This window comes from Natrix helvetica, assembly GCF_964273705.1.
Source record: "Natrix helvetica genome assembly, chromosome: 3".
NCBI lineage: Eukaryota > Metazoa > Chordata > Lepidosauria > Squamata > Natricidae > Natrix > Natrix helvetica.
Genome location: NC_138549.1, coordinates 150,260,038 through 150,388,460, shown reverse-complemented (window position 1 = coordinate 150,388,460; position 128,423 = coordinate 150,260,038). Strand labels below are relative to the sequence as shown.

The 128,423-nt window shown below is 41.9% G+C and overlaps 4 protein-coding genes across 10 annotated transcripts; all 4 read left to right on the top strand.

The window, feature by feature from the left end:
- The first annotated feature begins 23,651 nt into the window (after nucleotides 1-23,651).
- Nucleotides 23,652-59,371, top strand: DBNDD2 (dysbindin domain containing 2). The gene is made up of 4 exons (XM_081948884.1): nucleotides 23,652-23,911; nucleotides 44,030-44,185; nucleotides 47,777-47,923; nucleotides 54,734-59,371. Exons 1-4 carry the CDS (start codon nucleotides 23,866-23,868, stop codon nucleotides 54,934-54,936), a joined length of 552 nt encoding a protein of 183 aa, XP_081805010.1. The 5' UTR covers nucleotides 23,652-23,865; the 3' UTR covers nucleotides 54,937-59,371.
- Nucleotides 59,372-68,749: 9,378 nt separating this feature from the next.
- Nucleotides 68,750-85,270, top strand: PIGT (phosphatidylinositol glycan anchor biosynthesis class T). The gene is made up of 12 exons (XM_081949651.1): nucleotides 68,750-68,996; nucleotides 70,256-70,433; nucleotides 72,980-73,107; nucleotides 73,914-74,014; nucleotides 74,266-74,352; nucleotides 75,439-75,526; nucleotides 75,607-75,704; nucleotides 76,803-76,968; nucleotides 77,459-77,659; nucleotides 80,655-80,820; nucleotides 80,922-81,005; nucleotides 83,258-85,270. The coding sequence occupies exons 1-12, from the start codon at nucleotides 68,813-68,815 to the stop codon at nucleotides 83,508-83,510; spliced, it is 1,734 nt and encodes a 577-aa protein (XP_081805777.1). The 5' UTR covers nucleotides 68,750-68,812; the 3' UTR covers nucleotides 83,511-85,270.
- Nucleotides 85,271-87,160: 1,890 nt separating this feature from the next.
- BLCAP (BLCAP apoptosis inducing factor) lies at nucleotides 87,161-95,846 on the top strand. 7 transcript variants are annotated; one of them, XM_081948610.1, is made up of 4 exons: nucleotides 87,161-87,489; nucleotides 90,611-90,694; nucleotides 92,510-92,583; nucleotides 94,097-95,846. In XM_081948610.1, exon 4 carries the CDS (start codon nucleotides 94,232-94,234, stop codon nucleotides 94,493-94,495), a length of 264 nt encoding a protein of 87 aa, XP_081804736.1. In that variant the 5' UTR covers nucleotides 87,161-87,489; nucleotides 90,611-90,694; nucleotides 92,510-92,583; nucleotides 94,097-94,231; the 3' UTR covers nucleotides 94,496-95,846. The 7 variants fall into 7 exon arrangements, with proteins under 7 accessions (XP_081804736.1, XP_081804739.1, XP_081804733.1 ...); XM_081948611.1 differs by lacking the exon at nucleotides 87,161-87,489 and adding an exon at nucleotides 87,538-87,556; XM_081948613.1 differs by lacking the exon at nucleotides 90,611-90,694.
- Nucleotides 95,847-103,283: 7,437 nt separating this feature from the next.
- On the top strand, nucleotides 103,284-127,897 carry LOC309389062 (cytochrome P450 2J5-like). The gene is made up of 11 exons (XM_081946998.1): nucleotides 103,284-103,382; nucleotides 105,809-106,182; nucleotides 112,450-112,612; nucleotides 114,047-114,199; nucleotides 116,811-116,971; nucleotides 117,802-117,975; nucleotides 120,242-120,380; nucleotides 120,550-120,737; nucleotides 121,437-121,578; nucleotides 123,813-123,998; nucleotides 127,546-127,897. Coding segments are annotated over exons 2-11 (1,467 nt in total). The 5' UTR covers nucleotides 103,284-103,382; nucleotides 105,809-106,023; the 3' UTR covers nucleotides 127,548-127,897.
- The last annotated feature ends 526 nt before the right edge of the window (nucleotides 127,898-128,423 follow it).

Sequence of the window (128,423 nt, the reverse complement as noted above, 5' to 3'; positions counted from 1 at the left end):
CACAAGGCAGCCATACAAAACCACTAAAACTTATTGTGTATAAATATCCTAAAATGTTGGACCATTGAGGATTCCGAGGTCATTTATTCATGAGAGAACTCTAGAGAGCAGACATTTGTATTCTATATACTCACTGATGAGCACTAAGCCTATTTAATATGTAAACCATATCACTTTTTCAGATCAAGGAAGTTATCTTGCAAAACCAGAATACTAAGAGAAATGTGTGTTCTTAGAATCAGAGAGTTGGAAGAGACCTTCGAATCCAGCCCATCCCTATCTTAATTGTGGGAGCTGTGGGAGCAGATGGCCATTCAACCTTCATTTGAAGGAGAGGCCAGGGGTGGGCTGCTGCAGGTTTGCATGAGTTTGGGAGAACCTGTAGCTAAGAATCTGCCCAGTTCAGAGAACCTGCAAATACCATCTCTGGCTGGCCCTGCCCACCCCTTCCCTCCCAGGAGTCCCCACGCGGCCCGTTTGGGATGGCAGGTAAGTACATGGCCTGCACGGAGGCTTGGGTAGGGTGAAAAATAGGCCTCCTGCAAGCTTTGGAAGGGCAGAAACAGGCCCATTTCTGGCCTCCAGAGCCCGTTTTCACCCTCCTGGAGGCTCAAGGAAAGCCTGCCGAGGCCGAGGAGAGCGGAAATGCCACTCCTCGCCATGGTGCAGGAGGCCAACTAGGCCATGCCCATCATGGCCATGCCTACCCAGCAACCAGGCAGAAAACCTGTTGCTAAATTTTTTGAAGCCCACCCCTGGAGATCATCCCTTCTCTTGCACACTATTCCATTGGCTAACAGTCAGCCAGGAAGTTCCTCGCTACATATAGTTTTCCTTAGTTTTAATCCAATGGTTCTGGTCCTTTCCCTCTTGGGGATTAAGGAATGACCTCCTTCTGTGTCACAGTCCTTCAAGTAGTTGACCACTATCATATGTTTCTCTTCAGTCATCTCTTCTGTAGTCCAAGTATATAAGAACTGTGGTGGTGCAGTGGTTAGAATGCAGTATTGCAAGCTAACTCTGCCCGTTGCCAGGAGTTCAATCCTGACCAGCTCAAGGTTGATTCAGCCTACCATCCTTCCAAGGTTCATTGCAAACTGCAGACAGGTTTTGTGTTTGAAGGATGATCAATATCCCATTTATTGAAGGACTATGAGTTAATAGGGCACTTAATAGATCTATCTCTTCAGGATTCTTCTTACTACAGTATCTTCAGAGCATCTGAAATGAGCATTAGTCCAGTCAATCCAGTTTCTTAAAAGAGAAAACAAAGTAACAAGGATGCTCATATGTAAGACTTTCAAACCAAGGTTCCAAAATTCTACCACTACTACTATTCATTATTAATGTTAGAATTTAATCCCTCCTGTTCTTTTCTTTTGCCTGTGGCAAACACATTGTCCACTACTTAGACCTATCAAAATCATCCCAAAGATGTTCATCAACGCCTTTCTTTTAAATCTGGGGAGAAAAACCCATCTGATTTTATTTATTTTTTAAAAAACAACAACTAGTTTTTAACTTTAAAAAATGCAGAAAACTACCACCTTGCAGAGTAAAGCTTCAGCCTACAATATCACATAGGTCTGAGAAATATTCCTAAGAAATAAAACTGGAGGGTGACTTCAGTTTTGTTTGGATGTGAATCAACTTGGTAAATGAAAAAGACAGAATTATCTGGAGATCAATAGCAACTACAGAAGTCAATGAGAAGCACCCTACCACTAAATGTTGTATTTTTGGGGAGGGGGGGAGATAGATGGAGGGATTGGCCTTGACCCCGTGGTAATTATTTTTGGAACAGTGCCTACAAGAAGCTCTCAAAGTTTAGCTGTGACCATCAGTCCCAAAGAAATAGCCTTTCTCTGTTTTAATTCCATGCAAAAAGTCTTGCAAGAAATGAAAGTCAACTCTTAATTGTAAATGTGCTTCATCAATCTGAGAAGACAAAGACGTTCCCCTTTTTGGTTGCCAGTTGGTTTAGCAACTCTGTTCTTTGTGTTTTCATTTCTAATAGACCCCAAGCTATTGCTGTGTCTTTCCACCCTAACCTTAATCAATCTACCATGTTTCCCCAAAAATAAGACAGGGTCTTATTTTCTTTTGACCCTTGAAATAAGCGCTTGGCCTGATTTTCGGGGAGGTCTTATTATTTTTGAGATGTAGGAGGCAGCGAGTGTGGTCACCTCATGGCTGCAATATTTTGGGGGAGGACTTGTTTTTTTGGGGGGAGGGCTTATTTTAGTGCATGTGCTCAAAAGCCTGATTGGGTTTATTATCTGGGGAGGTCTTATTTTCAGGGAAACAAGGTAATTCCTCTTGATCGATTAGATCAGATGAGCACTTTGAAACGTGCTGTTTATACAATTTCTGAGTCTCTAACCTTGTTCACTTCAAGAGTAAGCAGGATGGGAATCGTACCAACTGGGAAATATTCCTGGATTGCTTCAGAGTAGAGTGCTGAAGCTATTGACAAGACTCCTAAAGAGACTCAAGCTTGACTTTTAGGCAAAACCTGGCTTCTTAGGTAGGCATGAGTTTCTTTAAGAGACTCTCTATCCTAGGTAAAGGTTCCCCTTGCCCACATGTACTAATCGTTCCCGAATCTAGGGGGGGGTGCTCATCTCCATTTCAAAGCTGAAGAGGCAGTAAAGACATCTCTCTGGCCATGTGGCCAGCATGACTAAATGCCAAAGGTGCACGGAACACTATTACTACCCAAGGTGATCCCTATTTTTCTACTTGCATTTTTTACGTGCATTCGAATGGCTAGGTTAGCAGAAGCTCAGACAAGGAACTGGAGTTCACTCCGTTATGCGGCACTAGGGATTCGAACTGCCGAAATGCCAACCTTTCTGATTGAGAAGCTCAGCATCTTAGCCACTGAGCCACCACATCCCTTCTCTCTATTCTAGGCAACAATAATTGAAGTTTGGTTGCTCACAGAATATGGCTTCTGGCATTCTGAATAGTTGATTGTGATGATGTGCTCCAGAGACTCATTACATGATCTGGTGCAGCAGGGCTTGGTCCATCTCAGAGCTGAAGGTCTACAAAGCATTCTGGGTGCTGGCATATGGAACCGTTGAGGCAGGCCTTTCAAGCAGAGGGCTTCATAACATCCTGAGGTTGAAGCCTTCAAGGATGTCTCAGGAAAACAATCATCTCCAACCTCTTTGTCAATAGACACCTTAGCAATATCCACGACAGGCTCAATGACCATATCGTCATTAGAACTCAGACTGTCTGCAGAGGAGAGGCTCATCCTGCCATGTAAGCAGAATGGAAGCATTATTATGGATCATCTGCATTCTGGTTTGCTCTGTCTTTCTTCCACCGAGTATAGAAAAAAATATTTCTTTTATAAAAGTTTTTTTAAAATTATTCTCTTATATATAGTTACAGATATACACTCACATGTTATTGTTCTTATTTATCTTTATCACTTTTACATGTTTGTTTTTCCATATAAAAAAATTAAAATGTACATCCTGGGTTGCTTTTCTTACCATCCCATACACCTACTTTGTATTGTCACTCTATTTTTTTCTTTTTTTTCGCCCTCCCTCCTCTACTTTCTCCCTTCCTCTTCTCCTTTCCTTTTCCTACTTCCCTTACCTCTCCCCTACTCCTCTCTTCCTCTTCCCCCTCCTACCCTCTCTCCTTCTCTTTCTATCCCTTCCCTCCTTCTTCTCCTTTCCTCTTTCTTCCTTCTCTCCCATTTCCTCTCTTCTCCTCTCCTACTTCCTTCCTTTCCTTTTCTGTTGTTGTGGTTGTCTCTTTTCAGTTCTGAACTGGTGTATTTTCGGGATGGTATTCCTGCAAACCCTGTTATAATTTTATTATTATCCTTTCCTATTCTGAATATAGAAAAAATGTTGGCTTGTTCCTCTGGAACCACCCAATGAATTGATACTTGGATTTAGTAATATTGTGATGCCACAGACTGGTATCCTCTGGAAGTATAAGACTACAGTTCTAAGCCAACTTGGCCAACATGGAACTGTAATCCCAGTACACTTGCACTTACCAGATTGGCTGGTCTAAATTTTGACAGTATCAAGTTGATTAAAATAGTATATTTTCACTAATGCATTTGAAATCTGTGACATGGCCTTTCTGACTGAGCTGGGAAGATATTTTGCACTACTGCTTTCTATGTGGAGAGACAGATGAAGTTCTGTTTCAATTCTTGAATTTATCATGTTTTTCCCATCCTTCCCTGAGATCCAGTGGCCAGCATGAGGTCAAATAATAAATTGGCTTGTGAATAACATGTCACAACAATGAAATAATTTTTGGATGAGAAATCACCAGGATATCTCAGGTCTGTAGGAAGTCAAAAAACATTCCCAGAATAAGACAATGTAAATCATTTCTATATTATTGCCAAAAAAACTATCATCAGCTCAACTCAAGGAAGTCTTTACTTTTCTTGATAGTGAGTTTTAAAAAACCTCGCTTTAACTTTATCTCATTTGGACAAAAATTTCTCAATTATTCTCACTTACCCTAAAATGGAAGTGGAACTCTTTGATGGCTTCTCAGGCACTAACATTTTCAGGTATTTGTGGGCTAATTCCCAAAGCCACTTAATTCTGCGGTTTCGGTTCTTGAACATTTTGAGTAGAACCAATTTCTTCATTATCTACCAGAGTTCAGAGAGAAACAAGGTAAGTTTTCAAATGCATTCTACTGTTTTTTGATCTTAACCGTATCTTCCTTAACAATAGACCACATTCCTAAGCCAGCATGTTGTAGTGGTTAAGAATGTAGTAGTTGAATGTCTTTCTGATGACTGTGAGAGAGATGAGACCCGGGGGTGGTATTCAAAATTTTTAGCAAGGGGTTCTCTGCCTGGTTGCTGGGTGGGCATGGCCATGTTGGGTGAGGCCAAGTCAGCCTCCTGCACTACGGTAGGGGGAGGGCGTTTTTGCCCTCCCCTGGCTCTGGAGGTTTTCCTCAAGATTCTGGGAGAGTGAAAACGGTCTCCCCAGGCTCTGGAGGCCCTCTGGAGGCCCAAATGTCTGTTGGCCCATTTTTTGCCCTCCCTAAGCCTCTGTGCGCGCCCTGCACTTACAAGCTGCGTGGGGACTCCTGGGAAGGGCAGGGTGGGGTGGGGTGGGTGGGGACAGCCAGGAGTGGGATCTGGAGGTTCTCCAAACTGCACAGAATCTTAACTAGAGGTTCTCCCAAACCCTTGCGAACCCCCAACAGCGAACCCCTGATAAGGGAGTATAAAAATGTTGGGAGACGTCTTCCTAGTCCTGGGTATCAAACACCCCTTTTTATTGGGTGCAGAGACCTGCTCCTAACTATGTTGTTGCTAAATCCTGTTTCTTGTGTTTTATATTTAGCTAAGAAGATAAAAAAAGTCTCGTGGGATTCTCCTCGGAAGATGAAAAACTGATATTAGGCTGCCCTCTGATTCTCACAAGGGAACTCACAGTGTGAACAATTTGGCCAAGGAATGTCAGGATTTGACAACTGTTTGAAGATGCTACACAGTGCTATTGTGATATGAGAATGCATCACAGAACTGATGCTCTTTCTTTTCAGATTATGAAGGTGGAAGGAATGGCTGATGACAAATTATGTAGATTTGCTGTCAAGCAGTTCCAGGATTCCAAAATTAAGTTCCCACTGCCACAAAGAATAGTGTGCCACCAGTACGCTTCATCACCAAGAGACCAAATACATTCTTCTAGATGTAGGCTTGATTGATATGCTCCAGATATCAATACTGTTCTTTCTGAACATTTATGAAACAGGAAACAAAAGATCCTGGATGAAGAGTGGAGGGTTTGCTATTAGCCAGACAGTCATTGGGTGACCTTGGGCCATTCACAGTCTTTCAGATGTCAGTATGATGTGTTTCCTAGAGGTGTAAAGCACTATGAAGTGATATATAAGTGCTATTGCTATCCTATAAGACTCTGAAGAAATGAGATATTTGTTTGTTTTGTTTTGTAATTCTAACAAATAAAGTTGCTTCTTCCCAAACCATTCTGCCTAATTCAGGATTTGACTCATAATTTGACCAAGAGTAGGCCACAGGTTATGTGTAGTCCCTGAAAATCCTTGGGGGGCGGGTGAATGGTTGAATCCCTCATTCATTCATGCTCTCTCCTCTATTGTGATTCCTAGCTATCATACAGCTATCCAGTGACGTGCAGTCAGGTGAGGCAAGTGAGGCACAGCCTCACCACTCTCATCATGAAAAAAAAAAAGTAAAAGGAAAAAGCTGAGCTAGTTGCTGCTTCACCGTGGATGACTCTGCTTAACCTCACTGGTGCTCTCCCTCCCCAAGTGTAGTGACTTCCTCCTCAGGCCCCCATTCATTTCTCTCTCACACACACACAGCTGGATAAAACTATATAAAAATCTAGCCCAGCTTCACTGATTACAAGTTTGAAAAGGCAACGTGGCTCCACCTGCAATCAAACTACACTTGGGGAGGGAGAGCACAAGCGATCACTGAGGAGACCACAGGAGGAGACAGGAAGCCAGGCAAAGAGCCATGCTGTAGTACACACACACTTCCCCCCAGCCTCTTTCTTTTGGAAGGCTCGGCTCGGCTCCCCGGTTTCTCTGCCTCTCCTCTCACCCCAGCCTGCCAGCAGGAGGTGGTGGGTGGGCTTTATTGTGTTCCAGGCATTTCCCACCCAGACAGCAGGCTGCATTTGCAATGGTGGAGGTGTTTGGGAAAGGCAGCAGGGGAATGGGGGGGGATGGCAGAGGAGCTGCTTTCAAGCCACTGGAAAAGATATCCAATCCAACTTTTGTGTGTGGGGGGGTTTGTTTGAGAGTGAGTGAGAGAGGGAAGGGGTAGGAGAGATAGTCCAATCCAACTTCTGTGTGTGTGTGTGTGTGTTTGAGAGAGGGGGAGAGAGGGGGAGAGAGGGAGGAAGGAGGGGAAGGAGAAGAAAAAGAAAAAGAAAGAAGGAGCAAAGGAGAAAAACAATTGCTATCTGACTAAACAATTTAATCTGACTGTACACCGCCCCGAGTCCCTTTTGGGAGAGGGGGCGGTATAAAAGTTTGAAATAAAGTAAAGTAAAGTAAAGTAAATCGCTTTAAATTGGAACTGAGCATGCCTGGCTGTGGAATTCTGGGAGTTGAAGTCCACAAGTCTAAAAATATTTGAAACCCAGCACTGTGTCAGTGCCTCACCAGTCATAAACCTCACCGCACGTCACTGCAGCTATCTAACCTAAATTAAATTTGAGGAAGAAAGGAAGAAATGCCATCTTACCCTTTTGAGTTGGCTTATTACTTGTACTAAATTGCTTATCTTTGGTACTTCATTCATCACATCAATGATCTAGGAAAGGGGAAGGGAAATGGAAAGGGAGGAAGTAAGTAAGTAAGTTATAGGGATAAGACAAAAGGACACATGATTAATAGCAATAAGGTATTAGAACAACTTCATCCAATAAATTAGGCTAATTCTATAATATCAAAAGGCCCCATATTAGTGCACCTTTTTAAAGCCATACAACTGTAAACTGAAAAGTAAGCTTGACCAAGGGAAAAATATAATTTAAATTTATTTTATTTACATTTAAATTGAATGAAAAGAAAGTAATTAAATAAAGGAAATATTATTACTAATGTGTATTTGATCATTTTTTTTCTTTTCTATCATCCCAATATAACAGTTTTTGCTAGCAATATTGAGAAAGGATTGGTTTGCAAGTTCCACAGTATTCAAGGGTGGGTGTAGCTTGGGCCTTCAGAAGTTGAGCACAACCAAGTGGCCTCAACAGAGATCAATATAATAAGAACCAACTCAGAGGAATGAAAATGGTTGTGATCTGCACCCTCAATGTAAAATCTACTAGATCTGAAACTGGCCTGAGTTAGATAAATCATTATAGAATTATGGAAACTATGTAAACTGAGTAAACAAACTAGATGGAACTCAACAGGCACTTTTCACAGATATTGAGAATTCGATGAATTAAAACATGCTTGTTTAGAGTTTGATCACATATTGTCCTAAAAAGCCTCTTTTAGGATATAAAAGTGGATTCTTGCACTGTGCAAGAGATTTAATTCAGTGATCCCCAAATGATCCCTTCTAATCTTACATGCTATGACTCCAGAGCACAAATATTGCATTACATATATTCTTAAGGACTAAGTGTCCCACAAATTTAACACAGTTGCTGAATTAATCAAGTTTCTGGGCTTAACACAATACATTGGAACATAAACTAAGCCAAAGGGCTAGAGCTGCAAATTAGGTTACATCTACCTTGAGCATGATTTATTGGAAAAAGTGAAAGATACACCTGAAAAAGGGGCAAATCAGGAAAAGGTTCATAAAAATGTAATTGTTTATGTTTATAACTTTGCTGCACAAAGGAAAATTTAAAAAGCTATATACCCCTCCCAAAAATAGCTTGAAAGGATTCAAAATATCCAAGCTTAATATTTGGTACAAATAAAGTCCTAGATTTTTAACTTGCTATAGAATTGCTTATAAATATTCTGAAATAACTGTATAGAATGGCTTCCCCCAACAAGGTGGTCTGTTGAAAAAATGCTAGACCTCTGAACCAGCCTGGTCTTGGCAATCTTCCACGCATTTGAAGGATGCCATGTAGAAGAAAACTACAGGAGATGAGCTGTAAGTAAAAATACACATGACACAACAAAGATGGCTCAGCTTTGTGACCAAAGGCCAAAGGCCATGAAGGCTAGGGAATTCTGGGAATTGAAGTCTACATATCTTAAAACTGTCAAGGGTAAGAAACTCCGGCCTTAGTTTATCTTCTCATTTAAGTTCAATACAATTTAATTTGCTTTGTTTGTTTCACTCTATCTTTTGATTCAAATATTTTACTGCCCACTCCAACTCAAGATTCTCAAAGTGTCTCTATCTTTAAAAAAATATAATGGGTTAGATGCACATTTATGGTTCTTCTATCCAGTCATTGCTTTGTCCTTTTTACCTTCAGCAACTGTTCCATGCCACTACATCATCATCCCAATTGCTGTGCTCATACATCTGACCAGCACTCCCTCCAGCTGCCCAATAAGAAGGACCCCAACCCAAAAGCAACTAATGTGCACCTTGAACCCACATAAGCCTAACAACATTTGCTTTTTTCAGCTAAGAAAAGCACACCTAACTGCCCACTGTGTAAGAGGGCATCAGTACCACCTTTTGAAGAGATTGGAAAAGATAGGAGGAAGAAAGATGGACCCAGGGGACTTGTATTGGGTACAAGAGAAGAAGTCACAGGATCCAGGAGGTGGGATGAGGTTGGAGTTTGAGTAGGACACAGACTGCCAAATAGCTTCAAAGAAAATGCTGCCAATCAGTCTTTCCCATGTATCCTCTAAGATAGGAGCTGCTAATCCCACACATACATTTTCCATTGCAATAGGGAGGCAAAAGCAAATGATAATTGACCAGTGCGATCCTTGCATGTGGAAGGAAGTATAGACAGGACTAACTCATTGGAAATATTAAGACACCAAATTCAAAATACTTCTGTTAAGTATTATTACACACCAGGAATGGGATTTTATGATTGGTTAGAAAAGAGATATAAATAGAACAAGACAGGAACAAAGTATAAAATAAATAACTCAGATGACACATTATTAAATTAGGAAGGGTAGAAAGTATTAAAATGCAAGCATACAAATTAAAAAATGATGCAAGTGGAATTATGATTAGAAATAAAATGTAACAAGAGAAAATTATTTGTATGAAAATATAAAGTTGGGATTGCTGAAATGCCACCCCGAGAACCCATCAGAGAAAGTAAATAAGCAAGGGCAACAACGGAAAGGAGGGAGGATGAGGTGGGAAAGGAAGAAAGGGTAAAGTTGAGGAAGTAAGGGAGGGGAATTAAGAGTAGGAGAGGGGGTAAGAAGGAGAAGAAGAGAGGAGGGGGGAGAAAGAGAGGGGAAAAAGAAAGGAGGAAGGAGAAAAGGAAAGAAGAAGGCAGAGAAGGGAAGTTGAGAAGTTAGAAGGAGCAAGGTTGTTGCAAAATAAAATGGAGGCATGGGGTGGCAAGAAAGTGACCCAAACTGTATTCTATATATTTGTAAGAAAATAATGATAAAGATGAATGATGAATAGATAAATGTTAATAGCAATTATAAGAATGTATATTTGTGAATGAATTTGAGAGAGAAAAATATAAAACTTTAAAAAAAAAAGAAATGGGCTTAAAAATATACAGTACCAGGCAGTAGCTGCACTCATTTCAGCAAGCCTGAGACAAAAACACAGCTAAATTAAGATCCGACATGATTAAAATAAGATGTGACAAAAACAAAAATAGCAGAAACTTGAGAAATATAATTCGCAAAAATGTCCTAAAGACCAAAGGCACTGACTGCTTCTTTAAGCACCCCATGTTTTCACTTAGCATCTGTAAACCATTGAAATAGATATGATATGAGTTGCCTCAGAGGGAGAGTTCCATCAATAAGTTGATATTACCTTGGCAGAAGATGGAAGTGCCATCTATAACTGTTTGCCAAGAGAAATTTAGAAAGTTACCGTATTTTTCTGACTATAAGACGCACCAAGATTTCAAAGAAGTAAGTCAGGAAAAAGGTTTTTGTCCTCCCAGGCCCCCAGGAGCACTCTGCATGCTTCAGCAAGGCTCGGAGAAGGCAAAAATGCCCCCCGTTTTTCACCAAAACGGGGGGATTTTTCCCTTCCCCCAGCCTTGCTGAAGTCTGCAGAGTGCTTCTGGGGGATGGGGGAAGGTAAAAACAGCTTGGTTTTTGCCCGTTTTTCACAAAAATGTGGGCATTTTTCCCTTCCCCCAAACCTGCTGAAGTCTGCAGAATGCTTCTGGGGGGTGGGGGAAGGCAAAAACACCCACCTTTATGCGAAAAATAGCCCATTTTTCATCCATTTTTCACAAAAATGGGATGCGGGGATTGGGCTTCGGGAGGCCAAAAATGGCTGTATTTGGTGTATAAGACACAACAACATTTCCACAGTCTTTTAGGTGGGGGCAAAGGTACGTCTTATACTCCAAAAATAGTAGGTTTATTTTATTTATTTATGTGTGTGGTCCATCTTACCTATAGATTTATACGAGGAGTAAAATCTATACTCATTATGAGATATTGACTACTCATTCTTATGATTGGCAGGATGTATACAGGTAGTCCTTGACTTACAGCAGTTCGTTTAATGACCGTTCAAAGTTACAGCACTGAAAAAAGTGATGTGTGCATTTTTCACACATATGACTGTTGCAGCATCCCCATGGTCACATGATTTCCTTGACAAGGTGGTTCATATTTATGATGGTTGCAATGTCCCAGAAGGTCCCAAGATCCCATTTTGTGACTTTCTGACAAGCAAAGTCAGTGGGGAAGCCAGATTCACTTAACAACCGTGTTACTAATGTAACAACTCCAGTGTGATTCATTTAATAAATGAGGCAAGAAAAGTCATAAAATGGGACAAAATTCACTTAACAAATTACTCAGCAACATAAATTTTGGGCTCAGTTGTGGACATAAGTCAAGGACTACCTTTATCAGTAAAGTGTTTCTTCTGGATCAATGAAGTGACCAGTCAAATCTTAGTCAACTGGAAGCATCTATCTCTTCTAACAGCTTCTAGACCTGAACTGGGAGGCCTACAAATTGTGGCTATCATATAATCACTGTTTTACTTTTATGAAGCTTAATTTCATTCAGTTTTGAGACATGGGATGGTCGAGACAGAATGGCTTTCAATCTTGACATATGGGATATATACTACCCCACCATCTACTCTGGCTGTCTCTTCTATCCTTGAAGTCTCCAAATGACTTCTACTGTTGGCTGATAATGCAATTTAGATAACCAAGCTCCTTGAATAAGAACCATGATTTTGAGGATTTGGAATATACAGTATTGCTGCAATATCATTTGTTAGATTGACAAATATCATTTGTTAGTTCAGCAAATTGCTAAAGTCGATATATAACACTGATGGAACGATGGAAAGAGGCCTTTCTCAGTTTTGTTTCTATAGAAGATAGTTCAATGTTTCTGCCTTAAAATGATATTTTTAGCTATTTAGTTTACATACTATGATTCATTAGCTTTCTTCCCCAAGAACAAGTTTATTTCCTTCCTTTTATTAGTTATTTAATAACTTAGGTTTTAATCTTGTATACCAGGATGGTAAACATACCGTGTTTCCCTGAAAATAAGACAGGGTCTTATTTTCTTTTGATCCCCAAAATAAGTGCTTGGCCTTATTTTGGGGGAGGTCTTATTATTTTTGAGGTGCAGGAGGTGGCAAGCATGGTCACCTCGTGGCTGCTGCTGTGTTGCAATTCAGGGAGGCCTTATTTTTGGGAGGGGGGCTTATTTTAGTGCATGCGCTCAAAAGCCCGATTGGGCTTATTATCCGGGGAGGTCTTATTTTCAGGGAAACAGGAAAGGATCTTCCAACTATTGCTAACTGAAGCTGCAATGAACCCCTGGCAAAATGGCCAATGGTGGGGAATCACAGGATATGCGGTTAAGCAACATCTGGAAGGTCATCTCTTCTTCACATTTACAACATTATGGCTTGTTGATATTAATCAGTCTTAATTTCTGAAAAGAACAATATAACCCATCAAATTCAATGCACAAAACCATAATGCAATAAAATATTTCCAATATAACTTAGTATTTACGAAGTGACAAATAATTATTCCATAACTGGAGATTGTTAGAGTCGCTATTAAAAGGATAATCAACTTTCAAATGAAACTTAGGTCCATTATATTCAAAATGCCTGAAGGGGGAATACATTAAGGCATTCTTTCTTCTTCCCGACAGCCTTCATCTTCTTTCCGGTGGTTCAGCCAGAGCTTCACAGGAGGGCCTGCAGCTCAGAAGCAAGATAGTTGAGAGAAAAGGTGACTGCTGCTCCCTCTTGCCTCTGAGAAGCTACTGGGCCTCTTGGGTTTGGGGGGCCATGAGTGATGGTCAAGCTGCACAGGTGCTATGACATCATTTCTTTGTGACATCAGAAACCATGACAGTAATGGCAGAGAAATTAAAGTGCTGGAGAAAAGGGTGGGAGGAGCAGGATTATGGAAAGCAACTGGAAATATGTTTTTTTTTTCTGAGAGGCTGAGACAGATTCCAATAAGGGAATCCTAAGATTGGCTTTAGGTTAAGGCTGAGTAGGCAGTGACCTTGGGGGGCAACACTTAGGACAGGGGTGACAAACTCAATTTTATTGAGGGCCTCATCAGGGTTGTGTTTGACCTCAGGGGATGGAATGGGTGTGGCCAGAGTGGGCGTGGCCTGCTCAATGTCACTCATTGTCACTCCTGAGCTCCGTTTCTGGCTGTGAAAACCTCCTGCAACTCTCTGCCAGCGAAAAGGGAGCTCGGGAGGACCCTGTGCTGCCAGCTACAACACAGTCCTTTCAACAGTTCCAAGAAGCCTCCATACCAGGGGTGGGTGTTGGCTGCTGCTACTGCTGGTTTGCTCAGGGACGCGCCCTGCGTACGCACTTGATGCGCGCAATGTGTGCATGCACAATACTAAAAAATGCTACTGTGCATGCACAGAAGCCAAAAACAAGATGGCGCCACCTATGGCGCCACCAAGAGAACTGGTTCAGAGGGTGTGGCAGGCCTGGGTCGCTGCCGGTTCCAGCAACCCAGGCCACTAAGTTACTACCTATTCGGCTTGAAGTGGTAGGAACCTACCTCTGCTCCGTACCCATTTGCACCACTCAGGTGAAGCTGATGACACAGATAAACCTCCAAGTGACCTTAACAACTCTCTAAAAGAATGCAAATCACCAGCTGTCTGCAAGGAGTATAAATCCTTCCATTCCCCACCATCCAGTCAGAGTTGAAGAAGCTTCTTGGATGAGAAGCAAAACATCTTCAAAGAAAAAAAATCCAGAAAGTCCAGCTGCCACTTGAAAAAGCACCTTTGGGCTCAGATGTGGAGAGCAAGATTTGCAGAGTTCCCAGACAGATTTGCCAAACAATTTCTCCCTTGTCCAGATAAGCGTGTTGGTTCTTCAAAGGCCATTCAGAGAAACCAATGAATAAGAAGGGACTCCTTGTCTGAAATCTTAATCACTGAACATTCAATTTAAGAAAGAGTCACATATTGTGAAATCACACGCTACAGAAAATCAACACACCACAGCTTACGGTTGACTTCTTCCCTAGCTTGTTTTGCAAAGCCCAACACTCTTGTTCAGTATTTGTGTCAAGGTAGAAAAATAACTTCCTTTCCTTTTCTAGCAATAGTGAAGTTCTTCTCACACACACAAAAAAGCAGCAGCATCAAAGAAGCCTATAAGGAATTACAGTACATGATGTGAGGAGGAATTTTCTTATTCTATTCATCATTGAGGTCTGGGCTGAAACTCAATTCTCCACTACAAAGTTTGGAGAGATTCCAATTAGATATGACCAATGTGGTATTGTGAGAGAAAAGCAGGTTGAGCCAGAGGGTAGGGTTAAACAGGTCAAAAGAGCTCACAGGCGGGACTATTCAAGCGCTAAACAGAGCTTGCATCCAACCTCATCAAGGTATGTTGTTAAAGATTCCGGTTACTTTATCTCTCTCAGGAGAGCAGGAAAAAAATGTTGCTGCTGAGGCAACAGCCAATTTTATGGACTTTACAACAGTGAACGTGCTGTTGGAAGAAATGTCCTCCTGGATTCAGTTCCAAAGGGGTTGTCAGACTCCCATGGGGCCACGCAGGGGCACCTCTCTAGGCTGTGTTTTGAATCCAAGCTTGGCTGAGTTCCCAGATGCCATGTGGTGAGTTTCTGTAGAAGGCTAATCCTACTTTTATGATGTAGACTAGCTCAGGGCCCCCCACCATTGACAAAGGTGGGGGCTATTAAGAGTGAGTCTGTTTCCTGCCTAAAAACATATTTCTCCATTTCTTATCCAGGTAAATATAATATTCTGCCTTTTCAATATTTCCTAGGATATTTCATTCTTCTAGGAGCGGGGTGGGTGATAACTTCCTACAGTGCCAAACATTCCTCTACCCCTATTGAAGTCCCTGTTGCAATTGTAAACCATTGATGGTTGACTTTTGAAGGCAGGTCCCGTTATTCATTTCACAGTCCCTTCGTGCTTAATAATAGTGGGACACACTGAAATGTTAACCCTTTATGTGATTAACCCCCTGGACCTTCCAATCACTTTGAGGATTGGATGGCTGAACCCCACAATTTGTTAGAAGATAAGTGCTATTTCCTTTGATGACCCAGCTTGCATCAACCATCATTCTCTGAGGATCAATTCCCATACTCCAACCGATACTGAAAACCAGTAAAGAGGTCACCAACCTACCTGGCAAGTATGCAAATTTCACAGTCTTTTTCAGGAGGATGCTTCTCCCCCCTCCCCTTCCCGGACTGTGACTGTGCCATTGATAGTCCTAGGGACAGTATCCAATGTCCACTAAGGGGTTAGTAACATTGAAGCCATATTCGGACTCCTTTATATTTGAAATGAAGGACCTCATAGTCATGGACTGTACAAAGGGGAACCACCCTACTCACAGTCGGGGTGCCTAGGTCTTGTTTCTTGGGGACAAAATAGGGTGGAGCTGAGGCTGGCAATTTAGAAGATCTTAGGAAGTCTTTTTTTGTAAGTTAGACTTGATAAGACCTTCTAAATCACTAGCTCCAAACATTTTTGGAATACAGAGGTATTGTTTAGCAGCATTTATATGCTACTCTATTTTCAAGAACTTGTTGTAAACCCGAAGGACTTTTTCTTGTGCAGATTGTTCTTACTGGGGCTGTTCTAAGAGAAAAGCTAGGAAATATATGATCGTGTGTAAGTTTTTATTTATTGATTTATTATCACCCACCTTTTAAATTATTTTCATAAATAATTCAAGATGGTGAACACATACAATATTCTTTCTTCCTCCTATTTTTTTCCACAACGACAACAACCCTGTGAGGTGAATTGGATTGAGGTGAGTAACTGGTCCAAGATCACCCAGTCATGACTAAGATGGATCTGGGACTAGACCATCTGACTGGTTGCCAGATGTTTATCCTGAATTCCTGAAGATGACATTAAAACGCTTACTTTCAGAACTCAATTCTGATATTGAAAATGGGTTTTAAGGTGTAGTCAGTTTTGGTATTAGTGTTATTGAAAAAAATTGACAAACAGAATCATCACACAATCAAGTTCTGTGTTACACACTGGTTAAAATTAAATCACAAAAGCATAGATAACAGGATGGATCACATGCTTGTGTAGTTGTTCCCCAGCAACTTGTGTTTAGCTTCTTCTGACTCAGAAGGTACTAGATTGTGTTCTACCTGCATTTCCCCCTGAAAATTCTTTATTTAATCTTTCTGAAGAAGCTCCTGCTTTGTTTAAGAGGAGAGGAAAACAAATAAATAGGGAGACAGATGGAACCGAAAATCAAAATTATTTTTTTCCCAGATTATAGTTTGCTTTCATAATTAGAGCAGAATGAGCTAATTGCTTATCAATTATTCATAACCTAGGCATGTAGAGTGCTGTTGTTGTTGTTATTTGGGATAATGTCAGCGTTCCAAATATCATGCAGAATTAAATCAGAGTCCAACGCAAAACTATCCTTAAAGTTCCAATTTAATAAGTCAGACATGTTGGCACATCTGTGGAATCCCAAATCTAAAACCTCCTGGGATTCCACCCAGTTGAAAGTTCATGATCTTTTCCCCACACCCATAAATCCATCACATGGTCCAATCTTCCTCGGCCACACTGGCATCTCCACTCAGCTGGTTCCAGTCAGGTGCAGAGGTGCGGAGACAAAAGATGACCTTGGCTTCTAGAAAGGAATGACAACAACACATTCCACAACCCTACTCCTTTCTATTCCCCTCTCCCAATTACTACACTAATGAAACAGCAGAGTGAAATAATACAAAGTGTGGCAGGCCAAAGATCCTAAAAGGAACATAACTACAGACCTCACAGTTATTTTTTAAAAAAGATGTTTCTACAGATTTGGGAGCTATGCCTCACATGTGCCATTCAGTCCTGACATCCCATTCTTCATTTTAGACACTGCACCTTATTTAGAAGCACAGAAAGAAATTGTTCTCAGAGGCAACGAATGACGAGATTAGAAAGGAATGAGATTATCAAGCAAGCTGGACTTCTTTTAACTGATTGCAAGACTAAAAATATTAACGTAAAAATATTACGAAATGCAGGATGCTTTGGTATTTTATCAGCAGGGGGCAATGTTGCTCCGATTAAAATCACCATGGAAACTATCCAGCAGGACAGATAAGCAAGGAAGATTGCATGCTTATTTCTAAAAGAACTGTCAAGTAATAAAAATGATTAGTTCATCCTCTGTCTGGCATTTAACATCTTGATTCATGAACCTGTTAAAATAAACACTTGAAGTGTCTCACAGATAGCTGATACAGTACTTGAATGACATTTATAGTACATTTCTACAACAGGAAAGTTGGGCAATGGATCCTATTTCTGCTTTAAGATCAAAGGCAATCGACAGCTTTATGAAGTGGGACTTCAACACCCAGAATTCCCCAGCCAGCCAGCAAGCTGGCTGGGGAATTCTGGGAGTTGAAGTCCATACTCCTTGAAGCTGCCAAGACTGAGAAATACTGATCTAAATGAAACAAAATTAGCACTATTAATTGGTTAGCAGAGGTTGGAAGGCTGCCAGAATATACCACCGCAGTGCAGTAGGTTACATTGAGAAATCTAAAACTTCCCCAGGAAGAAAATGATGGCAAACTCCTGCCATATTATGCCGAGTAAACTATGTAAAATGTCCATAAAATTAATAGGAGAAAGGTTTGACTCCGAGGAGAGTGTATCTACTTTGGAGGATGGAAACTAGAATGTTAAAGCCACAATAATGGGCTTCATGAACACATACGTAGACAAAGACCATGTATTATGTTCAGCAAATTATTCCAAGAGCATTTCCTTAATTTAAAAAGTGCAAATAACTTGGCAATGTGGTTCCTTTTGTGAGGGACAGCTTTAAATAAATCCAATTTTAATTCTACCTTCTAAACTGGCAGTGAATCAATTCACTGCTTCTCTGACTCTAAAAAATAATTATTTCATTAATAACCAGATTCCATACACAGCTCTCTTGCACGCATGTAGGATTGCAAAAACAATGCATGAAAATGCAGTAAATCCCAGATGTGTCCAACATTTCTCTATCTGGGAACTCGTCTCCCATCCTTACATAGCTCCAATCTTATTGGTTCTAGCATTGGGGAGGGGACCTGTGACCCTCATCATGCCGCTAAATTATATATAGGTTACAGTCAGGGGTGGGTTCCTGCCAGTTCTAACCTCTTCTGTAGAAGAGGTTCCACAAATCTACCGTGCCATCTAGAACCGGTTCCAGCTCCCTCTCCCACCCATCCGCATGCTTGCCCCGCCCACCACTCACTGATTGGCTGGCTCACCAATCGCCCCACCCACCTCTAAGAGTCCTATCTAAACCTTAAAGTCTTAAAGCTGTCAAGTTTGAACACCCCTGGGGGTTTTTTTCTAAAGGGTTAGGGGTGCAAGGATCTTGTAACTTGACAGCTTTACGACTTGCACACTTCAATGCCAGAGTTTCTGAGCCAACATTTTGGTTGCTAAGCAAGAGCATTGTTAAGTGAGTTTCACCACGTTTTACAAGTTGGCCACGCCCACCCAGTCACATGACTGCCAAGCCACTCCCACTCAGTCACATGGCCGGCAAGCCACTCCCACCCAATTACATGGCCGGCAAGCCACTCCCACAAAGCAGGCCACACCTACAGAAGAGGTTCTAAAAATATTTGAAACCCACCACTGGCTTGCAGTGGACATGTAGACTAGTTCTTGTTCAACAGCATTTAAATTTCCCTAACATCTTTCCTCCAATATCTGAACAAGCAGAGATGGGTTGCTACCAGTTCACACTGGTTCAGGGGAACTGATAGTGGATTGTTGGCTTGGGTTGCAGAACCGACAGTGACCCAGGCTGACCACACCTCCGAACCGGTTTCCTGGTCAAAGTGGCATGTTGGTTTTTTTAGCATTTTAAAAATGTTCTGCGTATGTGCAGACCTATTTACAGGCAACTGCACACGCGTGCACACGAAGTGCGCACACACCAAACCAGCAGTAAAGCCGGTAGCAACCCACCTCTGGGTACAAGCATGAGTTCTTGAAACCGTCACTTTTCATCTGTACAATATAATCACCAGTCCTCTGTCATCCAGTTAGAAACACTTGGCATGTTAAAGAACAAGTGATCCCAAGCAAAAAGAGAAAAAGGTTGGTCTAATAAAGTCAGAGGGGCAGCCTGAAGTGAAAGAGAAATGCATGAAAAGACAAGGCAAGCAAGTGAGTTAAGGTAGCCTATAGTATACATAACAACATGCAGGCACAATGTTCGGACAGCCACCTTGAATTTAATATCCTTCAGATGGGAACTGTATGCATTCCACCCTTGGGGGAGGGGAGAATAAGGTTGAAAGAGGGACAAGTCAGGTCCTTATTTTCACCATAGTCCCTAAGACCTTCATAAGTGGCTCTGTCATTATGGATGTTAACACACTCCTATTGAAGACCACTTGATGGAGGAAGCCAAGGTTGTGTTCAATGGTGACTTGAATGAAGGGGCCTGTAGGGCACTCTCTTGCTCTGATGGAGGAGGTCTTGCCCTCTCTAAAGGTGAAACAACTAGCCTCATTTTGTCAATGGCATAGAATGAGGGAAAGATCTGGTTGTTACCATATCCTTCTCTGCCATGGTGAGCTGTGAATCAAAGTAGATGATGAAGACTCAAAGTCAACCTTCTGGAACAAGAAGACACTTGAAGGAACAAATGGTAAAACTGGAAAGGCTACTATACAGCCAGAGTTGGAGTGCCCTGACTGTCATAGCAGATTATACTTGGTGCAATTCTGATGCCCTGATTTATTTGCATGGCAGCATGAGGAATTAAGAACCAATACCTACTGTACGTGTTATGAATGTAGGAATGACATGCATCTGTCAGTCATTCCAAAGTGTCCCAAAAATAGCAAAGGAGGGCAAAGCATATAAATGTGATCAGTACAGAGCTATGATGTGGGTTAGACAGCATCACCACCAGATGGATTCATAACTGGCTCAATGGAACTGCATCTTCATGGAGGGAAGTATGCAGTGGAGTACCCCAAGGCTCTGTTTTGGGCCCAGTACTCTTCAACATCTTCATCAATGATTTGGATGAGGGAATAAATGGGGAACTCATCAAATTTGCAGATGACACCAAGCTGGCAGGAATAGCCAACACTCCAGAAGATAGGCTAAAGATACAGAAGGATCTTGACAAACTTGAACATTGGGCACTATCTAATAAAATGAAATTCAATGGTGAAAAGAGTAACGTTCTACATTTAGGCAAGAAAAACGAAATGCATAGGTACAGTATATGGTACCTTGCTCAATAGTAGTAACTGTGAAAGGGATCTTGGAGTCCTAGTGGACAACCATTTAAATATGAGCCAGCCGTGTCCAGCAGCTGCCAAAAAAGCCAACACAGTTCTAGGCTGCATCAACAGAGGGATAGAATCAAGATCACGTGAAGTGTTAATACCACTTTATAATGCTTTCGTAAGGCCACACTTGGAATACTGTATTCAGTTTTGGTCACCACGATGTAAAAAAGATGTGGAGACTCTAGAAAGAGTGCAGAGAAGAGCAACAAAGATGATTAGGGGACTGGAGACTAAAACATATGAAGAACAGTTGCAGGAACTGGGTATGTCTAGTTTAATAGAAAGAAGGACTAGGGGAGACATGATAGCAGTGTTCCAATATCTCAGGGGTTGCCACAAAGAAGAGGGAGTCAAACTATTTTCAAAGGCACCTGAGGGTAGAACAAGAAGCAATGGATGAAAACTAATCAAGGAGAGAAGCAACTTAGAACTGAGGAGAAATTTTCTGACAGAACAATTAATCAGTGGAACAGCTTGCCTCCAGAAGTTGTGAATGCCCCAACACTGGAAGTCTTTAAGAAGATGTTGGATAGCCATTTGTCTGAAACGGTATAGGGTTTCCTGCCTAGGCAGGGGGTTGGACTAGAAGACCTCCAAGGTCCCTTCCAACTCTGCTATTGTATTGTATTGTGTGGATCCACCACCTAGCTATTGGAGATTATAATTATGTCCTTCCTTCTAATATTACATTGTTGCTCTTCAATTTTAAGGCATTGGTGAATCAGGGTTTAGAAAATGTTTACATGAAAAAGTCTGTTACATCTTATTTTCAATGCCCATGAAAGCTGGTTAATATTTACCTAATTAAGAATTACAGGATGCACTATAAATGAGTGCACTGAATCCTGAATACTGTATATCAGGCATTTCAGTTGCTTGGAGTGGAATTCAGCACCTTGGGTGGCATTTTATCCATCAGCAGAGAAACATAGCATCTGGCAAGATTCTCCCTCACAGATATCTGTCCCACATAAGGTGATTCTCTTAGCCATCCTGGTTAATAGCCATTCATAGCATCGTCCTTTTATTTGTCTGAGCTAGCAGCCGCAACTGCATCTCAAGTAGCACACTGAATCCCATTAATTAATTGTGCTCAATGTGCAGGAGTACTTCAAACTGATTAATAATAGATCAAAACAGATCAAATCATTTCACAGCAACAAGATATCTAGGAGAGAAAATCTGTGTGCCAGGGAGACATTAGACACTACCAGTGGATTAAGTAACATTGGACTCACAGAATTATTAGCTGCATAAGCAGCTTTTTTTTGGGCAGCATTGATCTTTATACCTCACACATTTTTCTGAATCCTTAAACATTCATCATTATCATCATCAGACAAGAAAAAATGTGGGAAGAGAGCTGTTTTAGTCTATGGAAGCAAAAGATCTGATACTGCTCTTAGGCCTTTTAATTTAAAAAAAAGTGTTTGCCAGAAAAGGGACTTTCAGACAAGCAAGAAATTTAGTTAATCACACCTGCTGCACTGCCTGTCCTCCTTGCCTGGGTTCCTTCTGCAGGCACAAGGGAATGGAAGCACCTGTTTCACCTCCCCACATAAATACAAAATAGTTCAAAACACAGGAACTTCCCGTTTAGTATGCATAAGTCTGAAATTTCCAGTTCCCTGTTCCTTTATCGAAACCCCGAGACTCCGTCAACACAAAACCCTCCGTATCAGTGTTTCTCAACCTTGGCATCTTTAAGATGGATGGACTTCATCTCTCAGAATTCCCCAGCCAGTCTTGATTGGCCAGAATTCCCTGGCGGACCAATCACCTAGGGAATTCTGGGAGATGAAGCCGATCCATCTTAAAAGATGCCAAGGTTGAGAAAATCTGATCTACCTGCATTTCCTTTGGTATGAGAGAAATAGCCTGCTGGTTTTCAGGTGTCCGAAGGTACATTTAGGTGTCTGAAGGCACATTTGTTCCTGGGGAGGAAAGCTATGGCAAAATTAGACAGCATACTAAAAAGTAGAGAAATCATCCTGCCAACAAAAGTGTGTATAGTCAAGGCTATTGTTTTCCCAGTTGTAATGCATGGCTGTGAAAATTGGGCCATAAGAAAGGCTGAGCGCCAAAGAATTGAGGCATTTGAACCAGTGGTGGGTTGCTAATATTTTTACTACTGGTTCGGGCATGCTCCCGCGCATGTGACGCTTCTGCACATGTGCAGAAGCATCCGGGTGGGTGGATGGAGCCTCCCGCCACTGCTACTACTGGTTTGTCTGATCTGGGCCAAACCAGAAGCAACCCACCTCTGATTTGAACTACGGTGCTGGAGAAGACTCCTGCAAGGCAATCAAACTGGTCAGTCCTAGAGGAGATCAACCCTGACTGCTCTTTAGAAGGCCAGAGCTTGAAGATGAAGCTCAAATACTTTGGCCACCTAATGAGAAGGAAGGACTCACTGGAAAAGAGCCTAATGCTGGGAAAGATCAAGGGCAAAAGAAGAGAGAGACAGAGAATGGGGTGACTGGATGGAGTCACTGAAGCAGTAGGTGTGAGCTTAAATGGATTCAGGAGGATGGTAGAGGACAGGAAGGCCTGGAGAAACGTTGTCCATGGGGTCACCATGAGTTGGACATGACTTCGCAACTAAAAACACCAACAGGCACATTTGAGGCTACATCAGTGGTATTCTTATCATTTTCTTCATTTCTCCACATGTCTCTAGGAGCTCCATACTCCCACTTAGGTTCCTCCTAATTTCCTCCTTCATTCCCTTCCACAACAACAACCCTGCAAGGTAAAGTGAGCTGAATGAGGGTCGCTCTTAAGCCGATGAGAGCTTGTTCCGCCGATCGGCCCTGGAGTCGTCCCGAATGACGGCCCATCTTTGCAGCCTTCAGCCTTTTCCTCTCCCACTGCTGGCTTTTCTTCCTTTAATCCCCGTCCGCCTCTCACGCCTACAGCGGCCCTGGGAAAAGCGGTCTTTAAAAAAAAAAACACCCACGGGCGAGTCCGTGGGGGCTCCAACGTGCTCGGGAACGCCTGCGCCACTCCAGCCTCCTCGTCTGGTCCTCCGCTTCCGACCTCGCCAAGCGAGGCGGACGGAAAATCAGCGCGAAGAGCAACACACGCCCCTCCCCCCGCACCCACCCACGATCTGCGGCTCCACCCCCTTGGCATCTCGGCCACTTGGTACGTTCTGCTGCCGAAGTCCCAGTCCGCCCTGCCGGAGCTAGACAGTTACGGCCGGTGGAGGAGTCCCCGGAGCTTGGACCACTCCCTGGGAAGATGAGCAGCAGGCGCTTGGGAGCGGCGGGAGTGTTGGCGGCCGGTCTGCTGTGAGAGCCTCCTTCTGCCCGGGAACGCCGTGGACTATCCAGGCGAATCGGCGCGTACTTGCTCACGGAAAGCCATGTCAGGATCCGAAGCCCACCACGGCCACAGCCGGAGGCTGCCCTGTAAGTCCGTCCTTTGCCTGGGGAGAGCCAGGGCGGGTGGGCGCCCCTCCCGTCCCCCCTTTTTTTCCAACGGAAACTTTTATTAGGCGTTTCTAGGAAACGGAAGCACCGAAGCAGAACCGGCTAGGGGGCGGGGAGGGGGGGCAGGGCGCTTGGCAGGGGACATTCGTGGAGGTGAGACGCGAAGGGCTTCCTTTCAGCCTTTCCAGGATCCGACTCCTCTCTGGACTTCGCGGGCGACAACTCCCCGCCTTGCCCAGCCAGCAGGTGGAAGGGGGTTGTGTAGGCTAGCCTGGAGTAATGGGGGCCAGGCTGAAGACAAGCCCGTTTTTCCCGTAATGCCCCCAGATCCCAGAGTCCTTGTTTCCAGCTGGGATGCGGGGCCAGGTTCTCTCCCTGTATAATACATACACAGAGAGAAAAAGCGCTCTCTCTCTCTCTCTCTCTCTCCCTCCCTCCCTCTCTCTCTCTCTCTCTCACACACACACACGATTTCCTGCCCTTATTGTGGGAAAGTAGCTTGATTACTCCAACATTTCAGGAGCAAGGAAATGGCTTGGGCACAAGTCCAAGGATCCACACCTCTTGATTAACAGCAAGAAACCCTTCTAACCATTGCCTTCTAATTGCAGTTCATCTCTTAGGATTTTGTCACTTTAACAACAGCCCACAGCATTTCTTTCTCTAGACAATCTGACTCACAGGCTTGCATCCCCCCCATTTCAATCTAATTTACATGACTACATCATTTATATGCTGTTGAGATTCCCTCCCCCCCCCCCTTCTTAAGAAATTACAACTCAGATCAATCCCAACCAGCATCAGATTGGTCCAAAGATTCTGGAAAGCCCCCTGCTTCTAAGTTCCTGCCTACAAATACTCTCCTGCTAACCTTGGACTTTGTGCCTCTTCCAGTCCTTTCTGATTTGCATTCAGGAAATAACTATAGGCAGATCTAAACAGTGGCTCCCCACCCTTCTATAAAGTCTTTATATAGTTTATATTTGAGAGGTGTTTATGGTCAAAATAAATGTGTTTGTTCATGTTTTGGCTGAAAAAGATACACTCAATACATCAACTCTCTCTTTCTCTTCCTCTGTGACCTGTGTAAGAGCACAAATTGTACAGTTTTTTTTCCCCTGGCAAAGATAAAGTATTGTTCTCATAGGCAAATTCAGTGGGAGTTTATATGTAGTTTCACAAGGTGCAAGTGGCAGATAATTGCTATGAGACAGCAAGATAAGAATCAAAGCAACAAGCCCACTCCCCCTCATTTTAGTCAGAGTATGCCCCCCTCACCTCCCCCAGACCTTTCTAAAAAAATACCCTACTGTTAAGCAGTTAGGCTTCGTGTGGATCATCCCTGCAATTTCAACTTTGCTCTTTATATGATATGCCCTTGCTCTGATTTAAGGAGACCTTTTAACTCTAGTGGGTGATGGAGCCTGAGCTAGTGTGATACTGATGTCATATTCCTGACAAGATACTTGCCACCCCCATGAAAAGCTATACACGAACTCTTATTCCTAAGAAATGCATCCTCTGCTGTAATCTCTCTTCAGAATGTACTTTCAACTTTAATTGTAGTGAATTTACACGATTCTTACACTGATGCCATTTTTTTTACATTGCCAACTTCCTTCATGCAAAAGAGAAGCTAGATCTATCTTTGCATCATTTCATACACAAATATACCATGTTACATTTTCTTAGATATTCCTTCACTTACAAGCAGCCTTTGATATCAACAGTATTAATTCCTTTATAAGTATAATCTTTATTGTCATTGTACTTAAATATAATGAAATTGGTTAAAAATATAAACGTATTTTTCACTCAAAGATGCATTTAATGTGATGTCCAGTTTTATCTATAGGCTATGGGTTTTTTCCCTGGTTGGGTGAAGAGCCTTCATTTTTAGATGAGGTTGCTAAAAAAAAGTCTCTTTTGATCTCTGTTTAAAGTCTTTTTCCCTAGGCTCCGAAGAGAAATTGAGTAACATTGACTTTTGTGAGATCTATTAGCCTCTGGCAGATTACTGGAAATAGTTGAAAGATCTGTGGTAGATTTCCTTTATAGAAAATAAAATGAAACCCTTCTGTTCCATAGGAGATAATGGATAAGCATGTTTTAGGAATAACATGTATGGAAAGATGAACTGGCCTGAAACTGGAGATTTAAAATCCATCCATAACTCCCATTTAAATGCTCCTCTCAGCCTTCCTTTGGGATGTGATACTGCAGTAAAAGCATAACTCAAACTGCGGGGAGAAGATGAAGTGCAAGAGAAAGAGGGAAGGAGGGAGGAAGACCGAAAAGCTGGTGATTTGAGAGAAACACGGGGTGAGGTGAAGAAACTCTGTCCCGTGACCCTTCCCACTGCCTCAAATTTATAATGAAAGCTAGGCTGGCCTAACCTCAAATCCCTTGAGTCTTGAAGCTAAAAATATTTTCACAGGCCACAGCCCCAGCAGAGACAACATCATAAGACCTGACTATTTACAGGGCCACGAGTTGCTTTATATAGAATGATGAGCAGGATAAAACCAGGAGCACATTAGAGAGGTTGATGGGAGGACAAGAGATGTTTAAAACCCCAAGGACAACAAAAGGAGGCAGCTTCCTTGTCATGCTTGAATCAAGCTGTGAAGCCAGCTTCAGTCTCGGAGCTGTCTCAATTCTCTAGATGATTGAAGTATGCTCTGTATTAAAAGGATTTCCTGTTCCTCAACTTTCGCTGCTCTCTTGAAGATTTCATTTCGGTTGCTGGAACAGTGGTAGTGTGAATTTGATTAAATCAGGAGCCTAAAAGGAGTGTATAAAAAAGAAGGATGGGTGAATGGGAAAGAAAGGTGCCCAAGGTCATATTTGGATGGAAATCACATCCTTTGCTGGAGAAAATTTATCCCTTAATCCAAATGCCTGCAATTGCATGCATTACAGTTAAAGCATTCTGCACCTATAGAAATGCTATCTATAGTACCTTGCAAATGTAGCAAGCAACCATCCATTGATTTTCATGCAATAAATCTAGAATCATTCCTGAATGTAGCTGGGTTGAATGGGTTGAATGACCTTAATTGCAGCACTGTGGGATTTACCTTCAAATGACAAATAATTTATGGCTCCTATAGGTCAGCACTCCTAATCTGAAGACCTCCAAAATGTGTTGAGTTTGCAGTACAGAATTACCAACTAGTCAGAGAATGCATTCTCCTATATCCCAAAAGAACAGCAACGAGGACTTATGGCTGTTTTTCAGTGCTATGATTAAGCTTTTGCATTCTTCCACTGGAAATAAATGAGAGCCAGGTTGGTCTAATGGTTAAAGTGTTGGACTAGGAGAGAAAAAGCTGAGTTATAGTTCTGCCATCTGGGTGATGGAAGAAGAAATCTAAGGGAAATCACTTCCAAAAACGCTGCTTAGAAATCGGTAGGGATTTGTCCAGGCAGGCACCAGGAGTCAAGTCTTTCTCAAAAGGGAAAAAAGGAAAGGAAAAATCCCCCATGACATGCAAAAATATACCAAATTATACAAAGAGGAGCAAATATGTACCATTTATATGTAGAATTCATCTTTGAGGCCTGAATAATTTGGATAACTCTCAGGTGGCTCTGTGTACTTCTCACAGTCCTGGAAACTGGAGATGTGAGATGAAAATGTGAAAATATGTCTTGAATTATGAATTCTTAAGAGAGCACTTTAGCAGGCTGATGATTTTAAAGTTCGGGTTCTATCTGCAAAGTGGATATAATAATCAAGTTGAACTGTTATGCAGAATATTGAAAGAAAAACTAAAGTTTTAAATCTACGTTTTTGCCATTTCCCTGACTCATTCATGGAATTTATAGTCATATTTGTATCCAGACAATGTTATGTTCCATTTGTTATTTCTCTTTTGTTTATTCACCATATCCTCCATGCTTTTTTTGTTGAAAAGGAAAGATGGTATAATTTATAGAAATGCCTTTTCTTGGTAATAGTAGTATCAGGCTGTATCTGTAAAACCCTCCTTTAGGAAATACTAAGTTATGAGCCACGGTGGCGCAGTGGTTAGAATGCAGTACTGCAGGCTACTGCTGCTGACTGCTGGCTGCCTGCAATTTGGCAGCTTGAATCTCACCAGGCTCAAGGTTGACTCAGCCTTCCATCCTGCCAAGGTGGGTAAAATGAGGACCCAGATTGTTTGGGGCAAGGTGCTGATTCTGCAAACCTTTCAGAAAGGGCTATAAAGCATTGTGAAGCGATATATAAATCTAAGTGCTATTAATATTTCAAAATATGGAATATTTTGAAATTATTGCCCAGTTTGGGAAAATTGACTTCCATAAATCACATGTGCAAAACTGTCTGTTTGGCTCTTGGATGCTAACTGTTTCTGGCAATATAATGTCAGGCAGTATGGAAAATGTTCTTGTTAATTTATGTACTCATTTTAATTCAATAAATGCATCGTATTAAACCAGAATCTAGAACCAACCATAATACTCTGTTTGGTTTCTGAATTTTCCTTACTGAATACAGGTGGTCCGTGACTTACAACCACAACTGAGCCCCAAATTTGTGTTGCTAAGTGAGATATTTGTTGCATGAGTTTTGTCCCATTTTATGACCATTCTTGTGAATCATTGCAGTTGTTAAGTTAGTAACACAGTTGTTGAGTGAATCTGGCTTCCCCATTGACTTTGCTTGTCAGAAGGTTGCAAAAGTTGATCACGTGATCCTGGGACACTGCAACCATCATAAATACGAGTCAGCTGCCAAGCACCTGAATTTTGATCACATGACCATGGGGATGATGCAATGGTAGTAAGTGTGAGAAATGGTCATAAGCAGTGGTGGTTTGCAGGTGGTACGCCCCAGTACAGGTGTACTGGAGCCTGCCCGGAGCACCGGGTACTGTTCTGGTAGGGTGCTCTGGAGGGCCCACCTGAGCTCCTTACCAGTCCTTTAAGCCTTTGGTGCTTCTGTGCACGCACATGGCGCGTACGGCACATGCGCAATGCTCTGCCGAGCAGCTGGAGCATCGTGGAGGCATGCAGAAGCGTCGCAGGCAAGTATGACGCATGCACGCACTGTGCGTGTCCATGTGGGTGGCGCCAGGGCCGTTCCAACTGTACCTGTTGGAACGGAATCTGGAACCAACCACTGGTCATAAGTCACTTTTTCCAGTGCTGTTGTAACTTTGAACAGTCACTAAACAAACTGGTGTAAGTTGAGAACTACTTGTGTTGTCAACTTCCCATTTTTCAGCCATGAAAGTTTAGAAATGTCTGGGAGTTTGAGGGAACCAAATTCTGTGTGTCCATTAATAGTAAACATAAATAACGTTTTATCATGGTGTAGCAATAACAGGCTCAAAAACTCCTTTTCATACAAGTGCAAGCCCTTTTTATATAGTGGCTGGGTCTGCAAACCATGAGCCATTAGCAGTAGCAATTCTAATTTAACCTAACCTAACATTCACACCTGGCTTGGAAAGAATTGCAGATGTTATGTACTGATGAAATGTAAAGAGATATCTCTTCCAAATGGGATGTTTTAATCTTAAGGAGCTGTGTTCTGAGACACAAAGGTTTTTAAGAGCCTTAAAGCAGGGGTCTCCAAACTTGGCAACTTTAAGCCTGGTGGACTTCAACTCCCAGATTTCCCCAATGCTGGCTGGAGAATTCTGGGAGTTGAAGTCCACCATGCTTAAAGTTGCCAAGGTTGGAGACCCCTGTTTTAAAGAAGAAAAGCCCACCATCGTCTCTTGGATGTATGCCTACAGTAACAACACTCCTCTTCCATCTCCTTTCATTCATGCTGCCTGCCTCACAATAGGCGTTTTGTATTTAGGATCTAACTGGACAAGAAAGAATGACAAAAGCTACCACTCCCAGCTGAAATCCAGTTCAACAACAGTTCTGACAAGTCTTGTCCAAAACAAGACTGTACTTCCGGCTTTCAAGACAGCCCATAAAAATCTAAGCCTGCCCTCGAACTCTTAGGTTAAATATATCCTCTGTTCCTGACACTTCTGCAGTTTTTAATTGCCAGATTTGGCAGGTTTCTTTTTGCAAATTTATTTCTGCTGAAGATTAAAAAAAACCTGTTTTATTGTAAGATAGCCTTGCTAGACCAGGTAGCCACTAGATGGGTACATATTTCAATTCTCCAGCTAGTGTGGCCATGAGTTTAGAAGGCTGCTCTATGCGGTCCTCATTTGGTGTCTGAATAGAATAGAATAGAATAGAATAGAATAACAGAGATGGAAGGGACCTTGGAGGTCTTCTAGTGCAACCCTCTGCTTAGGCAGGAAACCCTACACCACTTAAGAGAAATGGTTATCCAGCATCTTCTTAAAAACTTCCAGTGTTGGGGCATTTACAACTTCTGGAGGCAAGTTGTTCCACTGATTAATTGTTCTAACTGTCAGGAAATTTCTCCTTAGTTCTAAGTTGCTTCTCTCCTTGATTAGTTTCCACCCATTGTTTCTTGTCCTGACCTGAGGTGCTTTGGAGAATAGTTTGTCTCCCTCTTCTTTATGGCAACCCCTGACATATTGGAACACTGCTATCATGTCTCCCCTAGTCCTTCTTTCTATTAAACTAGACATACATAATTCCAGCAAACGTTCTTTATATGATTTAGCCTGCAGTCCCCTAATCATCTTTGTTGCTCTTCTCTACACTCTTTCTAGAGTCTCACCATCTTTTTTACATTGTGGAGACTAAAACTGAATGCAGTATTCCAAGTGTGGCCTTGCCAAGGCATTATAAAGTGGTATTAACACTTCACGTGATCTTGATTCTATCCCTCTGTTGATGCAAGTCTTAGTCAAGACTGCTAAAATAACACCTTCGTTTATACTGAAAGAAATACAAGCTAAGGCGGTAAAGACGACCAGAAGAATGATTCGTGCCCTACCAGGAATAGTTGAAGGATCTTTGCTCACTCTTTAAGAAAAGACAGGTGAAAGGAAGATTGTATCCTTTTCACAAACCAGAAGGAGTGTCAAAATAAATGAAAAATCCCTCAGAATGCAAATCCAAAACAATGTTTAAATTTCAGGAAAGCTGATTCTTCCATTTGATAGTATGAAAATGTTTTCCAATAGCAAGAGTACTTTGATGATAAAACCAATTAGTGAAGGGATGTTGTGAGCTTTTCTTAATTGATGTTTGCAACCAGATGTTAGGTAAACAGTTGCTGAAGATACTTAATTTGAATTCGTGTGTTGAATAGGAGACTTCCTCAATGGCTTTTTAAAAGCTTCATTATTCTATGAAGAGCAGTACCTCATCAATTATCTGTTACTTGAAACAACAGCATAGGCAAAGAATACTGTCCTTTCTCTTTTTGGATTTATTGGTTTATCACGATAGAGAACAAAACCCTGGGTTAAAAGAACTGACATACAGGCTGGCTGGGGAATTCTGGGAGTTGAAGTCCACAAGTTTTAAAGTTGCCAGGATTGGAAACCCTTGATCTAAATGGCAGTCGTTTTTAGAATTAACAATTAATGAATGTGGAGTTGCTTACCTGTGTGACCTCAACAGCTCTGGAATTTTGTTCATGTTCATAGTCTTTATGTTACAGTTCCTCATAACTATGTACAATAGCTCACTGTTCTCATTTTGCAGTCAATCCAATGTAAAATAGCCATGAGATTAATAACTTGTACCATATCCCCTGGTGATCTCATATCTGAATTGGGACTTGAATCGTCATATGAATCACTTTCAGCTTTTAAGTTGGGTCTCATAGGCTCACCATGTTAATTCAAAACAGTGAGTAATTTTATTTATCAGTACATTTCAATCTGTGAAGTAGGCGAAGCAACATAAGAGAGAGGAAGTCATTTAAGATGTTTTGGTTCACCTTGGTTGATCTCAAAAAGCTAAGGAAGGCAGATCTGGTTAATACTTGGGACAGGAGTGTGTTAGATAAACCAGAGTTATAAACTAGATTGAAAAATGAATAATTAAAAAAAGAACTAGAAAAAGGCAATGACAAACCATTGACATACAGGTAGTTGCCAACATACAACTGTTACTTTAACAACAGTTAAAAGTTATGACAGGAATTCAGGTGCTTGGAACCAGCTTGCATTTAGGATACCATGTTCCCCCGAAAATAAGACAGGGTCTTTTTTTTTGACCCCCAAAATAACCGCTTGGCCTTATTTTCAGGGACGTCTTATTATTTTTGGGGTGCAGGAGGCAGTGATCGTGGTCACCTCATGGCTGCTCCTATGTTGCAATATTTTCAGGGCGAGTTTATTTTAGCACATGCGCTCAAAGCCCGATAGGGCTTATTATCCAGGGAGGGTTTCTTTTTCAGGGCAACAAGGTAGTTACAGTATTTTGCAGTCACATTATCATGTTTTGTGACCTTCCCAGCCAGCTTCCAACAAGTAAAGACAATGGAATGTGCTTAACGGCCACATGTTTCACTTAACAATCATGATAAATAGGGTTGTTAAATTGGCTCTGTTCCTCTTAATGAATGAAATTCTGGTCTGAATTGTGATTGTAAGTCAAGGATTACCTGGCTTGTTTCTAAGAAAACTACAAATACCTATCCATTTGAATCAAAATAGGCCTTTACTTTTATAGAACAGTCTGTGGTGGAATGTGGTCCAGATTCCCAAGAGGGATGGATCACATTCCAGAGGGGCAAAAAGGCAGCAAAGTTTCAATAGTTTGATTGGGAGAAAAAATAGTTAAGGCAGCTCCTCCCTGGGAGTCCTTAGAGCAGTGTTGGCGAACCGAGTGCAGAAATGGGAGCATGTGTGCACCTGTGCCGAAAACCGGAAGAGCAGCATCATGCACGCGCTGGGTAGCTGCTCTTCCTGTTTCCAGCGCATGCATGTGCACTGGCCACCTGGTCTTTTGGTTTCTGGCACACATGCGTGCAAGAAGAGCAGCTGGCCCATGCGCATGCACATACCAGAAACAGGAAGATCATCTTCCCGGCATGCCCACTGGGCAGATGCTCTTCCAGTTTCCGGTGCTCCCGCATCTTTGAAGACCAGGTGGTCGGCATGCTGGAACCTGTAAGAGCAACAAGCAATGGCTCGCGTGCCCAGAGAGATGCCTCTGCGTGCCCTAGGTTCGCCATCACGGCCTTAGAGTGTATGTTTAATGGTGCAAACAGTCTGCTTTAGTTTGAAAAGATTTCTGCCTAAAGGTGAGGAACAACAAAGGAAACTCCGTAGAAGAACCTCAGCGTATCTTTCTTGCTTTAGGAGCTTGACACAGACAGACAAACATTCAGGATCTTTATGGGAGCTGCAATATGAATTGTTAACAAAGCCAAGTTGCTGAGATGAACTTTCCATGCCCTTCTTGTGGAACTTAGGCATCTAAGACTTGAGAAAAGAGATTCAGAGAAGCCACAGTATTGTGGTTAGATAATTTTATACTCTAGATATAAGGATTTTCTGGGCCCAAACAATGTGACCATTTGTATTATTTTAGTTGCAGAAGCATCAAGATAATTTGAGAATAAACATATGTTAAGAAATATAGTAGGTGCATATAATCATATACAAATCTAGCTTCAATAGCTTGCCCCTGGCAAACTAATGTTTGCAAAAAGAAGGAAAAAATGATCAGCTTCATCTATTATAGATTATGTTCTGTCCATAAAAATCCAGATACTAATGATGTAGACCTATGTTGTCACTATGACAACCTACTTCTTAATCAGATTTCAGTAACTAATTTAGTAGTGGTTATTGCAATAGATTAAAATCCGAGGAAGTCAAGTTAAACTTCAAAATTCCAATGTTCTATCCAAAATGTACATTTGTGTAGGAAGAGGTAATCTACAGTATGAGTAATTAATTGACTAATGTAAGTTTTTTTTAAAAAAAGAACAAACATGAGTAAAACCTTTTTTCATTAAATGACATTTAACATTAAATTGGCAGCCGACGCAATTTGCCACTTTTAAATATGATTAAATACAAAGTGTATTCTTAGCTTCCTAGTATTTTGCTATTGTAAACTTGCAGCTAATAATGAAAATTAAACTTCTTGTGTTGGACCATTTTATCCTGAGAAAAATGGATTATAAAGCTACATTAGTCTTAATTTCTGGACTGTTATCTAATCTCTTGAAAATTTTCAATTTAAATAAGTATAACTAGAGAGGGTAATACCGTTCTTTCAAGAAAGTCTATTGCATAGAAGAGTTTGATGTGGATATGCCATACATTTCCGTGTTAATGTTCTTATGTGCTAAAATTACCCCCAGAAGACATTAATACACATAATTTCAAATAAAATTATGCAATACCAACTCTTTTTTTAAAAAAAGTTTTTATTTTATTTTTTGCTCTCTAAATACAATTATAGGTATACATTCACATAGTTATTATTCTTTTTTACATTTGCTGTTCTTATACATTTGTCATTCCATTTACAGGATTATAACATATCATTTTGTTTGCTTTGTTTACCATCCCTCACCTGTTTTGACTCCACCTTCTTTTCCCTTTCTTTTCTGCCTCTCTCCCTTCTCGACTTCCTTCCTTCCTCTCTTCTTTCCCTTCTTTCTTCCCTTACTTCGTCTCTACTCCTCTCTTCCTCTTCCCCTTCCTACCCTCTCTCCTTCTCTCCTTTTCCTTCCATCTTCCCCTCCTCACCTCTATCTTCCTTCCCTCCATATGCCATACATTTCACTGTTAATGTTCTTGACTTATGTGCTAAAATTACCTCCAGAAGACATTAATACACATCATTTCAAATGAAATTATGCAATACAACTCTTATGCAGAATATATTCAATAGAAATCTGTTGCCCATCAACAATAACATTGCTAACCCCATAAATCCATCTTCTGGTGGCTTTATACGCTTCTTCCTTCAGAGAAAGCTACAGCACCTGATGCTAAGGTTAATCCAGCTGCTGGGAAGCCTCTCTTTGTTTGAAAAACCTTTCATGTAGATAATGAACAGATGAATGAGAAGCAAATCTACAGGTTTCATTCCCAGATTCATTCCTTTCTTAACAATCCTCGCTTTCACATTCAGCCCCAGACTTCAGTGCATAATGAGTGTGCAGTGAGAGCCGGAAGGATTAGGAGGCAATAGGGAAGCTGGTGCTTTTGGAACCCAAGTAACAGACGCATTGTGGGTGGGGGGGCAGGCATTTCAAGAGAAAGCACTGTTGCGCGGTCCACCCCCCCCCAATTGTGAATGAGTTGGTTGAATGCCCTGGGAAAGAAAATCCAGCAGCAGGTATTTTTCTCTCCTGAAACACAGAATGTAGCCCACAAGAGGAAGCATTGTGAATGAATACATAACAGCCATGGGGTACATGCCATCCTAGTGAGGCAATCGTAGTAGCGGGCAGTATGTGAGAGAGCCCATCAACCCTGAAGGGAAGGGAAGGCGTCTGCTCTGTTCTTTGCTAAAACGAAGCCAATGAGAAGGATGTAAAAAAAAATTTGTATCTAAACCCAATTGCCCTTCTTGTCTGCCCAAGATATATAAGGTGGGATAAAGAAAATGGCACCATTTCTGGCCCCCAATGGCTGTCCTAGTGCAGTCCAGCCTGCAGCCAGCTGCTCAACAAAGCAGCTGACTATCACCAAGAATTACATAATGGCAATTCAATGCTCGTGGCCAGCTGCCCAGCTGGCTAATGAAATTTCATCAGGACTCTATCAGCAGGTTTGTTAATTTATCTGGGAAATAAATCCCAACACATCTTTTTGATTCAGGCTCTAACATAAAGCATTTTGTCCAAGCCGTCGCCTGTTGTTACACAGTACCAATCCGTTCCATCTCTCTTTGTCTTGATGCCTAGTATCACTTTCTTCGGCTTGGTTTCACAGTGCATTTGCTCAAACATTAGAACCAGGAGAAGAGGAGTCCCAGCATGGTGACCAGTATTAAATTAGACCACCATGGAATGAGAACTGCAATTAATTTTAGAAAGCTTTCTTTCTGGGCTTAAACTAAACCTTGTATTCTCAAGCAGTAAGAATAAGGATTGGCTCTGGATATTTAGTTGAAAAGAAAGGAGTGCTGTTTTTTTTAAAAGACCACAGCATCCAGACAAGTTATAAGGTTCGATTCTATGTCAAATGAATTCGTGACTGAGGCCTAATAAGATTTATCAGAGCACTGTGGGTAGATTGGCAACTTACAAATCACCAAGAAAATCAAGAAATGAATCAACAAAAACGAACAATAACAAAAAAGGAACAAGTTTACTTAAAATTGCACATATCAATTTAGATGTAACCAGAGACAAAATAGGCAACGTTTAACCTTTTAGATATTGTTGAACTGTAGCTTCTATCAACCTCAGTCAATAAATAGCATACTAATATCTGAGAAGTTATAGTTATTCCACTCCAAAATAAAACATAAACTACAGAGATAAAAGGTTGACCAAAAAATCAATAAATGATGGAATTTTAGAAAGATTAAGAAATGATGAATAAGAAAATATATTAATAAAATGGGAAAATGCCATAATCACAATATGTGCAGATTAATAGATGGTAATCCAAGATTAGGTAATATAATTGTTTTATTAACATTAATAGTGTGTTAAAATATATTAATAGTGTGTTAAAAATATATCCCATGATGGTTTGAATATTGTTAATAATTGGTGTTATTAGTAATCCCACACATTTGGAACATAGAAGCTATGGTGGAATAATGAGGGACTTTCATAATATTGAAGGACAATATCTAGGAAGGGATAACAAATATAGGGTGCAAAGAAATGTTATTTATGTTTAAATGAATAAATGGGGAAATGTAAAAGAAATATGAAATGAGATAAACATTGTCGAAGTTGGAAGATAAGAACTTCACATACTATCTGTATTATTGTTGTTAATGTTGTCCAAAAAATTTGACTCAGTCAGTGCAATGTCCACAAATTATGTATGCTTATTACTGTAAAATAAAAAAAACTATACAAAACATAACTTTACATTACCCATGATTGCTGGTGAACTCTGGGACTTAAAACCTGCATATTTGAAGGGTGCCAAAGTTGGTGAAGGCTATTTAAAAACAAGACTGCACCTTCTAAAAGAAAAACACAAGAGCGTAAGAATAGCCTTGCTCATTCAGGCTAAGGTTCATCCTTGTCTTATGTTTTGTTTTTCACTGGATAATGCTGGGATACTTACAAGTATAATATGACAATACAACTTTTCCCCATCATATTTCTCCTGTAATTAGTATTTGGAGGCATGAGTCTTCAAGATTAACACCCTTGTTAAATATTAATTTACCAATCCCCTTTTAAAGCCTTTAAACTTTGGCTTTAAATATGTCTATCATCCCTTGGTGATGTGTGTAAAGCAATATTTTTATTCTAATTGTGGGTGGATGTGTTAGGAAGCTGGGAGGAATATCAGATGAGGAAGATAAGAACATAAGCAGTGCATTGCTGGATTGGACTCCTGATCCATTTAGTCTAGCAGTCTGTTCTCAAATGGCCAGCCAACTGCACTAGGAAACCAACTAGTCTCCCAACAGATGGACTTCAGAGGCAGTCCCACTACCATCAGGGCTAATAGTAATTGATCCCAAGACTTCCAGTAATTGCTCCAACCAACCAAGCTGGTAGCCAGCATTACATCCCAGAGTAGTGAATCCTAACATTTAATTATGTGTTGTGTAAAAATTTATTTGCTTTTGTCCATCCCAATTTTTTCCAATCAATTTCATTGGATGTCCTCTGGTTCTTCTAGCATTTCAGGAAAGGAAAATAGCTTGTCCTTGCCCACTATCTACACCGTACATCATTTCATATATTACCATCATGTCCATTCTCATTCACCTACTTTCTACAATGTCATAACCTGTCTTCATTGGAAAGCACTAGTCCCTTGGGCAGCTTTTATGTCTTTTGTGTTTAATGCTGTTAATGGAGAAATTCATAGATCAATATTGAAGAAATAATGACAAAAATATTTTCCTGGCATGCCTTATAAAGAACTATGAATTAAAACAATAATATAGATTTCATAGAATTTAGAGATGTGTTATTTGACCATGATGGAGCCTGCCCCTCATGGTTGTAATTCATGACAGCTGCAAAGCAGGTCTGTCAGGTGATTGACCCAATTTTACAATCCTTTTTTAAATGAATGCAGAGTTCATAAAGTAGCCACGGCAGCCCTTAAGCAAATCCCCTGGTCATTAAGCAAACCAAGGCTTCTTTATGGTTTTGCCAAAAATCAGAAGTAAATGCCAGTTTTCTGCAAAACTGTTGCAAATTGTGGGTTATGTGACCATGGGATGCTGCAAATAACCCTAAATGTGGCCTGATTGCTGAACAGCCATGGGGGGAGAGGGGGGAAATCATCAAAACTTCAATTCTGAGTCATAAGTACTACCCAGGTAAGTGCATCTGGACTTTGAATGGTCATTAAAAGACCAGTCTTAAGTCAAGGACTGCTTGTATTTGTTCCAACTGCTTTTACCATTAGATAGTTCATAAGCCAGTGATGACTAACCTTTTTGGTGCCGATGCTGAAATACAATGCATGGACGACCCCCTTCGCAATCCCTGCCCCCCCATGTGCCCCCGTGTGCACCCCGCACATATGCACACAACCCCAGTGCATGCCCCCCCATGCATGCACACACATCTCACACATGCACCCTACGCATGCACAGCAGAGACCGAAAAACCCGCTGACTGGCAGAAGGCATGTGCACATGCACGGCAGAACTGAGCTGGGGCAACAGCTTGCATGTCCGCAGAGAGGGCTTTGCATGCCCGTGCCATAGGTTCGCCATCATGGCCATAGGCATTACATACGGTACTTTCCCTCGTTTCCACAATACCCCTGTAACAATTTAGTAAAGTAGGACATAGTCAACATTACTTCCAAACTGAGATAGCACCTGCAGTAAGCTTTAGCAATCAAAATATCAGTTAATTGTCTTTCCTTCCTTAAAGACATTTTTTCCTTAGGAAGAATATGTGTATTAGAAAGTGTACAAATGGAAGTGATTTCTAAACCCATGGAAACATTATGCAAATAAGGCATGGAGCTTCCACTTTGAAAATCTCAACTGCGGATGTTTTAAGTTAAGTAATGATGACTGATCTGAGCAATTTTTCACAGACTAGTTTATATTTGCACCCTAGCTCTAAACAGGATCACACAGTTGTTTATATGGCTTTCATTGTCACACCCTTGAAGACAGAAAAATGTATATGTATTGGCTGTGTCTATGTCCAAAAATATTTTTCTGCTGATGGTGTCAGCCAGAATCTAAGCTGGATGAAAGTTCCTCTTTGTCTGCAATAAGCCTTGAAGCTCAAGCCCAGATTCTGAAATATTTATTATTTAAAGGGAATATATTAGGAACACCTTGGAATTTTTAAAATTGGCAATGGGCTCCCTTGTGCAGTGTTTATTTCAGCATTTATCTCTGATTTTAAAGAGATTAGAGATGTAGTTCTCAGATATGCAGTATTTGTCAACCTGCAAAATGACTTCAGCTGAAGCCATGCTTACTTTTGCTTCGTTTCTTGGTTGCCATTCAAGGGAGAAGGGAGAGAGCATAGGGGGTGGGGAGACTCAGGAATGTGGTGCCTCAGTCGGTTAGCCATAACATCTATCAGCCGGCGTGAGAACCAAGGTCACATTAACAGACACCTGTTGAAATTGAGCGGGAACCTACATCTGGATGACGGGACGCGGTGGCTCAGTGGCTAAGATGCTGAGTTTGTCTATCAGAAAAGTCGGCATTTTGGCGGTTCGAATCCCTAGTGCTGCGTAATGGAGTGAGCTCCCGTCACTTGTCCCAGCTTCTGCCAACCTAGCAGTTCAAAAGCATGTAAAAAATGCAAGTAGAAAAAATAGGGACCACTTTGGTGGGAAGGTAACAGCATTCCATGCCCTTCGGCATTTAGTCATGCCGACCGCATGACCCTGGAGCCATCTTGGGACAGCACTGGGTCTTTGGCTTTGAAATGGAGATGAGCACCACCCCCTAGAGTTGGGAATGACTAGCACATATGTGCGAGGGGAACCTTTACATCTGGACTGATTGGCCCATGTGACCTGAGAGACAAAGGGGAGTGGAGAAGTCTCATTCTTTTAACTATCCCTAAGCATGGGAATAATTTAGATATTTGAAGGATGGCATGTGTTTGCTCTTGAGTAATTGCTCAGGTAGAAAAGCAGAGGTTCTTGAATTACTTCACCTTGTGCCAATATGATGTACTTAATAAAGGATCTCTTGAGCCTGAGCAAAGTGTTAGAGTCCTGACTTCCCTGAGTCCATTAGTCAGAAAGATGACATCATTATTATCAGCACTTATTCTGATTGTATCTGCTGCTGCAATTGATAAAACAAGCCCTCATAGAACTGTTAGGAAAAGATCTGGAATCCCACCACTGTCTGGAATGAAATTCATGGCTTCATTAAAGATGATGCCAACAAAAATACCCAGTTTTTAACACTATATGGGAAACATAGTAAGTGAAAGTGAATGAAAAACTTGACAGAAAATACCCTTGAAGGGAGAAAGAACAAATCATTCAATACTAGATCAAGTGAACACAGGTTGCTCACTGAAAGCAATAATGATGAAGCTTAGATATTTTGAACCTATAATGAAAGGGAAGCGTCATTGGGAAAGATCTTGATGCTTGGGCAAATTGAAGGTAAATGAATAACTGAACAATGAAAACTACCATAATGCTTAGCTTTTGAACATGCTGATTGGCAACTTATGGTTCAACGCATCTGGTTGGACTACTCTGTTGTGACTGTAAGTCTCCAGGACAGGAGAGACATTATTTTCATCATCTGCTACCAAATCCCTTTTAATTGAATCTTGTGCGAGCTGGAAATTCTGGAATTTGAAATCTCAGCATATTTGAAGGATGGCATGTGTTTGCTCTTGAGTAATTGCTCAGGTAGAAAAGCAGAGATTCTTGAATTACTTCTTGAAGCATAAAATGTTGCCATCGCCAGGTTGATACATGGGGGAAATAGTTCCAAATCAAACATTGGGTGATGCGTTTCTTAAGACTAGCCAAATGTTAGGAGTGTAGCTTACTACTTCTCCTGAATTCAGTGATTTGCTTGATGAAAAGTCCTGGAGACCTCAAAATTGCATATTTATTATGTCATTTTGGTTGGTGTCAATGGATTTAGGGGTCTCCCCCCCCCAATCTGGAGCTGCATTCGTAGGCCAGACCAGAGAGACACTGTCTCATCTCCCTCTTTCCTTTTTCCCCTCCCATAACAGGAAGTTTAACTGTTGATGCTGTTGAGCTGAAATTTCCCCTGAGGCAATTGAAAAGGCTTTTCTACTTGAGACAATTACAATTTTCACTATTTGTTTTGTTTCCTTGGTTATGGCACTGCCCAGTTTAATCACATTTTCCTTGTGTCGGTCTAGCCAGTCCCTGCATCATCAGTTGTTGAATAGGGGAGCTGAAATGTCTTTTAATTTTTAAAGGCATCTGATATTTGCTATGGAAAATCTCCTAGATAAGGTCAAGGTGGCCATTCTTATTCCAGCTGTTACTTTGTTCCTTGATTATGTGGATTTTTTTTCCCCAGGAAAAAAAAGAGATTTCTCAACATTCAGCCTTTTTATAATGGACTATGATTACTTGATTGTATCTGGTTCCTTTTTGTCTCTTTGTGAGTTGCATCTTTGAAATAATTTTTAAAAATCGATTTTTAAAAAACCCAAGGAAAGACTTAATTATCTTTATCTGTGTTCAAGGACCAATTATTGTATAGGCTAGGGAAATTTTATGAAGGGAGTATAGGATGCAAAAGAGGAAATGTGGGTGGATTTCATTCATATTAATCACACTGAAAAGAAGCAGATTTAACAATCTTTCTTTTTAAAGGTTGGTTTATTTTCCCTCTGAAATGGGCTTCATTATTTCAATTTATTCTGGCCAGTTGTCTAATTCAGAAAATAAACAAATTGTCCAGTGACTGGTCAGAGTGATGCACTTTGCCAAAAACCGTGCATTAGGTGAAACCACTCGAACTACAAGACAGTTTCTTTGCACAGTTCAAGTAGTTTCTTACAACTTGATAAACTAAGCAGAACCTGAACTATTAGCTTCAAGCAGAGGACTACACTAAGAATGTAATGACCTTAAAAACTAATTAAGACTAGCTTTGCTAAATCTAAACTGACATCAGAAGGTATGCTAATGTTCTTGGCAAATATTTAACAAAGCTTTTGTCCTTTGTTTAGCATAAAAATATTGATAGAGTTGTCTATTCATGTTCTCACTTCTGTGAGCTCCATTCAACATTTAGAATAAAATAGAATAGAATTCTTTATTGGCCAAGCGTGACTGGGGTGGACACACAAGGAATTTGTCTCCAGTGCGTAAGCTGTCAGTGTATATACAGTACAAGCAACAAAGTGATAAGTCATAGATTATAAATCACAGTTATCACAAATCATATTTTTGGCCCATTTTTATTATCAATGTCATATGGGAATCAGTATGTCCCTTTTCTCTTGATACAGGCCCCCCCTATCCTGAAATAATACATTGAAATGAATTATATTTCTCTTGTGCTATTTGTTTCTTATATAACATTTATTGTCTGTCTGTTTGTTTGTCTGCTTATCTATCCTATCAATCATTTATATAGCTGCCCATCTCACAGAACAAGTCCCTCTGGGCAGTTTACAGCACATTAAAACACTAAATAAATAAATACCTAAAATCATAATTATTAATATAAAACATCAAAACATATTTATTGTTACTTATTTATTTATATAGATTAGAGATAAGTGAAACCAAATTATTTTTCTATAGGTAGATAGACAACGCTCAAAGGGGAAGAAATAATAAATGGGAAATAAGTAAGATTGTTCCCACCATGTCAAAATGGTTTCATATTGGATAATGATTAAATTTGCCTTCAAATACATCCTCTTCAGAGGCAGTATTTATCAGCATCCTTTCAAAGTAATTTTTAAATGTTTATTTAATGAATCAAAAGGAATCAATCAATTTGATATTTTGAAGATAGCCTTTCTTGCTGATTCCTTTAGCTTAGGTAATTTAATAAGTCTTTACCATGTTGTTTTCGGGTTCATTTTGTGTATTTCACAGAACTGGTCTGCTTTGTAGGGCAAACTTTTAATGATTTTTTCTCATCATCACAAATAGGAAGTTCATTGCATTTTTACACTACCGGCAGAGGGCACCCAAGAGCTCAAGGCTGTGTACACATTGCTTTCCCCCCAGCAAAACAATTCTGTTCTATAAACTGTGCTGCCGTATGAATACACTCTAGAAAGGATTATAAATTATTTGAGACTTTGGAAAGTGAAGCGGATTAGCTGGTCAGAATATAAACTTTGGTTTGCATCATCTTGTATCGTGTTATAGTTCTGCAGAAAATAGTCCAGCTGATTTGGCAGGTCAGAAATTGTTGGGTCTGCTTTCTTCATATAACTCAAGGTAGCTTGAAAAGAGAAAATAATTAATGCTACTGTATTTTTCGGAGGATAAGACGCACCTTTCTCCCCCCCCTAAAAGAGTGTGCAAATGTTGGTGCGTCTTATACACCAAACACAGCCATTTTTGGCCTCCCAAAGCCCCACCCCCGCATCCCATTTTTGTGAAAAATGGGCCGTTTTTCGCAAAAATTGGGGTGTTTTTGCCTTACCCCAGCCCTGCTGAAGCCTGCAGAATGCTCCTGGGTGCCAGGGAGGACAAAAACCTTTTTTCTTACTTACCGCTTTGAAATCTTGGTGCATCTTATACACGGGTGCATCTTATAGTCTGAAAAATACGGTAGTTACAAAGTGTTACGTCTTCTGATTTTCACCACTACTAAACATGCTTTTCTGGGGTTTGTTCCTACTTGGCAGGAAGTAATAATAAAGCAAAACTATAGAATCATGCATGAAAGTATCTAAAAATGGAAAAGGATCTTGGAGATAATTTTAATCCAGCTTCCTGTCCTGTGCAAAAAAGCAACAGAAGTGAAACTTTTTTCAAACCATTATTTCTCTTTAAAGAAATGTGTTTCTATCCTGCATATTGTTTAGGACAATTTTTGGTTCTGGAAGGAATAGGAGAAAACACTTCCATATTTCAACTTTTCATTCTGATTTCATTTCAGCTGATATTGAAAATGGGCAGCGTGGGCTGGACCCTGAGCAGATGCAACAACAGCAACTTAAACTTTGGGAAAGGCAGAGATTCTTTGAAGAAGTTTTCCAGCATGATGTTGATTTCTTCTTCCCAGTATCACACCTGCAGATAGAACACAGGAGACGTAAGTTCAAGTGTCAAGTTTATAGACCTTACATGGGCATCCTGTATCATCAAGTACCAGTATTCTACTCCAGATCTCTTTTTCTGATGCTTTATAGCAATTGTACCACTGCTTTTCAGCAGGAAGGCAGCTTCTTCCCACCTTGAGCCCAAACAACCCTATAAAAATAACAGCATGCGCCCTCAAATAGGCTCAGTGCTGTTAAAATAACAAAACATCATATACAAATCCTAAAAGAAGAATAACAAGAAAAATAGGGGGGGGGGGACTAGTCCTGTCCATACTATGATGCAGCCTTGCCTTCTCTACATCATTGTGAAATTCAGTTTCGTCCCCAAGCTCCAAGAAAGGCTGCCTACCCTGTTTCATGGTACTGAATGAGAGTATGGGAAAACAATGTGTTATTTGTGTAAGAACAGTCAGTAACTTTGTAATTTACTTGTGATTAATTTGGGCAGCAAGCTATGAAATGGAGATCCATTTCTTCCATAATAGGCACAGATATTGTTAGATTGGTTAAATTAAAGGCACACTCAGGCTTAGGCAACAACAGCAAAGGTTCAGTCTGACAGCAGCCCTTTTATAGGGAGCTGTCAGATCCTTCGACCAATGAGATTGAATCTCTGTTCCCACCGGAACAGAGGACCTTGGTGGAAACCATTATGACAGTTGCTAATATCTAACACCCCTCCCCTCTTAGATGGAATCAACCGACTTGTGACGTAGTCATGCAGTTAGGCGGGCTTTTTGGTGGCTGTGCCAGACCTGCGCAGTTCAGTCGGAGAGTGTTCTTCGGACAGGTTGGACGGACCTGTTGGCTCTGCAGCTTCGCCTGGTGGAAGCTCCTGGAACCTTTCACAGGCCACCGCTGGAGCTTCTAGAGCCGGTTTGCTTGGAGCTCGCTGGGGGCCTGCAACACAAGTAGATGAGTATCCCGGTGTCTTCGGGTTTGAGTTGGTTGTGGAAGGAGTGATTTCGTGCTCCTTTTGGGTAGGGCTTTGGCAGGAATTACTTCTGTCTGCCTAAGAGTAGAGTTGGAGAAGCGGCCACGGAGTTGGTCAACGTGCCTTCTCCAATTCCGACCGTCCTCAAGCTCTACGAGATAAGAGCGAGGCCCGGTGATGCCTATCACTGTGGCAGGAATCCACAGAGTTCCCCCGGTGTAACTGTGGGCGAATTAGGAGAAAAAGATCAACCCATGTTTGCCAATCTCCCAGGCCCATCCTGGATAGGGCCTCTTTTGCAGATCTCACCATTCTCTCTGCCTGACCATTGGAGGCTGGATGGAATGGCGCAACCAGGTCATGTCTGATTCCCTGTGCTGTTAAGTAGGTCTCGAATTGCATGGCCGTGAATTGGGGCCCGTTGTCAGGGACCAGGACATCGGGCAGGCCGTGCGTGGAGAAAAGTCTCCGTAGTACCTTGATGACCACTTCTGCCGTGGTAGAGGTCATGAGGACTACCTCTAGCCATTTTGAGTAGGCGTCCACAACTACCATGAATGTCTGGCCATTAACTGGGCCAGCGAAATCTATGTGCACCCTAGACCATGGTGCTTGAGGTCGCTCCCACTCCTTAGCGGGCGCCTCTGGGGGAGCTGGTCTGGACTCCTGGCACGGTGTGCAGGTAGCCACCCATTCTTTGATCTTCCTGTCCATGTTAGGCCATCACACGTAACTCCTAGCCAAAGACTTCATCCTGACAATTCCAGGATGCCCTACATGTAAAGCCTCTAATACTGCAATGCACAGTTTGGGTGGAACAATGACCCGGTCCCCCCACAGCAAACAGCCATTAATAACAGACAATTCATCTCTTTTATGATAATACAGTTTGAAATCTGACCCAACAGGCACCTTGGGCCACCCTCACACACCCAATTCAAAACTTGTTTGATCATGGAGTCTCTTGCAGAGTGGCGGGCAACATCACTAGGCAAGACAGAACCAGTCTCTAAGCAATCAATGAGAAGGACTGGTGTCTCGGGGGTAGGGTCGGCAAGCAGTTCCGGCAGCAGGCAGCGACTCAAAGCATCGGCATGCCCCAAGGTTGAGCCTGGTCGATGGACGTAGGCCGCGAGGAAAATAGTCCATCTGGTCATTCGCGGCAACAATGACACAGGAGTAGGCCGGTCCCCAGCCAGCAAGCCCAGTAGCGGTTTGTGGTCCATGATGAGTTCAAAATCACGGCTATAGAGTACTCATAGAACCTTTTTACACCGGCCACTGCAGCCAATGTCTCACGGTCCAGCTGGCTGTAGTTCTGCTCGGCAGCGGACAAGGTCCTTGAGTAATAGGCTATGGGTGCCTCGGTTCCATTGGGCATGCGGTGGCTGAGGACAGCTCCAATGCCAAACGGGGAAGCGTCGCAAGTTAAAACGAGTGGCAGGCTCTGGCTGTACTGAACCAGGAATGTGTCTGCTGACAGTAGTCTCTTTACCGAGGCAAATGCAGCAGCTTCGGCTCTGCCCCAGGACCGCTTTGCATTCTTTGCCAGGAGACGATGTAAGGGCTCAGCAATGGTGGCTTTCTGTTTAAGAAAGACGCTGTAGAGATTAAGGAGCCCGAGGTCACTGGAAACTGGCCGCTGAAGTTTTTGAATTGCACCCGGAAGGTGCCCTGGCCCACGATGGGGACTCAGTTTCCCTGGTAATCGCGAAGGTGGATGTCAGGAACACATAGATGCTGCTTCTTCAGGCTAGGGATAGCCTGTTTGAGTGTAGACCACAGCATGATGGTCAATGATGACCCCGTGTCGATCTCCATCTTGCATGGAAAGCCCTCGATGATGATTGTGACCTGCAGCTTTTTTGGTCGCCTTGTGTGGACTTGGCCGATTGAAGTGTGGTAAGTGACTCTGGTGTCACCCTCTGAGTGCCTTGGTGGCAGCTGCCATGCCCCTTGGTTGGGCCTCTGCTGGCGGTTAGGTCAGCTTCTGGGTTTCCAGGTCATCGTGGGATGCTCGCTTCTGCAAACCTTGGCGATGTGCCCATTTCACTCACAACGCTGGCATATAGCGACCGCAAAATGATCTGGCATGGTCTCCTCCGCAGCTTGTGCAAGGCGGGAAACACGGTTTGAATTTGCACGCCGGCTTGGTGCAGGCACTGTGCATGTGGCAGCTGTCATCTTCGCTTTCTGAGCCCTTGGCCTCCTTAGCCTCACGATGTAGGCATGTGCTCTTTTGCACGCCTTGTGGAGTGCTTTGGCATTGCAGGGTTTCTGTAGACTTAACGGCAGATTCGGATGCCCTGGCTTCGTCCAAGGCAATTTGTAGAGTGAGATTAGACTTGGCAAGTAATCTCCTCTGTAAATTAATGTCTCGCACACTGCATATTGTACAACAACTATGTACAATCCAGCAAAGGTTCAGTCTGACAGCAGTCCTTTTATAGGGAGCTGTCACACCCTTCAACCAATGAGATTGAATCTTTGTTCCCGCCGGAACAGAGGACCTTGGTGGAAACCATTATGATAGTTGCTAATATCTAACAGATATAAACAATTATCGAACTGTGTGTAGGCCCTTCTCTGTGCTATTATGGGAATTCTTCATGCAATGTGACCTCTGATAGTTCCTACATCTTTCCAGCTCCCCTAGGTAGCATTTCTTCCATGGAGGTCAATGTGGACATGCTGGAACAGATGGACATGTTGGATCTCTCTGACCAAGACACTGTTGATGTATTTCTTAGCTGTGGGACCGAGGACAACAACAATGTAACTACCCTATTGCCAGGTATGTACAACTTCTGTAACTATCCACATCAATTATTGTCCCTTGTGTTCCATCTGGGATATGTTATGGTAAAACTCTTTGTTCAGGGAAAGAGTTGGAAATTTAACCAAGTATGTGGGAGTATGCAGTTCATCAGCCGGTCCAGCATGGGTGTTAATGGTAGAAATTAGTATGAATGTAGATGCAATGGGCAACAACAATAATCTTGAGAAACAGGAAAACAGTGGTCATAGTCAGAGAAAAGAAATTTCAGTTTGAGGCAGAAATGTAATTTGCGGAAGCATCTCAGAATTTGACCCTCCTTAATTCTCTTGAAGATAAAGGGAGAGGGAAGGAGGTGCATTCATTTGAAAAAATAGGTTACTGTAATATTACAGCATTACAATAAAATGGTATTATCATTCTTGACTTTAATTTCCTAGTCTGGTCTACCTCAAAGGGCTGACAACAGAAGAGAGATGGCCTCCTAGGGAAACTCTTAGCATCCTAGTCATTAGAAATACCACCTACTCAGCCTATGACGCAGCTTTCATTGGTATCTTTTTCTGTAATTATGAAAAATACTGTAGAAACTTTAAAAATATATACTTTTTTTGTTCTGTCACATTCCCTTGTTCTATTTTCTAAAATTAAAGTCCAGTAGAAACAGATAGGGTAGAAATAAGGGAAGTACCAAGAAAAATATTCATAAATGGGATGGTATACAATGGAACCATTCTTGTATAATATATGAAATACACTGAAAAACTATGGTACCAAATAGAGTCAGTCAAAGAAGCTCTATGCCCAGGCATATTCTTTTTAAGGGACATTGTAACCGCTTCTTAGTGGGAGCATTGATTTGGAAGATGAAGTCATAACCCAAAACAAATTTCCAGATGGCTACTGGACAAGTCTTGAGCTTTTTTGTTTTATAAGTTCCCAACTGTAGCTGAACAACTCAAATATCCACAATCAATTTAAACCCAGAAGGTATTGTATGCATTTGTGTTAATCCAGAAACCTCACAACCCTGACTTGTTAGTTACGAAGTCGTGTCCTACTAATCGTAACTCCATGGACAACATTCCTCCAGGCCTTCCTGTACCATCCTCACGCCTACTGCTTCGGTGACTCCATCCAGCCACCTCATTCTCTGTCGTCCTTTTCTTCTTTTGCCCTCAATCTTTCCCAGCATTAGGCTCTTCTCCAGTGAGTCCTTCCTTCTCATTAGGTGGCCAAAGACTAATGTTTTGCTATTAGTACCGAGAAACTCTTATTTTTTTCCCTACGGGTCATTCTTTATTTGCTCTAAACTTTCAAGTATTTCCTATAACCCCTATGTATTCTTTACTTCTTTTCACAAACGTATAGCTTCCATTTTGTCATGTCTGGTCCTTTCTATGTTAATTTGAATTGAACAAAATTGAAATAAACAATGAAGTAAGCACCAAAGACCACGGATATACTGCTGTTGGCAATGGATAATTCTGGCATTCTGTAAAACTTGAAGCATCACGGACATTTATATAAATTAAAGTCTAAGGAAACAATTGTCTTTCTTATTCCCACTGACAAGACTTTGGGTGTTTATCCACTTCTAACCTTAGCAATAGGAATCTTGGTTTAAGGCAGGAGCAGCCACGTCAAAGGTCTCTGACATGTCCCCTAATCATATTGTGATCCCAGAGCTTCTGCAGCTCACACTACTCAGAGTGGCAAAATTGTTGACACCACAAGTAAAAGTTTGGATCAAAATAAGGGGCAAAACGGGAGCAGTATAACCTCCTTTAGAAGTAATACACCTATTTCACTCCATAAATTGAACCCTTAAATTAGATTAAACATTTTTGCCCTAACTAGCTTCATGACATCTCTGTATTAGTGGCCATGTTCAAGAGGCACTTGAAACCTTTTCAGAGTTGGCTGCAGTTGGAATGATTTATAAGCCATGTAAATACATACATTAAATAAATACACAATAATTCAATGTTAAAAAGAGAGCAGTACAGTTTATGGCCATATGTAGTATTAGTTTGGGAAAAAACCCTTCTGGGCTTTTCAGGATGTTTCAGGACAAGACATCCCCACTCTACCCCAACTTCCCAAAAAGTGAACCCAAGGATTTCCCTGTGGCAGATACATCCCACTGCTGTTTTGCTGGTCCTTTTGGCTAAAAGGCTGGATAGCCAGCCTTAAGAAGGGGGGGCAAAAGATATCCTCAAGTGTGTATTTGCCCACTGTGCCAAGAGGGCAGACTGACTCCGCAGCAGGCCCGAAACCAGTGATGGGATTCAGCCAGTTGTTAACTTTCTGAGCAGTTTGGTGAACTGGTTGTTGGAAGAAATCATTAGGGGCAGAGAACCGGTTGTTAAATTATTTGATTCCCACCGCTGTCCGAACCCATTTTGTGTCCTGTGATAGCAGGCTTCCCAGAGAGGTGTGCAAAATGTTTCAGAGCAGAAAGGTTTCAAACTCAGCCTGGAAAAGAAACCTCCTGTTTTAAATCTCAAAGCTCATTGTTCTGACTTCACTGGAATTGTTTCAAGTTAGAAAATGCTGTTTGGGTTAGAAAACGGGGGTTTGGAGCCATTTGGATCTGCTGCCCAAAATTAAAAGAGAAAAACAACCAGTCTGGTGATAAGTCGTCTCTTGCGTGGCTGCATTGTCTGTTGTCTGCACATTGTGAACTGTTTTTTATAGCACCTTGTCGTCTTCTTCCCTCTGGGTTTTTAAGTTATCACATTTTCTCCCCTGCTTTTTGTTTGGGGAGGGGGTAAACTTTAACAGTGATGTTTATTCTGAGGAGTGGGGAATGGAAAGTGCAGGGAAGCTGTTGCTTAACAACCCCATACTTGTTGCTAAGCAACAGTGCTTTCCTTACTCCTCTCTTTCTAGGTTTGCCTAAATAACAATGTCTGAAATTTATGAAAAGAAATAACTGTTCCAAGGACGCAGCTAAATTCCCCTTGATGAATCTCAAAATGCTAGATATCTAACAGAAGTGTCCGCATTTCTCTTGTGCTCTTCTTCTGCATCTTTTACTATTAAAATCCACCCAATATTCTTACGAATAGCTAAAGTAACTGATTTCACTCAAATCAAACGATGGATAAATGCACAGGAGTAAACTGTGTGTATGTTTTGTTTATGTGGTGATCCTGACAGAAAATGCTTAATGTTTTCTCTTTGCTGCATATGCCAGTTTTTGACTTAAGAATTCTGGATGTCTTGAGCCAAATTTATTTTACAGGGAGTGGCCATTTTCTATCACATCTTGCATTCATCACTCTGTGGCCTTCATTAATCTCATTTCATGAAATAGTATAATACAATATGATGAGGGAGTTGGATAAAGCAGGCTGACTGATCTAAGTAAAATACTTCTAAAGTTAAATACGCTTTGCCACCATCACTTTAAGGACCATTTCTGTGATATTCCAGATGTTGAAACTATAACTTCCAGCAGCTCGCCAGTGGTGATGTACATTTGAAACTGTAGTTAAACAACATCTGTAAGGGCACAGATGGCCTCACATCAAAGGTAGAGATAGAGATATCATGTGCAAAAGGTCATGATCATGCCAATTATGCACCGAATGGGATTTGTATTATCAATAATGTGTTGTGGTGCATGTGGCATCATTGTGTTCTATCAAATGCTTTTATTTAATGCACGTACAATGAATGTAAAGTTTACAAATATGTAAAAAAATGAAATTATAAAAATCCAACAAATCATCTAGTCAGTTTGTTAAGTTCCTGGACAGTCAGTACTGCTAACATCTCCAAAATACTTTTTGAATTTGTGTAGATTAAGAACTTTTTTAAATGTTGGGATTTAAAGCTGACCCATCTTCCTTCTAATGCCAGGAGACAAGATTTTGTGCTGGAGGAAACAGGGCTCAGTTATACCACAGTGATTCACCCTGAGAGTGATTCAGATATTTCACAGCATAGCCTTCTCACATTCCACTTAAGTAGCCTCACTGATGAAATCTCCAGACTGTGAGATTTACAAACCAGCCACCCAAGCTCCTGTCCAAAGATGGAGAAAGAATGTAAAGCCTGTGCATTGCATAAAGAATAGCTCAAAGATTCATTCAAGGCTACAGGATCACTGGCTTCATCTGTCCCTGAATCCAATTGGCCCGTGGGACACATATTCATTAGCATGTTTCATAATATTTCATTAGCCAGTTAGATCTATTATTTTGGGGGACTCTTACTGGGTGGACCTTATGAGCCCTGGTGGTGCAGTGGTTAGAGTACAGTACTGCAGGCTATTTCTGCTGCCTGCCGGCTACCTGCAATATGGTAGTTCAAATCCCACCAGGCTCAAGGTTGACCCATTCTTCTGAGGTTGGTAAAATTAGGGCCCTGATTATTGGGGGCAATATGCTGACACTGTAAACCGCTTAAAGAGTGCTATAAAGCACTGTGAAGTGGTATATAAGTCTAAGCGCTATTGCTAAGTGCTATTATGGCAACTTGAGGTGTTTCCTATCATTATTACATCACTTCATCGGGAAATATGAGGCGAGATTAATAACATTCCGTATCTTCTATTGAATAAATAATTCTGCCTTTGAAATGTACATGTTTGTGCAGAGAGAGGCAGAATCTAGACAACGTAAAAATGGAGATGAATGATGCATAATAATCATAGGTGTAGTAGCACAAACAGCTGCAGAAACTGTTTGGACTCAGGAATGTTCACTCAGGGTACGTCCCACATATTTGACAATTTTCTTCCAGGAGCAAAAGATTCAAAAACATGTTGTTCAGGAATTTAGCTCTGCCCTTGAGAAGTAGGTGAGAGAGGGAGAATGGTTGCTTAGTCCAGTGGAACTTACAGTGGAAAGTATGGGAAAGAGACTCAGCCTAACTCCACCTTGATCTTTTTGGCCTTCGAAGGGGACAGTGGAGATTTTGCACAGATTTTCAAAATTGTGCAAATACCCCTACAACAGTAAAGTGACCTTCCTGGAATCCCTAAAGGGTATGTTTTCTTGATGTGGCCTCCTGCAGCACTGCAAGGAGCTGACACGTGTTTTCCTTTTCTTTCATCTTAAGGCAGGATCCTACAGAGCTGCTTATTTTTATAACAAATAGGAGGTGAAGTATTGATGCTGCAGTCTTACAAGAGCATTTTTATATCCAAGTCACAAATCTTTCTCTAGTTGGCATCTATACTATGGCATTCCGCGAACTTAGGCTGACTGAACCCATGCCGTAATAAATATCATAAAATAATAACGCTTCGGCATGATTCAAACCATACAATTAATCTGCTAGGCAAGGGGCAGTCAGTCAGAGCTTTCATCAAACTGGTCGCCTCTTTTGGACCACCGCAGAATGTTTAATGTTAAGCATTAAGTGAAGCTGTCTCACTGTTGCCTCTCAGATTACATTTCGTGATTTGTATTCTAAACTGTGCAGAATATATCCAAAGATGTACATGTTTATAACGTTTTTAAATTAGGTCAGGCATGACAAAATGCCTGAAAAGGCTGCTTATGATGGATTCTTCTGGCATGGTGAAGGAGTTATGCAGAACTAGAGGAAAAGGATTCTCATCCACCACTCACTATCTGCAGGGTGACTGCAAGGAAAGATCAGCTCAATTTGTGGAACTGGATAGTTTATCTGCACATATGTATGTAGTGCAATGAGTTCATAATATTCCCTACAGTGTGTAACTGTCAGGGGGCATTGCATTCTAGGCAATCTGCTTGTTTGTTTGGAGAAGGATTGATCATTGAATAACTGCTTCCCAGAAGAAATGAAGTTTAAACACCTCTAACCTAAAATGACATTTTTCTTGTCCGTGCTATAGCTTTGATAGTGATTTACATGCAACCTATTTACGTCCAGAACAGTAGTACGACTTTGTACGACTCTGGTGATGCAGTAATAAAATTTAGTGCATTTTGCATTTTCTATTAATAGCTTGGTGTGCTTGTGTCTGTTAACTGATTTCAAAAAGCAGTGCGTATCTTTGAAAATGGCAGCAATACTTGGAATTTCCTACTGTACTTTCTGCAAAATGAAATGGTAGCATTTGAACAAGAACTTAGGTTAATTTTGTGTCTTCATGAATATATGCATTTGCAAAAATAATTATAATTCAGATTTCAGTGCAGACTTCCATAGTTTTGCATTTTAAAGCAGCGTACAAAAAGTTTGTTACTCAAAACTTGCACTACTTTAAATTTTACCATAAGGTTTATCAACAAATTTGTCTACATCTTGCTAAGGGAAAGGTCTGCACAAAGATGTAGATATTCATGAAAAGAAAGAATAAAATATACTGGGATATTATGAGCTGATAATGTATGCAGGAGGGTAATATGACAAAAGAAGTATGTATGTTTACAGAAATGTTCACCAACATTCATACAATTTTAATGCAGAGTTCTCAAGTTTGGTCAATCAGCTACAATACAATACAGCTTTACAGAAGCTGTAAAGTAAAAACTAAATCTGGTATAACCTGTTTCCCCCAAAATAATACTTCCCCGGATAATAAACCCAATCGGGCTTTTGAGCGCATGCGCTAAAATAACCCCTCCCCCCCAAATAGGCCCTCATTGAAGATATTGAAACACAGCAGCAGCCATGAGGTGACCATGCTCGCTGCCTCCTGCACCTCAAAAATAATAAGACCTCCCCGAAAATAAGGCCAGGTGCTTATTTTGGGGAAACATGGTAGTAGATTCACTTATCCCCGAGGGCTGATACCAGGATATTATGGGACAGGATGAACCAAGTGCAAATCATCTAATTAATGCCTTCTTTCTTTTCTTTTTTGTCCATCTCCTTTGCCAGATTCTAACCCCTTCCAGGAAGATATTTCTCTGCAAGTGCCCAATACAGTTGAAGTCAAATCACGAATTTCGTCCACTTCATCTGCCTCTACAGACCTGAATAGCCTGGACACCAGTGAAGAAGGAGCTGAGACACCTGTGGTGCAGTCAGATGAGGAAGAATTGGAGCAAGATGGGTCTGAAGAACAGGAGTCCAAGAGCTAGCGAGGTTTTGCATCCATCATGCTATAACGGACCCTGTTAGCATGAGATTATGACCATGACTGGATTGCTCTGATTCCCACTGTGTAAAACCCACAGAAACTCCCTGTCCAGTTTGTTGTACTTGGGGAAGATTCAAGATAATCTTTCCTCCTGCAGGATGGTCAATGCATGGATAAGGCAACAGAAGAGGGAGAATAGGGCAAGGCATGGGTGCTACAGAATTAAAATAGAATTTAACTCTCCATCTTTTTACGCATATAGTAATGCTTCTGCTTCCCTCACATGAGGACTCAGTTTGCTACAAGGCTACAAAGATTTAAAACAAGGCCTTTGTGCAAACTGACAGGCTCCCTACACATATATACACACAAACATGAATGCAGCATGTCTTTAATTGTAACATAATAGAAAATTACATTCCTTTCAAGCAAGCAGCTGGGATGACGTGTGTTACTGGGAAAGGAACAATGAGGCTACCTGGATAGGACAGATGGAGAAGGAATGGCTGAAAGGTGGTGGGACTAAAATAATTTGAAAGGTTCTTGGAACGAATCAGATTTTTAATAACTTTTTCATTTGTCTGATTTTAACCTCCTTATATTGCAAATGAACGGCACGCACCACAAAGCACAGGAAGAGCTCTGGAGGAAGGAAATGGAAAAGCTACACAGTCAGGACAGTCCTTGGAAAAACGTCCTTTAAACCTCCATACTGAACACCTCAGTAGCAAAGTGAACTTTAATTGAGCTCCCGTAAGTTTTAAAGCAGCCCAATTATCTTTAAGATGAAAACATTTTCTCCATTTCCCCCGATCGTTCTTCTTTTGTTTGATGGGAAAAAAATGGCTTTCACATCTGTTTCCAAGGGAGAAGAACATTTTGTAGATTTCTCGTGGCTGTGGTCCTGTGTCTTTATATTACAGTACCTTAGTTGCAAAGTGCCTGGAAGGTACTTGTGTGTGCTCTTCCTTTCATGCCACAGTCATAGTCCCACTCTCTGGCATCCCAGCCTTCAATTGTATTGGTGAAGGTCAAATCAGAGAAAGACTGACAAAGAAAACTCCTTCCATAGACCACTTTCAGATTAAGAAGAAGGGGTAGTCAAAGATGCTGTGGAACGATGCAGATACAGATAATAGGGGTCAAAAAGAACTACCGACTGCCTCTTTATAAATTTAATTACACTGATGGAATATTTATAGCTCAGGATTGAACTATGGGGTCCTTGGTACTCTCTCAGCTTCGTGGTTTTCTTGCAGACATTTCATTACCAAGCTAGATAACTTCATCAGTGCTAAAATATTTACACTAAAAATGTCTCAAAAAAATAATAATAAATTCCTGGCATGAGGCAGATAGAATGGGGCAGAAAAAGAGAAGACATTCTCTGGGAGAAGGAAGCAGTAGTGGGTTCCGGCAGGTGCGCCCCCTATACGGGTGTACCAGTGCCTGCTGCTCCCAGCAGGCACAGAAGCGGAACAGTGCTTTGGAGGGCCCACCCGCTTGCGTTCCTTACCTGTATTTGAGCCAACCAGGCCATTTTGCGCATGCACACACAGCGTACAGCACCTGCGCGATGCTCCGCCGAGCAGCTGGAGTGTCGCAGGGCAGTGGGTTCACATGCACCTGCAGTGTGCGTGAATGTTGTGGACACCCGGCCCCATCGCGGGGTGCCGGTTGCGACAGGATCCGGAGCCCACCACTGGAAGGAAGCTTTGTCGCAATTGGAGGACAGATTTTGGCACTTAAACTTTGCTTTCCTCTTGATATATTATTATTGCAAAGAACTCGTTACCCTCATTTTATATACATATGATTTTTATTAACATTTTTCATGTTATTAAAAGATAAATATAATAATACAATGAAAGACCAGCAAAAAAAAAAGATAAAAGTGTGAAAGATTGTACAGAGAGAAAAAAGAAAAATATATAAAGAAGCACCTTCCAATTTCCTTTAGAACAATTACAAACTTATTGTCTCTGTTTCCTCTTTAAAATTATCTTACATATGAGATTTCCTTCTCATATTTTTATTTATTTTTATTCCATCTTTATATTATTTTTATAAATATTCAACACTTTTTAATCAGCAAATCCAAAAATCATTTTTTTTCCATTTCAGCATAAAGTCCTTGTTCTAGTCTTTTATAAAAAATACTTGTTTTATCCCTGATCAAACAGATCCGTTTTGTCATTACCACCAATTCTGTCATCTTCACAATCTATTTCTCCATTATGGGTATGGCACTATTTTTCCAATTTGGGGAATATAATAGTTTAGCTGCGGTTACTATATGCAACTTATAAAACTTTTCCAATTGGTTATCTAGTTTCATTTGAATATTAGGCTTTAACATTCTTTATATCATTGTATGTAGTTTTAACCTTTTTGTTTTGTTTTTCACAAGTCTGTCATGCATGGCAAAATGACCCTTCATGTTTTTCACATTTCCAACATGGGTTAAAGGTACCGTTATACAGGACCATGTGTCCCTTTACAAGTTGCTGAACCACTGTTTTGTAGCTCATGAGGAATGATGCTGGAAATTTTATTTCGGCAAATCTGGAGGCCAAAGGTTGCCTGTCACTGATATGTAATGGCCACATATGAAGGATGCATGAGATGAGTCTCAGAAAGTTCCTAGTAAAATCTCACCACCAGTATGAACCAGAGAGTTAGCTGTAGCATCATAACATCTCTTTTCCAAAAACCTTCCTACTTCCTCACTATGGGGACAATAATACTGAAAAATACATCGGTTGCAGTATCGAATTCTATAGTTTTAAGAAATTGGTACAGCCAATTGTTTTCATATGAATGGTTTTTTTTAATATAATTGCTTTGATCCAATATAGGCTTTAGAAGTGCCCCACCGCACAGGGACATTTGGGGGGGGGGAATCCGAGAAGGTATATGTATGTAAAGTGCTTTGAACATTAAATGCTAAATAGTTTCATTATGATTTTTTTTTATTTTAGCTATTAGGGTCAACTCAAAATCCTGGGTATGTTTAGTAGACAAGTTAGTAGTTTGGCGAAGGATGATGTTCTTAAAAAAACCCATGCTGAAGATCATAACAATAGGCTAGATTAAGTTAAAGTGAATAATTTATGGTTAACTATATCATGGGAACCAAGCAACTTTATTAATAAGTTAGATGAGGCCACACTGCATCCCTTCAGTTGAAGGAATCAGGATAGATGAGAACTTGTGACTCAACTGTCATTGGGGACAGTTCGTAGGGTTCTCCTCCACTGCACTGTAGGATTGAAGATAAAGATAGTCTTCAATTTATGACCATAACTGAGCCCAGAATTAGGGTCATAAGTCCTTGCAATCATTAAGCAGGACACCATGTGACAGGACCCGACTTTAGAACATGTTTGTGCAGGCATTACAGGAACACAGTGGTGGTTGAATGAATGCTGAAGTCATTAAATAAATCCCCTGTGCCCAATGGATGGTGTTTGCTGAAAACTGCCAGAAACCAGCAAAAACACCAAAAATTGCAGTCATGTAACCACAGGATGTGCAAACCGCCACAAAGGTGAACCAGTTGCTAAGGTCACAAAACAACACGACTTGGGCGTGAGGGCAGCTACTGTAAATTCAAAGTTGGGTGGTAAGTACCTTCTGTGCGAGGTTCCATTGCAACTTTGAACAATCACTTAAGCCAGTGTTTCTCAAACTTGGCGACTTTAAGTCCTGTGGACTTCAACTCCCAGAATCCCCCAGCCAGCATAGCTGGCTGGGGAATTCTGGGAGTTGAAGTCCACAGGACTTAAAGTCGCCAAGTTTGAGAAACACTGAATTAAGCAAACAGTCATCATAAACCATGCCTGAAAAATGTTACAAGTTCAGTGACGTGTCAGACTGTCACACATGCCGAAATATTTAAGAGTAAACTAGTAGCAAATTTAGTAGCAATACCACTGTGAGAGATGGAACTATACGGTAGTATTCATCTGAATCAGAACTTTTGTGGTTTCGGGCATATTGTTGAATTCCAGTTCCTATTAGCCCCAGCCAGCATAGAGAATGAACAGCCATATGAGTCTCTGTGGGGGAAGAGGTTTAATAAAGCATGAAGGTGGGGGCTGCATGACCAGAGCCCCACCCAAATGTTATGTGCACAAAAGAAGTGAGACTTCAAATTTGTGGTTGTGGCTGCCATCTCGACTACTTTTAATCCCCTTGTATAAATGTCCCTAAACAACAATGATAGCCATTGTAGTCGATAAAGATTTGGCAGTCCCACAGGACAGAATGATTGTGGAAGGTTTCGATATTCCTGATACTTAATTCATCTGTTTTTATTTGTTGACAACCTCACTGTGTGAAATTGCTGCCTTTTGTGGACAGAGTCCTGCCTGTAGCTCTTAGTCAATTGGTTGGATTAATCCATTAAAACATGATGACTGACTAAAAAAAAATGTCTCCAAGTTAAATCTCTGCTAAATCGAGTGATAATTGAGAAGTATCAATTGGGTCAATTGTAGCTAGAAATGTTACAGGATCAAAAGCAATCTAATGTGGGGATATTTACATGATTTGATGTATATGGCATCAAGTTAAGAATACTTGAGTTTTAAACACAGTAACATATTGATCCATGATTGAGCACTGGAAATGGGGGTGGGAACAGAGAAAAACGTGCAGAGTGCATTCCTGTAACAAAACTTATACAACTTGGTAAAAAGCCTATAAAACTTATTAGTTCTCAAGCCAGGTTTATGACCGCTAATAATGTTAGTTTACAAACTGGAAACCAGTGGTGGGATTTAATTTTTTTTACTACCGGTTCTGTGGGCGTGGCTTGGTGGGCATAGTGTGGCTTGGTGGGTGTGGCATGGCTTGGTGGGCATGGCAGAGGAAGGATACTGTAAAATCTCCATTCCCTCCCCACTCCATGGGAAGGTTATTGCAAAATCCCCATTTCCTCCCGATCACCTGGGGCTTGGGAGGCAGAGAATAGATGGGGGTGGGGCCAGTCAGAGGTGGTATTTACCGGTTCTCCGAACTACTCAAATTTACTCCTCCAAAGATAAATCACAAAATAATTTGAAGGGTGGAGCCAGGGGGAGGAGCAGGGAACCAACATTGACTGTTTCATAGAATCAATGGGTTCAAGCTATTACACTATATAATTTTAAAACAATTGTTCCCAGATCCACATGGAGAGTGTGTTTTTTTTAATCTGGCTGCTATATTGAATAATAGAGAAATGCTATGCTTGCTTGAGCTCTGAAGCATTTACTCCAAATAATAAGTGTGCACAGTGCTACGAGGGAAAGGGACTCTTCTCATGACCAATGGCAATTTGTAATGGCATTAATGTAATTAATTAATGTAAGGACATTTCCCCCCAATAACAAACTGCCTCCTGGTACCTTAAATGAACATTGTGCTTTGCTCTCTCCACTGAAAGAGAACAGGGGTTCTTTTTCTGAGTGGCATCCATTCACATCCTTGAAAAGTCCTATCTCACAAAATCTTTGCTTTATTCCTAGTTCTTTTTCCCTCTTCTTCTATGGTTTATTAGGACTAGAAACCCGAGGCTGCAAAAATCCAGAAAACTGCTAGATGGCAGCAAAGAGATAGTTTCAATTCTCTGCTGCCATCCAGTGGTCATCTGGATGTTTTTAACCGTAGGCTGGTAGCCTTGGGTTTACACACTGAATCTCTCCTTACCGTAATGTGTTCAGTAAATCCACTTTTTTGAGCCTGCATGATATACGGAACCATTAACTGTTAACTGGTTGCACATTCATATAACCCATTAGTGCAAACTGCTGGGTGACTAGATTTTGTGGCTCATTGACCTTACAAAACTGACATAGGAAACCACTTGCCTCAAGAATATTCAGGCTGCCCATGAACTGCAAGTTGGCTTAAACCAGAACGGTGATACCTGGTATAACTGAGAATATAAAACTCTCCTTGAAAGAATAGAATAAGCTCAAGAGGAAAACAAAGTGCAATGTATAAATAACCTTGGGCTGGCTCAATTCCTGGGGCTCTCCTTAGCTGCCTGGCATCTGTACTGAGTCAACACATCAGCCAGCCCTTTATGGCCCTGGTTGCAGCTTTTAGCACTAAAACTTCCGTCCAGGTGCAAATGACTCATAGACTCCCCCCCCCCCTTTCCTCTTGCAAGTGCAGCTCTCTAGTCATTGTTTTTGAGAGAAAGGCTGAATAGAGAGGGAAGGACTGAAAGGGGGAAGACTTTGGGAGGAACAGGTGGGTGGTGAGAAAGTCCAGAAAAAGAGATCTGGAAGCCACAAAACTCCCTCCCCTTCCCAGTAAGGAAAGAGCCAGTGAAATAATGCAAGCGTTTTAAAAGGTCAAGAGCTGAACTGCAGTCAAAATAATTCTTAATAGCTTTGCAGAGAAAAATGTCCTTAACATTAATCATATCTGATCATCTAATCTAAAGCTTTTCACAGAAAAGTAATGAAAAGAGTGGGAGGGGAATTTAAGCAAGTAAAATGCATTAAAGTACAAAAGATACAATTTGTGACAATTCCATTAAGTAACTGGCCAGTTTGGTTAAAGGCCAGCTAAGGCTTAACATTAAGTTAGGTGCCAGATACATGGAGAATGAAGCTCCTTCTTATTGAACAGACATGTGAAGAGCCTAATAGCAATAGCACTTAAATTTATATACCACTTCATAGTGTTTTACAGCCCTCTCTAAACGGTTTACAGAGTCAGCCTATTGCCCCCAACAATCTGGATCCTCATTTTACCAACGTTGGAAGGCTGGGAGGCTGGGTCAACCCTGAGCCAGTGAGGATTGAACCCCTGGCAGTCAGCAGAATTAATCTGCAATATTGCATCCTCATCACTGCGCCATCACAGCTCTTATAAAACTAGACTTCTTCCACTTCCCTCTGTATAATCATTAATAGATTAAAATGCCTATCTTCTTTTGTAGCTAGCAGTTCTATAAGGATATGGGAGATCTAGGAACATGAATATAAATAAATACGATAAATCATACAGCTGAGTTCGCACACTGAGCTGAGGCATGGTTTACTTAACCATGCTATACTATATAAAGTACAACTGACACCAGATATTCCACCAGATGCTAAACCATAAATCAGGGTTTTCAAACTGCACTGTACTGCACAGGCTCATTCAGCACACACGGGCCCAATCACGTTACACTAAGATGCCATCATACACACTTAATACAAACCAAATTCAGAAGAAGCCCACCAAGAGGCTCATTGCATCAGGAGAGGAGGAGTCATTGTATCGGCTGTGGTCTCAAGAAAAAAAGTCTACTTCTGCCAGCAACTGTTTGCATTAGAAGAAATGTACCATAAGGTGCCAATGACAACATATGTCTTGCTTTCTGAAGGTAGTGACAGAAAAGAATCTGGTGAATTCCTTATTATGTGCCATGTAAATATTAAAACGTTTTAAATATTCTCAGATAATTACTCAGAAGTAAGTACACAATTTTAAGGGTTGATTTGATTCTTACTTTCTTTCTGCAATAAATCACGTTTTATCAACTTTGCTTGTCCCATGTACAGGTCAAAGGAAGTTGAGAAAATGGCCGGTCCTTTGTAAGGGTGACTGACATCTTTGTATTGTCGCATTTTGATGTTTTAATTAACAGCTTTATTACATCCAACAAGATGCAGCTCATTGGTAAGAAAAGTAAGGATCTGCAATTAGGCAGGAAAAACCAAATGCATGGATATAGAATAGGAGGTATAGCAGGGGTGGGTTCCTGCCAATTCTAACCTCTTCTATAGAAGAGGTTCCACAAATCTACAGTGCCTTTTAGAACCGGTTCCAGCTCCCTCCCCCCGCCCGTCCGCACATCAAGATGAAGAGCGAGGGGAAGAATTCTGGGAGTTGAAGTCCACAAGTCTTAAAGCTGTCAAGTTTGAACACCCCTGGGTTTTTTTCCTAAAGGGTTAGGGGTGCAAGGGTCTTGTAACTTGACAGCTTTAAGACTTGCACACTTCAATGCCAGAGTTCCTGAGCCAACATGACTGGAGGAGGAATTCTGGGAGTTGAAGTCCACAAGTCTTAAAGCTGTCAAGTTTGAACACCCCTGGGATTTTTTTCTAAAGGGTTAGGGGTGCAAGGGTCTTGTAACTTGACAGTTTTAAGACTTGCGTGTTTCAAATGCCAGAGTTTCTGAGCCAACATTTTGGTTGCTAAATAAGAGCGTTGTTAAGTGAGTTCCACCACATTTTACAAGTTGGCCATGCCCACCCAGTCACATGACTGCCAAGCCACCCCCACTCGGTCACATGGCTGGCAAGCCACTCCCACCTGGTCACATGGCCAGCAAGCCACTCCCACAAAGCAGGCCACACCTACAGAAGAGGTTCTAAAAAAATTGAAACCCACCACTGAGGTACAGCCTCAACAGTAGTAACTGTGAGAAGGATCTAGGTGTCCTGGTGCATCACCATTTAAGTATGAGCAAGCAGTGGGCTGCAGCTGCCAGAAATGCCAACACAGTTCTAAGCTACATCAACAGAAGGATAGCTTCAAGATCATGGGAAGTGATAGTACCGCTTTATATTGCACTGGTGAGATCACACTTGGCATATGGCATCCCATTCTGGTCACCATGACACAAAAAAAGTTGCTGAAGCCCTAGAACAGGGGTGTCAAATTTGCATCATCACAGTGTCATCAAGTGATGTAAATCATGACTTTTTCTCCCTTTGCTAAACCAGGTGTGGGTGTGGCAATTCACATCTCACCAGGCTCAAGGTTGACTCATCCTTCCATCCTTCCGAGATGGGTAAAATGAGGACCCCAATGGTTGGAGGCAATATGCTGACTCTGTAAACTGCTTAGAGAGGGCCCTAAAAGCACTATGAAGCAGTATATAAGTGCCATTGCTATTGCTATTCTAGCCCTATAATTCTATTATTTTTATCACTGTATTATTTCATACTTTGCATTTTTATTTGGTAAACACCCAAAGTCTTTGGGAATCAGGCGATGTACCAATCAATCATTTCCCATCTGAAAGACTAGTAATCAATGTACATCAATCTTCAACCTGGCATCATCACATGCTTACTCTCTAAACCTCAAAAGGCTACTCTGAATAAGGGTGAAAGGGAAAGTTCAATAGCATAACAAGCTCAATAATCATTCCTCCTGAAGCACTTGTAAGCCAAAATTACTGTCATAAGAAATCTGGCTCTGAATCACAAAACATGTCACCCTCCCACCATAACCCAGTGTTGGCAAACTGCAATGTTCACATGACTTGCTAAACCACAATTAAGCAAACCATCTTATGTTGTAGCACAGGGGTGTCAAACTCATGGGCCAGATCTAGCATGTGGAGCGCTTAGATCTTGCCCATGGGGTTAGGGTTAGGGTTAGCTGCTTAGATCTTGCCCATGGGGCCGCCCTTGGAACAGCAAAGGACCAGCCCGCAGTGGCTCTGCCAGCTCTGTTTTTGCTGGCAGAGTGCTGGGACCACCACAGGTGCCCACGATATGAGTGACATCAAGCCAAACACCCCGCCCCCCCCCTGGAGATCAAACACAACCCTGATACGGTCCTCAATGAAATCGAGTTTGACACCCCTGGTGTCGCACAATGTGCCATCCAGGTTATTCAAGCAAAGTCTACAAAGATCCAAGTGACCACTAGATGGCAACAGATGTGGAAGCTCTATTTGAGCCTAAACAGATTAAAAAGAGCACAACTACCTTTGCAGGATGGACCTCTGTAAAAAATAGGCTGCAGTCTAAAAAGAACATTATTGCCCTCTGCTGGAAAAAAAATAGTTCCTCACTGTCTTAAAATCTGAAGTACTTGCAGAGAGGCTGTCTTTAATATAACGTTAACTTCTGCAAACAATACAGCTGTAGTTTATGAATGTCTATGAACTCCTTAGAGGGACTAGAGAGAAAGATGGGGAAAAGGAAGATGTACAAATAACTTCATAGATTAAATTTCATCACTTTGTTGACTATAAGTTTAAATATATTATTTTTAGCTTTTACTGTAGTATTTCAGTAATAGCTGTGGTGGGATTCAAAAAAAATTACTAACCATTCTGTGGGCGTGGCTTGGTGGGCGTGGCAGGGGAAGGATACTGCAAAATCCCCATTCCCTCCCCATCCCACTAACCTACTTTCCAAATCCGTTCTCCTGTTCAGGGCAACAAAAGATCAGCTGGGAGGCTGGGATGCAGCAGGGGCGGGGCCAGCCTATTTGCCAGTTTTCCAAACTACTCAAAATTTCCACTACTGGTTCTCCAGGACCTGTCAGAACTGGCTGAATACCATCTCTGATTAATATACATATAAAATTTTGTTTAAAAAAATTTCCTGGCCTTTTTCTGTTCAGCAATGACCAATTATCATATCTTTTTTGTAGAAATGCCACATCAAATAGCACAGATTGGAGGAATGTGACCATTCCCATTCCATGGGAATTCATTAACTTCACAAGTCCAGACCTCACTGTATTGGTTCAATCTGATTGTTGTCTGGTGTTAATTCCTGCTTAACTGAATGTTGATTGATAGATAGGATGTGTTCTGATCTGTTTGGTTTTCTTCTTAGGTTATTTTAATTCTTCAGACTGAGAAATCATTCTGTTTTACTGGTAGGTTTTCATGTTCTTTTGCAATAGGCAACTGGTCCTAATGCACATCAATCATCTTAGTATCTTTTGGATTCTTCTGGGTTCATTTCAGGGTGGTATTCAGCAGGTTCTGTCCAGTTCTGGAGAACCGATAGCAGAAATTTTGAGTAGTTCAGAGAACCGGTAAATACCACCTCTGACTGGCCCCGTCCCCATCTATTCTCTGCCTCCTGAATCCCAGCTGATCGGGAGGGAATGTGGATTTTGCAATAACCTTCCCCTGGAGTGGGGTGGGAATGGAGATTTTACAGTATCCTTCCACCAAGCCATGGCCACCAAGCCATGCCATGCAGTGGTGGGTTTCTATTTTTACTACCGGTTTGCTCGTGTGCATGCGGTGCTTCTGTGCATGCACTGAAGTATCCGGGCAGATGGGCGGGGCCTCCCACTGCCGCCACTACTGGTTCGCCCTATCCGGGCCAAAGCGGCAGAAACCCACTTCTGATGCCACACCCACTAAGTCACGCCCACAGAACAGTTAGTAAAAAATATTAAATCCCACCACGGGTTCATTTCTTCTATTTTTGCCCAGCAAACAACCTTCTCTCTTTTCTTCTACTTCCTTGAGTTGCAGACTGGCCTTCTTGGATATAGCCCCCCCGCTCCCCGCCTCCATCCATTTTCACAATTCTGCGTGCCTACACTTGAACTGCTTGGCAAGTCAAGGCAAACATTACCTTTCCAGTCTCCTATTTGTCTGAAAGCAATTTGGCCAAGCCCAAATTCCTGTCCATTAATTCTTGTTAGCACTGAAATGCATGAATAAAGAAGTGCTTTCGGTTTTCTCCCTCCATCCCCACACAATAATTGTGCCATACAAAAGGGAGCCCTTCGTAACCATATTTCTTTAACGGAGCCAATGCTAGATAGCTGCATGGATATGGTTTTCCTGATCCCCTTCTCTCAAGCGGCAATGTTCAAAGAATTACATTTTCATATGTCCATGCTACACAGGAGTTTGTGATTATAAATTGCTATATTTGCCTTAGTGGGCTACTTAACCACAGAAATGTTTAAAACCTATTGCTGTATTTAAAAAGTCAAGGGAAAACATGTGGGTTTTGTTTTTTTTTTGCTATTGTTTTATATCTTTGTGTACACGCCCGTCTTTTGCTTATACAGAATGACATTCCAATATTCAAACTCTCCCTGGATTTCATCTCAACTTGTAGTGGCTTTATCTGAGCCCATGTGGTTTTGCTCAGCTGCAAGATGGAAGTGGTTTAACTATTTTTCCAAAATCTTAGTCCGGCACAAAAGCCTAGGATTTCCTGGAGATCTCCCATCCCAAATATTAACCGGATTCCTCCCTGCTTAGATGTTTCATAATAAACATGAAGATGATTTATCTCACAATAAGCAAGACTGGCTAGGCACCCTACTTGCTATGACTGAAATTTGGAGCAGCGGTTTTCCAACATTTTAGTCTCAGGACACTTTGGCATTCTTAAAACTGTTTAAGGACCAGAAAGAGCTTTGGTTTACCCTAATTGGGACTGGCACCTCCATCCCTAAGCAAAGTCATCATTAAGCAAAATATCAGGCCACGCTTAGTGACAGCAGCTCTGCCAGTTCCACTGCTGTCATTAAGCAACTCACCAGCAAATTTTAAAAGAAACATCATGGGAACAGTATGTATGGCCTCTTGCCAGCTTCCCCATTAAGTTTGCTCACTGAAAGCCACTGGGACAGTTGCAAATGGCAATCACGTTACTGCATGATGCTGCAATGATGGTAAAGTGTGTGACAGTCAGAGGTGGTATTCAGCAGGTTCTGACCAGTTCTGGAGAACCGGTAGCGGAAATTTTGAGTAGTTTCGGAGAACCGGTAAATACCACCTTGGATTGGCCCCGCCCCCATCTATTCTCTGCCTCCTGAGTCCCAGCTGATTGGGAGGGAATGGGGATTTTGAAGTATCCTTCCCCTGCCATGCCCGCCAAGCCACGCCCACAGAACTAGTCGTAATTTTTTTTGAATCCCACCACAGTTGACAGTTAACAGTTGACACCACAGTTGACAGTTGCCAAGTGTCTGAAATGCATGTCAGGGTGTAAATTCAGCCCTGTATTTAACGAGGGGATGAACCGTGGCTTCTCCTTGAAGTATACTTGATAATTAAGCAAAATAAACCCGATATATATTCTATATATATATATTCTAAGAAATACATTTTATTGTAAAGAAAGTAAAAACAAAACTTACTAGCTAAATGATTACATTTTGGCAGACTTCCTGCCTACCACCTTGGCAGGCGAACAAAAGACAAAGAAAGATGAAATAATAATGATGAAAGAATGTGGAAGAATGTGTGTACATGTGCAGTTGAGTTTAGTGATAAGAGTCAGATCAGTCTACCGTATGTCTTAGGGTTGAAGCACAGCTGGCAAACAAAAAAACGCAGTGACAATGCAGTCACATGACTGAGGATACTGCAATGGTTGTGAAAAGATTGGTCATAAGTCGCTTTTTTCCAGTACCATAAGTTCAAACTATCACTAAATGAATGGTCATTAAGTGAGGACTACTTGTATGAGGGTTACAGCTGTCAATATTTACTGATCAGAAATTAAAACAAAAACATTGTAAAATATTTTTTTTATTTCACGTCTCCGACCCCCTGAAGGGATCTTGAAAACCTTTCAGGACGCACTTGAGAGCTGATGATTGACAGCAAAGTTTCCCCCAAGACCCTCCAGCAGTTCACAAAATCAAAATTATTTGTCATATATTGAAGATATTTGCAAAAAATTAAAAAAAATGTCATTTTGTTCTTTTTATTTGTTAAAAACATAGGGTTTTATAACAGATATATTACTTATCTTAATACCCAATGATTTAATACTATTATTTTTAAATAATTTGATAAATAAATATTCCTCGATTGCATCCATTTGATTTTTTTAATATGGTAAAACATTGATAAATGTAACCCATACAAAACAAAACCTCTTCTGGGGTCCTCCATAATTTTTAAAAGTGGGAAGTTAAGAAACATGGATTTAGAGCATTTGAGAGTTATCCTCACTCTGCGGACTCGGAACATTAAATAAAAAAAAAACAAAGGAGACACGTCGCTCTACAATTTTGTCTCTACGTTATCGGAAGGAGAGTTCTTATTGGCTCCAGGGAGAAAGGGGGCGGAGTCGCTGAGGCTCTCCGGCTCTCCGTTGACCAGCTAGAGGCGGGCAGAGGCGGAACTTCGTCTTCCTGGCGCGGCGAGAATGGAGGTGGCCGTCTCGCTGCTGGGCCTCCTGCTTTGGGCCTCGGGGTCGGCGGAGAGCACCGCCGAGCCCCCTCGGGACTCCCTGCGGGAAGAGTTGGTGCTGAGTCCGCTGCCTTCCGGCGACTTGGCCGCCACGTTCCAATTCCGCACCCGCTGGGACTCGGACCTGCAGCGTGGCGGCGGTAAGAGAGGAGCTGCCGCGGGGAGCCGGGAGGGTGGCAGAGCCTTTGGGAGAAGGGAGGGTGGGGGGCGACAGGGCAGGTGGCTGCGCGCAACTGGCTCTGTTTGTGCATTCTGGGAGTCGTTTTCGAAAGGGATTTTAAGAAAAGTCCTCGATGCCCGTCCAGATTCTCCGCTCTCGAAATTCTAGGCGTAGAATAGGAATAGAATAGGGACGGGGATAAGGATTGAATTGAATTGAATTCTTTATTGGCCAAGTGTGATTGGACACACAAGAAATTTATCTTTGGTGCATATGCTCTCAGTGTGCATAAAGAAAAAATAGAATATATTCCTCAAGAATGATAAGATACAACACTTAGTGATAGTCATAGGTTACTAATAAGAAATCCAATTATACTAGGAAACAAATAAAACAATATAAACGTTAAAGATACAAGCAACATGGTTATAGTCATAAGTGGGAAGAAATAAGGTACTAGGAAGGAAGAGAAGAATAATAGTAATACAGTCTTAGAAGGTAATATGACAGTGTTGTGAGAATTAGTTGTTAAGCAGAGTGATGGCATTGGGGGGGGGGCTGGCCTTATGTCTAATTGTTGTGGTGTGCAGTGTCCTATAGTGTTCACTCCCATTTAAAATATTGGAAGAGGTGGCCTTGCAAGCTTGGCCGCTTGGGACCAGGGTTTTTATTGATCCCAGTAATTATTGCAATATTTGAAACAGCTGAGAGCTTCCTGTTTCCCGCAGTTGGTCGACTTCCTGTTGTAACTGGTGGCTTCTACCTAAAAAATGCCTTCTCCTCCAACTGGGCACCTTTCCCACCCTTTAGATTTGGGATAGGGTTTCTGGAGTGTGTGGTTGCAACCCCTCTGGAGGATGCCCGGCGACAAAAGGGGCTAGGGGTGAATCTATTTAATAGTCTGAACAATAGCAGCCATTGCTTTAACTGGAGGATAAATACCCCCAAAGGTATTTTTCAAAAGGCACCTGGATTTTCTTTGTCTTTCCATGAAGACATTTTGCTTCTCATCCAGGATGCTTCTTCGGTTTTTGGTTGAGAAGTGAGGCGTCTTCAAGGAAAAACAAAGTCCAATTGCCTTTTGAAAAAAAGCACCTTTGGGACAACTGTGACCATGGGTGATTGAGAATCTCCATAGACATTTGCAGAAGGACAGATAAAAGGTGGGGCAGATAGGAGTGGGGGAGAAGGGATGCTATTCTCACTTTGCTTTCCCATTCCGTCTCCATTTTCTCCCAGTCTCCCATTATCGGCTGTTCCCTAAGGCTCTGGGCCAGCTTATTTCCAAATATTCAGTGCGCGAGTTACACCTCTCCCTCACTCAGGGCTTCTGGCGGACACGGAGCTGGGGACAGCCCTACTTGCAAGCTCCTGCAGGTGCAGAACTTTGGGTCTGGTTCCAGGACACTGTCTCAGAGTAAGTAGGTTCACAGTCTCCATTCGTTTATGTACTTATTTGATTTACTTATATCCTGGGTAGGACTCCTCCAATTGATTTTGTTTTCTCAGTAGAAAGCCTGTGAAGTAGGTTGAGCTAAAAGAAAGCTTCAGTAAATCTAGTGAGTTACTGAACCTGGGCTTTATGGATCCTGATCTACAGCTTTAGCCATTTGCCCTACGTGGGCTGTGACAATTAAAAGCTAATATATAAAAGTGACCTCAGCCTTCCTTTTTTGCTTGGATACTTGTATTTGGTTATTTATTTAAAGGCTAGTACAGAAATTGTGGTTTCCATAAGTCTTCAGTCAATGGAAGCCATGGTAGATTTGTCTCACCATTTATAGATATGTCTGATTGGCTTCTGTTAGTCTGGCCATATGTACAGAGGATGGTGGAAAATATAATGTAATACATTCTAGAGAGCTGGGAAAGGCTTGATCTGATTGTCCATTATTGCCCATATGTGGGCATGAATTGCACATATATTAAATCATAATCAGTTTGGGGTTCTTTTGGCTTATAGTGTTGTATGAATTCATGGGTGGGTGGGGGGGAGTGCTACAGGTTTATAAATGATGGTTGATAGTTTGGCAGTGATATCACCTGCTGATATCTTCTCTGCTTTTTCCACTAATGGTGTCTCTGATTTACTTGTGCAAATGGACAATAAAAAAAACCTGTTATTATAGTTGGCTGCTGAGGGAATGGCAACCCTATAGAAGGCCTTGGCTGACTGCAGTCCTAGGAACAGCTCTCTTTTCTGCAGTCCTAGGAACAGCTCTCTTTTCTGCAGGTGCAGTGAGGGAGAAAGAAAAAGGAAACTCTTACTTACCACCCCCCAATATAAGGCAAACATAATGCAGTATCCTCTAAGCTGAAAACTGGTCATATTTGGTTTTGGATTTCCACTACTTTTACTCCAGGCATTTCCCTGCCTCCTTCAAGGCCTGTTACTCCTCGGTAGACCAAGCAGACCTATAAGCTTGATGAATAGGCAGAGTTCACAAGGAATGAAACAGCCTATGGCAGTGATGGCGAACCTATGGCACGCGTGCTACAGGTGGCACGTGTGCCACAGGTGGCACGCGGAGCCATTTGTCAGGGCACGCGAGACGCTGCCCTGTCAGCTGGCCAGCGCGCATGCGCGCGCTGGCCAGATAAGTTCACCTTTTTAAAAGCCATTTTTCGCCCTCCCCAGGCTCCAGAGGCTTTATAGGAGCCTGGGGAGGGCGAAAAGAGCCTCCCCTGCCCTCCCAGAGGACCTCCGGAGGCTTCAGGGACCGTCTGGAGGCTTCCCTGATGCCTTTGGAACGCTTAAAACCACCCTCCGAGCAAACCGGAAGTGACTTCCGGTTTGCTCGGAAGGTGGTTTTAAGCGTTCCAAAGGCTTCAGGGACCATCCGAAGGCTTCCCTGACGCCTTCGGAGCCCTTAAAACGCCCCTCTGAGCAACCCGGAAGTCACTTCCGGTTTGCTCGGAGGATCCATTTGAGCGCTCTGAAGGCTTCAGGGAAGCCTCAGGACGGTCCCTGAAGCCGCCGGAGGACCTCCGGGGGGGTTGGAAAGGCTCTTTTCGACCTCCCCAGGCTCCTATAAAGCCTCTGGAGCCTGGGGAGGGCGAAAAAAGCATGTAAAAAGGGGGGGTCGCGCATTGTACGTGCATGCGCACTGGGGGGGTCGCGCATTGCATTTTGGGTGCAGCACACCCGCACATGACCCCCCTGCGCTCCCCCCACTTGTGGCACGCGAGCCAAAAAAGGTTTGCCATCGCTGGCCTATGGGTTAGTATGGTGTGACATTCCATTCTACCATCAAACCCTCAAATCAAAAGTTTTGATGCCACAGCAGCGAAGCTGCCATTGGTGGCTTTTACAATGAGCCCCATATCTCTCAGTGGATACATTTTAATCAAATAGTGATCATCCCTAAAAAAAGAAGTCACCCACAGCTCTTCCATCCACAGACTATTTCCCTCAGAACAAACATCAAAATCTAGGGTAAAACTTGGCGTTTGGAGAAAGATACCATTTATAACTGGCCCATGGAAGTTAATGTGGCAATGTACTTCCGAGCTGATATTGAATGACTAGCTATACTTGACAATAGACATGTATGTTGACATCTCTAAGCACCAACAGATGGAGTACTTGCAATACATTCTGAAAGTTTCAGGTATGCTCACTAACCAAAACATTAAAAAAAAAACCTTTGACCTCTGGTTTAGGGTGAATCCAGTCAGAGATTGTGAACATGACTAGTTTTCAATGGTATATTACTTTTGCGACTGTTAATGCTTGCTTTGTTTCTAAGTAACAATACCCAAGCTTCTGATATATATATATTTCAAATTTTAGATAGGATTCTCTGCCACAAAAATAGCATTAAAATTATATGTAAATATACAAATACAACTTAAAATTTTAAAGATGAAATTGCTTTAAGTGTTTTAGCAAATACATCTTTTAAATTTCAGATAACTCCTTCACAAACATATTACGATGCTTACTATGTTTTCTTTTTGTAGTGTTGACAAAGCTTGGAAAGATCTTAGTAACATCCTCTCAGGAATATTCTGTGCCTCTTTGAACTTCATTGATTCTACCAACACAATCATCCCAACTGCATCCTTCAAACCCCTGGGACTGGTGAATGGTGAGTTAATATTTATTCATCAAATGTATTACTTATAGATGTAAAGGGTCTTATAAAACAAATTCTATGGGTGTTCACCATAGTCAATTAAAATTTAAGAGTAACATAAAAATAGTTTATTGAAAAGTGCTATTTAAAAAATCTGGGTTCTTGGATAATTGGAAAAAAATCATTATAGGTACTGTGATTCTGGCAATTTACAATATAGAACACTGACATTCTTTGATTTAAAATGACACCCCCAACAAAAAGAATGGAGCTAATAATTGTTAGAAAGCCATAAGGAACAAAAAGGGTTTTAACAGCTTTTGCAAGCCTCACTGAAAGTACTATTCAGCCTCTTTAGGAAGAGTTCTTGATTGATTTATTGTAGTTGAGGCATTTCCATTTTTCTCAAGCATTTTACAAACAGATATTGCTTTTTCAACAGTAGTTTCTCTTCTTTTCTCCATTCACCCCCTTAATCCCCCAGGACTGATCTGAGCATACAAGAAGTACAAGAAATCCAATCCATCAGCAACATCATAACCCATATACTATATGCTGTTATATATGGGATGTCATTTACAGAAATAGTGAAAAAGGAAGAGGCTAAAGGTTGACTAGATTTCAATAATAGTCAAACTGCAGATATCTTCAGTATACACTTGGAATCATGTATATTTACAGGGGAAAGGCATGTTTGTAAAGCTTCTCACCCAGGTGTCCCCTGCTTGGGGCTTCTGAGTGTGCTGGACTTTTAATCCCCATAATTCCTAGCAAAATCCACGTTTGGGAAGGTTCTAATCTTTGGCTCCCTCGTTCAGTAACAGATCATCGTTTCCTACGATATGCTGTCTTGCCCCGTGAAGTTGTATGCACTGAAAATCTCACACCCTGGAAGAAGCTGTTGCCTTGCAGCTCAAAGGTGAGACGTGTGTTAGCTGTAGTAGTTGAGCCTTAAAGCAGCAGCATGTCCTTTGACCCCCTGGAATTCTTTCATTCTTGTAAATATTACTTGGATATCTGCAACATGCTTCAGGGGTTTTGTCTGTTCTTTGATGGGTGTATGTAACTTGGAATTGTACCATAATATCATATGTACATACAGTAGTTGCATAGTTCCTAAACTTCTTTTGGATTCTGCAGAGAGAAAAAAAGCTTCCTTTTATTTTCCAGGCTGGCCTGGCTGTTCTGCTGAAGGCTGAGAGGCTGTTCCATAGCAGTTACCACTCCCAGGCTGTGCACATCCGTCCCATCTGCAGGGTTGGTTTTTGGATGTTTGGTTCATCTGTCTGCTGAAAGAGTTGAGGACAAAATGCTCAAGACTGATAATGCTGAATCTATAATCTTATTTCCCTAATACAGTGGAAGGTGGTCCTCTTAAAACTTACTTTAAAAAATATATATATGGGTAAATCAGTCCAAATGTTCAACTAGTTTGGCACTCTCTTATCGCCATGATCAAACTGATATCTTTGAAAATCGCAAGAACAACACTTTGCTTGTTATCCACAGCAATTGGTATTTAGTGGCAGTTGCCTCTTAACACCTGAGCTAAAATATAACCTTCATAAGCAGGAATGACTGATAAGCCTAACGTCCCCAAAATTATATGCCAATTCCCTTTTAAATTTCCAAGTTGATGGTCATTGCTGTATTTGCATCCTCCAGTTATATTATGGGATTTACTGTGAGCTAGTTTCAGAAGAATTTGCTTTTATCTGACCTGAATCTTCCACCATCCACTTTGTTGACTGAGGAGTCCTTGGAGTTCTCTGAGCTTTTTGTTTGCTTGCAAACATTTCATTATCTGACTAGGTAACATTATCAATGCCATGCATTGACTGACTCAGTGATCCAAAGCTTTGTCTCAGCTATTAAGTTGGGTTTTCTTATTTGTTTTGGTGGTGTGTTTGTAAGAATTTTATTAGATGTTGGAGTGCATAGATATCAGGAGTAAAGCACTGGCTGCCATGATGGTGACTGTTTTCTAACAGCAAAAATACCACCAAGTAACATATACCCCTACTTAAATCCAGGCTGAATAAAAGACTGGTTCTGAAAAATTAAAACTGGCAAGTTTAGCAAAAAGTTCCAAGCAGTTATATTGGGGCTCTTAAGAACCAAAAGAAGAAAGTTATCCCTGTATATCTTTATGTTGGATATGAGCTCTTATTTATATGTCTTAGGATTTCCCAATATTATAAAATTTGTTTTCCTGGCATATTTACAATTCTCAGAGCAGATTACTCTAGGAATTTTGGGAAGAATCTTCAGATTATGATAGTCTTTTAACATGTTGACTTTTTAAAATGTGGGTGTTTTTCTCCCTTTGCCTTTTTCTTTCAGGACAAATCTTGTCGGAGCTTATCTTGGGAACTCAGGCAGATCCTCACTGTTGTCTTTGATAGTTTTGCCAGTGCCCAGGGAAAGAAAGGTAACTCAGGCTACTGTCTCTGTATTGGTACTGCTGGCTGGATTCATCTCTTAGTTGATCTTGTGTCGTTCTCTCTTCAGACTGGTCGCTCTTAAAAATTTTCTCTCGGACCCTCACTGAAGCTTGTCCTCTGGCGTCTCAAAGCAAGGTTTATGTTGATATTTCCAGCAAAACCAAGGTAACGTTTTTTTTGTCAACCTTGTTTGAATATAGTTGTAATGTTAATAAGCTGGGCACTGTAAAAAATTTGAATAAGACTTAAAAAAAATCAGGAATTGGGAGGTGGATGCCACTGGAGAGGACAAGACTTGTTTTGTTGAGGCTTTCTAGACTTTTGAGTGGTTCCTTTAGGTAAAATAGGTGCTTTAAACCAGAGGGAGTGGGGATTGCTTCATGTAAATTGAAAATACACCCAATCAAATTTCAGTAATGTGATCTGCAGTATCTGCATCAAAATAATGGCTGGGGCAGGGACACAAACGTTTGCCCTCTTCAGCACAACATTCTCAGTTTTACCTGTATTTCCATAGTGTAACTATGAAATGGGCTTTAGACTGAGCTCTAGTTGGGTGAAAAAATCCTGATGGAAGCTCCCCATGTAAATGGACTGAGTGATTATCAGGTGTGCTCAAGGAATTTAGCTTTTTGCAGTTGAAATGCTTGATGCCTTCAATAGTAAAATCTGATTGTTGGTGAAGGCAGTGTCATGTAAAAAATAGTGTACTGTTATTTTTAGTTTTTGTATATTTCTTTTTGTAGTTTTGGTAGTGTATAGGAGATCCCTTACTTGGTGTAGGTATCTTACTTGGTTTTGCTGGATCTAAATTGGGTTTTTTTTAAACTAGGTGATCATGCTTCTGTAGTTTATATATAAAGATTTATAATTAAAGGTTTCATTACACGTTCTGATGTTTTAATTTACTTTTGAAATGGTTATTACGTGCTCCATTGAAGAATTATTCTAATGGATATACACATTCACAGGGCATAGAAAGCTTACCTGTGACTTGCTGTGTTTGCTTTTCAGCTGACATATTTCCATGTGCTGCTTAGAAGAGTGTTTCACTGGTAGAATTTCCAATGAATTGGGGAACTTGGGCAGCTGTGATTCTGAATGCACAGAGAGACTGCCTCAACATCTTGTGCCTTTATAAACATAAGAAGTTACTCTAGAAGGCATACAAGGAAGGAGGTGTTGAGCATGTTTTCGCTAGGTGTGGTATGATGAGGATGTCATATGTTGGCACAAAGCAAATGAGTGTACTCATATTCACAGGCACAAGAGTTCCTGGAGGTTTCCCCAACTCCTTTATCTATCTATGAGGCATCTGTCCAGGGAGACAGGAGAACTTACGCAGTCTATGACCTTCTGAATCCAACACTCTTCAACACATCTCGCAACCTCAATGTGCTATTGAAATGGAAACGGCCTCAAGATAATTGTGAGTGATCAGTGATTTCCTGGCTATTTTAATAGCATAAAGGAGACCATTGCACTGTGTCAATTAAATCTATTGACTAGGACTACTATTAATTAGTCTTCACACACTCCCATGGCCTATTACTTTAGAGCTTAATTTTATCCAGGGGCATTTCAAAATATTCTTTATTTTGAAGTGGGACAGCAGTACAAACTCTGGTAGTATTCCCAACCATCCAGGGGAAATTTCTTTAAAGAGACAATGCAAAAACTCTAGAAATTCAGAGAAGTGTTCATTGTCCTCTCATATAAAAGTGTCTAAGTCATCGAGCAATGATTTGGTCACATATTATAAAAAGCAGGAAACAATAGTCATTGCTCCCAATAGGCAAACAATGGGGAAATCCTATGTAAGTTTTAAAAAATGAGTTTTTCTTCTGAGGTATTGCTTTAATGTATTTCATTTGAACAGGTGCTAAAGCTGAGTTTCTAACTTGTCTGTTTTCCTTCAGTGGGCTTGGCAGTACCGGTGCTTCATGCTCAGCGCTATGTGAGTGGTTATGGTCTCCAGACAGGAGAAATCAGCACTCTTGTGTATAACACACATCCTTATCGAGCTTTCCCAGTCCTTCTGCTAGAGACTGTGCCCTGGTACCTACGGCTCTACATTCATACCTTGACCATTATTACTAAAGGAAAGGAAAATAAACCAAGTAAGATAGAAATTCTCTCTTAATACATGCTTCTTCTAATCCTTTTCTTTTTAGAAAGAGAAATCCTTTGGAAGAGAACAGTGGAAATGCAGAATTGTTGCTCAGTTTTTCCTTTGCTCCACAACCAATTTGTATCCATTGGTACTCAGATCTAGAGGTTTGCCCAAGATTACCATCCACCTTTAGGGCTGATTGTTACAATTTTCGGATTGTTGGAAGTGAGCTCTGGACTTGAAATCCACACTTGTTTAAATCACGGTTGTATGTTGTTTCAAAGAGAATCTCTGACACAATTATTCTGATTCGTATAAACAAAAACTATCAATGGAGCAAAGAGAGTAGTGTGCAGAGCCATTATTTGGGTTTTACTTTCTAAACCCCAGTTTAGCAATCTGTGCATGTAACTATTCCATTACATATTTATTTGCATCTAGCCATAAATTTCTGATTTATAATCCCAGAACAAAGAATTAGGGTGGGTAAATTTATTCATTCCAATTGTATCAGGCAGGAAGCCTTATAGCAAGATTAGAGGCAAAGTTATTTATTTACAATATTTATGGCCTACCTCAGTGAATAGATGGGATGATGTACAGCAAAGTTGCATATAGGGAAAAAATACAATGTACAGTTATTAAAAACCTCAATATATAACTAAAGAACCATATAAATATCCAATCATTTAATTGCCCCAATAGTCAAATATTGGTGTTCTGACAGGGTTATTTTATTAAGACTCTGGTGGCACATTTTGTTCCAGACATAACTTGTATCAGATACAGTAAATTGTCCTGGTAATTTTGAAAGTGATGCATGAGCTGAAGGGCTTCCCTGATCACAACTTTTGTATTTAAACAAGAAGCCTCCAGTTTATAAACCACCTCCTCCACTCAGCATTATTCACAGGATCAGTGTTCCTTGATTGCACTGATATCTTTTGATGACAAGCAACTCCATCTTGTTAGATCTAATCCAAGCTACCTTTCATTCAAACGGACGTAATGGCTCAGTGGCTAAGACGCTGAGTTATCGATCAGAAAGGTCAGCAGTTCATCAGTTTGAATCCCTAGCGTATCGAAAGCATGTAAAAATGCAAGTAGAAAAATAGGGACCATCTTTGGTGGGAAGGTAACAGTGTTCTGTGTGCCTTCGGCATTTAGTCATGCCAGCCACATGACTATGGAGACGTCTTCGGACAGCGCTGGCTCTTTGGCTTTTAAACAGAGGAGATGAGCACTGCCCCCTAGAGTTGAGAATGACTAGCACATATGTGCGAGGGGAACCTTTACCTTTACCTTACTTTCATTTGATCCAGATCACAGCATTCAGACATTGATTCAGAATGTTGACAGCATCTGCAATGCAGCATTAAAAAGGCAATATATAGCTTTGACATTAGCATTTTGGTGATGCCTCAGTCCAAATTGCTGAATGACCTCCCCCAAGCAGTTTCATGTAGATATTAAACAGTGTAGGTAGGGGAGAGCAACACGTTCTGAGGCAGCCACACATTGGCATAAGAGCTTGAGAGCTTCCACCCGTGATTATCAGCTTGGAACCACTGATTGAGGTGGGCTTGGAAATTGTTGCAATGCTGTGCCCACAACTCCCAATGATCCAGAAGGATACTAAACCATAGTAAATGAAATTTTTAAAAATATAAAAGCAATACATGGATGAAACAATTTGTGGCTACTAGCACAATAGAGGATATCCATTTTGACAACTACAATAATTTGCTATATAATAGCGATGGCAAACCTTTTTTGGCTCGCGTGCCACAAGTGGAGGGAGCGCAGGGGGGTCGTGTGCGGGCGTGCCGCACCCATAATGCAATGCGCTACCCCAATCCACATGCCGCACAACAGGCGTGCCCCCTCCCATTTTTACATGATTTTTTCGCCCTCCTCAGGCTCCAGAGGCTTTATAGGAGCCTGGGGAGGGCGAAAAGAGCCTCCCCCGCCCCCCCCGGAGGCCCTCTAGAGGCTTCAGGGACCGTCCGGAGGCTTCCCTAAAGCCTTCGGAACGCTTTAAACGACCCTCCGAGCAAACCGGAAGTGACTTCCAGTTTGCTCAGAGGATCGTTTTGAGCGTTCCGAAGGCTTCAGGGACCGTCGGGAGGCTTCCCTGATGCATTTGGAGCGCTTAAAACGACCCTCCGAGAAAACTGGAAGTCACTTCCGGGTTGCTTGGAGGGTCATTTTAAGCGTTCTGAAGGCTTCAGGGACCGTCAGGAGGCTTCCCTGATGCATTTGGAGCGCATAAAACGACCCTCCGAGCAAACCAGAAGTGACTTCCGGTTTCCTCGGAGGGTCGTTTTAAACGTTCCGAAGGCTTCAGGGAAGCTTCCGGACGGTCCCTGAAGCCTCCGGAGGGCCTCTGGGGGGTTGGGGGAGGCTCTTTTCGCCCTCCCAGGCTCCTATAAAGCCTCTGGAGCCTGGGGAGGGCGAAAAATGGCTTTAAAAAAGGGTGAAATCAGCTGGCCAGCGTGCCCATGCGCGCTGGCCAGCTGACAGGGCAGCGCCTCGCGTGCCCTGACAAATGGCTCCGCGTGCCACCTGTGGCACGCGTGCCATAGGTTCGCCATCACTGCTATATAACATGATTGCTTTGGGTTTGACCTGTATTGATTTCATCAGTATCTTTATACATTTTCTTAGGACAATTAACACATCATTTTTTAAAGAATTAAAAATAAAAATAAATTGCCTGTTACTTTTTGAAATAAGCCCCACTGTATTCTGCTTGGCTTTTTAGCCAGCCAGTACAGTCCTATATTGGATTTGTTTTTTCACAAATGAATTAAGATGTTTAATCAGAATCCCAAAGATTCTGATTACGTTCCAAAGGGTTAAAGTGGAGCAATGTGATCTTCTCTGCAAAGGTGTTGTGGAGATCGTCACTCTAGGCATAAGCAAGAACATTCTTCAGTATATTTATATGAACCTCAAGGAAGGATTTTGTTTATCTGAAATGCTGATTGTATTTCTTTTAGGTTATATACATTATCAGCCAGCACAGGACCGAAAGCGTCCCCATCTCCTGGAAATGTTGATTCAGTTACCAGCAAACTCTGTCACCAAGATCAACATCCAGTTTGAGAGAGCCTTGCTCAAGTGGACCGAATACACACCTGACCCCAACCATGGCTTTTATGTGAGGTAAATGGGGACAGACTGTGCTCCATCCCTTTCAATTCTTGTCTGCTTCTCTTCCTGAAGGGGCTTTTAACCTTAATTTTCTTTCTTTCTCTGGTTTTTAGCCCATCTGTTTTAAGTGCCCTAGTGCCAAGCACCATTGCCATAAAAGAGGAAGATGAAGATACAAAACCACTTTTTGCTTCACTGTGAGTCCCTAAACCTTGGCAAATGAAGGCGGGTGGAAAGTGGGAAATGTGTAGAGTTGACATTGCTGCTTTATGTAATGCTATTGAACATGGGAAGCTGCTTACACCAGCTTCCATTGTTTGGCCATTTAGTCATTACCTGCTCCATTCTCCCCAAGATATTTCTTGCCTATTCTTCTCAGCTCGATTAGGTATACCAGACCAGGAAGGCTAAAACTACTTTTATTGAGATTGGCTATAACAACAAAACCTTGTAACTTTGTGATTACAATCATAAGAAGTGAATAGTACCACTTTATACTGCACTAGTAAGGCCACACTTGGAATACTGTGCCCATTTCTTGTCACCATGACACAAAAGAGATGCTGAGATCCTAGAAAGAGTGCAGAGAAGAGCAGCAAAGATGCTAAGAGAAAAACAACAAAGATCATGTGGAGGCTAAACCATACAGTGAACGGCTAAGGGAACTAGGTATGGCTAACCTAACAAAGAGAAAGCTTAGTGGGGAACGCTTAGCCATCTTCAAATATTTGAAGGGGAGTCCTAGGGAAGAGTGGATCAATTTACTCTCCATAGCATCTAAGGATAGGAGAAGCAATGGATGGAAGCTTATCAGAGGACGATCCAACCTGGAATTAAGGAAAAAAGTCCTGATAGTGGAAAAAACTAATCAGTGGAACAGCTTGCCTCCTGAAGTTGTGGGTGATCCATTGCTGGAGGTTTTCAAGAAAGGATTGGATAACCATTTGTCCAGAAAGGAATGAGGAATAAGGATTTGGGGTTTGGACTAGAAGACCTTCAAGGTCCCTTCCACGCCTATGATTCTATGACTTCCAATGACCGCAACTATGACTGCAAAGATTGTCATTTGTAAGCATTGCAGCCATGGTTGGCAACTCCATTGCTTAGTAATGGAAATTCCAGTTCCAATTGTCATTATAAGTTAAAATCATCAACCTTTATGGAGGGTTTCAGATTGGATAAGGTTGACAGCAACAGTATGTAGTTTCTTAAGCACTTATCCCCCCCCCCCCAACCTGGTATTCTAACTGGGATCACCAGCACTTGAATTTGGAAGCCTTCTTCATGCAACAGTGCATGTGATCTGTCACTTAAGTATTTTCTTTGCTGGCTGAAGCAAGATCATACTTGCAGGAGTCATTATCTTCATATAAGTGGGAATGTTATGCCCTTCATATGTGTAATCCTATTTAAATGCTAATACCATATGAAGTAAATGTCCAATTCCTGAATGAAGCCTCATCCTAAACTTTTATGGTAGTTTATGCATGCTAAAGCACTGGACACAGCTAAAAGAACCAAAGTCTTTTGACAGAAAAAAGTTATCTGTTGTGGCCCAGCAGGAGCCGTTGGAGCTGCCACCAGACTCCGACAGCGAGGGTCCCTATGAGTCGGCTCTGGAGAATGTGGAGGACCCTGGGCAGGGTTCTGACTCTGAGCAGGGATCAGAGAGTCTGGTCGGCCACCAGGAGGTGCCTGAGGCATGGAGCAGCAGTGAGAGCCAAAGGAAGGGGGCTCCTGATGCCATGCCTTGGAGCAGTGGGGAGGAGTCACGGGACAGTGACTCAGACATCAGCAGGGAGTTATTAGATGCTCGTTACCGCCACGCCCACAGGCGCAAGGAGCAAGTGCGCAGTTACCGGCGGTAATTGCTCTCAGCTGCTAATAAGTAGACTCCAGTCTATAAAAGGACTGGTTGTGCATACGCCCTTTGCAGAAGTCAACGTAGGAACTATTGGGAAAGTTCCGTCTTGTGAGCTTAGCATGCTGGATAGCTGCTATCGTGTCTCAGTGCCGGAGGGTTCTGAGAGCCTAGTCATGGTGGATTGCTGCCAAGGATCTGTCTGTCTGTCTGTGCAATAAATCCTGTTGAAGTAGTTTTGGTCCGAAGTGTGTTCTGTGTTGGCGAGGGAAGAAGGGGGGTCAGAACAGTTATCTACTGTATCTTTACTCTTTCTCAGCCAGTGGCTCTATCTACCTTGCCATAACAGATCTCAGAAGCTATGGGATCATACCCAGTTAGGAAATGGCTGGAGGACTACCTGTGAATTCCAGGACTACTGGATTCCAGATAGCAAAGTTGAAATGCATGTTGGAGGAAGGCAGTGGTTTATCAGTTCTATAATCTGCAAAGAAAATTGCATTGGTCACCAGAAGTTGGGCTGGACTCAAAAATACCTTTATCTTCACCTCTGATTTTAAACTTCTGCTGATTTTTTTTATTTCCCAGATTTCCTTCCTTTGATGGCTCCAGCTACTTTGTACGTCTCTACACTGAACCCCTCCTGGTGAATCTGCCAACACCAGATTTTAGCATGCCGTATAATGTGATCTGCCTGACTTGCACTGTAGTAGCTGTGTGTTATGGCTCCTTTTACAATCTTCTGACCAGAACATTCCATATGGAAGAACCTAAGAAGGGAGGCCTAGCCAAGAGACTGGCAAACATAATTCGTAAAATAAGAGGTGTACCACCTCTCTGAGGACAGCTGGTGCATGTACTTCTGAAAGCTTTAGGAACTCTCCAGCCAAGAAATGAAGGGCCAACTTCTGAGAAGGTAGATGGTTGAAGCAGGGTACCTTTTGCAAGACTTAATTTATTTTCTTGTTACGGATTGTTATTCATGGTTGTTGAATAGCTTCCTTCATTGCTGATCTCAGGACTGTAAATAAAAATGCCCAGGGGATTGCTTACTCTCTTGAAGATGTTTACATTATCTGGAAAGACAACTTCAAATAAGCCAGAATTGCTCTTGACTTTTTATCTCCTTGGTTTTGGTAAAGTAGAACCACTCCTATCTCATTAGCTAATTTACTTCAATTGCCCTGTATACATACTGAGCTTGTACCTTTTAATTGCCATTTGCAACTTAACTGAAGACAGAATATTTTGAGAGCAATGCATCAACGCAGTGTTGGTGGACGTAAGAAAGAAAAAACACACAAACAAAATATTAAATACATAGATTTGTGCTTGAGGGCATTCTGCATACATATTAAATTTTGGCAAATTGCTATTTTAGAGGGAAAAACCATTCGAAGCACACCGATGCAACTATCACTGGAGAATGCAGCTTTTAGAAATCTCCATGACAGTTTGTGACTTAAGAGCATGAGCGACCTGGACAAAGAATACTTTAAAACAGAACAAACCATGGTGCTGGACTAGTGATACCCACAGGATTTAGATTAAGATGATAATCTAAATTGGGAAATGAACGCTGTTTGTATGCAAACAAAAATTGTTTTAAAAGGTTTCAATGTATAATTAACAAGTGGTATTAAGGTCTTCATAAAGATCATTATTTTAATCAGTCTTCCATGTACCATACTGCCTGATAGTCAAGCAAAAATTTCACCTGAGTGAACCCATAGAAATCCATGCAAGATAAGGAAATTGGTCAAGGGATAGATTAGAAAATTTACCGTTTTTTATCCCATGTCCACCAATCCAATCTGAAAGATACTGTTATTTTGGTTGATGATGAAAAGCTAAGGAGAATCAGACTTGGATAGTACTTGGATGAGAGAATATCTAGTCTGTAAATTAGACTGAGAAGTTGAAAAAGCATTCTAGAGAAAGGCAGTGGAAAGCACTTTTGCTAGATTGCAAAGAAAACTGCAAGTATGTACAGTGGCGATAAAGTTTGTGCATAGCTAAAATGATTCTGATTAAAGATGCAACACCCCAAACAGTGCACTGTCTCATCTTTATTGACCTCTGATTTTAATATTGTTCACTTTTGATGTCCAGAAGCTGATGGGGTCTGTAGAGAGGAGGAAGCTCACACTAAATCTGAGTCCTATGCGTTCTAAATCCTCCCAGATCTGGAGACTTTCTCACATGATACAACAGTGGGCATGCTCCAGGTCCCTTCTGTTAAGCAACATCTTTCGATGGAACCAAGAGACACATCATCTCTGCCATGGTGCCTTCCCTGTGGAACAGCATACACCTGTGATCCAGATGGCCTACATCTTGCCAGCCTTTTGTGAAGCACTTCCACTTGGGTGTTGGACAATGATATTAAGTCTTTAAGAGATGATTAGGCAAGATACATGACGGGCCTCAGAGGCAATGAGCTTTTAGGCTGCTTTGTTTGATCCTGTTTGCTGTTTTGATCAGATATTAGCTGCCTAGAGCTGCAATTCAGGTTGGATAGCTATCTGAATTGAATCTACAAATAAATATTGAAAAATGTGATCTTTGGTCCAGAAAAAAAATAAATATCTCTTCAATTTTGATTTGCATTCAGATTTTTTTATTCTTTCCAAAATAACAATCTGAAAGGCAAATTGCTAGCCATGGCCTACTCTTAATGAGTTTCAAAGAAAGTTCATTACTATTATCAACAATGCATCTACTTTGTATGTTCTATAATCTAATCATATGAATTTACATATTTAATACCATATAAATTTTTGCTATTACCTTGTTACAAAGGCAATTTATTAGAACATTAATTTATTTGCTGATCCTACTGCTACCATATTGTGGTTCATATTATTGAATTTATGACTGGCTCACTCTGCAAGGAGGCATATTGTCTTTTTGTTTAGTTCTCTTAACAAGGCATTTAAAAACTATTAAGATACTTATATGAACAGGACCGACTCAAAGCTGACTCAGCCTTCCAAGCTTTGTCTTTCTATTCAATTAATATTTGAAAATGGCATTTAACTATTTAATGTAATGAAATAAACCCAATTATTCCTTCCCTAGTATTTGAAATGTACATTTAAAAAATAAGTCTTATGAAAGAGGTATAACTCCACAAAAATTGAACCTAAGTAATGAGCAAGCTATACAATTTGCAAATCACAATGCTGAGTCTCAAAGCTGGTAGGCAAATCATGCAAGGGCCTCCATTAGAGCTACATAAATTTAATGGATTTCAATATGCCACAATGAGATCACAGACTTTGTTTTTGACAGTTCCCATCTAACCTAAACGCTTTCACCAGATTCTCAAGCTTAAATAAAGTACTACTAAGCACTCCCATTTCTGTGGGCGGCGAGGAAGGGTGTTTGTGTAAAGACAAGAGAAAACTTATAGCATATTTATTTGATAAGTAAATACAAAAAGTCTTTCAGCCTAGCAGTCTCATTATAAGCCATTCTACTACACACATAACATAAGGGGTCTCAATCTCCATTCCAATAAAAATAATTTAACAAAACACGAAAAAACCCAACAGTAAACCAAACTAATGAAGCAACCATTAACAATCAAATATCCCTTTAAACAAAGTGATTGGTATTGCTTTCTCTCCCCTACAGCCAAGGGGCAAAGTTCATAAGACTCCCACATCAATTTCAGGTCCCCAATTAAATGAGACAGAGATATTTTTCAGCATCTCTGAAAAAGTCAAAGGCTTCTGCAAATAAAAATATTTCTGCGAAGACCATAAGTAAACGTAGTTTTCTCCTGATTTGCTATCTTTCTGCCTGCAAGTGTGGACTCCTCTCCACTTAGATTCTGAATAACAGAATAAGAGTTGGAAGGGACCTTGAAGGTCACCTAGTCCATCCCCCCACACTCAAGCAGGAAACCCTACACCAGGGGTGTCCAAACTTGGGAACTTTAAGACTTGTGGACTTCAATTCCCAGAATTCCCCAGCCAGCAGAGCTGGCTGGGGAATTCTGGGAGTTGAAGTCCACAAGTCTTAAAGTTCCCAAGTTTGGACACCCCTGCCCTACACCATTTCTGACAGATGGCAGTACAGTCTCTTCTTGAAAGCTTCCACAACTTCTGAAGGAAACTTCTGTTCCATGGGTTGATTGTTCTCACTGTCAGAAAATTTCTCCTTATTGAAATTTTCCTTTGCTCTCCTTCCACTTCAAATTCTGGCCGCAGCCCCAGACAGCACGGATCTTTCCAGGGAACTGACTCCCTTTACCCTATTGCGGACGAGAGCATTTCCGTCGCCGCCACTAAACGAGGCAAGGAAAGAAAAGCGGGGAACCAGCTTCATTTTCGTCATCACAGTAGCGCAGCCGTGCCCCCCCACCCGGCCACTTCGTCTTCAAAGTCCGTTGTCTGCCGTATTCCAGTCCGTATTTTCCATCCAGTTTCCCTCCTCCTCTTCCCTGCAGGCCTCACAGTATTTATAATGTATCTTCGGCTTCCAGCCTAACGAAAAGGACCTTTCCGCCTCGTCAGATCGAGGACGGTGGGGGTTGTCTACAGCAATGCCTGCTCGGAACACCCCTTGATGCTTGGGAACACCTCGGCGGTTTCTGTAGCAGAAGAGAAACAGTGGAATGAAAGGCTCGCGCGGAAAGCCTAAGGCTAATCCAGGCTTCCAAGGAGAAGCCGAATCGCGAGCGCTGTGAAGAAGAAAAAAGAGGCGCCGGGGTGGACGACCCAAACGACAGTTGAAGGTCCTACGGGTAGCGAGAGAGCTGCGAGCGAATTAGCGTGGCGAGGGGCGACGGGGCGCTATGGCGTGGAGGGCAGGTAATACAGCTGCCGGGGGCGCGGTTGGGAACTGCCGAAGGGGTTGAAGGCAACTCTCGCCGGGAAGGTATACGCTCGGCGGATTCGCTCCTGTCCCTCGACGGCAAACCCTGAAAGCATATGTCGTAACCCTGGGTGCGGGGAAGGGTGTGTCGTGTGTACCCACCCATAAGCGGGGCTTCGGCGGCACGGAGTGGGCGCCTTGTATCTCATAAGGACCGAGGAGATCTTCTCTGGGCTGCGGTGTCCGTGGCGGCTGATAGGCTCGACCGATCAGCCGCTGCTTCTTCCCATCCTCCCAACAGATCCGCTCCCTGGGAGGATCGACCCGGGAAGCTTATTTATTTATTTATTTATTTATTTTATTTCGCTTGTCACTCATGTACAAGATAACAGGAATAAGGTTAAACATGAAGGAGACCGCGGGAAATGGGTACAAATAAATGGGGACAGTAGGACAGGGCCGGTGCAGTTCGGCTCTGCAAACGTAAAACGGATCGGGCAGAACCGCCCCCCTCCCTCCCCCCAGATCCCGAAATTTGCTTATGGAAAAACCCTGCAACAATATCGGCTGTTCAGCCCTAGTCCTCTAAAACAGCTCAGGGTGGGGGGTGGGGGTGGGGATAGGGTAGCCAGAAGTTATAAATGTCTTGGCCAGTGCCGGTTTTCTTTCGAAAGATGCCTGGCACAACTGGAACAACCAGCTAAGCTGGTTGCTTCAAAAGGGATAGAAAGGGTTGTGGGAAATGGATCCACGAAGGGCTGTGGATTAATGTGTATGGATTACACAAGACCCAGGGTTTGACAAGAGCAGGTTGGTAAGGGAGGTGTTGCTTCTTGTGAGCTCCATAGGGGCGTTTTTGAAAGGCTGCAGTTGACACCGAATGATGAGTTAAAGGGGTCTGGTGTCTCGACCTGCCACACTTATTAAATATTAACTTCTTTTACAGAGGTCATTATAACTGTGTAATTATCGCTATTCATCACTATTCACTAGGCCTTTTCTTGCTCCTAATCTTTTCCATCATACATGTGCCTGGGGCATTAAGAATAGACAGTAGGATGCTAGTAAGTAAATTGATTTCTACAAGTGGTAGACTAGTAAAATCTGCCATGGTTTTTTTTCCTGAAATGGGAGTCTCCGTCTTAAGGTATTTCAGCATAGGGATTTAGCCATCAGTTTTAATACTTAAATAAGAGATCTAGTACACCAACATGTTCACCCAGATTAGATGATATATAGACTGTTGGGAACTGAATGTGTGCAAGCCTCTTTCCTATTACAACATAGCACTAAAGAGCTTGAACAGAGGGTTTTTTTTCCTTACTGGAAAACTATGGAAATAATACAGTGAATACAGTTTTTGACAGTTGTATATTGTGGATGACTTCAGTTCTATATGTGTGGAAACTTAATGTTTTAGAAAAATCAAGAGGCAAATTATTCCTGCTGATATATTTATGATTATCCTTTCTGTTTCCATATCTGAGGTATCTCCTTTAATTTTTGAAACCAGTTGGTGGAATAAGTAGAAGTGCATTGAACATTGAAGTACAAGGAAAAATGCATTTGTAAATAAGATTTGTGTCCAGTATATTATAGAGATAAAAGAAAAAGTTGAGACTACCAAGATAGTTGGATTCCACAGATTTAACTGTTGGGATTGTGCACTAAAATTTATAGTCCAGATGTCAATAAAGAAATCAGAGATTGTGGCAATCTTAAATAATAGTTTATTATAATTGAAGGCCCTCTCTTACTTTTATGTGAATTTTACTATTTACCTTTTTGAATTTAAGAAGAGGTTTTCTGTTCCAAATTGTATAGTTCTAGGGAATTTTGGTAATTTATCTGTTTCAACTCCATATATTCTTTCTTCCAGCTCTGTTTCAATCCTCTGATTAACTATGTTTCATACAAAGAATATTTACATGAATGCACTTCTTTAAATGCACCCGAAGGCTGCAGTTGGTTCAGAATGCGGCCGCGCGGACAATTTTGGGAGCTACTAGATACTCCCACATAACACCTTTGCTGCGCGGGCTGCACTGGCTACCTGTGGCTTTTCGGGTGCGTTTCAAGGTGTTGGTCATCATCTTTAAAGCGCTCCATGGCACAGGACCTAGTTATTTGCGGGATCATATCCTGCCCCATACATCCCTTCGACCGATTCGCTCTCACAGAGAGGGACTCCTCCGGGTGCCGTCCACTAGGCAATGCCAGCGGGCGACGCCCAGGAGTAGGGTCTTCTCTGTGATGGGCCCGACCCTTTGGAATGACCTCCCCCCAGATATCAGGACTATCATCGACCTCCGCTCCTTCCGTAAGAAACTAAAGACCCACCTGTTCAATCTAGCCGGCCTGGCCTAACTCCTAATTCCCAATTTTAGTTCCTCAAGTCTGCATTTTTTAAATTTTCTAGGGGTATACTTTTAGTTGTTTTTTAATTTAATTTTTACTCTTTGTACAGTTGTATGAGGTTTAATTCATTTTTAAGGGTATGGGATATTCGTCTTTTGTAGTCGTTTTAATGACACACCTGTACACCGCCCCGAGTCCCTTCGGGGAGAGGGGGCGGTCTAGAAATATTGAAAATAAATAAATAAATAAATATTACTCCACAATTGACAATAACCTTTATAACAATAATTCCTTCTGGTATCATTTTGACTTCAGTATACATGAATGTCTTGGTATTTTTTTTAAAAAAATATAATTTGCCAATGAAAACCAGTTTGATGCAGTGGTTAAGGCATCTGGCTATAAACAAGAAACAATGCGTTCTAATCCCACTTTATGCATGAAGCCAGTTGGGGCCAGTCACTTTCTCTCTTCCTAAGAAAAAGGAAGGCAAAATATTGCCAAGAAACTGTAGTGACTAATCCAGATAATCTCCAGAAGACAGCACTGATTTGAAGGTACCAAAAATGCTAATAAGTCACAGGGGAAAAGTTGTTAGTTATATTTGGTCTTGTCTCATGAAGTAATTATTTGAGGTGAATATACTTCACCTGTATTGCTTTCGTGACCAAGATAGTTTGCAGTGTATTGTTTCTGATACATAGATAAATTTCAACCTATTGCTAAGACCCTCAACAACAAACTTTCATTTTCTTTAAGGGAAGAAAGTCTATCTAGCTACACTGAACATCAAAGCTACAAAAAAAGGAAAAGGTTTCTCTCAATGAAATTGCATGCCCTAGGGTAAGAGATTTAAGTAATTTTCATTCATTTGCAGCAAAAATAAAATATTGCTGCATTATTTGATTTTTAGCTCCTATAAAAAATGGAAATTTAGTTTTACTGATATATGGTGGAATAAAAAGGGACTGAAACCTGGTTTAAGATGAAAATCCTGATTCATAATATTTATCCATTTATCTGAAGACTTGATTTTATTGAAGAATAACAAGCTTCCTTGCCAAAAGGGGGAAATGCCTCCTTTTCCTTTCCTGCTTTTGGAAGATCATAAATGAATCTAGTATTTATTTCTGTTATTTCCATATATTTATGTTATATGTTATTTCTCACTCAATGAAAGTGTATAGCTTCTATTCATATGGCTTGCATTTCTGAGAATTCAGATTATTGAACAAGATCCTTCTGGTTTTAACTTTTTCAGCTCTTCTTGATAGCTCATGTTCTTCTGGTAGATTTTGGGAGAATGTTAGGTAAAAGCATTACATGGTTTCTTGTCCCCAAATATTTAGAACAAGTAAATGGAAAATGTAGGCCTCTCTTGCTCAGTGTTCATGAAAACTTTGTAGGACGTGGCCAAGTATAAAGGAGAACTAATCATGATCTGTTTCATGCCACTCCCAGATGATCTCATGAGATTGGCATGTAAATGTCTCCAAGTGGCAACGAAATAGGAATTAAGTTTGTAATGGATGATATATGCTAAAGAATGTGGAGAAGAAAGTGAACAGGCATGCACTGCAAAGTTATTGTTTTCATTGTTCTTGTACTTTGAAGTTAATGCAAATTTGATAATTTGAATGTTCCTATTAAATCTTTCCTGATGACTTCAGTGTAAGATACAAGGAAATATCAGATGATCAGTAGTACAGTATGTCTAATTAATGACAACACAGTGAATCTTGGGTAATCTAAAAAAACAGAGTTAGAGATGAATAGTACTTGATAGGAAATCCTACTATAATGAGATTGGAATTTTGAAAAAACCTCCCAGAAGACAGTGGCACAGTACTACCATATTAGTAGCAAGAAATTTGCAAAATCACTAAGAGTTGAACTGGATGAATCACTTGGGCTGGCTCATACTTAAGTGATGATCAATATGCAATTGTTATTCAACATAACATGTTTTATAATACACCAGAAATACCTAGTGTTTTGCTGATTTTACATAAAGTAGTAAAAATTGAATTGTGTCAAATCCAAGCTGCTTCTCACTTTGGAAAAAATTATAAATGAGCGATAGGCTTCTAATTCCCGTAAACCTCTGCATCTCAGATGCTGGATTCCAACATTAGGAAGGAAACATTTAGATCTCTGATTCCTATACAATGATAGATCATAATGTTGTTTGTTTATTTTGGTTTAACATGTGTGATCTAACTTACCTTGCTCAATTAGCTGTGAAAAAACCCTCACAGTATGGCTCTCTGTTTTGTTATGAAAATGTCTTTCCAACAGCTACAGTAGTGAGCAAAGCCATTCATACTGTAGCTGGATTCATGCATCATATCCTAAACTTCACAATACAGCAAACAGCCAACTCATATTACAGCTTGGCTCCTACATCATGCTTAATGATAATATGAATAAACCATAATTTCCTAGTTTGATAGTAATAAAGCATGATTTATAAACCATGATGGTTAGATTTATACAACACTTTAAATCAAGACTACCTCAACAGAACTCAGTGTGTGTGTTCACAGTTTAATAGATTCACACATCATTTTACCAGGATTTTAAATTACAGGTTTTTGGAGAAACTATAACATCCTATAAAATGCTAAGCCTGGGTGTGCGTGTTATTTATTTTATTAGATTACGTCCTGCCTTTCCTGTAAGAGTTCATAGCATTCCTTCTCCCAAATTCCTCCATAGCAACAATCCTATGGGTAGGTTGGGTTGTGGGAATATTCAAAAACCACAATATGGTGAACTATGATTGAGTCCCCTTATTTTGTTAGCATTTCATTTGGAAATTAAAAGTTAGTTTTTAGTTCTGCCCAAAGCTCAGAAGCTAGTAAGATAGTTCTGTATGTGAGAGGGCCATTCTCTTTCTCCCTGGCTCCCAGTTTTTGTTTTTAGCACTTTCATTTTTCCCTTGTCATCTAAGTTGAGCAGCATTTATTTACATTTTAAAAATGATGCATATAGATTTTCAACCTATCTATGACATTGTCGTATAGCTAAATCAATATTTACTCCACATAGTTGATGATGCAGGTCTGATAATGAGAAATCATGTCTTTAAATCCTGTTTAGTTAATTTAGGTTCATTTAAGCCAGGTAGTCCTCGACTTATAACCATTCTTTTAGTGACTGTTCAAAAAAGTGAAAGCGGCATGACCAGTTCTCACACATACAACATCCCCATGGTCACATGATCTGGCTGCTTGATAACTAGCATATATTTACAACAGTTATAGCATTCCAGGGTCATGTGGTCGCCATTTTCAACCTTCCCAGCTGGCTTCTGACCAGCAAAATTAATGGGAAAACAAATATGATGAACAACAACATGATTAACTTAACAACTGCAGTGTTTTGCTTAACAACCATGGCCAAAAAAGGTTGCAAAATGGGGCACAACTCAATTAACAACTGCTTTGCTTAGCAATAAAAATGTTGGGGTCAATTGTGATCATACACCTGTACTGGCTCTTATATTGGACAGTTCTCTATCAGCGATAATATTTGAGGAGAAAAGGAAAGCACAGCACTTCTTGTAAATTAGGTTTATCCCCCCCCCCCCCCCCCCAGTTATAGCAACTTCATTGCAATAAGGAACATGTGTAGAGAATATATTTCCAATTTAGGAAGTTGTTGTCATTCATATTTGGGAAGTTTTCACACTTTGATCATAATGGGAATTGTTTTTGGACTTTTTCAAGTGTATACTCAAAAGCAAGGGACCCAGATATATTGAAGAAGTTGTAGACAACAGAAAAATGTGCTGATGCAAATGTTCTATGCCCATTCTATCCACTGTCTTGGAAAAATTGCTAAAATTTTCTGTTGCAAAAAATTGTGACTAGGGATTTGGGGATACAATTAACATCCTGATCACCAGGATCATGTACTGTCTCCAGAGGCTGCTTATTGTCTCAGCAGGCCATACTGGAACATATATGGCTTGTTTCCCAAACTACTTACCTATGTCGTAGCTCAAAAATTCCAAAATCATCACGACACCATTTTTAATGCACAAATGCCGAAGCTTGTCACTCTCATTCTCTATCCCATCTCTGCCAAGCATCTACTTTTTATTTAAGTTATTGTAGGTTATTGTAGGTAAGTTCTGGATTTCTGCTGGATTGTTTTAGTAAGCAATGCAAATGTAAAACAAAACCCGCCAAAATGTGTTACTGACCTGTCCTTTTTTCCCTCTCTTCCTTTTCTGTCAAGATTTTCTTGAACACTATTCCCAAGTTTTATGAAGACTGATTACCTGGTTGGTGAACAGCTGAATGTGTAGAGGAGAAATTTCATACTGTGACGTGGATTGCTGCCATCACTGTGACATCCTGATCCCCAGGCATCATGTACTGTCTCCAGTGGTTACTGCCCGTCCTCCTCATTCCAAAGCCCCTCAACCCAGCCTTGTGGTTCAGTCACTCAATGTTCATGGGCTTCTACCTTCTAAGTTTTCTGTTGGAGCGGAAACCTTGCACAATCTGTGCCTTGGTCTTCTTGGCTGCTCTGTTTCTCATCTGCTACAGCTGCTGGGGGAATTGTTTCTTATACCACTGCTCTGGTTCCCAACTGCCGGACTCTGCTCATGATCCCGATGTAGTTGGCACCTAAAATCATCTACTTGGTTGCACTCCCCCCCCCCCCCTTTTCAAAGGACGGTTTCATGGGAAGGAGGGAATATAAGGCATGCGATTGGAGTGTACCTGTTTCGGTTAAAATGTTTCATTCATGATTATCCGCACTTCCATAATCTTCCTGTACAATTTGACAAAAGTTGTTATTCGTAATAGCTGACAGTGCTGTCTGTTTGAGGGTTTGAAGCAGAGCTGCTAATGGGTGCCATCCCTTCCTTTGGTATTATCATTTGAGTTTGGTCCTTCCATTTCCAATTTGGTGGTGAAGAGACCCGGTGAATGTTGTCTAATGTCAAATCAGAAGATAGCTATCCATCCTTTGGAACACGAGTGTCTGATCTTTTTGAAACAGTTGGAAAGCTGTTTCTCCACCCTGGGTTCAGTAGAGCGCTTGTGCTTCTCATGGTCTTCAGCTGAAGGGGAACTTATCAAGTGGTTAATAAGCCCGACAGCACCTGGAGCCAGAGGCTGCTTAATATCTCAGCAGGCCATCCTGGAACATGTATACTGCCCATTTCCCAAACTACTCATCTATGTCATAGCTCAAAAATTCCAAAGTCATCACGATGCCATTTTTAATGCACAAATGCTGAAGCTTCTCTCTCTCTCCCTCTCTCTCTCTCTTGTTCTTCCTCCCTCTTCCCCACCTATGCCAAACATCTACTTTCTATGGAGGACCCTGAATTGGAAAGAAAGCATGCACTACTGTAAAGCTTGGGGAAATCTTTTATTATTATTATATTGCTTTTGAATTTTAAGCTGCCAGTGTTTCTAGCTTGAAAAAGCAATCGGGGATGAATCCGTATACCAGGTCTGGTTTCTCCATACCAAGGTGGGGCTTTCAGTGGAGTAATGTGCTGCTTTTTTCTTTTAGGCCAAAAGTATTATGTTATCACAAGCAAGTGAGCCTGTGTTCACATATATAGGTGAAAGAAAGCAACATCTGTTTAGGCTGCATATCTTCATAGGATTCTGTGAAGCCATTTTTCTAGTGGTACTTGGCTCATGGTTTTATTCTTCTCTCCTTTTCTCCACCAAGACTTTGCTTTCTATCCTCCTCAAGAGCTAATCGCTGGTGTGAAGTTATAAGGTAGCCGGAGGAAAAAGCAAACAGATACTTTTTCTGTTACTTTCCAAAGTTATTTTCTCATTTGTCTCTACACAATCTTCTTTGGAAGAATATTGCTGAAAAGGCATTTTTGTCTCTCTCAAAGGACATGGAACTGAAAATCCAGTCGTGAAACCTCAGTAGTTTTTTTTTTTAATTATTTTGTTGGTTTGTTCATTGCACAGCTGTTCAACAGATTTAATAAAGCTTTATAAACTTTGGTCTGTGGATTAGTGCCATTTATGATGCAGTCACATTTTCACTGGACTAAGACCTTTGCTTTCGGGGCAGCTTATCTTTTTCACAACTTCCTAAAGCCATTTTTATTTCCAAAGTGATTTGGTTGCAAACCAAGTAAATTTTCATGTGCCAATCTAGACATTGACCTGACCAATTTCTCAAAATGTTCCAGTGACTCTGTATGTTGATATGGAAAACAGTAGAGCTTACTGGACCATAATGGGTAACAGAAACTATTTTCTTCCTTAATTGGCTTTCCTAATTTTCTAACAGTACAGGGAGTGCTCATGACCACAATTGGCACCGTAACATCATTCGCTGTTAAGTGAGCCATGTCTGACTTCACAACTTTTTTGTCATGGTTGTTAAGCAAATCACACAGTCATTAAGCAAATCTGGCATTCCTCTTCCTCCCCTGCCCCCTGATTTTGCTTGTCAAAAGTTGACTGAGAAGGTTGCAAAATGGTGATTAAGTGACTCCGGGATACTGCAACTATTAGAAATACTTGCTGTGTCCAATGTGGCTAAAATTGGGCAGCCAATTTTGGTGGAGTATAGATCGCATTGATCTTCCTTGTTTTTTTGTAGTGTAAGAACTGCTTGAATTGTGCATAAGTAATAGCCTATCCTCAATAGTTTTTCTAAAAAAAATATTTTTCCTGATTATTTATTTATAGGACATAAGCTGATCCTATGTTTTCTCTGACACTTTTTTCTTCTTCAAAATTCTACATTAGCAGTTTCTTTTTCTGCCCCAGAAGGCTCATAAACAAAACTATACATTATTGTAACAACTTATCTCTCTTGCGGCTGATTTGCCTGACATCAATGTGAAATTCTCTTGATATTGGCATATTGCGGGAATTTGTAGATGTTAATCAAGAAAGAAAAGAGTTGGTGATATAGCAAGAGTGGTAGATTATAAAACACAGGTTTAAATTATAAAATTTAATTTTTGATAATTATGTAGCATTTCTAAGGTTTTGAAATACATATCCTTGCTATAAATTTTATTTCTTTTTAAGGCTGGGCAAAATTTTGTTTCACATTTTAGAAAAACATAGTTGCATGAGTTTGTGTGCTAGTAGCAGAAAACTGTCTTTGACAATAATTACAGGGAAGCTGTCTTTTACTATTGATTGAACTTTATTCTCTGTCAATAGTAAAAGATATGTTTAAAGATCGAGACAATCCTATTCGTTTATAAATATTTTAGGTAGCTTCACTGATCACCTCAGTGAAATAATCCTGCATTTTGTTGGGGCACGTAACATTTCCTCCAGCTTTTCCCACAATTACCAGAGGACACGCAGAGCCCTCTCTCTGGGCATGCGCGCCATCGACAGTTGCTCTTCTGGTTTCTGACGCATACATACCCAGAGCGCTGGAAAACAGTCCGGAAACAGCCTGAAAGCGCCCCTAAAAACAACCTGAAAACAGGCATGTGCACGCCAGCCAGCTGGTCTTCAGGTTTCGTGTACATGCACACGCATGCATGCACAATTTGGTTTGGGCACCCAGTGCCGAACAGGTTTGCCATCACTGCCCTATGTGGTAGTTTGGGCAGAAAAATGACTGGTTCAGAGTCAAAGGATGAGGGTGGACATGAACCTGGATCTCTATAGTAGCAGTCAATTTAATTTCTCACTAGCGTTGGCAAATCTATCAAAAGGTGACATGCCGCTATCTTTTGGGTGACACATCTGCGTTCACCAGCACTCCAGGCTTATTCTTAAAAACTCACCCTGTTCTCACGCAACTTGTGGAGGTTGCACAAGAACGGGTTGTGATCTCATGCTGCCTCCAAAGCCCTTGGAAGTCATGCAAGAGCACAGTCCTCTGGGGCCTCTGCAAATCATGAAAGGTTTTGGGGCACGGTTTCATGTGGTTTTCGAACACTGCAGAATAGCCCCAAAGTGGGTTCAAGGACAAAGGCCTCGTGCAACTTCAAGCAGCGTCAGCTAGGTCACAGGAGCCTGTCAACAGAAGGAGAACACTGCCTGAAAGTAAGCGGCATGCAGCCAGGTCCTGTGGAATGCTGGACTTCAGGGAAATGGCATTTTGGGAAACAGCTCAAGGCAGCCCTTGATCTACACCTGTGATTGCAAACCTATAGCACGCATGCCAGACGTGGCACACACGCCACTAGCATCTGCTCTTCTGGTTTCCAATCTTTGTGGGTGCCAGACCGCTGGAAAATGGCCTGAAGAAAAGAGTTAACCGGCCAAATTAACCAGCCAAACTGGTAGTAAAAAAAACAAAACTGAGCCGTGCAATTGTTGGAAGCTTTACACGCACACATACACACACACCTTTTTAAAGGCATTTTTCCCCTGCCTATTCGTTTGAACCATCAGGGGAAAAAAAGATTGAAAAAGTGTCTGTGTGTGTGTGTGGGGGGGATCTTCCATGATCACGTAACTCAGCTGTGAGCCGCGCGATGGTTGGAAGCTTTTTTTTCTCACTTTTTAAAAATATTTTATTAAATAAAAAAGATACATTAATTTGCAAAGATTTGTGAGAGCATCTCCAACTTTTGTGTGTTGTGGGTTTAAACAGACCTCTTTACTTATTTCTTCTGTTGGAAGAAATGTCCATCTGGGTTCAGTTCCAAGTGGGGAAAAAGACATTGGAAACACGGAGATGGAAATTGGAAAGGTGGCTTAATGGTGGACAGGATCACAAGCCTTGGCGAAGAAAAAAGGGGACAGATGATGAGAGTGCCTAGGTTTTTTGCCCTCTCTGGGCTTTTGAATTTGAGCTTGTATTCTGATTGATTGTCAGACTCCCATGGGGCCATGCAGGGGCAACTCTCTAGGCTGTTCTGTGTCCCAGGCTTGGTTGAGCCTTGCTGGGTGATGATGTAACGAAAGGGATTTGGGATGCCTATTATGGCTTTGCCTGAAGGAGGTAGCTCTTTGTTATGTAGAATAGACTGGCTCAGGCCTTAATTTCCCACTGACAAAGGGGTTTGTGTGCGTGTGTGTGTGCTGAATTTCGGCCTCCCTTTTAGAGGAGAGATCCTGCCCTTTTAATATTCCCTGAAATATCTAAATGGTGAGATGACAGGGAAGATAGAGATCACAAAGGGAACTAGACAAGGATATCCACTATCCCCATTATTATTTATACTGACACTAGAGATTTTGAATAGAGAAATACGACAAAATAAAGAGGTAAAAGGGATGAGGGTCAAGAAAGAAGAATATAAATTACAGGCATTCGCAGATGATTTGATGTTTATTATGGAAGCCAATAGAAACGGGGCCAAAACTAGTCGAAATAATAGAAGAATATGGAGAAGTATTGGGCTTGAAGATTAATAAAGATAAAACAAAGATTCTAGTGAAAAATATGATGGAAAAACAGAAAAGAGAATTGATGGGGAAACGACATACAGGTGGTGAAAAAAGTGAAATATTTGGGTATTCAATTGACATCAAGATGTGTAACACTAAAGGAGGATAACTATTATAAGGTAAGAACTAATAGAAATAGATATTTTAACAGAAAGGGGGGAACTAAAACAAAAACGAATTAGAAAAACAGGATTAATATAGGATGGTTTGTACAATTGCAAATACAATCAAGATATGAAAAAGATAAAAGGGAATACAGTTTTAATTTGGGAAGTTTGGAGTTGGATAAGATACTTATGAGAACAGAAGAAAAAATAATTAAGAAACTATTTAGCTACCTACTAAGAATTAGGTTAGAAGAAGAAGTGTTTAAAGAGACAATGATAACCTGGGCGAGGAATTTTGGTTACACAATTGAGCTAGAAAAGTGGCAACAGCTATGGGAAAGGAACTATAAATTAACCATGTCAATAGCTTACAAAGAAAACTTATACAAAATGTTTTATAGATGGCACGTGTCACTGGAAAAACTAGCAAAGATGTTTAAAGATAAATCCGTGAAATGTTAGAAGTGTCAACAAGCAATAGGTTCCTATTATCATATGTGGTGCACATGTGCAGAAGCAAGGAAATACTGGACTAAGATAAAAGTATGGCTAAAGAAAATGTTACAACAAGAAGTAGAATTTAGACCAGAGATATTTTTGCAAGGTATTATTCCAGACAAATTTAAGAAAGATGATATTTGATTATACATGTAACTACAGCAGCAAGAATCGTATTTGCCCCAAATTGAAAATTAAATAAACTACCAACAGATGAAGAGATAGTAAAAAAGATATTAGATTGTGCAGAGGTGAACAGATTGACAATGAAAATAAAGGATAAAGAGGAATCGGAGTACTTCAAGACATGAGGAAGATTTTATGATTGGCTAGAGAAAGCAAACTAGAAAAGAAAGTAGGAAGAAGATACAGAACCCAGGCGATGTACTGTTACGGAAAAGTGGGGGAAGAAGGGGGAAACAGAAAAGAAAAGATTAAATACATAAGTATATATATATAATAGATACAAAGAGGGGGAAGGAATATAATTAGGATAGATTAGCGAAGGTAAGGGAACAAGAAAAGATACCAATTATATTTGGGTTTGTGAAAATACCATCCCAAGAAAACATAAACTGAGACCCGAAAGAGACACCTATAATAATAGAAAAGAAAGAGAGAGAGGAGGAGAGAATGAAAGGAAGATGGGGGAAAGAAGAAAGAGGTAAGGAGAGGAGGATGGTAGGGAAATGAGAAGGAGAGAGGGTGGATAGGGGAAGAGGAAGAATAGGAGTAGGAGAAAGGGAAGGGAAGAAGGAAGGGAAAGGAGAGGAGGAAGAATGGAGGGAGGGAGAAAAGAAAGGGAAAATAAGGTGGTGTTACAACAGGAGGAAGGGATGGTAAACAAAGCAACCCAAACTCTATACCTATATTATAACCTATAAAATGGAATAACAAATGTATAAGAATGTTAAAAGTAAAGAAGAAAAATAATTATGTGAATGTATACTTAAGATGGTATGTAAGAGAATAAAAAAATGTTCTGGCAAAAGAAAAAAATTGTAAATGTAATACCAGCAAACCAATGAAACAATTAAAATAAATGATGGAAGTGCAAAAAAAAACATTCCCTGAAATATCTCATTTTCCTAGGAGAGGGGTGGGTGCTAACTTCCTACACTTCCAATTGCATTCTGTGTTTTCTCTTGGAAGGTAAGGTAGCTGGGGTGAAGATCTAATCGGATCCCACAGTTACAAGGCTAACAGATGGGGAGAACCCGGAAAGAATGAGCAACAGCAACAAAGACTAAAAGGGGAAAAAAGGGGCTAAAGGACAATAATTACTTTCTTCCAGCAGGAGCTAAACCAAAGGGAGGAATGTGGTGAGAACCACAAGAAGGAAAGAGTAAGGAGTGAATAGAAAGGAATCTTCCAAATTATTCCGATTGGAGTAGAATTATGTATGCTGTTATTTCAATACTCCATTCTTCTGTTATAGATTGGCCTTGTTCCCATTATGATATGTTGTTGTGTAGGAAGTTATCACCCAGCCCTCTCCCAGAAAAATGAAATATCCTAGGAAATATTGATAAGGCAGAATATTATATTTTCCTGGATGTGAAAAGGAAGAAACATGTTTTAAATTGAGAATAGCTCCTTGTAGCTTCCTGCCTCCACCCACTTTGTCAATGGGCCATTAAGAAGACCAAGCCAGTCCCTTTACATAATAAAGAGTTCTCCCCTTCAGCTCCAGGGGGTTGGGAATGAAGGCATGATAATATAAGCCTTTACTCAACTCCCCACATGGCATCTGAGAACTCTGAGAATTCAACCAAACCTGGACTCAGCCTAGAGCCATGATGGCGAACCTATGGCACGCGTGCCACAAGTGGCACACGGAGCCATTTGTCAGGGCACGCGATGCGCTGCCCTGTCAGCTGGCCAGCGCGCATGCGCACGCTGGCCAGCTTAGTTCATCTTTTTAAAAGCTATTTTTCGCCTTCCCCAGGCTCCAGAGGCTTTATAGAAGCCTGGCGAGGGCGAAAAGAGCCTCCCCCTCCCCCCCAGAGGCTTCAGGGACCGTCCCTGAAGCCTTCGGAACGCTTAAAATCACCCTCCAAGCAAACCGGAAGTGACTTCCGGGTTGCTCGGAGGGTGGTTTTAAGCGTTCCGAAGGCTTCAGGGAAGCCTCTGGACAGTCCCTGAAGCCTCTGGAGGGCCTCCGGGGCGTCGGGGGAGGCTCTTTTCGCCCTCCCCAGGCTCCTATAAAGCCCCTGGAGCATGAGGAGGGCAAAAAAAAACATGTAAAAATGGGGGGGTCTCACGTTTTGCGCGCATGAGCACTGGGGGGGGTCACGCGTTGCATTATGGGTGCGGCACGCCTGCACTCGACCCCCCTGCGCTCCCCCCTCTTGTGGCACGCGAGCCAAAAAAGGTTCGCCATCACTGGCCTAGAGAGTTGCCCCTGCATGGGCCCATGTGAGTCTGACAACCAATCAGAATACATTTCTTACACAGGAACAGGAAACAGAGAGATGGGACTGAACAGGTTATAAAAAAACTAGCAAGCCCCTCCATCGTCCCTTCTCTTCTTCTCCACCAACATTGAAGCATGTGATCACCTTTTCGGTTCAGGGCTCAGGCCATGTGGTCCTGTCCACCATTAAAACCATCTTTCCAAGCAGCCTCCATGTCTCCAGTGTCTTTTTCCCCACTTGGAGCCAAACCCAGAAGGACATTTCTTTCATCAGTTGTTCAGGAATGATGGGGTTTTTTTAACCTGATGTGCTCTGCCCAACTGAGTGACTTAGTGCTTTAGACTTTTAGAGAAGTTTGCAAAAACTTTATTCTTTCCAGAGTATTGATGCTTGGGAATAGATCCCAAACCAACAGGCTCTCCATTCCAATGCAGATTATATAGTTGCCCTTGTTTTAACCAACTCTGGGAAACAGTGGTGGGATTCAAAAATTTTTACTACTGTTTCTGTGAGTGTGGCTTTGTAGGCATGATGTGGCTTTGTGGGCGTGGCAGGGGAAGGATACTGCAACATTCCCCATTCCTTCCCCACTCCTGGGGGAAGGTGTTCAATTTCATTTCTTTCCATAATATTCAAATTATCATCCTTTCTCAACCCAAATGATTCGCGCCCAGTTTTCAACATTTTACATATTTCTTTAAGATCCCATCCTTCCATAATGCCTGACTTTTGATTTGCTATTTTCCTTCCTCAGATCGTATCCCAATTCTTTACATTTCAAAACTCCCCCCTTCAAGCACAAAAGGAAAATGGTTTCATTGTAAAAAACAAAAAAAAAAAAAACGTGGTCAAACTACTTGTGTTGTTTTAAAGTTCCAATCTCCTCACAGCCCGAATCAGCTCTTCTCTTTTGTTCTTTCAAATGAGAAATATAATAGAGATGTAAATGTAACCTTTAACTCACAGAGACACCAAATGCAGATTATAGCAAAGGAGTAGGAAAGAGGAGGGGATTTCTTGGTTAAATTTTAAATCGTGTTGAAAGCAAGTCTCTTGGCTTTTGCTGTTAAATTCCAATTGTCAGTTTTTTCAGTTCCCAGTTTCGTTTCTGCCTGGTAAAAGTTGTTTTATTCTGGTAAGTCTCCACTTCTTAACTTTGGTTTTGTTTGTTTTTTTCCAGTCAGATATAAACCCTAATCTTTAACTCCACAAGAGCACAAAATACAAGTTGTAGTAAAGAAGCGGGGTGGGGAGGGATGGTGGTGGTGGTATTTTTCTTCAGTTTTAAATCGTAGTTGTTAGCGAGTTTTTTTCCTCCTGGGGAAGGTTATTGCAAAATCCCCATTCCCTCCCCACCCCACTAAGCTGCTTTCCAGCTCAGTTCTCCTATTCAGGGCAAGAAAAGAAGATCAGCTGGGGGGTCTGGGAGCCGGGGTGGTGGTGGTGGCAGCCTATTTGCCAGTTCTCCGAACTACTCAAAATTTCCGCTACCGGTTCTCTAGAGCCTGTCAGAAATGGCTGAATGCCACTTCTGCTGGGAAGTCTCCCAATGAAAGTTGAAACTTACAAAACCATATTAATACTATAAAACTGTGTAGGAAGTTATCACCCAGCCCTCTCCCAGAAAAATGAAATATCCTAGGAAATATTGAAAAGGCAGAATATTACATTTCCCTGGATGTGAAAAGGAAGAAACATGTTTTAAATTGAGATTAACTCCCTGTAGCTTCCTGCCTCCACCCATTTTGTCAATGGGCCATTAAGGTGGCCAAGCCAGTCCCTTTACATAATAAAGAGTTCTCCCCTTCAGCTCCAGGGGGATGGGATTAAGGCAGGATAATATTGGCCCTTTACCCAACTCCCCACATGGCATCTGAGAACTCAACCAAACCTGGATTCAAAATGCAGCCTAGAGAGTTGCCCCTGCATGGCCCCAGGGAGTCTGACAACCAATCAAAAGACAAGCTCAAGATCAAAGGCCAGAGAGGGCATAAAACCAGGGACTCAACATCTCAGTCCGTCCTTCTCTTCTCCACCAACATTGAAGCATGTGATCACCTTTTCTGTTCAGGACTCAAGCCATGTCCACCATTAAACCATCTTTCCAAGCAGCCTCCATGTCTCTAGTGTCTTTTTCCCCACTTGGAGCCAAACCCAGAAGGACATTTTTTTCAACAATTGAATAGATTAAAACATGAAAAACAACCAAGCCCTGCTCCCAGACAATGTTCCCTCTAAGGTGTGTGGCTGTGCGGCCATGCACATGGCAAGAAAACACCACGCAGCAGTTTTCAACTGCCGCGCAGTGATTTCTACTGCCACAGGCTCTGGAAGCTGGGGAGGTCCTTTGCAGGTCGCTAGAACTGGCTGCCCGCAAAGGACCTCCCTGGACTTGTTTTGATGAGCACGGGGCAACTGATGGTAGTTGTGAAACCCCAAAGCTCCGGCCGCCACTGGAATAACTGCTGCCACCTCCTACTCCTCTAACAGCACTGCCGGATTTGCCACCCGGTGCTGCGGCTGAGGTGAATCCGCCAAAGCTCCAGCCGGCATCCCAGCTCGTGGCAGCGGCGCCTCCCCATCCGCTCAGAGCACCTGAGCTGAGCCGCGCATCACCCCTGCCCCCCAAAGGCCTCATGGCTCCTCAAAAGCACGGTGGAGGAGGAGGGGCCGGGGTAACACGGGGCTCAGCTCAGGTGCTCCGAGCAGAGGGAGAGGTACCGCTGCCACAGGTGGGGCACCAACGGGAGCTTTGCCGGCTTTACCTCAGCCGCAATACCGGGCAGCAAATGTGGTGGTGCTGTTGGAGGAGGAGGAGGAGGAGGAGGAGGAGGTGGTGGCAGCAATTATTCTGGTGGTGGCTCGTCAGCATCTTCAGTGGCAGCCCTGCCCACAATGAAGAAACCAAAGATGGAGCAGATCCATGCAGATGACGTCGCTGCAACATGACTGGAGGAGGAATTCTGGGAACTGAAGTCCACAAGTCTTAAAGCTGTCAGGTTTGAACACCCCTGGGGTTTTTTTTTTCTAAAGGGTTAGGGGTGCAAGGATCTTATAACTTGACAGCTTTAAGACTTGCATGCTTCAATGCCAGAGTTCTTGAGCCAACATGATTGGAGGAGGAAGTCTGGGAGTTGAAGTCCACAAGTCTTAAAGCTGTCGGGTTTGAACACCCCTGGGTTTTTTTTTTTCTAAAGGGTTAGGGGTGCAAGGATCTTGTAATTTGACAGCTTTAAGACTTGCACACTTCAATGCCAGAGTTCCTGAGCCAACATGACTGGAGGAGGAATTCTGGGAGTTGAAGTCCACAAGTCTTAAAGCTGTCGGGTTTGAAGACCCCTGGGTTTTTTTTCTAAAGGGTTAGGGGTGCAAGGGTTTTGTAACTTGACAGCTTTAAGACTTGCGTGCTTCAAATGCCAGAGTTTCTGAGCCAACATTTTGGTTGTTAAGCAGGAGCGTTGTTAAGTGATACTGATATTATATAACACTTTTAATTAAGCGGGTACCTTGAAGAAACATAACTTTGAGTTTCAAATAATACTGATTTCGTTTTTGTCTTAGGTGACATCTGTGAAAAAAATTCAGGTGCTGAGGCATGAAAATGTGCTGCTCAAACACTATACTTTTCTGCTCACATTGAAAAAAAATCAGAGGGAACATTGGTCCCAGCTGCAGTGTCGAATGTGCAATTATCCAATCTTATCCCAGTGTTGAAGGCTTTCTCTTTGGCTTTTTGCCAGCAGAGAAACACAAAGGCAGACTTCTTTGCTTTAAATATGGCAGTTTTCAGCTGGCTGATCGTTCTTTCTATCCTATTCTTCTGGTTTTGGAAAAACAAACATCCAAGAGGTTTTCCCCCTGGACCGTGGAGGTTGCCCCTGCTTGGGAATCTGCTTCAGTTTAATATTAGGGACCCTCTGAAGAGCTTCGATCAGGTAAGGATCTTTAATTGCTCTTATATTAAATTCCATGGAGTCGATTTGCAAAAAAGCAGGAAGTTTGGCTGCATTTTTTAAAAGGAGGCTGGCTGAGTGGTGTTGCGTCTGTTAATGTTTTCTGCATGTGATTGAAAATACACTCTGCAGCCGATTGAGGAGAAATAGAATAAAATTCTGTATTGACCAAATATGATTGGACACACAAGGAATTTGGTGCATATGCTCTCAGCGTACCTAAGGAGAATAAAATACATTCATCGAGAATAAAAGATACAACACTTAGTAATAGTCAAGGTTACTAATAAATCATCAAATCATACTAGGAAACAAATAAAAACAATATAAATCGTCAACATACAAACAACATGGTTTGATTCCGGGCAATCCTAACCCCGAAAGACATTGAGCTGCTTTCAAAAGATTCTCCAGAGTTCGTTTGTATTGCATGGAGGAGTTTTGAATGTTTGAGCTGAATTCCAAGAGTCAGGAATTCCCTAGACTACAACCATAAATCTTTTTAAACCACCTTAAAAAACCTCAAATTCTTTGGAGAAGGGGAAAAAAGGCCATGCAGCTGCTGGAAGTCACTGCTTTCACTTTTTTGTAAACATTGCAATTCCATTCTGTCACTTTGATGCTAAATTTCTATTATGTAATTAGGGGAAATTGCTTTTTTTAAATTTTAAACACTGCACCAGCACAAACGGACGGTGGGATATTCTTTCTTTTGGCGGTGGGAGAAAGAAGAAAGTGCTCCAGGAAGGCAGGCAGTGTACGCGTGCAGCAGTCCCAGGACATCTGCCTGGCACCACTCTGAAAGAAGATGAAGTGGGCTCAGCACTTCTTCAACAGCCGAGGACAGAAGAGGAGCCCAGGCCTCAGCTGTTGGAAGAAGCGCTCATGCCCGCTTCATTCTCTTTGACAGCTGCCGTGCAAAATGGTGAATTTTGTGGCATTTTCCTAGGGACTCTCAAAGAGAATGAAGTGGGCGTGGGCGCTTCTTCCAACAGCTGAGGCCTCAGCTCTTCTTTCTTCCTGGGTTGTTGGAAGAAGTGCTGCACCCGCTTCATTCTCTTTGAGAGCCACCTTACTTGCCATGGCACGAGACGAGGGGAGGAGGAGGAGAAAGCCGAGCTTCTGCTACGGATGGCCTTCTCCTGCTTCTCCCCTTGATTTCTCCCTGGCTGCACTTGTGCACACACACTGTTCGGTGCTGTAGAAGCAGTGGCAGTGGGGAGAGGGCATGCATGGGGCAAAATGGGAGGCACCCCACTGGCAGGGGCTCTGTGTGAAAGGCAAGGGTGCAGCGAGGGGGAAAGCTGGCTGTCCCTCAGCACAAGGTTTGCTCGCTTCCCTTTCAGCTCGCCACCGCCGCCCCTGCGGGATGGAGCATTACCGCCCCCTCCCCACCGGCTGTAGTCTGGGCCCCACCTGCCTGGCTTAGCTGGACTGCTGGCAGGGAAAGCATCAAGGGGGCGAGCGGGCAGTGGGCGGTAAGGGAAGCGAGTGCCAGTCAACATCCCTGCCTCCTTCCTCTGAGAGCCGCAGCAGCGGGGAAACCTCCCAGCTGGCAAAACAAATTTTCACAGTTCTATGGGCACGGCTTTGTGGGGGGGCATGTGACTGTGTGTATGTGTGCGTGAGTGACATCAAATAGGCCATGGCCACTCAGTCATATGCCCCCCCACCTAGCCACGCCCACAGAACCAGTAGTAGACAAATTTGAAACCCCTCCATGTGCCTTTGGCATTTAGTCATGCCAGTCACATGACCACGGACATGTCTTCGGACAGCGCTGGCTCTTCGGCTTTGAAACGGAGATGAGCACTGCCCCCTAGAGGTGAACCTTTACCTTTACCTTACTGCCCAACAGCGAAAATTAAAAGGTTATTTAGACATATTGTCCTCAACACTGACTATTTTTATGATGGACATAAGCCTCCCGCTACCCCCTTGAACACTGCCGGCTGCCACCCCACCATGGATATGTCATCTCCTCATTCCATCTCGCCATGATGTCATCCCGTTTGGTTGATGCCACACTCTCCTCTAGGTTATACTGTGACAGAACTTTATTCCCTCTGGAAACTCCCCCTTTCCCGGGGATGGCCTTCTGGCCTATCAAGACGCTTCCTTAATGATGGAGCTTGGGATCCCGAGAGGTGGCATGAGAAGAAGAGATTTCTTAGGGGTTTTTTACAGCGGTGTTTAAACCAAACTTTAAGGGGGGAGTGGGGTTTGATTCGGATGGCTCAGACAGGCTTGGGCACGAGTTGGGAGTGCTGGGAAGAGTTGGGATTCCAGGGGAGACATTAAGTCATTCCATTGGGGGGGTTCACCATCTTTACTGTTTGTGGGAGAGGCAGATATGTTGGGGACCGAGGGCCAAATTATGTTCGGAGGACGCGGGTATGCTGTTTAAGAGTGATCGCGCGTTCCGACCCTCATCGCCCTTCTCGCACACCTGGGTGCTCAGGATTACAGGACCCTGGTCTCCGGCTGGTGACGCTTAACGCCAGGTCTGTGGTACATAAGGCTCCCCTCATTTACGACCTCATACAAGAGGGTAGAGCGGACCTGGCATGCATTACAGAGACCTGGTTGGGCCATGAGGGGGGTATTCCCCTTAGCGAACTATGCCCATCAGGCTTCCGGGCGTTTCACCAGCCAAGAGCCCAGGGCAGGGGTGAGGGGTGGCGGTGGTTATTAGGGAAAGTCTCAGACCTCAGGAGGTCACTGTGCCTCAGATAGGTGGGTGTGAGTCCCTTTTTGTGAAGTGGGGCCTTAGAGCTCAGGTGGGCCTTTTTGTTATGTACCTGTCTCCCTGCTACATTTCATCGGCCCTGCTGGAGCTGCTGGATGTATTAGCTGGATTGGCGGTTGATTTCCCCAGGCTTATGATCCTGGGGGATTTCAATCTGCCTTCCATTGGCGAGACATCCGAGTCATCTCAGGAGTTCATGGCTTCCATGACGGCTATGGACCTAACTCAGTTAATTCAAGACCCCACCCATAATGGGGGACACACGCTCGACCTGATTTTTGTCTCTGGGCAGTGGATGAATGATCTAGATTTAGAGGATATTTCTATTCAACCCTTGTCATGGTCTGATCATTTCCTCAATACTGCTACCCCTCGCCGCAGGGAGGCGGAACCGACTAGATGGTTCCGCCCCAGGCGCCTGATGGACCCCGAAAGGTTCCTGATGGAGCTTGGGACTTTTCCTGAATCCCTTGTTCATAACTCGACCGAAGACCTAGTGGAAGCCTGGGATAGGGCAGCCACTGGGGCCTTGGATCGCGTTGTGCCTCTGCGGCCTCTGACCTGGTGTCGATCCCGGATGGCTCCTTGGTTTACTGAGGAGCTCCAGGAGATGAAACGCCAGAAAAGATGCCTAGAGAGAGGCTGGAGGGCCAGCCGGTCCGAATCTGATTGAACACTAGTAAGAATTCATATTAAATCCTACTTAGTGGCGATATTTTTCCGCACTTATCGCGTCCGCTGATAATTGCCCAGCCGCCCTGTTTAGGGTGACCCGCTCATTACTTAACCAAGGAACTGGGGAAGACCCCTTGCAGGGTAGGGCTGAAGAATTTGTTCAGTATCTGCAGGATAAAATCGCTCAGATCCGGACAGGCTTGGACTCTGACTGGGTAGATTCGGGAGAGCCAACGGGGATGAATCTTGTGGAGACAATCTGGGATGAGTTTGACCCTGTGACCCCTGAGGGCATGGACAGGATTATGGGGAGACTCAGTGCTGCCACTTGTGTGCTGGACCCATGTCCCTCTTGGTTAGTTTCGGCTTCCCGGGAGGTGACACAAGGCTGGCTCCAAGCGATTACCAACGCTTCATTGAGAGAGGGGTTCTTTCCCACCACCTTGAAGGAGGCGGTGGTGAGGCCCCTCCTTAAGAAGCCTTCCCTGGACCCAGCTTCTTTAGCCAACTATTGTCCGGTCTCCAACCTTCACTTTGTAGCAAAGGTTGTCGAGAGTGTGGTAGCACATCAGCTTCCCCAGTACCTGGATGAAGCTGTCTACCTGGATCCGTTTCAGTCGGGTTTCAGGCCTGGGTACAGCACGGAGACGGCATTGGTTGCGTTGGTCGATGATCTCTGGTGGGCCCGGGACAGGGGCTGCTCCTCTGTCCTGGTCCTATTAGACCTCTTGGCGGCTTTCAATACCATCGACCATGATATCCTACTGTGACGACTCAGGGGGGTGGGAGTGGGGGGCACCGTTTTATGGTGGTTTTCCTCCTACCTGTCGGATCGGTCGCAGTTCGTGTTGATTGGAGATCGACCCCCAGGCACGTCACTTGTGGGGTGCCCCAGGGGTCAGTTCTCTCACCCCTCCTGTTCAACATATATATGAAACCGCTGGGCGAGATCATCTGTGGTTTTGGGGTACGGTATCATCAATATGCTGATGATACCCAACTTTTCATCTCTAACCCAAACCAACCAAATGATGCCCTCGATGTGATGTCCCGATGCCTGGAGGCTGTGCAGATCTGGATGGGGAGGAACAGGCTCAAGCTCAATCCCTCCAAGACTAAGTGGCTGTGGTTTCCGTCATCCCGATTTGTGCATCTTGTCCCATCTTTGATGGTAGGGGGAGAAGTTTTAGCCCCCTCAGAGAGTGCCTGCAATCTGGGAGTCCTCCTGGATATGTGGCTTAGTTTAGAAGAACACCTGATGGCCGTGACCAGGGGGGCCTTTTACCAGGTTCGCCTGGTATGTCAGTTGCGCCCCTTCCTGGATCGGGATGCTCTGTGCACAGTCACTCATGCCCTCATCCTTTCTCGCCTGGACTACTGCAACGATCTCTACATGGGGCTGCCCTTGGAGAGCACCCAGAGGCTTCAGCTGGTCCAGAATGCGGCCGCGTGGGTTATCATGGGGGTACCTAGGTACTCCCATGTTACACCCCTTTTAGGCGGCCTGCACTGGTTGCCGGTTGTTTTCCGGGTGCGATTCAAGGTATTAATTATGACCTTTAAAGCGCTCCATGGCTTAGGCCCAGGGTACCTGCGAGACCATCTACTGCCACCAGTAGCCTCCCATCGTCCAGTACGATCCCACAGAGTTGGCTTCCTCAGGGTGCCGTCGGCCAGACAGTGTCGGCTGGTGACCCCCAGGGGAAGAGCCTTCTCTGTGGGAGCGCCTTCCCTCTGGAATGAGCTGCCCCCGGAGCTTCGTATAATCCCTGACCTCCGGTCCTTCCGACGCGCCCTAAAAAGTTGGCTTTTCCAGCAAGCTGACCTGGCTTGTTAATTTTATCTAATTTTTAAAATGTTATTGTCATAGTAATTGGGTTTGTTTTTTGGATATTTATCTAATTTCCTTTTAACTTTTATGATATGTGTTTTTTAATGTTGTACGCTGCCCTGAGTCCTTTGGGAGAAGGGCGGCATATAAATCCAATAAACAAACAAACAAACAAACAAACAAAACAAACATTGAAGTGGAATCATGTTGTAAACAAAGTGTAAAAATGAGGTTGCTGGAAAACCATCCTCATATTTATCACTTATAGCTTTTATGTACACTGGGAGCTTATGCACCAAAGACAAATTCCTTATGTGTCCAATCACACTTGGTCAATAAAGAATTCTATTCTATTATATTTTACTCTACTCTACTCTATTCTATTCCATTCCATTCCATTATTCTATCTATTCTATCCATTCCAATAGTATGGCCTTTTGATATTACATTCAAATGAGTCTTTTGTCAGCTTGCAATGTACATTTATACATCTGATCTAGACTGTGTTGTTTCTCTGTGTCATATAATATATGTGAGTATATGTTTATTTATTCATTTATTATTTATATTATTGTCATGTTTATGTTGTGTACATTGGAAGTCGTGACCCTTTGAGAGCTGTATGCAATGAAATTTCATTTTAATGTATGCTGATTAGTGTACATTTAAAGTGACCTTGTCTAAGTGAATCTATATGTTAAGAGGTACCATGCTAAAAAGCAGTAAGAAGAGCTGTATTGTTATCTAGAAATAAATCCTTTCCCCTCTACAATGTGTACAATATTCCTACTAAGTAGCCCTGTAAAAGTTCTGCATACAACATGCTTACAAGTTTAGTAGGGTAACAATGGATCACTTTGAAGAATGGAGCAGCATGGAGCTACAGGTAATTTTTTAAGATCATCACCTTGGTGAGGCTATGTCGTATCATTGCAGCGATTGGTCCCCGGTGATTTCCTAGTAACTCTTTGCTCATCCTGTTGTTTTGTTTCAGTTTGCAGAAAAACATGGACCTGTCTTCTCTCTTTATGTGGGAAGCAAACCTATAGTCTTAACACACGGATTTCTTCCAGCGAAAGAAGTCCTTGTGATAAAAGGCACAGAATTTGCTGACAGATCAGACTTTTACATTATTGATATGATCACTAAAAAAAAAGGTAATGATAGAATTTTCAAGCAGTTTGAATGCCTCTTCAAGTTACTGTATTTTTTGGAGTATAAGATACACTAGAGTATAAAACACACCTTAGTTTTGGGGGAGGATAATAGGGGGGGGGGAGAATTCTGCCTACCAGGTGTTCATCTGGCTAGCCCTTAGCCTGGCCAGCTTCAGCACATTAGTTGGCTCGCTGGTTTTGAGGTTGGGGATGATGAGGCATAAGGAAATAGGAAATATTAAAAAGGCAAAATATTATATTTCCCTGGATGAGAAAAAGAGAAACATGTTTTTCAAGACAAAGAGCAGCTCCCTGCCCCTAGCAGGTATTTGGTGCACATTAATATTGGGCCAGTCTGTCTACAAGACAATTAGACCTTCAGCTTCAGGGTGACGGGATTAAGACATGAACCTCAGGACATGATAGGATTAGCCTTCTACCCATCTAGCGGCAGGGCTCCCTGCATTGCAAAATCACCTGGGGACATTACATCACCCAGCAAAGTTCAACCAAACTTAATTCAGGCAACCAAAAAGTTAGCTATGACCCCTGTGTCAGCATTCCAAATAGCATCCAAAAGTAAATCAGAGTCCAAGGCAAAGTATTGCTCAAAGTTCCAATTTATTAAGAGAGACATGTTGGCACATGTGGTAAAACCTGAGTCTGAAAGCTTCCCAGTTTTTCCCACACAGTTGAAAGTTCAAAATCTTGCCCCCCACACCCACAGGTCTATGACATGGTCCAATCTTCCATTGCCATGCTGGCAGTTCCACCCATCCAGTTCTGGTCAGGTGCAGAGGTGCAGAGACAATGGATGACCTTGGCTTTCTAGAAATAATTTTGTTATGGCTACATAGTATGTTACTCCTTACAATCCCCCCTCCCATTTTCCCACAATAGAAAATGCATAGTATAATAATAGAAAGTGTGGCAGGCCAAAGATCCAGAAGAAAAGATGGCTGCAGGCCTGACACCCCTCATAGCCCCCCGGGAGTCTGACAACCAATAGAATAAATTTCTTGCACAAAAACAGGAAGCTCAAGGGCAAGGCCTAAGAGAGGGTATAAATAACCCTCACTCTCCACTCCATGTGGTCAGCTGCCCAGGACCTAAAACCCATGTGGTCCTGTACATCAATAAACCATCTTTCCAGACAGCCTCCATGTTTCCAATGTCTTCCTCCTCACTTGGAACTGAACCAAGATGGATATTTCTTCCAACAACCTTTTGCGAACTTCTGACAAGCAAAACCAATGGGGAAACCCCATTTGCTTGGCAGCTGCATGATTCACTTAATACCTGCTGTGATTCTGTGGCAAGGAAGGTCATCAAATGGAGCAAAACTCACAGACTGTGTCACTTAGCAACCGAAACTTCGGGGTCAATTGTGGTTGCAGGTCGAGGACTTACCTCTATCAATCTTTGACTTGACAGGCATAATCGCACAGCCTTATGGTGATGTATGGAAGGAGCAAAGGAGATTTTCACTGATGCTTTTCAGAAACTTTGGCGTGGGGAAAAATCTGATGGAGGAAAGGATCCTGGAGGAGGCATCGTATTTGAATCAGGCTTTTACCGAGAACATGAGTAAGCTCTCCCGGATGAGGGTGGAATGGTTGGGAATTGTCATTTTGGAGCTGCTCCCTTTTCCGTAGGACACAGTTGGCCTCAAAGTTGGCCATTGAATTGGTGGACTGGTGCAGGATGGGAGAAACGTAGAATTATGATTGCATAAAATTCAAAGCCCTATTGGCCAAAATGAGACCTACCTTTTGTTTTATTTTCTGTTTTTATGTTTCTAAGGTTGAAGTGCTTAGTTCTTGGTTGGCAGAATGCCTTGAATGTTGATAGAAATTTGGGGTTAAGTGGGAAGTTTCATCATGTCTAAAATCGTAGAAAATGTAACTAGTCATCAACTTTTGATTTCATGGAATACTCTTTGCCACTATTTACTGGATCTATGTCCGTGATGGTGAACCTATGGCATGTTGACATTCAGAGCCATCTCTCCAGGCACACCAGCTATCACCCATTGCTCTTGGGCTTCTGGCATGCGTATGCACATTGGCCAGCTGGTCTTCATGTGCGTGAGAGTGCTGGAAACCAGAAGAACAGGTGGCCATTAAGCATGCGCATGTCAGAAACTGGAAGCTCATGCGTGCCAGGTAACTGCTCTTGTGGTTTTTGATGCTCCCACGCACCCATGCCAGGAAGCTGCTCTTCTGGTTTCTGGCACTACCCTGCACATGTGCATGCCCTCCCGTTTTGGCATTCACCAACACTGGTCTATGTTCCCCATTCACACATTCTTGTGAGAGAAAGGTTCTCAGAGAATGGGCTCCAGAATGAGTCTGAAAGCTTGGAAAACTAAACCTCTGATCCTGGTGACCAACCCAGATTGGATCCGGCAACATTATCCTGCGACACCTGTATTTGCCTTCATTCTATGTTTCCCCGTGCTTCATATCGGCCCTGGGATGTCTTGGTAACCTCCTGAAGTATGATGATTCCCCAGAAGCATTAAACTACAAAGATGACCATCTCCATTGTCCTTGTGGGAGATTAACATTGTTGTATTATATTAATCAGCATTCAACTAGTGAGGATGTTATGTGCATATGTCTTTTTAAAAGTCATTTTTATGGCTTGTTATGTTTTTTCTTTCCTCCCCAATATTTTGGTCTTTTGTATTTTACCTTTCCTTCAAATACACACACACACACACACACACACACACACACACACACACACACACGAATTGAATAGAGTAGAGTAGAGTAGAGTAGAGTAGAGTAGAGTAGAGTAGAGTAGAGTAGAATGGAATAGAATAACAGAGTTGGAAGGGGCCTTGGAGGTCTTCTAGTCCTAATGTTTAGGCAGGAAACTCTATACCACTTCAGGCAAATGGTTATCCATTCAGTTCTTAAAAACTTCCAGTGTTGGAGCATTTCCAACTTCTGGAGGCAAGTTAATTGATTAATAGTTCTAACGGTCAAGAAATCTCCTTAATTCTTGGTTGCTTCCCACCTTGATTAGTTTCCACCCATTGCCTTCAGGTGCTTTGGAGAATAGATTGGCTCCCTCTTCTTTGTGGCAGCCCCTCAAATATTGGAATACTTCTATCATGTCACCCCTCATCCTTCTTTTAATTAAACTAGACATACCCAATTTTGCCAATCATTCTTTATGTTTTAGCCTCCAGTCCAGTCCCCCAAAGCATCTTTGTTGCTCTTCTCTGCACACTTTCTAGAGTCTCCACATCTTTTTTACATCGTGGCGACCAGAACTGAATGCAGTATTCCAAGTGTGGCCTTACCAAGGCATTATAGAGTGGTATTAACACTTCACGTGATCTTGATTCTATCCCTCTGTTGATGCAGCCTAGAACTGTGTTGGCTTTTTTGGCAGCTGCTGCACACTGCTGGCTCATATTGAAATGATTGTCAACTAGGACTCCAAGATCCCTTTCACACTACTATTATATGAAGATGGATGGATGGATGGATGGATGGATGGATGGATGGATGGATGGATGGATGGATGGATGGATAGATAGATAGATGATTGATTGATAGATAGATAGATAGACAGACAGACAGACAGACAGACCGAAAGACAGACAGACAGACAGAGACAGAGCCATTATTAGAAAATGGTTGAAAATAGCAGATACTTTTTCATCCTGGTGACTCAGCTATGGCAAATTCATTGTGAGCACTAGACTCCACAGTGGATTTACTTTGTATCCTTCTGATGATCTCTCTGCAACTGATAGACTGGCTTAAGGGATAACTTATTGCAACTACCTGAAGGGAAAATGCAATAGAGTGGATCTATAGCACACCTGGGCATTCTACTGCCCCCAGGGCTACATCCAGCCCTTTAGCTGTCCTTTTGCAGCACTGTGTGGTTGCTTATATTTTGAAGGCAACTGCTATTCTCCCCCCCCTCCCATTTGTTTGTTTCTTTGTGTGTGTGTGTGTGTGTGTGTGTGTGTGTATGTATGTATGTATGTATGTATGTATGTATATGTATATGTATATGTATATGTATATGTATATGTATATGTATATATGCGAGCATGTAAGCCTGTGCACCTTCACAGCCCTATTGGTTCAGTCCTTCACAACTGTCCCAGGTTTTCATGTGGCAAAAATTATCCCTGATCTATAATGATCTCTTTCGTTTTATTCTGCAGGGGCGCCTTTGGATCCTTACGAGTTCATCGACAGTGCAGTCGGCAACATACTTTCCACCATAATGCTTGGGAAACGTTTTGAATATGACAGCAACTTCCTGAGAAACCTGCTGGACCTTATCCATCAAAACATCACACTGCCAGCAGGACCCTGGGCCCTGGTATCCTATATGAGAATCCACAAAAAACATTCAGATTTAAAGCACAGCTGGTGGGAAATTGAAATTCAATGTTCTTGATGTTATCATCACCAGACCTTGAATGACAAATGTCTCACCCATTTGGGGAAATTGATTTTCTTTGCAATTAGAAGACTTTTGTTTTATGGGACCATCTCATCAGAATGCCAGAAAGAGTGGGTGAAGGCTCTCTTGAATAACAGCAAATTTAATGGGGTATAATTCTTCTTCTAGTGTTTTCCCCACAACTTCAGGATCCATTGGTTCCTGATGTTGTGGGTTGTGAGAAACTGACTGGCTCAAAGTCACCCAGCTGACTTTCATGCCTAAAATGGGACTAGAATTCACAATCTCTTGTCTTTTTTAGACCAACTCCTTCACCACTGCCCAAAGTGGCTTTGAATTAGGTTCTATATTTAAATTTCCATTTATTTAAACATTTGACTCCCTTTCAAACTGTGAGAGATATTTATATGAACCCTTTAGGGATTTTCTTTTATCTTTCAATATATAGCAATAGCACTTAGACTTATATATCACTTCAGAGTGCTTTACAGCCCTCTCTAAGTGGTTTACAGAGTCAGCATATTGCCCCCAACAATCTGGGTCCTCGTTTTACCACCTTGGAAGGCTGGAAGGCTGAGTCAACGCGGTGAGATTTGAATTGCCAAATTGCAGGCAGCTGGCAGTCAGCAGAAATAGCCTGCAGTACTGCACTCTGGCCACTGCGCCACCATGGTTCTTATATATCTTGCAAAGACTCCGCCATGATCTAAATAACCATTTTTGGCTTTTCTTCTGTTTGTTGGCAGGTTTACAATGCTGTGCCCTTAGTGAGAAATCTTCCCCTGCCTCATCAGAAAATAATAACAAAGGTCCGTGAAATGTTTACTTTGCTTGAAAAACAAATTGAGGAACACAAGGCAACCTTGACTCCTGGAGAACCCCGAGATTTCATTGACGCATATTTAGAAGAAATCCAGAAGGTAGATTTCTTACTCTTGTTTTTGATTTGTATCTTATATTTTTTCATCTCGCATCTCCTTCTCTAACATAACAAGTTGTACAAGTTCAACAGTTCTTTGGCATATGGCTGTAATTTAGTCTAGTATTTAAAATACCACAAACACCTCTCTCTCTCTCTCTCTCTCTCTCTCTCTCTCTCTCTCTCTCTCTCTCTCTCTCTCTCTCTCTCTCTCAGTGTGACTCTTTTGGAATTTGTGCAGTTTATGCATCTTGTCCAGGGAGAAGGAAATATGAGAAAATTCTTCGGTTCCTGATATGGGTCTTTGCTTGGCTTTTTTCTATAAGCCTAGCAAAGTGAACATTCTCTGTTAAAATCAAACTCTTTGAATCTGAGATCTAAATCTGTATATTTATAGTATTTATAGCATAATATCTATATATGCTATAAATACTATAAATATACAGTTATAAACTCATTGAAAAGAATTCAAATCCAAGAGTCCACATTGGCTCTTCTGCATTATGTGAACTGGCTCACTAATATTTTTCAAGACTTTTCTATCTATCTTGCAGTATCTCTCTTGTGTTGATGGCCCCAAAATGAAATCAAATCAGTTTATTTCAGCCACAAAGCCAGATACGACAAAATATCTAATTGAAGATTGCTACATGCATTATCCATCTATCTATCTATCAACTGTCTGTCTATATATCTATCATTTATCTATCATCTAGTATCTATCCATCTATCATCCATCTATCAAGCAACTATCATCCATTTGTGTTGATAAATAAATAAAGGGAGACTAGTATAGATCTATTTCAAGCTATTTAGCTCTCATCAGCTAGCCATATCCTTACGGGGATCCCAGTAAGAGTATGGCTAGCTGATGAGAGCTAAATAGCTTAAAATAGATCTATACTAGTCTCCCTTTATTTATTTATCAGCACAAATACAACACAAATGTAACAAAGGCAACATTAAAAGGCAACATTAAAAATATAGTTTTCTGCCTGGATGGTCTCCTGGAGTGAGCCGAAGGACAGAAAGGGGAAGCAGTGTGTTCCCTCCCATATTTGGGCATACCAGGGGTTGTGACACAATACATACATATATATAAATATATGTATATATATAAATATATGTATATATATATATATATAAATATATGTATATATATAAATATATGTATATATATCATCTACCCATCCATATAAATCCACCCCTCTCTGAAAAACTATGGGTTTAATAAACTCTACTTATAAATAAGAACTAGTAGAATATAACTGTAAATATTGTAAAAAGTGAAATAAATATCCAAACTTTGTTAATGGTGCAATGTTCTGTATAGATCCATGATGGTGAACCTATGGCATGCATGCCCAGTGGCACATGGAGCCATGGCATGCGCAGCACTGCTGTTCCTCTTCTGGGTTTCTGGCGCACATGCGCACACAATGATCAGCTGGCCTTTGCGCATGTGGCAGTGCTGGCAGTGCTGGAAACCGGAAGAGCTGGTCTTCCATTTTCTGGCGGGAGCATGTGTGCTGGCCAGCTGATGGGCACATGCGTAGCAGTAACTTGCTGGCTGGTGCGCATGCGCATGCCAGAAACAGAAGTTCATTTTTCAGTGCGCACATGCCCAGACAAACATGTACGCAAAGTGCTCCCTTTTCAGCACTTGGTGTTAAAAGGTTCTCCATCACTGGTATAGATGGTAGCACAAAATGGAACAACCTGGGAGGAGATTTTTGTCTGAAAGAATTCAGCAGAATTAAGTAAGCAGAAATTCTGCTCCCTGCCTGGAAATTTCTTCAAGATCAATTAAATGAAGATCTGTCTAGAGTCCTCATAGAGCAAAGTGTCTTAACCTGTGCAACATTGAGACAAATGGACTTCATCTCCCAGAACTCCCCAGCCAGGAAACTCGGGGAACACCTCCTTTTCATCATTAAATTCCTGAACTGTTTTCGCCCTGATGAATTGTTGGAGAAACATGGGCATTTGAAGATTTGTTGCTTCTTTGCTTGCTCCTCCTCCTCCTCCTCCTCCTCCTCCTCCTCCTCCTCCTCCTCCTCCTCCTCCTCCTCCTCCTCCTCCTCCTCCTCCTCCTCCTCCTCCTCCTCCATCTCCTGCTTCCTTTCTCTTTTTAGTGATACTTTTCAGAATAAAGTTTTCAGGACAAAGCTTCCTCTCCTCTCCTCCCCTCCCCCCTCCCCTTCTCTTCCCTTGAACACATAGGTGGTAAAAATCCTGTTTCCTTTCTTTGTTTTAACTATCAAAAGCCAGAGAGGAAAGGTTCAAGTTTTGAAGAAGAGCAGCTACGAGGCGTATTGTTTGACCTAATGATTGCTGGAACAGAGACAACATCAGGAACCCTGCAGTGGGCATTCCTCTATTTGGTGGCCTTTCCAGAGATCCAAGGTAGAGAATTGTGAAATGATGCCCTACCAATTACATAAAATGGGGAAGAAGGGAGTTAGTATCATGGTAGGAAATTCAATAATCTGTGTACAGTACTTGGAAGCAAACCAATGTCTACTTAAAGTCAATGAAATGTTTCCAGAAGGTAACTGAGCTACTTGTTCCTCAGAGAAATGCTGGAAGGAAATAGACACGGTGGTGGGAAGCAAGGCAAGACTGAAACACGAGGATCGTATAAGGTTGCCCTACACAAATGCCGTCATTCATGAAATCCAACGCATATCAAGTGTAGTTCCACTTGGAGTCTCTCATAAAACCATTAATGATGTGCAACTTTTTGGATACAAAATTCCCAAGGTAAAGTGTGAGTTGTGTAGTGTGGATAATTCTCCAGGCAAATCTGTAGTTGTCTGATGTGAGATCTCTGTCGCTGCCTCTGTCTATGTCTGTCTGTCTGACTCTCTCTCTCTCTCTCTCTTTTTCTCTTTTTTTCTCTCTCTCATCTCTGTCTCTCTCTGTCTCTGTCAGTCTCTCTCTCTCTCACTGTCTCTGTCTCTGTCTGTCTCTCTGTCAGTCTCTGTGTCTCTGTCTCTCTGTGTCAGTCTCTCTCTCTCTCTCTCTCTCTCTCTCTCTCTCTCTCTCTCTCTCTCTCTCTCTCTCTCTCTCTCTTTCTCTCTCTTGATCATAAAGAGAGTAAGAAATTGAGGGACATCCTGATATTTGATGTGGAAAGAAGACAATTACTAATATTCAGGGGTGGGATGGGAAAAAGTCCATAAAGACTTTTCAACAAGACCAGTTTCTGACATCTGAGCCATTCTTATTTAGGATTGGTGGGGGAGTAGCTCATGGTGACAACATCTCTGGCCTTGGTCCCTCACTCCTCTTTTTCTAATACCGAGTTCAGCAATGTTCAGATCTTCTCCCTGCTCCTTCTCACCCTCATCTGCTGTCCTTCAACCATATCTCAATGGGGTCTACCTGGAACTTCATCCAGAGCCATGTCTAACAGTGAGACTTTTCTTCAAGATGACCTGTTTGTTTTGACTTCTGCAGGACACCACAGTTTTTGTCAATATCCAGTCTGCCCATCATGATGAATCACAGTGGAAGTTTCCCAATGAGTTCAACCCCTCCAACTTCCTGAATGAAGAGGGAGAGTTTGTGAAGCCAGAAGCCTTCTTGCCATTTTCAGCAGGTGAATTTGTCTGTCTCTGTCTCTCTGTCTCTGTCTCTGTCTCTCTCTCACACACAAACAGACACACACACACAAGCACTTTTAACTTTCAACCCTCCAACTTCCTGAATGAAGCCGGAAGTTTTCTTGCCATCTTCAGCAGGTGAAGTCTCATTCTCATTCTCTGTGTCCCTGTCTCTATTTCTGTCTCTGTCTGTCTGTCTGTGTGTGTGTGTGTGTGTGTGATGCACATGTTGACTGACAATTCTTGCACCACACAATGATCCAAACAACCCAACCTTTCTTTAGAGATTTATGGAAGTCAGCTCCTGGGCTTTGATTAGCGTCAATGTCCCCTAGGAAAAGGGAGCCGAAAAGAATCACAGGGGACCATGTTGAAAACTATCATTGCAGAACAGCTGAAAAATGTTTCCTTCTGGTCACAGAATTCACTTTACGGACACCATCTCCTGCATCTGAGAAAGCCTTGTGGGGTGTTTTCTGTGTGAAAGTCTCTTTGGAGATGGTTGGGACAAGATAAAACAGATGACATGGTAAATTCCTGAGCCCCCTTCAGACAATTCTTGTGCCTTCTTAGTAGCTGCCTCAGTTGAGGAACAGATTCTCTAAAGTTAAATCCTCCAGGAGATGTTTCTCTAATAGGATTTATAGGTACTCCTCATTTAGTGACTGCCTCATTTAGCGATGATTCACTGTTACAACAGTGATGGAAAAGTAACTTTGCAGTAATGAAAAGAACACATGTCTGTAACGAAAAGCAAAGCTGGAATCAGATCATAAGCCTACTTGTCATTTCATTAGCAACTACCCTGTTCAGCCACTGAGTTGCTGGTCCCAACTGTAGTTGCTAAATGAGGATTTCCTGGACTGCAAGAAAAGGCTGGAAGACTGAAAGAATTTCAGCAATGGAATATTTCACTATGGTGAGCAAGGAAGTTTTTCATCATTGCAGCCCAGAAATAAAAATAAATCTAAGCTTTATTGACAAAAATGGACCTTGATAAGAAGGGCTGAGTCACTTAAATTCAGGTAGTCCTCGCCTTATGACCACAATCAAGCCCAAAATTTTTGTTGTCAAGTGAGACATTCGTCAAGTGAATTTTGCTCCATTTTAGATTTTTCTTGCCTCCGTTGTTAAATGAATCACTGCAGTTGATGTTAGTAACCCAGTTACTAAGTGAACCTGGCTTCCCCATTTGTTTGTGATAAGGTCGTAAAAGGGGATCACATGACCATGGGATGCTGCAACCATCATAAATATGAAACAGTTCCCAATTTTGATCCCATGATCATGAGGATACTGCAATGGTCGTAACTGTGAAAAACAGTCAGAAGCCATTCTTTTGAGTGCTGCAAATGAACTGTTGAGGAGTACCTGTATTCTTACATATTTATTGTGCTCTCCGCCTCTATGATGGAGAAAGAACGAGACAGGTAAGTACCTGCACTCTATGGTCAGAATCAGGGACGAAAAGAGGAAATGAAGTGAGAGAGGAAAGAATTGAAGATTGATTTGAGAAGGTGAGCCTTTTCAAGGATAAAGGTAAAGATAAAGGCTCCCCTCTCACATGCGTGCCAGTCATGCCTGACTCTAGGGGATGGTGCTCATCTCAAAGCTGAAGAGCCTGCGCTGGCCAAAGACATCTCCGTGGTCATGGGGCTGGCATGACTAAATGCTAAAGGCGCACGGAACCCTGTTACCTTCCCATCAAAGGTGGTTCCTGTTTTTCTACTTGCATTTTTAACGTGCTTTCGAACTGCTAGGTTGGCAGAAGCTGGGACAAGTAACGGGAGCTCACTCCATTATGCGGCACTAGGGATTCGAACCGCCGAACTGCCGACTTTTCTGATCGACAAGCTCAGCATCTTAGCCACTGAGCCACCGCATCCATTTTTTCAAGAATAAAAGAAGGCAAAAAAAAAAACCCTTCGCCAACTTTGGAAGTATCTCTGCTAAATTTATTTCTAGGATATTTGCAGTTTGGCCCAATATATCACTCAGTCAACCATTCCATACTTCTCACCATGACTGAGTCACAACATTCAAGCCGCAGACCTCTTTAGTTTATTGAGTTTAGCATGAGTTTAATGATCCGGCTAGATGATTTTATGGCCTTTTTTTAATCTTGAAAAGCTTCATTAAATTTGATCATAATCATTGAGAATTGCAACAGGCTGCCAACTTCCAGCTGTCTGAATCTGTCTGGCTTCCCTCTTTCTCCTTGTCTTTTCAGGACCGAGAATCTGCTTAGGGGAAATCCTGGCACGGATGGAGCTGTTCCTCCTTTTCACCAGCATTGTCAGGAACTTCCAGTTATCGTGGCCAGATAAATCCCAAGCACCAGATTTCACACCACACTTTGCGGTTACACAATCGCCATCCCGTTTTAAGGTGTTGCTGAAATGCCGTCAGCTAAACTGTAAGTTTGAAGATGAACTTGTCTTGCACTGGGCGATTGTAGTTTCCAGTTAATTCTTTAAGAGAAACTGAACAGACTAACAGATTAACAGAATTGGAAGGGACCTTGTAGGTCATCTAATCCACACACTCCTCCGCCCAAGCATTTCTGAAAGATCTAACCATTGTTTTTCTCATCACTTTGAAGTGCTCCAAATTTCTAAATTTGGCTAACAAGTTGCCATGCCAACACAATACAGGAACCTTTACATTGGCCCTGTGAGGTAGACCAGACCAGAAGCATGCCTAGAAGGGCCATCACTATCTTCAGAATCTTGCAAGTCTCAAAGTATTTCTCTCTTCTTTTCCTTTTACTCACCAGAAGATTAGGGAGAGGTTTTTTTTTCCTGAAACTCTTCCCATGACCTCCCTTATTCTGTGTACTGAGATAACTTTTATCTGCAAGTTGTTTAGTCCATAAATATATGGATAAGATTCTTATACCCTACCCAAGCTGATCCTTTTGGTCACTGATCCTATTTGTACCATAGGCTTGGAGCTTTGCCTTTGAGTCAATGTTATAATACTACTTTATAATGCCTTGGCAAGGCCACTCTTGGAATACTGCATTCAGTTTTGGTCGCCACTATGTAAAAAAGATGGGGAGACTCTAGAAAGAGTGCAGAGAAGAGCAACAAAGATGATTAGGGGACTGGAGACTAAAACATATGAAGAACGGTTGCAGGAACTGGGTATGTCTAGTTTAATGAAAAGAAGGACTAGGGGAGACATGATAGCAGTGTTCCAATATCTCAGAGGTTGCCACAAAGAAGAGGGAGTCAAACTATTCTCCAAAGCACCTGAGGGCAGAACAAGAAGTAATGGGTGGAAACTAATCAAGGAGAGAAGCAACCTAGAACTAAGAATACATGTCCTGACAGTTAGAACAATTAATCAATGGAACAATTTGCCTCCAGAAGTTGTGAATGCTCCAACACTGGAAGTTTTTAAGATGATGTTGGATAACCATTTGTCTAAAGTGGTGTAGGATTTCCTGCCTAGGCAGGTGGTTGGACTTCCAAGGTCCCTTCCAATTCTGTTATTCTATTCTATTCTATTCTATTCTATTCTATTCTACTCTATTCTATTCTATTCTATTCTAAACTTTATGAGAATTTGTAATTAGATCTCTTGCATTGGATAAGTTTGACCTCAATCCAGGACATTTTTAGACAGTTGGTTTAAGAGCAAACTGTAAAGAAATGCATTCAATTAAGGATCCCCAGAATTTAAGTAGTCTGAAGAAAAGATTCCATGCAATTGTAATATTTGTGTAGCTCAGTCAAAGCTGGAAGAAATTCATCATTATTTCAACTATTCTATTTCTGGGCTGATTCTACTGCAGAACATGAAGCTTTCAGGGCATAAAACGCCCTATTCCAAGGCAGCTTCAAAAGCACAGCCAGAAATCTAAACCAATAATGTAAAACTTTGCACTCTGACTCTGCAGATATGAAATCTTCTTACGAAACCTCCCAGGTGATCAACCCAATCTTTATGATGGTCATAAATCAATATATTTAGTATTGTTTGGAATACAAACAATATTATTTTCAAAGCTAAAAAATATTTAAAATAAACAAAATCTTTGATTTTCGGTCACTGGTGGCCACATTGGCAGCTTTGCTATAGTTTGACTACGGCATCCACTTTTCACAGGGGTGACCATGTAGAGTTTCTGGAAGTAGGTCTCCCAGATCCCTGGGGATGTGACAATCCACCATGGCTTTGGGATCTTGATGTGATAGTGCCAGAGTAAGGTTGAGTCTTTGTATTTGACGGCCTTTGGGTTTGATTGAACTAAGGAGAAAATTCCTAAAGGTGAAAACGATCAGCCAATGAAATGGCTGTCAGTGTTCCAAATATCATGCAGAATTAAATCAGAGTCTAAGGCAGAGCTATGCTTAAAGTTCCAATTTAATAAGACAGACATGTTGGCACATCTGTGGAATCCCAAATCTAAAAGCTTCCCGGGATTCCACCCAGTTGAAAGTTCATGATCTTTTCCCCACACCCATAAATCCATCACATGGTCCAATCTTCTTCGGCCATGCTGGCAATTCCACCCATTTAGTTCTGGTCAGGTGCAGAGGTGCGGAGACAAAAGATGACCTTGGGCTTCTAGAAAGGAATGACAACAACACATTCCACAATTCTACTCCTTTCTATTCCCCCTCCCAATTGCTACACTAATGAAACAGCATAGTGAAATAATAGAGAGTGTGGCAGGCCAAAGATCCTAAAAGGAATATAACTGCAGGCTGACAATGGCTTCCCTCCAGAAGTTGTGGGCATTCTATCATTGGAGGCTTTCAAAAAGAGACTGACAACCATTTGTCTGAAATGGCATAGGGTCTCCTACCTGAGCAGGAGGTTGGACTAGAAGACCTTCAAGGTCCCTTCCATTATTCTGTATTAATGCCATAACTTTTAAAGAAAATAATAAATCAAAGTACTACAGTATTGCTTTGTAGGTGAGCGAAGTTCTAGACAAAAAAAGGCTCAAATTTTAATAAAATTAATAGTTTTGCACAGTTTGTTTCAACATATGACACAAGGGAATAAAATCTCAGATTAGATTTTTGTCAATAACAGTGCAGTGCAAAAAGTAAATTGAGCAAGAATTTTCTTGAGAAGCAAGTGGAAATAGTGAACAGTTTGATCTTACTAAAATGAAAAAGATTGCAATAAAACTTTTACAATTCTAAAAAAAAAACCTCCTTCTTCTCCCCTTCCCTCTCCCTTTCCTTCTTCCTCTCCCCTCTCCCTTTCCTTCTCCCTCTCCCCTTCCTTCTTCTCTCACTCCCCTTCCCTCTACCTTTCCTTCTCCCCTTCCCTCTCCCCTTCCTTCTCCCTCTTCCCTTCTCTCTGCCTCTCCCTTTCCTTCTCCTTCTCCCTCTCCCCTTCCTTCTCCTTCTCCCTCTTCCCTTCCCGCTCCTTCTCCCTCTCCCTCTCCCCTTCCTTCTCCTTCTCCCTCTCCCTTTTCCTCTCCCTCTCCCCTTCCTTCTCCCTCTCCCCTTCCTTCTCCTTCTCCCTCTCCCTTTTCCTCTCCCTCTCCCCTTCTCCTTCTCCCTCTTCCCTTCCCTCTCCTTCTCCCTCTCCCTCTCCCTCTCCCCTTCCTTCTCCCTCTCCCTTTTCCTCTCCCTCTCCCCTTCCTTCTCCCTCTCCCCTTCCTTCTCCTTCTCCCTCTCCCTTTTCCTCTCCCTCTCCCCTTCTCCTTCTCCCTCTTCCCTTCCCTCTCCTTCTCCCTTTCCCTCTCCCTCTCCCCTTCCTTCTCCTTCTCCCTCTCCCTTTTCCTCTCCCTCTCCCTTTCCTTCTCCCTCTCTCTCCGTCTCTCTCCCCCTCTCTCGCACACACAGATATAAGCCCATTAGTCCTAAGGACACTGGCCAGTTTCATATAAAATTACAAACCACAAGTCTGAATTTCAGGGGTGAGATATTTTCATTAACGTGTGTGCTGCTCTAGATGAATAACCGTGATTGTTCATCTTGTCTTTGACTTTTCAGGACCAAGGATTTGCTTAGGAGAAAATCTGGCTCGGATGGAGCTCTTCCTCACCAGTATCCTCAGAAATTACCAGCTACCTTGGCCAGATAAATCCCAGGCACCCGATCTCGCACCTAGCTTTGGTTTCACACAATTCTCGTCAAGCTTCAAAATGGGAGTCGCGGGAGAGTGACTAGATTGAGGGAAGTTATTCCATCACTCAAAGAAAAGTCATCCTCTCCAAAGACACTTGAGAGATCCAGATGAAATTCATAGGCTACGTGGTGTAAAGCAGTTACATGAACAAAAGATTTATATTAGATGTTATGAAAACAATATCTTAAATATTATAAACTTGATTTAGAAAAATAATGCTGTTCTTTGGGTGTAATGGTATGTGGACCTGACCTTGGGGGACAGGAAGCAGAGCTGTAGACTAGGCAATAGTGAGTTAAGAGGCAGCTGAGCCTGCATAAAGAAACAAGGCAAGGCAAAGATCTTAGTGTCTTGGATTGTAAACATGAGGTGGGGGTGGAGGGAAGTACTTTCAGACTATTTTAAAGCAAATTATTTTACTACTGGTTCTGTGGGTGTGGCCTGGTGAGCATGGCAGGGGAAGGATACTGCAAAATCCCCATTCTTACCCCACTCCAGGGGAAGGATACTGCAAAATCTCCATTCCCACCTCACTCCAGGAGAAGGATACTGCAAAATCTCCATTCCCACCCCACTCCAGGGGAAGGATACTGCAAAATCTCCCTTCCCTCCCCTCTCCAGGGGAAGGATACTGCAAAATCCCTATTCCCACCCCGCTCCAGGGGAAGGATACTGCAAAATCCCTATTCCCACCCCACTCCAGGGGAAGGATACTGCAAAATCTCCCTTCCCTCCCCTCTCC

Excerpts from the sequence above, each read along its gene's own strand:
- DBNDD2 (XM_081948884.1), top strand. The coding sequence starts at position 23,866 with ATGTCAGGATCCGAAGCCCACCACGGCCACAGCCGGAGGCTGCCCT. Across the intron at positions 44,186-47,776 it reads GCAGATAGAACACAGGAGAC|CTCCCCTAGGTAGCATTTCT; the intron begins GTAAGTTCAAGT and ends ACATCTTTCCAG. Across the intron at positions 47,924-54,733 it reads TGTAACTACCCTATTGCCAG|ATTCTAACCCCTTCCAGGAA; the intron begins GTATGTACAACT and ends CTCCTTTGCCAG.
- PIGT (XM_081949651.1), top strand. The coding sequence starts at position 68,813 with ATGGAGGTGGCCGTCTCGCTGCTGGGCCTCCTGCTTTGGGCCTCGGGG. Across the intron at positions 70,434-72,979 it reads TTCCAGGACACTGTCTCAGA|TGTTGACAAAGCTTGGAAAG; the intron begins GTAAGTAGGTTC and ends TTCTTTTTGTAG. Across the intron at positions 80,821-80,921 it reads AACCATGGCTTTTATGTGAG|CCCATCTGTTTTAAGTGCCC; the intron begins GTAAATGGGGAC and ends TCTGGTTTTTAG.
- BLCAP (XM_081948612.1), top strand. The coding sequence starts at position 94,232 with ATGTACTGTCTCCAGTGGTTACTGCCCGTCCTCCTCATTCCAAAGCCC.
- LOC309389062 (XM_081946998.1), top strand. The coding sequence starts at position 106,024 with ATGGCAGTTTTCAGCTGGCTGATCGTTCTTTCTATCCTATTCTTCTGG. Across the intron at positions 112,613-114,046 it reads TATGATCACTAAAAAAAAAG|GCATAATCGCACAGCCTTAT; the intron begins GTAATGATAGAA and ends TTGACTTGACAG. Across the intron at positions 120,738-121,436 it reads TTGGATACAAAATTCCCAAG|GACACCACAGTTTTTGTCAA; the intron begins GTAAAGTGTGAG and ends TGACTTCTGCAG.